Source organism: Dysidea avara, chromosome 11 (assembly GCF_963678975.1).
Source record: "Dysidea avara chromosome 11, odDysAvar1.4, whole genome shotgun sequence".
In the NCBI taxonomy this organism is placed as follows: domain Eukaryota; kingdom Metazoa; phylum Porifera; class Demospongiae; order Dictyoceratida; family Dysideidae; genus Dysidea; species Dysidea avara.
The window spans coordinates 16,571,065-16,694,132 of NC_089282.1; the positions used below are offsets into that span (position 1 = coordinate 16,571,065).

A 123,068-nucleotide genomic window follows, 5' to 3' on the forward strand; every position below is an offset into this window, starting at 1 on the left:
CTAGAAGCATATAGTTGGTTCTGTTATGGAATTTTTCCAAATCTGCCTGCATCTATACATACAATGAAGTGCATTGGTCTGTTTAAAGGGCTTCATTCATCTACTTGTGTAGTTAATATGTATGGCAATACTTAATTCAGGTACACAGCAATTTCCATTGAAAATGCTCTCAGATTCAATCTTGTATTGTTCAAATTTCAAAATTTTCCATTTTCAACATTATTACAGGGCCGGAGGAGGGAAAATTGAGTTGGTCAGGCCATTGACTATAATGTTGAAATCGCTACTGTATACATGCCAATGAGAGAGGAGCTGTTGCACAGTGTGCGAAGTGCGAAGCATGAGCATTCTAGGGGGTCTGGGGGCATGCCCCCACAGGAAATTTTTGAAAATTAGACACTCAGATATGCAATTTTAGGGATATTTCACTGCTAGCTAGCTATATAAATATGCTCAGGTCTATCTGTTGTTCTTCAGACTTTCTATACTATTGCAGACCTGACATACAGGGGACACAGCATGAAACTTGCTGTATGGTTCATTTAGTTATAGCTAGCAATTAGAAGTTCAAGGGGGGTCTGGGGGTGCAACCCCCAGGAGCTGCAGAATTTTTGCAATTTAAAGGTTTGAAAATGCCTTAAAATTTAAATAAATTTTAAAGTAAACTAGCTAGCAAATTGCAACTTTCCCCCCAAATTTCACAGGGAACCCATGCAGCATGGCCCCCTTTAGCTAGGAAATATAATTACTATACAGTGAATTCACACAGCTACAATAAAATGCTACACAGCTGTATACTATTATACTGGTTTGTATGAAGTGAACGGATCATCACAAAATATACTGGTGGACAGTCACGAGACCAATCAGCATTCGAAAATGGCGCGATGTGGGTGAGACTGAGAGTTTGCTCGGTATCTTGACAGGACGAGTGGGTAGTTGAAGAGGAGTGATTTCTACTCAACATCTCATCCAGATGACCACCATGTAATGTATGAGTGTGCAGCTTCTTGCCGAGGAATGAGTCATCTGGTTTGTCACTGCCAGCCCTTCGCCCAGTAAAGGAAGCCAAGAGAGACAAGCTAATGATTATTTTATGAAGATTGAATTGTGATATAAGTGTGCTGGTTTAGAATCAAAGAAGGCACCTGCCTTACACGTGATAAATGCCAACTATCAGCACACGTGATACTGTACGTAGAACCCACAATCATTTATGTACAAAACGATACGAATGCAATGCTGTACTGTAAGGTAATTGGAGGTACTATACGTGTAGTTCTGTGCTTTAGTTAGGCTGAGAAACTAGGTAACTACTCGTGTCATGCATTTTCAATAACATCTGTGAAATGTACGTAGCTACATGTAGATGTGATCGTCCAAAGATTGCATGAGAGTAATGTAGTTCGAGCTGGTCAGCTAGTTGGTTCAACTCCAGATTATTGGTCCGGCTCAGGCCTGACCAACCGGACCGTCTCCTCCGGCCTTGTATTATTTTAACATGCACCTATTCAGTGTTGTGCAATTGTGAGAGGGTGCATCATGTACTTGGTTGTCTGTACCTACCCAAACTTTTCCATTAACAAAATGCTTCAGAGAGCCATACCTATAATCTAAAGGCAGTATATAAAATATCTGCAGGCAGAAAATAGTATGAATTTTATGTGGAAATGTCTCCAGATTGCAGTATTTTAGTATCTATTTTTCAAAATTTCCTGGAGGGCATGCCCCCAGACCCCCATAGTTCCAGCATGCTTCGCATGCTGGGAAGTGTGCTTTACACCTCTACCCAAGAGATCAGTACCTTGAGTTAGCCCCCCCCCCCCTTTTATAAATCCTAGATCCGCCCCTGAATAATAGTTAGACTAAGAAGTATTGTGTTGTACTTGATATGGTATGGTATGTGGTGAGTCAAATAATGTGCAATACTACAAATCAAGCAAGGTCCATGTGGAAGTAATAATGATATCACAATGAACAGCTAATCTGTTGAGTTAGAGAGAAGACTAGTTGCCAGTAGGTAGGCTTCTTATCTTATGATGCATGTGACTTTGACATAATATTTGTATTGTCATCCACAGGATTGTAGTATAAAACCAAAAAATAGATGCTGATGAAGTAAAGTTAATGTATACTGCCATGTTTGTGTGTGTGTGTGCGTGCTGTGAGTGTGTGTGTGCGTTTGCGTGTGTGTCTGTGTGTGTGTCTGTGTCTCTGTGTGTGTGTGTCTGTGTCTGTGTGTGAGTGTGTGTCTGTGTCTGTGTGTGTCTGTGTGTATGTGTGCATGTGTGTGATTGTGTTAAAAGTTAGCTCTTGGTGTTTTAATGTAGCACTGTACATATGTACATCCTTTGTTTGGGAATGCATTGCTAATGTGTTAGTTTTCTTACTCTGTAGTGTTGATCCACCAATACAAATCAACTGTCCTGAGAGATAACACATGAAGTCAGTTAGTGTTATGGCTGCTACTAAGAACTACCAATCCATAAAGTAAGCATGTCTTATAACAGTACTATTGTCTAAGTGTTGTATGTTATCATATTCCTACATCTTGTTATGTTTACTAGGTTAATGCATTGTTATAGTTACTGTTGGAGATAACACACCATCTCCATCTCACCTGAAGAAAAACAGGTACCTACGTATTTCTCCAACTTTTCAAACACACCTTATGTAGCTAAAGTCTTTGAGCAGGCTGTAGGACCAGGTGTCCTACAGACCTTCAGCACTTGTACTGTAAAGCATTAATAAATAAATAAAATAAAAATCATAATGTATACACACCAGGTGGTTCCAGCATGTATGTACAAATATATGTGTATGGTGTATTGCATCATACCTGTATACATGTGTGTAGCATTTTCCAAGTAGCGTAAGAGGATATGTAGCTAAGTACACCAGAACTCTCCACATGTAGCATGGAGTCCTTGTGGATAACCCAAAAGGTCTGTGAAAATAAATTTTATTACTACACCATTTCCGAGAAGAAAAGCCTCTACACTCCAGGTATGGCGGTTAGCGATGTTGGATTGTCCATAATCTTGACTCCAAGATCTATTTTGAATACAATTACCTACCCTGCATGTGATGAGTTGATGATACAGTTTGGCCAATCTCAGCATGTTGTCTGCAAATCAATGTTTTGCTGAATAATAGAGATTTTATATACTGTTATTAAGTTATTTTTTACATCAGATTTTAATATATTAATGATGTGGCTATATACCTTATGGGTGGTGGAATTTAGTTATCAGTTACTCCAAAACGATTGAATTTAGCTACAGTCCCACAAAAATGATAATGAACAGAATAAGTTTACACCATTAAAGGTTTTAAACATGTACCAAATAATACCAAATAATCTTTTGATACAGTATGATTCCTGTTCACCGAGACACCTTTGTACCAAAGTACAGAACACATGTAACCTTCTATTCAAGCAGTGTCATTTAGCAGCTAATCTATTAAAGGTTTTGAGATGCTTCAGCTGTGCTACTATAAGACATTTTAATGTACATACATAAATTGATTGTGGTGGTGTTGACACCAATCCTGCTACATTTGTACACATCCCATGACATTGTGGTAGAGAATCTGCTGAGGTTTAGCATGTTTCAGCTACAAACAGAAGCACCGGTATATATGAGGTTTCACTATGCATCTGTATGTATTTGTCACTAGTGAATTGTGGCCATATCATCCTATTGTTTTGCATATACATGTAAACATGAAATTAAGTAATTGTGTATCACTAATATGAGATGGTGACTAAACACTTCAGGGATAATTTTTCAATTAATAATAGCACATCTGTGAGGCTACAGTGTGTATATCACTAGTGAATTTGTCACTGAGTGATCCCATTGCTTCAATTGGTCTGATTGTCAATTTTGCCAGATGTTTAACCTGTGGTATATTAAACTGTTCTATTTCATATTGAAGCTTGTATATACCTGTATCATATAGTCACCATAGAACTCAATGTACCAACTTGTACATCAATACCATTCCATTGATAATCTGTCCGAACAACGCATGTACATCTATGGTCATGTTGTCAATAGTGAACTAAGCTGGGATAGCACAAGAAGATAACTGTAAACAAGAGTACATGATGCAATTTCAGTTTATTCTAGATGCATTCATGTCTGAAAAACTTAGAATATTCCATTCTTCAGTGAAAAGATATTAACTGACTTTATGAGAATGAATTATATACATATAGGAAGGATATTCTCTGTACTCTGTTAGAAACAAGAACTATAATATTCATAATAATGTATGTAAGTTACGTACATGTGCCACCTGTACTTCACCTTAGTCAGTAGTTAGTTATTAAATGCACTCATGCACCTACAAAAAATTAAACAGGAAGTATCACTTTTATACTGAAAGTAATAGGTACACATTCTATGCAGATGTGCATATTTTGTGGTTATCAATATATGAGTGACTGTAAGATTTTGTTGCATGATAGCTATATAAGTCCTTTTCATATATAAGAATGCATAAAATAGATGTATCTATCTTATTAGATTTACATAATGAAAATTATCATACGCACACACAAACACCAGCATGCACATACACGCTACACAGACATATACACACACACACGCACGCACCCAAGTCAGCTAATGCACAGATGCAAAATTTGTTCATGTCGTAGCTATTGACATACAATGTAAAGTAACACACATGCATAATAATTAACTATAATATTGGGAAAGTTTTTGACAGTATGGAAACACATCCACATTTTGAACCCTTCTAAGATTGACATCCATGGTCAATAATTTTTAATTGGTGATAGTTCTACGCATTTTCAGTTTCACCACTAAGCTTCCACGCTACCCATCTGACCATATCATGCATATGTACATGATCAACATAATATTGTCCACTGCACCACATAAGCTTTAGGGCTTGTTAGACCATTTGCTCATGGCATACAACACTTTCTGTAAACCAGTGAAATATGATAACAGCTTCAGACACCTGATATACAGAGCTCCCATAGCAAAGTGTATATACACTTCATAAACATGGTCCTTCCCATAGTAGCAAAATTTACATGATTATAGATAGATAAGGTGTAGCTAACCAACCATGCATGATGCAATAGCTACACTGAGATACACCTGCAGTATGTACGTATATTTGCCATAGTTGCAAATTATTGGCAAAAATCAATATGCATACATACGTATGTATGTATGTATGTATGTATGTATGTATGTATGTATGTATGTATGTATGTATGTATGTATGTATGTATGTATGTATGTGTGTGTGTATAATGCCGAGCCCTAAAATGATTTTTTTATTGTGAACACTTGTAGATCTGTAAATGATATGGTTTATGGTGTTCATGTATTTATACTAGCCCATAACAGGGTAAATGAAGCTCATTGTTTTACACTTGGCAGGCATCAGCATTCAAATTGATCCAATATGATATACAAATATATTATCAAGTTACTAATTGTGCTTTGCTTAAGAATAGATGAAATTTGAAAGAATGCCTTTTAACCCAGATGTTGTTACACTATTAATGTAGTTAAACATGAGAATCGCATTTCACAGCATACAGCAGGTCCATCATCTGCTCTACTTGTATTGTTTTGTTATCAATGAAATGGCCGCCAAGCAGCAACATTATAAAATGAACCTGTTCTATACTAGAATCTATTAGCAATCACTATGCTAACATCTCAAACAGTTAGCTAATATAATGTACTTTTAAAATTGGTGTGTGCCACAAGAAAACAGAAAGAGTGACGTCTGTGTAAGCAACCATATTGACTATATATATATGCCCTAGGCAAGTGCGTACATTGATAATACATTAAGCACTTACATTATAAAGTACCCACCAAAATTCACAATGTATGCAAAGCATCAGATGCATATCTGATTTGGTTATTTCTTTTCTATTACGTAAAACTACAGTAAGAGAAGCCAGTCGTAAGAGTATATGGTTGCACCAAGAGTTACCTGAACTCTCATTACATTCCTATTCAATTTTACATGGCTAAAGCTAATGACATCTTCTCTAGCAGTTGGGTGGAGTGATTTCATATGCTAATACCCTATCTACTGTTATGCTAATACATGACACCTGTGAAGAGTGTAAATCACAAGACAGCTGGTGTACATAACTGATTAAATTTGACTGGCAATGGCTTTGCTTTCCTGTGACGAAACAAGTTACAACCATAAAATTTGTAACACTTTGTTTGTGGGAAACATGAAGAACACTGCTGAATGGGATTAATAGACCAGACAACTAAAATACTGATTTGTTTTAACTTTGTTTTTGTTTTTGTTTTTACAACATATAGTTGGCAGCTTTGCTTCTCATGATCAGATCAGCTATCAGAGAATATGTACCCTATTCACATATCAGTATCACGTTGTTTATGGGATCATTTGAAAAATGTAATAAACAGGCAACAGGTAAACATGTTTATGTGTATGTAGTTGTAAGCATATGCTATGTTAATACAAAGTCTTAAATAAAATTTCATGATAGAGCCAAGATGCGTTGGATACACAAATATGTATAAAAATGTCCTCTACAACATGACCCCGAAAATCTATTTTAGTTGCAATATGTCTCATGTGGTAGCTATTGTATGTAGCTATGGCTTATTTGCTGTGTCAGAATGACGTATTTTTAGCATTAGCATGTACATGCCTAACCCACTATGTTGTGTATACATTGGTGTCTTGAATGCACATGTACAGTTAAGAAAGTTACTTTATAACTAAAACTTTAAGGTTCTATATGAACAGTGATATGGAAAGCAGCAGTGAAGAAAACCTGAAAATGGTAGACCACATGTGTAAAGGTATGGCCATCACTTTAATGGCTGGTTTTGATCAAAGACTTTACATCTTTACATTCTCCCCTGATCATACACACCCTACACACAATGCATTCAACATATAGAGAAACTACAAAATGAGAGCACTTTGTATAGATGAAATTACCAAAAGCCATAGAGTTTCCACCATTTTGTACCACTTACTTACCAAAGTAGATGATATGCATTGATGCATAGGCAAATAATTCTGTATACTTAACAACCCATTGGGATGTTGCTAGGGGACAGAATTACAGGGAACAAACTACTAAACGGGCTGAATTTTTTGATGATTACTTGTTTGCAGCTCAAGTATCCTGATCCATTGACTTTGACCAATATATAGTAGTAAAAAAAAATGTTGTACATAGCAAAAGCACCATATGAGCTGTGTAGTAAACATATATATATTTAATCACAAAATTCATAAGGAACAGTTACTTGAAACTTGCAATAAAAATCTCAGACCTATAGTGTTATACATGTGTAGTTATGGTTACTAAACAGAGGCCATGAGCTGGCATAGACAAAGTGGCCAAGTGCAGCCTTAGCTAGTAGTGACCTAATCCCTTTGGTACACTGACTAATTACCTAAACCATTTCAGTGTCAACATCTTTGTAGTGCTTCCCATCAGCTCTACATTGAAACACTCATACTTTATATAGTTGAAGTTTACTGCATGCCATAATACAAAAACCATGTCAGCTGTAATGCTGATTCATCATACGTACTATGTGTGCATTGCTGATAACATTATAACTAAACATATAAGGGGTAACCTGTGACTTTATATCATGTGTATCAGTTGTTAGCAACCAGCTTACTTAGTGTCACCATACCGAGAGAAGTTGATGACGATTCTTTAACAGCATGGCTTTTGGTCTAGATTGACATGTGGATAACACCAACAGATAATTGTTGTTAAAGTATTTGACTTTTATATTGGACCATCTCAAGCCTATGAAAGGTGGCATTTTCTATAAGAAGTTGAAAGTAGAACTGGTTAATTTGGACAGAGAAATTTCAAGTACAGTTACCCAGACTGTACCTAAAAGCAAAACCACACACACTTGGTTACTTTATTTTAAAAATTATAGCACTGTAAATATTGTTACATAGTTCATAATTTTGGTAGTCCTTTTATATAATGTCATCACTCATCTCTTGACTGGTATGATGTACAAATTTTCTTGAATTTGTTACTAATAATTTCATGACATAAATACAAAATAAGAGACACATAAAGATGCAGGTGGTAGGGGAATTGGAGGCCATTTATATTTATTGCTGTATTCCAAATGAAAGTGTGTCCTTTTGTGCATACATGTGTAAAATATAATATTTGAAACTTTCTCAATGATGCATATGGTTATCACTGGCAGCAGCATAGCATAACTATTGTTTTGTCAACTATGATCCAGCTAGCTGACTAATGCAAAAAAATTAACAAGGAGTTGGCAAGTCACCATGACTACTCCTAAAAGCTATTGATACAGAAAGTAAACAGATCATATAATAGCACCATTGTCTGTTATGTGGCAACATTTTGGCAGTTTAATACCTTGTTACATAGTTTCTGCTTGAATGAGAGAATACATCATTTGCTGGAAAAACAGGTATGAACCTAGCAACATATACGTACCACACTATGTTTGCCATGTGACTTCAGAAAACTAACACCATCCACACATACATACCTTGTATGGCACAGATGTATATACATCATTAGAACAAAGCAGGCGTACCAGGCGATGCATATGACCAATGTATACGTATGGTGGAAATTTTCAAAGGATTATCTATATAACAAGACATATTAAGCAACACACAAAACAGAAGCCTTGTGTATCATAGATAAAGAAGTCCCAAGTACCTTCGTAATTTTGACATGAGGAATGCCTCAAGGCATGATATCACAGGATGGAACCTCACGGATAGAGTTCTCTTAATCAAGTTTAGGGAAAGAGTTTTCAGTTATCATCACAGTGACTGATAAATCATACAATACACCGGTCCCATAACAAACGAACAACATTACAACTGTAGCAGTGTGTGTGTGTGTGTATGTGTGTGTGTATGTGTGTGTGTATGTGTGTGTGTGCATGCGTGTATGTGTATGTATACATAATTTGGACCATATTTCATTTTTAACTCAAGTTTCAAGATGGTATATTGATTACACAAACTATCTTACTCCTTATAGTTGTAACATGTCAGCTGTTTCAAAACTATTGAATTTAGCTTTTCCCAGCAAAATACATTAAACAGTTTATTCACATTTTTTTGGTGTTACTATGTATAAGCAGAATACTCCTAATGTGTATGTATGTGATGTACAATTTCGATTTACTTAGATACAAGGATACCATACATATATAGAGTATTTATATACACACCAGCTGATCTATACTATAATTTAAATGTTTTAAATATGCACATTTTAACAGGAAAACAATGACTGGTAGTGTTCACACTACAAACCCTGCTTTGTATATCTACGACATACATCTCATGACATTGTGGTCATTTGATAGAGAATACACTTGGTTTCAACATATTTAGCCACAAATAGAAACCAGTATTTCATTATGGGGTTTCATAACACATGTGTAATTGTGTGTGTATCTGTTTGTCATTAGTCTAGTTTCTGGGGTATATACATGAATTGTTCAATACAGTAGCTATGTAAGACTGAACAATTAAGTGACCGTTACACTTATTGATCAAATGACTGGCTTTATTGTATTTAAATTTAATTACATTAATTTGTGCATTACAAATGAAAGCTGTAGCTAGTTGTATATGTGTACTCCAGTGTATACCCCTTCAACCTTATAACTACAGTATGTCAACAAATTGGACCAGTATTAAAACAGGCCAAATAACACATGTATATATATATATATACATGTACACAAACATGGTATGAATGATCTGCGGTGTAAGAAGATATCAGAGTACATGATATAAGATTGTCTGGAAGTCTGGTAAACTAGCCATCACATGATGAAATTTCCTATTCCTCATGCAGGCAATGTGGCCAACTTTGAGGAGTAACCACAAGCCTATATGCAAACCCACCTGCAAATGAACAGGAAGTATCACTGAAATACTGAGCTACATGTTCTGTACAGATGTACATTTTTTTTGTGGTTGCAGGTAAGATTTCAGTACATGACACAACTCATTATCACATACCTATAAAGATATGTACATTATCTAAGATTACATAAATACGACACTACTTGAACCCACACACATACGCGCAAGCATGCACACACACACACACGTGCACGCACACACACACTGACACACACACATACTACACAAACACACACACACACACACACACACACACACACACACACACACACACACACACACACACACACACACACACATACTACACAAAAATGCATGCACACACACACACAAGAATAATTATGTACTAGAACTAAAATTACTTGAAAACAAAAATAATACATGTCATCTCCATAGTCCCTTGTGGTGAAAGGATGCTGATGTATAGTGCATCTAATCATCCAAATGGCAAAATCACATACCTTTATATGGCCTATAGGTAAATTATTGTACTGTTGGTTTTAGGCTTTTTAAATTCAATTTGTACTTTAAATATTCAGACTTCTGTGTGCACTACAAGAGCTCAGGTATCACCATGCAGGTGTATACAGTATCCAAGCAAAACAACTCACCATCATAAAATTGAGTTATTCACCATTTCACTTTCCACCACAAACCGTCTGTATGCTAATCTACTCATTAACTTCACAGCCATCACATAAAAAATTACTCTACGGCATGGTAGTTTCTGGCTGTACATCTTAAAGAAACTTATTATTATTATAGTTCTATATACCTGATATATGTACAAGGCTCCTGTGTGCTAACTGTATACTGTACACACTACATACTTATTAAACATGGTCCTTTTCATATTAGCAAAATGTCACATAATCATAGATAAAGTGGAGCTAAACACCTGTTAAATGTGCTATAATAGCTATCACTTATGGTTACAGTATGATACAGTGTGTGACTACTTTTATTACATACAAACACTCATATATCTGTTAGTGATAGCCTTCATCAGGTGTACAGTGTACATGGTCTTTACCATGTCCATAACATGAAGCTCATTATTTTACACATGGCAGACATTGGCATTCACAGTAAATAGATTGCATTTTGTTTTGGTGGAATTTTTAGTGATCACATTTAACCCAGATGGTATTACACTGTTACAATTTATTTGACACTAACTTCACATTTTGAGGCGCACAGAAGGACTGTGTTGTCCTGCAACTGATCGGAACAACCAGTGCAGTTTTCTGTTGAAGTAAATTATTTATCTATCTATATACACATGCATACGTGTTGGGAAGTCACTCCCTGCCATTCCACAATGACTATCTGCAACAAAAAAACATACACTGTAGCACCATTTATGGCCTCCTGGTTCACAAAAGTCCTGCTTTGTGGTAACCTCATTTATAAGACCATGCACCCATTATTGACTATGTATTATGTCAAGTAGCTACATAGGTTCAATGAAACGTACATGTGCTTTCATGATAAGCATATGTTCAATTTATATTTTTGTGTCATAAATATATAGCTAGCTATATTAGTAGTAATACCTTTCAAAGAGATTGTGTATCATTATTATTATTATTAACACTTTACAGTGACTAGCATTGAAGGTCTGACAGCAACATGTGCTGCAGCCTTAGGATTACCTAACCTAAAATATAAATGCAGTTGTTAGGCAATAGCTTAATAGCAGCCATATGTATAGAGTTAGTTGGAATGGTTAATACAGTATGGGAAAGCCATGCAGTCTTAGTACACATTTCTTCTTAAACTCACATTACTAGTTATGTATAAAGTCCCTCTGAAATAGGTAATCAATACATATATGTGTATTGTAATTATATGGCACACTGAACACTTGCACATGGACACATTTTGAATAACAAATATTTAGTACTAGGATAGACACGGTACATGCTATTAAACCATTTTTATTAGTTCTACAAACAGGATTGTTGACAATGTAGAAATTGGAATTGGACACATTATTCTGTGAAGATCTAGTGATACTGTGAAGATGCTTCAGTATGTACAGCTGATTAATATGATTATTATTCACTATAAAACAAAGAAGTTTAAAGCCTGTGAAACAAGATATTATGAGTAAAACAGGTAATACTGGTAATACTGGTAATACTTGCATAATATGGGTAATACCAACATAGGCCACACAGGTAATACAGGAAATATACTTGTATATACTGGTAACATAGGTCACACAGGTAGTACTGGTAAATACCAGTAACATTGTTAACACAGGTAATATGGTCAATACTTGTAAAACATAAGTAATACTTTTACTGAATCCCAGACCAGGTGGTGACTCAGTCCACATACAGCTTGCAGGAAAGTGCCTGAGGAGCCACACAGCCTGGGATCCAGGATTCCTCTACAATCACCAGTGCATGCTTAACAGCATAACTTCTCATGATCTATAAAACAGCAATTAGGTTTGATACATAAAACAAGTTGGGACATAAGGCTATATACTGTAACTGTGGATGTGAATCATATGTGTGTGTATATGGTATAATCTGTAAAGAATGTGTGTATATAATTATCTATCACAGTGTGGCACAGCTGGTATAGAGTCTACTGGACTGATCCCAGCCTTGATGTTTTGTGATGCAACTGTAATCATAAAATTTGTAACACTTTGTTTGTATATCAGTGCAAAAATTCTATATATTTTACACAACCAGAATTTGTAGTAAATAAATTAATGACAGGTGCAATAGCTAATAAAAATGATTCATGACTTGTTAATTGAAGTTTCAACATACTATAAATTTAGTTTTAAAACAGCACAATAACACGTGCAGTTAATTTTTCAGTTGGATGGTGTTATTTCCAATAATCTGATTGGCTATTAAAATACCCAATATCCGCTGTGTCTTCTGTATCAGTGTCAGGATCTGTTTTTGGCACACGAGTATCAAATCATCTAAAATATGAAGTAAACAAGTAACATCTACACATGTATCTGTAAAACACATAATTATGGTGGTGATGAAATCTTTTTATTCTGGCTGCCTAATTTACAAGCCATATTAAGCAAGTGGCTGTACACTACCGGAGATTATTATGATAACCAGCTGAGATAGATAACAGTTTTCACTGTACCATGAAAGTGCAAAGTTTTGAAGGACACACTAACTTTACAACTGTCATAGATGACTTGCATAGAGTTCTAATATGAATGAAGCACCTTCAGTACATAAGATAGTTAATTAAGCTAAGTTATACTAAGACCATAAAGAATTCACCAGAACATGAGGAAACTCTTACACTATTCAAGAAATATAATACCCTTAAACTTTTGTGGGTGCATGGTGATGTCCTAGCAACATGTGTTTATGAACAAGATTGCAGTATTATAGCTATTGTGAAAGCTACAAATTTTCCTCATTGTAATCTTTAACCTATAGCAAATACAATGTGCTTTATTCAGGATGAATAAAGCTGTTTTATTGGATGACTTCAGCTAACACGTAAAAATGCCATGAAGTACAGTATAGTAGGAGAAAAAATAGCAGATCTCCTATATAAATTATTTGTGGTGCAAATGCCACCCGATATTTCTACAGCCTTGAAAATATATGTAGATGTAGCCAGTATTGTCATGCAGCAGCGACAAAAACTGACTAGAGGAGGATCACATGTGTAAGCAACAGTAATGGTATTATACTCTTGGTGTAAGGACATAGTCATCAATTAAAATTATTGGCTTTTATATATTGGTTCACATTGTGTGTGCAGTGCCAAGTATGTCATACATGCAGCTACACGCACACCCTATACCTTCAACTCAAAACACAAAACTACAAACTACAAGGAAAAGAAACAAGTTTAAAGCCATAAACTTCCATCATATGTAAAATTTGCTGTAGGCAAAAAGATACCATAGCAACATGTATGTACGTATGTAACTTAATATAAAGATATTGTAAGCCATTTGTGACAATAAGTTTACAGCATAATGAGCACACAGTGATTGTCAACATCTAAACTATTCCATTTTTGTGATTACCTCTTGTTACACTAGTTGGTCTTCCTGCTCATATGGTCATTCTCACAAACACTCCACTCAAAGAAAGTATAAAGCTCCAAGTAGCAGGGAATCTTTGAACACCAAAGTAAAAAAAATTTTCTATCATCTCGAAGCTCTTGCTTTGCTATGGAACATGAACACTTAACATGTTTGAAATTAATTAAAAAGTGTTAGCCAATCATAATAATTACAAATGTATCATTCTGAACTCCAATGTCTGTCAAGGGGCTACACAGTTAGGGAAAGAGTATGCCACATAGCTAGGCTGTGTTTGTCTGTTAAGTTTGTTCACATATATAGACTCTCAGTCAGCTAAATTTGTAAAGCTGTAGTGTTAATGTTAAAGAGTATTAATAATACACTGCCTTATACTTCCTAATAACTAGGGTGGACACTACATAACAGTGTAGACAATTATGAGTGTTTATGTTATAATTTCTTACTTTATAGCATCACATCACTTGAGGATAAAGCTACACATATATACAGTACATGCGTATGTGTGAAATTCTAAATACAAACCTTAAGTTAATAAAAGCAGTTTTATATATATAGGGTGAACAATTTTCACACAAATTCTCTCACATGTGGTACACACAAACACATAATACACACACATACGTACACTACATGTGCACACGCACACGCACACATACATGCACACGCGCACACACACACACGCACACACACACACACACACACACACACACACATACACACACTACACACACTACACACACACACACACACACACACACACTACACACACACATACACACACTACACACACACACACACACACACACACATACACACACACACACATACACACACTACACACACACATACACACACTACACACACACACACACACACACACACACACACACACATACACACACTACACACACACACACCACACACACACACACACACACACACACACTACACACACTACACACACACATACACACACTACACACACACACACACATACACACACTACACACACACATACACACACTACACACACACACACACACACACTACACACACACACTACACACACACATACACACACTACACACACACACACTACACACACACATACACACACTACACACACACACACTACACACACACACACACACACACACACACACACACACACACACACACACACTACACACATGGATGTGTTTAGTTATAATGCATGGAGTGCTATAATCCCAGACTAGTGACAAGCTGTAACAATGATGTCATGTCAAATCTCCCTGCAGGTGGAATTATGACCACATGAAAAATTGTAATTTATTTTTCATGGACAAACAATTACAGCACAATATCTTGACTACGTAACTTCACACACTTGTACATTACATAGTAGAATCCACTCACACACATATATCTTGGCATAATGCATATGAGTCATCTTCAATACCACAATGGCCTTCAGGTCACATGTCAATTGCAACCCATCACACTACCACTTGTTTAAAAAAAAACAACTGGTTAAGACTTCGTAATTTTATCCCTTGAAATTTTGGTAATTAAATACTTATGTACGTAACCCAATCATTCAGTATTTTACATTTCCAGTATCAAAAACCAGTTGAAAGTCTGGACTCTTCTGGGTCCTGCTGCACATTTATAGGTCTCAACCACAATTATGCGTATGAATGCTACGCAAAGATGAAACAAGCCACAAAATTCATATCATTTGCTCTCATATAAAACACCACAGACTACACAGTTTTTTTGTTTTGTTTTTACTGCATAGCAAAAAGTTCCATAGCAACACATGTATCTAGGAAACATGATTGGTGAACAAATTAATAAAAAGAAATTGCTAACCATTTGTGACCATTGTACAAGTTTGCAGCACACGTTGAGGATCATCATCTAAACCATTTCGTATTTCTGTAGGTGCATTGCTTTCAGCTGGTACAGTGCATAGGACATACATTTCCACAAAACTCTAAGCAACAAGGAATCCAAAAAATATGAAAGCCAGAGAATTTCTGCCATCTAGTACTATAGAGCTTGAACGAACTAAGCAGGAAAGAAATTATTAGCCAGTCATGACGATTGCAAAAGATTATTACCAACTCAAGCACCTACCAATACTTTGAGGGAGCACATGGAGCACACCGAACAACTAGACTGTTAACAAAGATTCGAAAATGTTAATCATTTTTATCATCACTATATTTAGAAGGAACACTAAAAGTGCGGACAATAGTTAGTGTCTGTGTGACAGTTCCTTGGACTTGATGTCACTTGAGAAATAAAATACATGTGTCGATGTAGTTCTAGAAATTCATTTTTTTAAAAGGCTTCTAAAGACAACAACATTTTGACCCTTTGATAATGGCCAACACAATGATGCACACTCACATGCATGACAATAAAACTAACCTTCACTTCAAAGGAGACCTTTTGCCATGCAGCGACCCATCAGTACTGCCAAGTATTCCACTGCAAACACTTGAACACACATATGGCAATCTACCTGGGAATAAGTTGAACCATAACAGGGGTCTTCACAAAATGGTGTTGTATACACTGCAACAGGCAGAAATAGTTAGGGAGATAGCAAAAGCATGTAGATTGTACGTAAGTCACCAAACAAATGTACTTCACTTAAATTCACTAAAAGGAGATTTGTGAATAGCTTTTTTTGTATTGAAACAGCAAACCCATAAAATTTATTCCTCTTAGACTTCCTAATTTTAGATGCTGTGTGGAGGTGAGCTAAAATCTGTATGTATGACATTGCTACAGATATATACAGAGATTTAGTTAAGTCACTAATCAGAATGTTAAGGGATTAATACGATTAAAAAGTTCAAACAGTTATTGCTTGTAAAGTCATACTTGTAGTACACCATTACCGGTCTATAGTTATTGAGAATTGAATTTTGACTGCTCTATTAGAGTATCGTATTCTTATGGTAATCGCCATGTATCCTACAATAATACTGAAGCAGTTTCAAAACTGTTGATATAACAATATAGTGAACAGTATCAATAATAATGATCCTACAAGGAGTCAAAACAATAAACCTTTATAGACTACAGCACTAAAAGAAGGATGGAACTATATGTGTGGGCTTAGTCATCCAAGATTCTCATACTTCTAAGTTGTTTTCACTCACTAAAGCAAGGCTCACTTTTGATTGTAACAATATAGGCAATCACTAAGTTTTTATTGGCTCTAGCACAACCACTAAACAAAATTACAGATTTCACCTTTGCATTTAGCCTTGTGAAAACTACATACCTTACAAATGTGCCTATGTACATAGCAGCATTCTTAGAACAGCGGTATTTTTCAAATAAACAACTCTGAAATGTGGATGTCGTCAGTAGTGGCATGCAGAAATGACAAAATACTGCATACATGTACGTACTTACAAGTTGAATATGGTCATCAATACAATGATTGGCTTCTACCAGATTTTTTGTGCTCATGCTGTCACATACATGTATTCAACTTGAAGAAAATAAATTCCAAAAACTTAAGAAATGTATTGTTAGGTTAAAAACCTATAAAATTTTCACCATCTTACATTCCTATGAAATGTGAACACATAATACGTGTTTGCTGTAGATGCAAAACATACCTAGCTTCAGGGGATTGTTACTAGGAAACACAATTCCAGTCATTCATGGTAATTGCAGAAGGCTTTGGCAAATGCTTACCTCCAACATTTAGCTGCAGTATAGTGTAGAACCTATTATATATGTAGCTAGACTGACTGTCATGCTAACATTTAAATATATTGGTTGTATGTAATTTGATAAAAAGTATTGATCATCATTTTTTCACTTGTTGTCAGTTATGCAGCACATCCCTGCATTCTTTTATATCCAATTGATAGGGAGAGCAGTAACAGTAAAGACAGAGTGTATTCTGAGTGTGCATGTTGTCAACATGTTGATGATGAGTATTTTAAATTTTATGGTCTAAGTAATAACATGCATACGTAGTTCTGCGTATGTGCAGTAGTGGTTGTGAAAACCTTATAAACAGAAGGCTCTAATGGCTTCAACTTATTAAACAATTTGTAGTCTAGAAGTTTCAAGTGGTTTTATGTGCACATTTTCTCACACATAGTCATGCACACACACACACACACACACACACACACACACACACACACACACACACACACACACACACACACACACATGTGCACACACACAGAGCAATTGCAAAGCCCTCGGTTGTCATATACAGGGTCATGCATATGCCTATACTCAGGTCACCTGTGTACTACTTGGGTGCTAGGACTCATCGCAGGCAAGTCCTCCTGGGGGCAGGACTAGTACTCCACAAGAGACTGCATCTGTGTCATGTCTCAATGGTGGTTATGTGAGACATGGACAGTTGGTGTTTACTTGCCAACAAACATACACACTGTTACTAAATTAGGAGTTTTACAAGATAGTAGAGATCATTACATTTAAACATGGGAGATCATCATCTGTAATGCAAATTTAATTCCTACATTAGCCATGCTAATTAACTGCTAGTTCTATAGAATTCGAATTTACACTTCCAGTGATAATTCCCTTGTTTAAGCACATTTTTATTTTAACTTGTAAAACTTCTAATTGTTCCTTACATTTGTGGTATGTAGGTTGAGACAATGCTGATAGATACATTTATATGTTCCTTACATTTGTGCTATGTAGGTTGAGACAATGCTGATAAATACATTTATACTGCATGTAACACATTGATCTAAGTGAAGGTTGCTCTGCGGTACATACCAATAACATGTAATTTGCTGATTAATGAATTATGTAACATATTGTAATGCATAATGGTCAACAGATATCAGTTTCCACAATTAATGTGACTATACATTGAAAATGTACATAGTAGCTACAAAAGAACTATGAAGTCAATACATAATCAAGATTCAATTCTACTGTAAGTTTTCTTCTCAAATAAAAGTTATTGTTATGACTACTACTACTACATACCAAAGTGCTTCACATGCAGCTTTTGCGCCTGAGGTTTTGCTGCTCGCATTGACAATACCAAAATTTTTGTGACTTAATCTTTACTGTTTCATTAAGATATGGCATAGCTTGTGCAGACGTAAATTTGTCATTAATAGTGATCAAGCATGTTGTGGTTTAGCTGGACCTGAGGGTCTACTATGACAGAAGCAGATTCTTTTTCTATAGAGTATATAATATTTCTTAGAGGAGTAATTTTGGCTGCTTAAAATTAACATATCTTTTGACTAGTGCTATAATATTGGTCTCTCACACATACAAGTTAGACATTGTGCTATATCAGCACATTAGTTCATGCACATGTGTACTTCATGTTTTGGAGCAGTTGAATCAGGTATGTACATATTTCAATAACGTTTAGTGCTAAGCAGAGCACTAAGAACATGTATAAGCAATTGATCAGATATTATACAAGGGATTTAGTGGCTGTATTTTCAAGTAGTCTTGTTGCTATTCTACAAGGTACGTAGCCTCATCAACCTCAACTGTCTCCCACAAAACAATTCACTTACGTGTGGAGAAAATATTGTAGTTGCACGAACCCCTTCAGTTCTGAATCCCTCCTCCTCCAGTTCTGATTGGTTCATGCAGTCACACTATATATACATTTCCTCTGGTTACATAGCACATATATATTGTTGGTTGTGGAGGAGGCTTTGTTTAAGCCATACATACATTTATATGAGCATTCCTGCAATCCAAAATGAATGCTTCAGGCAAATATATGTACGTATGTACACATGTAACAACTGAAACAGCAATCATCATTAACAAGAATTGATGTGGAGCAGGAACCCAGTAGAGCATTTATTAAGGGTGTGTGTAGTGTGTATGCATCTGAATCTGTGATATAAATGTTGAGATTCACGTGGGGACTTTAAGTTTGGATGCCCACACATTCATTCATGAGACATGGTACAACCTCCTGTGGGGTACTAGTCTTACCCTCAGGAGTATTTTGCAACACTGACTCATAGGTACCTATAAAGTCAGTGAAATCTATCAAACATTGTGTACTCAGTGTTTGTATGCATATAACCTTACAGATTATCACTCATGTGGGCATGCCACACACTACACACAAAACAAGGCCTTCAGCTATTATATTATATTATATGTGGTCATACTTATACCCAATTTACTGGGTCATCTACACACTACTCACAGTTTTGCATTCATACAAATCTGTACAAATACATGTACAAAACCACACAACAGGTTATAAGTTTTACTACACATTCTCACACTCCTGTCCCTATTCTCACACTCCTGTCCCTATTCTCAGAAGTACAGGCTCTATTTAGGATGGTTGGAAGAGCAGTGATAACGTTGGGTATTTTAATTATTACCAATTCATAGTGCTTGTCAATGGTCTATAGCTATTTCTATACCTTATATGTTGCTAACATGCTAGGGTACTGGGTAGGGGTTGGAAGCAGGTAATCAGGTATGCATTGAAAAACTATTTTATCAATCACAATTTCTTTTCTTGTTAATTAACTAGTAATTTTGCTCCCTAGCAACATGCCAGTATGGCTGCGGAATTTTTTTATGCCTACAGCAAAGTGTATTAGATGTACTTGTTCTATAGCAAACTAAGTGCTACAATTTCATGGCCTTTTGGCTTCTTTAAGGAGTACTCATAGCTTGTGGTATTTAAATGCCTCGGGTTATGTGTAGGGTGTGTACATATAATGTGATATATTACAGTGTTATGCAAACTGACCATATCATCTATACCATCCACTTTCCAGTGTTTCACACATGCCACTACTGGCCACGTCTATGCATCTACTTATTTGGAAAAAATATAAACTGACATTCCGCATGCTGAATGCCACTACAAGCAATTTATAAGGTAGATAATACTTGCCATGTTAGTTCCTGTGAGTTATTGCCCATACACTTTAGCGTATTTAATTGTACATGCTTCAGGTTCTTCTTCTATTCCATGACACATAGTATGGTCATCATCCCATCATTTTAGTGCATACATGTGATGTGAGTAGGTAAAAGCCTACACAATTGGTCCAATATACAATTTTCATTTACCAAAAAATCACAGATACATAACATCTTTCTTTTAAAACTAACTTCAATACAATATAACAGTACAGTAGTTATTTTCCAGGTATATCTTTATACCAGATAAACCTGGATAATATTTCATTTTTCTTTCAGTAAATGTGTTCCAAGGTTAGAAATATTGAAAGTACACAAGTCATAAGTTGTTATTATAATAACTGATATCACTCTATTCCCATATATTTGCCAGTAAACATGTTGCCGGGATATTGTCATACACTCACAAAAGTTTGATGGTTACATTTCATAAATATTGTTTCCTTGTGCTTCTGCGATTGCCTTAAGTGTCAATTTAAGTATCTTTTGTTCTGAAAGTTTCATGAATTGATATTCTGCAAAGTATTCTGCACAATTTTGTAAATTTCAAGTGCCCCTTAAAACTTTTTGTATCCATATTGAATGTATTTACCAATGTGCGTATACATGAGCATGTGTACCCTAGCTATGTACCTCCAAACATTTTTTTGAATAACCAGACACTTCCACACAAAAACATCCCCTTAAACTGATACAGAAGACAAAGCGGATGTAGGGGATTTCTGATAACTGATCAGATTATTGGAGTAACCTTAGAAATGATGTTGTCCAGTAACTGTCCTTTGAGTCAAACTTTCTGAAATTTTAATTACAAATCATTTACTTCATTTACCTGAGTTGTCATCAACAATAATTCTTTGTTTTATAACTTCTTCCCTGGGTAGCCACATTAAAGATTCTTTTACTCCTGGTACCTGTACCAAAAGTTCATGATATACATGGTATATATGTATGTAGCTATTCTATACTGAACATAATCATGTCTCCTGTAAGACTACTACAAACAAAGTGTTACAAATTTTATGGTTGGTTGTAATTTGTTGCATCATACAGAGTCAAAGCTTCTGCCAATCAGTAGAGACTACCAGCTGTCTAGTGGTGATAAGCATTTACACTCTTTACAAGTGTCATTGTGTTACAGTACTTTTTGCTGAAGCTAATCTTGCGTTCTCAACCATTTAGCTACTGAAGCATCAACACAAGATCTGTTGCTAAAAATAGCCTCCATACTATTCTGTTTCTCATGCAGTTTCTTTATTGTCAGTTGACAACAACTCTATACATCACACAGAACAACAGAAATTTACTAAAACTCACAAGCTCAAATTTCTTTACCATTTTAGTATGGTTTTTGTATAGATACACGTTTGGTATATATATATTGGCATAATATATCTATGCACTACTGACTATGAAAATTATCCAATAACATCATGTATTTTGACCATATGAAGTATACAGGGCTTCCTAAGTTTACTACATACTGTCCTATTATTAAAACCTAACCATCTCCTAACACACTATACACAAAAGAAAGACTTTATTTTTTAAATTAAATCACCTCAATGGATTTCTTCCAAGTATGTTTAAAATTGCATACACTGTAATCAATTAACACATAACATAAGGTAACAAGTACACACACTACCACTACATACACACACACACATGCACACACACACGCTGAGAGAAGTACATAAAGTGAAACCTGTTTAAAAGGAATCACCATGCAATATGTGGGCCTCAAGCAAATACATGCATAAGTACTGATATACTTGAAATTTAAAAATACATGTTATTATTATAATACTCAACACTGCCAGTTACATATATTATGTTAATGAAGTTGCCACTGATGTGAGGTCATACATCATCCTGTATTGAATCTCCTTATGATTTCCTGGTGATTTCTTGCTGTAGATTTTCATGTTGTAGATATATTGCACAATGTGTCCACTGTTGATTACTTCAGTATTACTGACTGCAAGTTGTACACAGACAATAACTCCCACTGTATGCTGTGCAATCAAAAAGTGAACCTAACCACAATAACAATGTAATATTATATGGTTCAAATACTCAAACAAACAGAATTAGTAACTTAATTATCTATTATACGTAGCATCATTGAATAACTTGAAGGCAGATAACTGAGAAGTGTAAAGCAATGAGCTTCATGTTTGAGGTGGCAGCCATAGGCACACACACAACATACACCATATCAAGGCTATCACTTACAGCTCTATGAGTGTTCTCAATAAAACATCACTTAGCACTTAATAAAAGTAGCAGTTACACACTGTATACTGTATTACACACAACTACATACATACATACATATATATATATATATAGATTTGCCTTTGGCTATACCATAAATGATGACTATATTGCAGCTAGTACATGATACACTAGTACCTCAGATGTCAGTTAGTTCAGTACACTTTATGTGAATTTGTTAATGACCATGTTTATTAGTGTGTAGTTTAAGTACATCAGGTAGAACTGACTAATAAATTTTCTAGAGACTGTATCACTGTATATAGTGTGTGGCAATCCACCGAGAATATACCAGATATAACCTTAGTTCAACACAGGTACATGTGGTGAAATCTTATCCTGACAACCACAAAACATGGGCTGCTTGAGACTATTGATTGTGGGATTGAGTTTTGATGATCAATGTGAAGGGTTTGTGTAAACCCTGTGGAGCTAGTACCTATTGCTTTCAGTATGTAAATGATATGTATTTCCTGTATTACTTTTAGTTGGCTATGTATGTGTAACTAAACTTCAAGGGGGTGAGGGGTGAGAGGTAAGTAGCTAGGGCATATAACAACATGTACTGTATTCTTCTTTACTTAAAGAAACATTACATGTCATGCTCTTCAATCTTCATGTCATACATATGCGTTTCTCCTGCATGGTAATTAATTTTGTAAGACAGCCTGTAAACCTATTTCGAGTTAGCTATTGTCTTTGCAGTGAAGAACAATTTCTTATTGATTTCCAAACTCTTATAATAACAGTTATGAAGTTTTACATTACAGCTAGCTATCCTGTTCCACAACACTAGCTGAGTTCACCAATGACTACATGACTATACATGTACATGTGTTGTTCGGACTGATTATCAGTGGAATGGTATTGATGTACTAGTATATTGAGTTCTATGGTGATCACATAATATAAATGTAGTAAAGTCGCAAGCCCAGAAGAAGTATGCAACTGAACCACAGGGTCTTACTAACTATAACCCAATATATTCAGACCAAATGAAGCAATGGGATCTCTCAGTCACAAATTCACTAGTGATATATACGGTCTGGCTTTAACAGATGTGGAATAATAGATTAGTGAATTGCTTCTAGTCACCATCTGATATTAGTGATAAACAATTACCTAATTACTGTTGTTTATAATTCCCAGAAACAATGGGATCATTTTGGAACAGATCTACTGGTGATAAACACATACATATGCACTGTGATACCTTAGGTTAAGTAATCATTTAAAGTATCCAGTTCCTGTTAGGTTAGGTAATCCAAAGGCTCCAGCACATGTTGCTGTCAGACCTTCAGTGCTGTTACTGTAAAGTGCTATATAATAACAATAATAATAATAATAATAATATCTATACTAGTGCTTCTGTTTGCATTTGAGAAGTGCTAAAGCCACAGTCAAGTAACTATATCATGAGCTGTGTATGAATGTAGCAGAGTTTGTGGTGTCAACACTGCAGTCACCACTGTACTAACACATTAAAGTCTCTCATAGTACAAAGCACAGTTGAAGCATCTCAAACCCTAGCCGGTATATGACATTACCTGAATAGAACACTGCCACTACATGTGTTGTGTACTTTGGTATGAATGTGTTTCGGCATGAAAGTGTGTTAGTAGACAGGAGTCTTTTATCCACATTGTGTTGGAGGAAGAACAGGATGGTTCAATCCCTTTAATAGACACTTTCTGTATTTCACTTTCTGTATTTCACTTTCTGTATTTCTTTATGAATATGCTGTTGGTGAATTTTGTGAAACACTAATTAAATTCAATAGTTTTGTAATAGCAGACAACTAAAGTCCACCAAGTGTAGGATATTGTTGACACCTTGGGCTCAGTGTCTCAAATTAAAAATTCAATTAAAATGTTTAAATCATTTATTGCAACTTGGCAAAGAAGATAATGTACAAGATACATGAAGTACAACTGTGTACCTGGTTGTATTTTGCTTGATTCGCACGTTGGAACTACGTACATAGTTATCCAAGCCATTATCATTCAGGGAGTTGTTTCTCTACTCTATGTGTTTGTGTGTGTGCGTGCGCGTGTGTGTGTATGTGTGAGATTTAGGGAGACTCCTTTGTGTCATGGCTACAGCTACCTGGTAACTAACTGCAGTACACAGGCATTTCCTTTTACAGAGAAATAAAATTTATTTTATGTCACAGAAATGTACGTGGGACTATTTTGTCTATACCATACAAGGTTAGCTACATACAGTATAATGTATTGTGCATGCGTTGCATAAAGTATATGTTGTGTGTGGTTACTGGAGACATTGTCTCTAGAGAAAAACTATTATCGAGAGCAAGAGATTGTCCTTCAGTGCATAATTATGTTCAGACACCAGCACTATAATTATAACACCTTAGCCAATGAGCAATAAACAGCTTGAACTATCTCACACAGGATAAAAAATTTTAATTTAAGGCCTGTTGCAGTTAATCCTACAAGAAATAAGTGAATAAAAACTTACTATTTGTGTTTAATGTTCTGGTAAAGATAAAAACCTGACTACCCCTTAAACAGCATTTGTACTGTCACAATTAATGGTTACGTGCAGGGAGATGATTTTACTGTTGACCATATTGATATATGATCACCCACAACACTTAGAAATGACACCGTTTCAGAATCTGTTTACATCCTGTATTAAAAGTAGTCATAACATTGACTTACTCCATGTTATGTAACTACTTCTCTTGTAAAGCTTCTACCACCCACTGCACACAGAACATATTTTGGTGGTGATGGGGGGCTAACTGAATCTTATCATGATAAGTTCCAGTTGAGACAATATCCTCCATACTACTCTGGCTTTCTTATAACCTGAGTCAGGTTCACCACGGTAGAATGTTTATGCATCATGTGAGTGAGGCCTGAGCAGACATCTCATTACTTTCTTCTTGGACAAAAATCAGGTGACCAATGGCAATCCTGTGTGTTATCTTTATACCAAGCTTGCTCTTCTCAACAGTCACTCAATGTATTGTATCTTCCATCTCATTTTCACTGTTTTATCAGATTCTGACTACGAATTCCAGCATCATGCATATGGCAACATGCACATGCACACACACACACACACGCACACACACACACACACACACACACACACACACACACACACACACACACACACACACACACACACACACACACATACACACACACAGACACACACACACACACACACATACGTATAGCTGTGTACTACATCATACACAGCACTGTTTACATGTACATGTATGTGCTATGTACTGTGTACAGTACATCTGTTATTCAGGGTAAACACACATACCATATATGGTTTCTATTTCAATTGGTGCACATGTAGCGTCTTTGGTTTCTCCCTCACTGCCCACTGCCAGAATCTCATTTTGCCACAAGTCAACCAAAGTGAAGCAACTTCATGGGTAGCTAAGCAACCATAGTATAGATTCTATGTAAAAACCCAAAGGGATCTGGAGAAGTTATATAGCTGCAGAAGCCCAAAAAACATTATGACATGAGCATTAATCAGTTCAGAAACATTAACAACACAAGCAATCATACAATGAACAATGGCTGCTAGTTGACAGTGAAGAGGTGACCTAGTGTATCCAATTTTATGACAATAAGACCATTCCTTGATATTCTAATTTAGAATCCAGATTGACTGCTCTATTAGAGTACTTTTTATCTTCAGAAGACTTGTAGAGTAAGTCCACGTACATCAAACATGAAATACAGACATCATGCTCAAGGAATACTGTAACAATCAAATTGCATAAGCTAAACTGATGATAGTATTGTTGCTCACATAAATACAAATTAATCTGTATACTGTTACATATTATATATGCAGTCAACCCAAAATCCAAATTGTAAGCATCCATAAAGAACACAGTATTCCAAAAAGCCATAAATTTCAGCATTTGAATATGTATTATATGTATACTTTGTCATTGGCAAAAAATTCCACATACTAAAATTCTGTGACTATACCGATATGTAGCTAGGAAACTACTATAATTGCAATGAGCAATTAAACAATAAGAAAATAAAAATTAATGTTATCTATTCTTTTATTACTTACAATGGGTTTCAAAGCATACCTACCTTTATCACTCACCCACATTGTACATGGTTCTGGTGGGCTGAAGAATGGATAATCTTCCTTAATAACGAAAGCGTACAAAATATGTTAGTGGTTTTCCCGGTATTACAGCCTTAAAGTCACAATATTTAAAAAATTATCATCACCTTTACTACTGCCCCCAGTCAGCATAAGTATACATTTCATTGTGAGCATAAAAATAAAGGCAGGAGTCTCACAGAACTTTAATCGTGTAAGATTTATATTTAAATTTTTTTCATTACTTCATGTCATTTTAGAATCACTGTATAGGATTGAGCTATGTATGTGTACATGCATGTACTGTGCAGTTCTGGTTGTGGCTTTTAATGGCTACAAATATTAATTTTTTGTACTGTGAAGTATGCAATGGTTGTATACACAGAGATTTTAGTCATGTATATATACACACACATAGCTGTCACACATTCATGCCCTCTTAATGTATGTACACTCTCCTGTAACTTTTTAGGACTGCTAGAGAGATTTTTTATTCAATGACCTTAAAATTGTGATACTTGCAACTCTGTACTAAATGTGATGAAAAATGAATAGTTACACATTTTGCCTTTTCCTTTGAAGTATGTAGGTGGTAGCAAGTGGTACAAATAAATTGTCTGTCTAGATGTAGCACCATCACATGCTGGTTGCGTCCACCTCCACAATTTGATCGCCACTTGCACAATAGCTCCGGTCTACCACAATGCACTAACTGAATAGGCTTTTACAAAAAAATGTACAAATCATTGCATGTTATCTATTAGAGAGTTGTCCCTATTCTGATGCACTTCCCTGCATGTTAACTGATAGGTAACAATGAATTTCTTATTTAATGGTGGAGTACTCAGACCAAGCTTATTATACAGTGGAACCTCGAACCCCTTGGGACCAGAGGTGGTCCATAAGTCTGAAATGTTATCTTTGAAACTGTGTATAAATAACCATAAAAACATTTTTTTTAATTTCAGCATCACTAACTACCCTAATAGAACAGTCACTACTATAACAGAGCAGTCATTTCTGCAGTTCAGTTAACTGAGAATCTGGATAACTGAGACTCAACTGTATACACCACTGCATACAGCTATTATAAAGTCAGCTACGTAGGAAAGTATAATATTATTCATTTTTTACCGAATTGATGAGTAATCAAAATGATGAGGCTAGCACTGCTAACTTTTCCTTCATAATTATTTTTGTGAAATACAAATGGAAATTTAAAAAGAAATTTTGTGAAGTGTATGGTACCCATCATGAAGCTCCAATGAAATACATATAGAGTCACATTGTGAAACACCAATTATTAGCATTACTTTGATTGATGGTTTTTCACAACATCACATTTCAATGACAAGGTCCACGAGGTATTATGGGTTAGTCAACTTGAAGATTTCACGGGTATATATTTCAAAAAATTCTGCATGGTCTTTCACATTACTTACAATAGTAAAGTCACTAAAATGCAAACTGCTAATAGTGCTCTGAATATCCCTTCATTGTATGATGATAACTGAGACACACATACTACTACTAGGTATATTTGTTCTGCAAGTGAAGACAGACTTAAGTTAGCAACAAAAAGAAATCCAAGAGACTGTATAGTAAGTAGACTGCAATTGGTGTTACGTATGCTGTACTTTTGAATGTGGTTATATATAGAAGACTTATGCCAGTGGTATAAGTCACTATCTTCATAGCAATACATACATGTGTGGTAGAAATTATTGCACACATATGTATAGCAGTGTATGGTTATAATAGATTAGCATCAATGAATCAGTGATCAACTGTAGATACTAGGCCTAAAACTTTTACAACTAATAGTAAAATTTCCTGAAATCTTTTCCCGTGGCATTGTACTTTCAGACAGCATCCCTATTACACTTACATAAGGTTCAAACATATATAGAAATTTTATGAATCCTCTATTAGAGTATATTTCACTACACACTGTTCTATTGGAGTATCAATCTATGGTGAGCTGAGTGCTCTATTACAGTTTCTAGGTGATTGCTCTCAAGAAACTTAGGGAGTACATATAACTCATATACTCAAGGAATTAGATTGGATATCCTGGCATTGCACTCCAGTCCTATTGTTCCATATGTTGATATATTTGACCAGAATGCATGTTAAATTTTAATCCTGTAATAACTTCAGTTGAGTATAGTGTACTTCAGTTCATCTCTTTAGAAAAGCTGATGATTAAAAGAAGTTCATTTTAAGATTTTAAACATTTGTATTCGACTACTTTATTTGATCTTGTGCTTGTAAATTTTAAAGTTCCATGTTACATTGGGTAAAAGTAGTTAGTAATACCTAAATACTCAAAGCTTCAATATGGAAGAACCTTTATATGGATCCTAGGTGAAGAATAGTTCAGAAGATGAAATGCTCTAATAGAGCAGTCAAGTAGTTGGTTAGAGAAAGATCAATGCAAGCACATTTATTTCACTACTCTATTGTTTGAAGGAATTAGGCAGTTAGTCAGTTAATGAGAAGAAAGTTTAAATACATATGTCTTTACTGAATTTTCCATTTATCTTTTAGTTAACACCATGTTGTAGCTATTGTCATCATCTTGTATATACCTTTGGGCTTCCTTTTAATTGCATTTACAGACTTTACACTATTAGTATGTGAATAAAACAAGCGTGCGCCCATAGCCAGCTGAAATATGTGTCTATTTGAACTAGTTTGTTGTTGATAAATTTGAAACATCACCTAGCTAATAGAGTGACTTGTTATGTAACTGTACAGGGTGCTATGTAGCTGAACTTTCTACAAAATAAATTGTTACATAGCTGAAATCTCTACAGGGTGACTTGTTTGTAGCTGAACACTCTACAGAGTGACTTGAACACTAGTACTCTACAGGGTGACTTGTTATAAGTAGCTGGACTCTCTATAAGGTAACTAGCTGAAATCTCTACAAGGTGGCTTGTAACATACTGTATCTCTATTCTATACAGGGTGAATGTATGCAATTGAACTCTCTATACAGGGTGTTGTGTAGCTGAACTCTAGGGTGACTTGTTATGTAAATGGCTGAATGCTGCACAGGGTAACTTGTTTGTAGCTGAACACTCTACAGGGTGAAGCTTAACTTTCTACAGGGTGACTTGGGCTGCACGACACGCAACCATTAAAAGGAACATATTGATTGGTCACTTCTCTTATAGCTACTCCATGTCAAAAGTATTAATAGATCCAAGAAAACTCGTCCGGTAAAACAAGTGTAGGAGATGATCAGATGAGCCCACAAGACATAAATAAAGAATTTTGAAGGATGATATATGCACACTGGAAAATTGTAGGGAATAAAATAATTATTGTGTCTGATAATGACATCCAAAAGTCTACATAATTAACTATGTTTTAGGCATGATAATATCACAAGGTTTTTTAGTCAAAAGGCCATAACAGATGTTAAAGTTCTTTATACAGACATACCCCTACACACTTTAGCTCCCTGAAATCAATTCTGAGTACATTTATTACCTACTGACTGTTCTATTAGAGCAACTAACTGCTTTATTACTTTTTGTAACAAACAATATCTCCCCCCCCTCCAGGTTGCTATATGACAGTAACAGATGCAGTCCCCAAACATACTTAAGTAGTGCTGCGTATTTTAGTAATTCACTTCAGTCAAGTTTTCTATCATTGTCACATATACTTAACATACTCTCACCCATGCAATATCATTGTACAGTATAACAGTGTACTTTTTGTGCAACACATCCAACCCTTTATACTCTTGACTGTTTTATTTGAGTACATGGCTACTCTATTAAAGAAACTCAGTGGATGGTCTATAAGATCCTCCATAGATCCCTTACCCTCCCTTGCATGTGCTGTGCATATGGTCACATTTATAAAGGGTTGGATGTGTTGCACAAAACATACACCTGATTATACATGTATGTGTGCTTAAATCTCTTTTATGGTCTTCTACAGAGATTTGACTAAAGATCAAGTCTTGAAATGGTCTTTTTTTAATTAAAGAAAAATTCTCTTTTGAGGTCCATCATTTGATTTAAAAATGCTGTACAATCCAACCTATAGTCATGGCTGGGAATATGGGATCCATTATGGGAAAATCACATGCATAATTATATTCCTGTCATTTATGTGTAATTCCTATAATGGGAGTACGGTATGCAGCATAGCCCCAAAATCGCACATTTTCCATAAAACTCCACATGTAATTGTGCCATTGCAGATTTGACCTTTGATGACATTTATGGCCATTTTTGCACAGAATATTGACAATTTCTGTCTTTATTTCCCTAAGGCATAATTAACTTATACGCACAGTGTGGAATAATACAGCTAGGCATATGTAGATTATTATATATTCCATATAGGTCCCAAAGCTGGCATCCCATTATGGGCTGGGAATCCAGGGGTGTAAGGAGGGGGTTTCCAAGGATTTCAGGAAACCTTCCTTTGACATTTAGATTCCTAAGGTTTCAGCAGGAACTACATAATAGCAAGTTTGGCAGCACAAGGGTGAATGAGTAACATGCAAAATGCAGTGCAGCACAACAATTTATAAAACTTGCATTCATCTCTCTCTGCAGGGAATTAAGGATTTACAGAGGGGATGTGAATTTTTTAGGACTATGATATACTCTCCTACTTCACCTAGCAGTTATAGTCAGGGATAGGGACCCGCCGATTATGCTCAATATTTTACCTATTATGCTATGCTGCACTGCTCAAAATTTTGCCTATTATGCTTAAATTAATGCTCAATATTTATACCTCAGTTCACATGTTTTTCTAGTAAATTTGCACTTTATGGGAAAACAATAGGTTGCTGAAGCATAGACTCTAAATCCTTGCTTGTCAAAAAGCATGTCACAGAAAAGATCGATATACTCTAATAGAACAGTCAGCTGTCTATTTTTCTGACTGTTCTATTAGAGTATATCGATCTGTTTTTTCTGTGATATGTATTTTGATAAGCAAGAATTTATGGTAATGCACAAGTGTTCTGCCTATTATACTAGCAATATGCTCAATGCTTTCAGGCACCTATTATGCTCATTATTATGCCAGCATAATCGGCGGGTCCCTAGGACTCAGGGAATGTTAGCAGACATTAATTTTGGCAAATCTGGGAATAAATTCCTTACCAAGAACTTCTTTTTAAAAGTGTGTTTGTGAAGGTGTCCATGCACTAACACTCCTCAATAATTAAAACACAACTCCCCTAGGAGAACCCATGACAACTTGGACTACCCATGAGCTTATTTGGCACTACAATCTCCTTTACAATTACATCTTAGAAGCTCCACAAGGAGCTAATGCAGGCCTGCCAACCTGGAAAGTAAAAAAATCTTGAGATTTCTGTACCTTTATTCTAGTATTGCAGTGTGTAGTAAAAAAAAAAAAGGTAGATGCTATCAAGAGTTAATAATAGTGGAGGGAGAGTGTCTAACACTGCATAGGCCTGTAAAAAATGATCCTGAGAAATTCAAAGGGATTCTTTCTGTAAAACTCTGTAATTTGTAGTATTCTCCATAGGTGAAGATTGTTTCAATCATCACATTTCTTTGTTCTCTCAGTGTGCAATCATCACATTACCTTGTTCTGCCTGTGTGAACATTTTACACATCTGAAGGAATCCCTTTGAATTTCTTAGGATCATTTTTTACAGGCCTATGCAGTGTTAGACACTCTCCCTTATTATTAACTCTTGATGCTATGCTAAGACCAAAAAAAAAAAAAGAGGTCTCGACTTTTTAAATTTAAAATCCGTGACATTCGCGCTACAAACCGTGAGATTCAGGTTAGTGAAACCGTGAGAGTTAGCAGGCCTCAAAAACCGTGAGATTCGATCTACTGCCCTTGAGCAGGGTAGTGAAACCGTGAGACTCACGGTAAACCCGTGAGAGTTGGCAGGCCTGCTAATGTTGCAACTGGCTCATTACCAATGCTCTCTACCGTCCATCCGTAGCCACTGGGGTCCAAAGACATGCTCTACAACAGCATCCAGTCCTAGGTTTGTAGATAGGAACAGAGAGAATGCTGTGCAGCTGCACCCTCTGTTGGAGGTAGAGTATCTGGTTTGATTATCTCAGCTGCTGCCATTTGTGAGAACATGCTGTATCAAATTGAAATTAAGACAGTACCTGGTGCATGGTAAATTGAAATACCACTCCTGATTGCTGCATCCTTATTAGCCTGTACATCAAGGAAGATGTCTATGTGTTCATCAATGTCTCTAGCACAAAACCTGTTGAATAGAGTGGTTTTCCCATGGCCAGCAATGGTAGGAACGGTATCACAGCCAGTGAAAGCATGACAAAAGGGCAGGTAGCACCTTTGTCCTTTGGACAGAGATTTTTGGATCCTCTTGACATTGTAAGAACCCTTCGAAAAGAAGAGTGGATGATTGGTGCATATGCTATAGTGTATCAGCATTATCAGCACATCAGCATCTTCTGCCCACACCTGAAAATAATGAGAACTAGTGACTAATGTTGGTGAATAACAACATAGCAGCCATCCATGGGGTTCACTGACCTCAACAGAGTTATCCTTAGCAGCAACCAGTATGGCCTTCACAATTGAAATGTCAGCATCATTGTCACACAGCTCTACTGTGATCTGGTGTTTCTGGAATGCTGAAGAGAGGAGATGGATGATTTCACTCTTGTTATAAGAGTTGTCCAGGAACTATGCCCTGGGTGCCAAATGTATCATATTTTCCATGGTCAAATCTGTACATCACAGCAGGAGTTCTTTGTATACCAGATCTTTTGATGAGCTGCTGTAGTCATCAAACACCACAGTGATCTTCTGAGAGTACCTGCCATGTAGCTCAGGTAACTGTTAGCAATCTCCTGCAAAGTGTGGCCTTGTTTCCACTTCATCATGTAGAGAAAGCCATCCACCATCCACCACCAGACTGTAGCAAGGTTGGTCAATGAGGTCGAGTGGGTCAGTGAGGGAAGTCTCTGTGTGTGATGAACAGGGGCTCAATGTATATGAAAATTGTGTTCAATTATGAATCCCACCTGGGAAGAGATCAATGGGCTGATTGCTATATGTTTTTGTATGAAGGCTGAACAGAACAAGTACTCTTAGAACTGCATACACTCCATCATCTCTTAATTTACCTGTACTGACTCTTTCTCTGCCATTCAGTGCTCACCTACATTTAATAAAAATTTAAGGTGATCAAACAAAAATAAGTCACTTACGAGTTGAGTAACTTGAGTTTGTGGTGGCCTTGACTGACTCATCGTATCACATTTGCACTCTCTATGGTACCTCCTTGTTGCTTCCTTCGTGCACTCCAGAACTACTACATTTCCAATAGATTCTGCATATGCTAACAGAGTAGGATAGCATCTAGGAGTTGCCTGTCCAGCTTCTGAGCTGGTGTTTCAGGACCATTACAGATGCAACAATTTAGCAGAGGTGTAGGAATAACATCTGCATCCATAATTCTGCTACAGATACTAAGGTGCTACAAATACTAGCTACACACAAGTTGAACACTAAAAAATGGGAAAGTTCCTGCAGATTCAGGCATGAAAACAAACACATTGAAATTGGATAGTTAAGTGTGGCTTTATTTTTACCAAGGAATGGAGCAATATATTCTGACAGTGAGTCATGTAGTTTGACTTTTCACACTATGCATGCTTACAGCAATCAGACATTCCTGAATTAGGTCATTGGTAGTCCAACTTCCAGCAGCTGTAACGGGTTCTCCTAGGGAAGTTGTGATTAAGGAGTGTTAGTGGACACCTTTATGAACACACTGGTAAAAAAAAATTCTTAGTAAGGAATTTATTCTCAGATTATGTCAAAATTCCTGACTATTAATATACTCTAATAAAGCTTTTTTTAACTATGCTTTTCATTAACAATTAACATAATTATGCATGAATACATCATGACCAGAAAAATAGAGCATTCATATCAATATCCAGATTTTGAATTTGATTACAGTTTTCAGCCGGAGTAGTGTGACAACAATGCTAGACAATCTTAATTGGACCACACTGGAACAGAGGCGTAAATTAAGCATCTATGTTAACCTTATTTCATAGAATTACTCACCAGCAAGAGCCAGCATTACAAATACCCAATTACTTTCTGCCACAATCCACCAGCACAAGACAATACCACCCACTCAGACTCATACTGCCAGCAGCCAACACCACCAAATACCAAATGAATTATTTTTACAGAACTATTAAAGAATAGAACAATCTACCCTCCTTATGCTATGACAAAGACTTTGTAATAAATGCACTCACTCTAGCTAGTTATCTGTAAATATCCCCAACCATTTTTATATCTATCTTTTTTTTTTCATTGGATGTAATCAGCATTTTCTTGCTGCCTTCCAATTATCACAATCATAATCATAATCATGATAAAGGAATTTTACTGTTGGGAATGATGAAAGAGTTGCATGGATTCTTATTGAGGAAGGAATATTACATGATGTATGATAGGTGCATGCATGATGCAGCAAATCTGAGTATAAGCTACATTTTTGCATACTGGATAGTGTGTAGGCACAAACTATACATAGCTGTAGGGTTATGTAAGTGACTAACTTATCACATTTATTCATCCATAGCTATCTGTTGAGGTTTTGACCATTAAAACTCTCAATGGCTGGAGTCCCAACTTCGCCGGTGTTCCCGGTGTTGGAAACCCATGGAAACCCTTTTACAATCCTGGCTATGCCCCTAGAATCAAGCTAAATGATGGAAGTTTATAATTTTCCCATTTACCTTTTGAGATCAAAATTTAGCTCACTGACTGTTCTATTAGAGTATCTCGATCATTTGCAACAATTACAGAACCATTGACTGTACAGAATAAATTCCTGGATATAGTTGCCCTAGAACAAAATTGTCCCTTGTGGAAGAGATTAATGTATGGTTTACCTGAAAAGCAACTTTCTTTATTATTGCATGCCAGTTGTGACACCCTATGAATCTGGCTCGCTGGAATATAATCACTAGTCCAGTTTGTACCCTTTGTCACCGTACTCAACCAACAACTAACCATATTTTAACTGGTTGTTCCATTGCACTTGATCAAGGCAGATACACTTGGCATCATGACTCTGTTCTGCAGGTTCTTGTTCGCAACTTTAAGAAAGATTTACCACCATGTTATAAGATTTATGCAGATCTTCCTGGCCACCAGGCAAGTGTTAGTCCCCCAAGTACCATTCCACCTCACATCACATCTACCTTAGATCGTGTGGTAGTTTCCACAGATTCCATCACATTATTAGAACTCTCTGTAGTTACTAATACTGAACATCACCTTTTAGCTGCAAGGAACCATAAAGGAGATCGCTATGGTTCATTACTGACTGACCTTCAACAGGCTGGATTTTCAGTTAATCTTGTGACAACTGAGGTTGGCTGTTTGGGCCATTTCATGCCACATACTGTCTCTAAACTAAGCGATGTATGCCATCTACCGAAGAATACTATTTGTTGTATTCTTCAGCAAGCAGCTCGTGTTGCAATCTCCTGTTCATATAGGATCTTTAATTCCCGTGCTTCCACTACTTGGGATGTAGTTGATCTGTTTACCTGTTGAGAAGCCATGTATAATTGTTTAGTTTTTATGTAGTTTTTTTTTTTTTTGTCTTGCCAGGGCTCCATACTTTTTTAGTAATAACTTGGTAACCCTGAGACTAGACTCCTGACCCCTTGTAATTATTTGTTCACAGTGTTGGGCAAGTTACTTTGTAAAAGTAACTAGTTACATATTACTTGCAACTGAACTATTTAGTTACAGTTACATATTACCCATAAAATAAAGTAACTGTAATAATATTACATATTATATTACTTTGTGTCCACAGCCTTAAGCTGTCACGTGTGAAACTACCACCTTATCACGTGACATGATTGCGCTGTTGGACAATATGCAAATTTTGGTTATAAGTAAGAAGCTGGTGAATAAGCTTCATTCAGTAGGCCTCGTTACTTCGCTGTGGCTAGGCATTACTCAGAGGATAACTAACGAGATTAGTAACTTCGTTACTTGTAGTAATAATATTACGTAATATTTGACTCGTTACAGTAACTATATTACTTAGGTAACGCGTTACATTTGTAAGTAAAGTAGCTTGCGTTATATTACCTGTTTTTATAGCGTATTTCGTTATATTACTTTGTTACCACAAAAGTAATAATATTACGTAACGCGTTACATAAGTAGCGCGTTACTCCCAACACTGTTTGTTCATGTAATTGTCAATTATTATGACGTTTATCCCCCATAGTTTAGGTGTCACGTGATTTTCTTTCTTTTCTTGGTCGGTTAGGTCCGAGCAACATAATAGGGAGGGAGCATGAGACTAACGTTGCCATAGACGAAAAGCGGCACTTGAATAAGCGCATTGCGCGGTAAAAGGGGCTTTCTAACCGAGACTATTCACTTGTGGGTTTACATTAAAATTAACGGATCACAGGATCTTGTTGCGACGCGACTACATGGCTTGGCTGGAGTATTTAAACACGTTCCATTGGAGAAGTTCATTCCGTGGAGTTACGAAAGAGCGAAGATGATCGGCTTTCTGGTGACGTTAGCTTTTACAGTAACCACCGCTTTCAGCATCACCCCGAAGTGCGAGCCGTTAGATAAGGATATTGCCTGTCATTGTCCAGGATATAATCAGACTTACTATCCGAACGATAGATTTACCAGCCAGGGAGGAGCCAAACGACAATTTGCCGAGTTTAAAAATCTCATTGGGTCCAACTGCTCTCCTCATCTGGTGTCATTCCTGTGTTCCCGCTATTTCCCACCCTGTAATACCCAGTGGAGCTTTAAATACATACACCCTTGCCGGGAACTTTGTTTTGAGGTCAAAAGAGATTGTGGACCAACACTACAAGGATATGGAACAAGTTGGCCTGATGAGCTGGAGTGTGCACAGTTTAAAAGCTACCATCCAAGCCATCCCTGTGTCAGTAATGAAACTAGCTTGACAACTAACACAGGTGCCAAGTGTAGTGCCAAAGAAAGTTGCGTGAACATCACTCATTCAAAAGCTAAATCCTTACATGCTAACTACAAGACATACTATCCAAATGGTGTATTTAAATCTTCTGACGATGCAGATAAGAAATTTGAAGATGCTCTAAAAGGTGGACAGTGGTCAGCAGAAGTAGAACGCTTCTTCTTTTTAAGCCATTATCTTCCTTGTAATGAAACTGACAATAAGGTGCAATTGTTATCTCCTTGTAGACATCTTTGCAGGCGTGTGAAAAGAAACTTTGAATCACAACAAAATGGTAAAGATGTAGCTTGGCCTGATCATTTGGACTGTGCCACATTTCCTCGGTCTAATTGTATAGATGATGATTCTTCGTATTTCTCTGAGCCGCCACCAACAGTGAAAACTTGTAAGGAGGTTGTTGAAAGTAGCTGTGGTATACTAAACACACTACCTGGCCTTCCATCAGTCAAGTTTCCTGAAGACAACACCACATTTGTCAAGTATGCTAAATTCCTGGACAGTGGGTGTTCTCAATGGCTGAAGCCATTTCTATGTTATGAAGCATTTTCAGCTCATCATATTGGTAACCCTGGTCAGCGTGTCAGGCCGTGTAGGAATATCTGTAGAAAAGCTCAGACTGAGTGCTCATCTTGTTTCAAGCAACATGGCCTAACCTGGGATGACCTTTGGAATTGCAAAGACTTCCAAGTGAAGGGAGACTGCATTGGACTAAAGGACCTAGACACATATCAACCATTCATGAGTGAATCACCTGACAGCCCCGTATGCCCTTCAACTGTAGACGACAGTACTTGCTATTAATGTAAATAACTATTACACAAACTTGCACAAACACTTGTAATCTTTTTATGCGTATAAGTTTACAATCAAATTACAGCAGTATGTATATTTTTTACATATTTGTACATGAGCATTAGTCTGAGTGAAGCACTATGTGAGTTACTTATAAGGTATAGTATATTGGTATGCATTGATCCAATCAGTGTAAGATTCATGTGGAGGCTGTGATGAATGGTGCGCCTATTGAGTTACAGAAATTTTGACGTTATTTAGTGGGCTTCCTTTTTCTGCTTTTCTTGTGATGTGCTTGACTTTTTGATCTAGTCTTTGCATCACTTGAAGCAGTAGGTCTAGCAAAGCTTGGTTTCCTTGCCTTCTTTTTCTTCAAAAATAAGGCACACATGAAAACCATAGCTCAGTATTGTAAAAATAACATCTATACCTTAGGTTTTTCCGATTTCTTTTCATCAGCTCCAGTTTGAAGGCCACTAAGTAGACCATTAGCTACTGCTCGAGCTATAACATCTTTTGGCGGAGTAGATGGAGGTAAGGGCTAGAGTAAAAACCTCATCACAAAAATTGGGTAAACACTTTCTTTTACCTCCTTCTCCAGTACAGAAACTTGATACCTGGATGACATTTGATCTACAAGAGGTGATAATTAAGTGATACACACCATTGCACTACTATAACTGAATTACCATCATCACTGCAGTAACCGTCATTACTGCTGAAAAATGATCGCATTATGTGAGGCATTGACTGAAATTTTCTCAGTGTACTATCATGCTTCAGTTCACGAACTGTTTTACTGTGGGTAGTGATGGTGTGTTTAACAATGCCACCATTTTCTTCTTCTAATGCTGACTCTGTGAAATATACTATCCAACTGGCCTGGGAAACTAACAAAAGAAAAAGAAAAATATTGTTATTGTTGAGTATACTGAGAAGTGTTTTAATGCAAGATGTAAATACATTTCAAAAACAGCATTCACTGTCTGAGTGAGTGCCATATGCTATCGTCATCTTGTTATACTTTACTTTTAATATTTTCTCTTAACTTCCAATTGAAAACAAGTTAGCTTTACTGTAAGATGGTAGTGCATAACTATGGCACTGTTCTAAGACCTGTTTACATCCTGCTTTGAATATTTTAGCAGTTTAATACCTTGATAAGATATATGATAATGTGTGATGCATACAAGAGACTGCGGGAAATGGGAAATTGTGCACAGGTATTCTGGTATGTTTTTGATAGCTATGTATTGGTTGCCATGCATTGGTGTGTATAGCTAATAAACCTTACAGATGTATACATATCTAATAGCTGAGAAAAAAGTAACTGCATTACCCCTAATTTAATAAGTAGAGAACAAATAAAAGCCAGGTATGTGGCTTCAGGCATTATCAGAGCTGGGTTAGGTGTTCAGAAACATACCAGAGAATAGGAAATGCCTACACATGTATACATTACACTCGTAAGTAGAGAAGATGTGTTCTGTTTCAGTTAGCAGCTAATCTACTTAAGATAATGGGATGGTGCTGAACTTGTACTAAGATATTTACTGTATAGTTGTAACATCTGTATAGAGGAATACACGGATTTAACCGATGGATTTGTGTCCAAAACCTTTGGGCTGCAGCCTAAAGGCTTTCAAGGACCATAACATGCCAAGTGAACAGTTTATCAGTGCTAAAAGTGCAAGAGGTACTTTACAAGGTATATAAAAATTATGAGTTTTGATTATGGGATGAAATTCATTAAATTTAGGGTGTGTAGGAAAGGTTCTGCCAAAAGGTAATCAATTATGTGACAGTGTCAAGGTACAATTGTACATGTAAAGTGTTACAATTGTGTGTATGCTGGAGTGCATGTGCAGTGTTATAATTATATCAGTATATGTTCTTACAGGGTCATGAGTCATGCACCAGATAAAACAGATATATCTGCTCATGTGATCAAATAAAAATGCTTTAGTACTATACATTTTTGGCGTGTCTACTTATCATGTGGGTGTGTTCACAGCTGTACAGCTGCGTAGTGTTCATGATATTTTGTATGGTACAATAAGTGTTCATAAGGCTGCTGCATGCAATCTCAAAATCATATCATCTATAGTATTTCTATAGTTTGATCCTAAAACACACAAGTATCACATTGGCTGCATATTCAAATGCTCATGTTGTAAAGCCTGTTATTCAACCCCATCAGTCAGACAATAAAAGTTGCATACATATATAAGACAGAAGAATCTTTCAAGATATAAAGGTAATAAGTTCTCACTTGAGAGCAAAAAGTTAGCATATGTCACCGGCACTGAATTTTGACACTAATGCTTTAGATGGAAGGGGCAAACTGCCGCAAACACTACGTTTGTTTGGTAATAACAGGAGTGCATCAAATCCTATGGACAATGTGCTCTCCATGGTAATATCTCTAGTGACTAGTCACCATAGAACTCAATATACTAGTACATCAATACCATTCCATTGATAATCTGTCCAAACAACACATGTACATATATGGTCATGTAGTCATTGAACTCAGCTGGCATGAGGCAATTGTACAACTGTGTACGTAATACAATCTAGTGGTCTAGCTGGAAATTTAATTCTGTATAAAAGCCACATACCGTATATGCGTATATGATGGTTGACTTAAAATTTTCCAACAAAAGAGACCCAATCTATCACAAACTAAAACTATAGCACAAAAATTCTCATTAAAAGATTATTGTAAGAAAGAATTATAGTGAGTTTCCATGCGACTTATCCTCCACAAGTCAGCTACAAAGCCACATGTTAACAAAACAGGAAGTACAAGGTGTGTGACTTTGGAAAAGTGATGGTTAGATGTACTGCACTTGTCATTGATACAACTATAGAATTTCAGTACGTGACATGGGCTGTTGTCATAAATGGGTGCACCCATTTCAAACAAAATATACTTTATCACATAAAAGCAAAGCCCACCCAGCTTTAGCTGCTGTATAATTCTGGGTCACCATATATATATAGCTACTCAGGCGCTCAAGGTTACCACTAGGTCCCACTTTACAAAAACTACACCACACTACACGCAAACACACAACATATATGTACTGTTTTGTAAATTAGATATAACACAAATTTTTGGCATTGAACACTATAGACAATAAGTGTTAATTTTGTCCTTTACAAAGAGGTGTCCTAACACCCACACGAGAATTCTACAGTTAAGTACTGTTCATAGAAACAAAAAGCAATGAAACAAGTGAGGTCGTCTACACTTGCAGCTATACTATAGTCAACCATGATTGAAGTACACCTGTAGGGATAAAATGTCCACTAGTATAGCTACAGCTGTGAATGACCTCTCTTGTATCATTGTCTTTTATTTCTATGAAATACACTGTATTTCTATGAAATACACTGTATACATTATACTTGTTTGTTATAATAATACTAGAGTATAGAATGGTGTCAGACACATTATAAAATTAACTATACAATTGAATGTATGTCTTGAGAATGTTACTGAAAAGTGGTTATGGCCATTCTGCTTCATTTTCAGCTATATGTACGTATGTTGCAGTTACAAATGAAGAACAGTACAAGAAGTACATCAATCCCACTGACTACAAAAATTACAGATGATTCTCATGATACAGCAGAAGCCATAATGTGCTACCTGCAAATCAACACCTGGAGAAAGAAATGGGATGCAATGGAGAGACAAAGGTAAGTCCATGGTGCACGCATTGTAGCTTCTGAATTTACGACGAATAGTGAAGATATCAAGCCCATAACCTTAACATAACTTTGGCTGAAAGTGTCAGTCAGTCAGTCAGTCAGTCAGTCAGTCAGTCAGTCAGTCAGTCAGTCAGTCAGTCAGTCAGTCAGTCAGTCAGTCAGTCAGTCAGTCAGTCAGTCAGTCAGTCAGTCAGTCAGTCAGTCAGACAGACATACAGACAGTCGGTTGGTATAAAATTCAATTAGAGTCACTCTGAAGGTACATTTTGATTTTAGAACTTTCATGCAGTAAGGCTGGGAAAACCTTCATGATTCCTACTATGCAGTACTTAATACTGATACAGTTGACTTAGAACCTAGATATGCTGGCACGTATCAGGCCAGGTGTCTTACATATTCCAAGGAAGCACTCATTTGTAGCTAATTAGATATATCATAAGTAGGTATTCCTATAGGCACCTTCAGGACATCACGTTTATATGTGCTGAATATATACTTGAGGGAGAGAATATAAAGTTGCTTTATGACTGTGTCTCAATAACATTTATACAAGGTTCCCATGGTACAATTGGTTACTAAACACGGTAGCTTTTAACAAATCATAGACTCCCTAACTGACAAACCACACAGAGACACTGGTAAAATAATAGTTTATACATTTATCGCCATGAGGCAAATTCAAAGCTGTCACATATACAGTATGCAATTACCACTACACATGTATCATATTATTGTAAGTGTTATTATATGGAGAAACACTTACTGTATAATCTATTGGTGGTGTACAAGTCTATATATAAACCATCCCATAACAAGTGATGTACCTCAGTGGCTTGTAATTAGCAGCCATCGGTGTACCATGTCTTAAAAATAGATTGCTAAGTTACTAATTGTGTTTTGCTTAAAAATGGATGAAAATTTAAAACCGGCATACCTTTGTTGAACCCATATGATATACAGTACAGTGTTAATGTAGTTAGCGTGAGGCTCACATTTCAAGGCATGCAGTAGAGTGGCTGTCTGCTCCACTTGCATTGTTTTGTAACTGATCTTGCAGCCACCCACTGGGGCAAGCAATAATGCTGTAATATCATCACCTGTAATTTGAACACAACACACATTATGTAATTGTGTACAACAATAGCAAAAATGTCACATAGAAGCTGCCCACCTATTAAAAAACACTTGGCTTCACCAACTGAATTATTATCTAGTTTTAAAAGCCATTTGAGGACCCCTACACGTTCATAAAAAATCTTTGGCATTATTCCACAAGGGACAAGAAGATGTCTGTAAATGCAGCTGGAACCAGAATGCCACAGCTCTAATTACTAAGACTTTTATGTTCTAAGGTTAATCAGGCCTACCGGCCAAAAATACTATAAGAGCCATGCAGGTTGACAAATTAAAGAGTTCGTCTTGTCCTCATACACAAATTGAGCTATTACCATGCACTGTGGCTTAATAGACTATGTACAATGCAAGTTGTGAGAAAACAGCTTTATTTTTAGTTGTCAAAAAATTTATCATTTCAGCCAACCAGATGATGAATGATGACAGTAAAGGTGTCAAGAGTAGTCATGTGCAGTTGGCTCCATTACAAGCTTGGGAAAAGCTTCCCCATATGAAATCTTTGATTGACCATCAGTACATTTGAACAAAAAGATTTTGAAAAATTTTAGCAGGTCAAACAGTATTACAAATGAGCCAAATTCAAGAACTTGTGTTATTCCATCCTTGAGTTATTAAATGTTTTTGAGGGTTTGGCTCAACAAGTACATTCTATAGTAGTGTAGCTAACCTCCTTCTTGTAATAGGTAATCTACTGGATTGTTGACAGCTGATAGAGTAGATATTGGACAACACAATACTACGGAGGCTTTCTCCAGTAATGGATCTTGTGCTGATGCCTCAGTAAATGGTTGATCAACAAGAAAAATGTCTGGATAAATTAAGGATACCTAACAACTTAAAGAAAAAGTTTGTGGATTCATCATTTATTGAAAGGATACTGTTCAAATTTAGTTGTGAAATCTTCTCTTCTAGTCGGGCACTCTGTAGAGGAGTCACTCCGTACACAATCACGTTATGCTCTGTCAAGCTGGCTATGTGCAACACAGTGACACCTGCAAAATTGTACAAACAAGTAATATCCACACAAATTTAAAACAGCTGTGCTGTGAAATAAATGATGCAGTAATCAAAATCCTAATGTGGCGGCCAAGAAATGGCTGCAATGATGTTAATGCTAATAATTTCAATAACGCAGCTGTTTTTTAAATTTATTATCATCTCACAGCTTTTTTTACCCAAGCTTTTGAAGGCCACACCATTGTTGGCTGTTTTTATTGACTTCTTTTTGTACTTTATAAGGCCTCAAAAGCTGACTCTGGGGTTTGTTTTACACACATCTATACAGAGACAATGATGATTGTTGAAGATAGAATTATAATTGTATTGGATGGTTTATTTCAATATTTGGTATTATTATTGTAACACTCTAATAGAGCGCACACTATTAAAGGACTTTTAATAGAACACACATAGAATGTTCTAGAACAATATAGAACTTCCATTGGTAGATATGTTTACTAATAGCCAGATTTAAAGAATTTTCATTTATAAAAGTAGAAATTAAGTAAGTTAATAGCAGCTTTCAGTGGTTAAGGATGCAGATGTTTGGTAAGGAGATCCCTGGTTTGAACCCTACAGGTAAGTTTCTTTTTCGACATTTTTGCACACCATTTTTACCCTGTGGTGACTGCTCTACTAGAGTATCTCAACCCCACTAATGAAGTAATTCTGCAAGAACTACTATGTAATACACATTACAGATCATAATATGTAATACACATTACATATTACGTATCACGTATTATATACATAATAATATAATACATAACAGGGGTGGATCTAGGATTTATAAAAGGGGGGGGGGGGCTAACTCAAGGTACTAATCTCTTGGGTATAGGTGTGTGAAGCATGCTGGAACTAGGGGGGTCTGGGGGCATGCCCCCCCCAGGAAAATTTTGAAAAATAGATGCTAAAATACTGCAATTTGGAGACATTTCCACATAAAATTCATACCTGTAGATATTTTATATACTGCCTTTAGATTATAGGTGTGGCTCTCTGAAGCATTTTGCTAATGGAAAAGTTTGGGTAGGTACAGACAACCAAGTACATGATGTACCCCTCTCACAATTGCACAACACTGAATAGGTGCATGTTAGAATAAGAATGTTGAAGGTGGAAAATTTTGAAATTTGAACAATACAAGATTGAATCTGAGAGCAAATTAAGTATTGCCATACATATTAACTACACAAGTAGATGAATGAAGCCCTTTAAACAGACCAATGCACTTCATTGTATGTATAGGTGCAGGCAGATTTGGAAAAATTCCATAACAGAACCAACTACATGTTTCTAGTGAATGTTCTATTAGAGTAGTTAGCTGACTGCTCTATTAGAGTATCTCGATCTTGTACACCTCCAATGCTGATCCGGGTCCTTGTTGCATAAAGCATAAATCCACTGATAATACCTTGGAAAGATGTTTATAAGGTGGTTTTATGAGTATTATTAGTGATCATATAATTATGCTAAGACAAAATTTCATTATAATACTCAGTATATTGATCAAGTAAAGCCTAAATATGAAGGGGGGGGGGGGCTTCAGCCCCCAAAGCCCCCCCCCTGGATCCGCCCCTGCGTAATACCAGGAGTTCATAATATAGCAGTGAGGGAGAGTGTCCTACTGTCAATATAGCCTGTACAAACACACTGGGTTAAGTTTCTCTTTGATTAAATCAATACCTCCACTGGTGATATAGAACTGTTGATTAGCGTTAATTGGTGCTGATATGGTCAAGTCTTTATTCTTTGAACGGACTCAGGTGTAACTTAACACAGTGTGTTCCATGGAAGTATTTCAGTTAGACACTCTCTCCCACTACTATATTATGAACTCTTGGTAATACCAAGAGTTCATAATATACATATACTGAGGAAAGTATCCTACTCTCATGTACCCCTGTAGAAGGGCACATCGTGGAGTTATGACGTAACGACAAGGTGTTGTGATTTGTGACATATGAGCAGCCATAAAAGTGCCAGAATTGTTAGTACCATTCCACACTCGCGACGTGAATGGCCTGGCAAGAAATGCTTATGCAATTGTCTAAACCCAATAAAGACACGCTTGTAGTTTGGTGAGAAACGCTGAAAGCTAGAGTTAGTTCGGTTGCTAGCAACATTGTTAGGCATGCGTTCAATCGATATCATGTTCAGTTAATGATATCATTAATTATACAAAGAGAAACGGAAGAGCCTAGAAGCGTTACGTAATAACTTCACAATACGCCTTTCTACAGGGGTATATGAGAGTAGGATACTCTCCTCAGTATTATCTACTATGAACTCTTGGTATTACGTGTACGTGTCATGTATTATGTAATACCATTAATGGTATAAAATTGTCAAGGATTTTAAGTAGGTGGATTCCCAAATCACCATCTTGTCGATATCATTGTAACTTAAAATTCCATGGTTTATACCAGACAAAATCTACTAACATGAATACAGTAGTGAAGTCATCAAATGTAATTTCCGTTGATTAAACCACATCACAGGTATAAAGAATTTATAATTAATGTGTTGAGTCTGAACAAAGATACAATTTTTGGGAGTTTTGTAAGCTCTAAGGGTTCATGCATGTGTCAGGCATGTATGGGATAGTTTTGTTCAAATTGCCATGTGGAAGGGAAAACAGATCTATAATTAAGTGAAAATACCATTTTTTTTGCCAGTTCTTCCTCACAATGCACTACCATATGTCATAAATTAAATAAAAAGAGCGTAGGAATAGTGTTAGAAACAAGATGGAAAGGTGTGGTGAGACTTACGTAGAGTAGACTTGCATAGCGATAAGAAACACAGTTTATAAACTGGGAGGAAAGGAATTCGTAGAGTATTTAGGAAGCACTTAAGATTGCTCTATTAGAGTAGAGGTGACTGTTCTATTAGAGTATAAAAGCCATTGTCCATAATTTACCAGTCCATTCAAGCTGTCCTTCAAGTTAATATCTAGTGGCTGGCTGGTGTAATTCTCTGTGCTCAATTCATTAAATAGACAGTGAATATAAACACTCTAATGAAACATTCACAAAGTTATACAATGAATCGGACATTCACAAGTATGACATATAGCAGGCTTCACACCCACCCACCCACCACAGATTTAGCAGTTAACACTAGCAACCTCTCAATGAATCATTCCTTAATGTCTGCTTAAACAGTATGATGTGCTAATAAATGAAAATCTGTTAAAGCACTCAAGAATTTGCAGTAAAGGCGTATAAAGAATTAATGCTCATTGATAAAGTAGCTCTGATGCAGAAGACAAAGGGGAAAGTACAGCCATATATTACTCACCTGACCACAGATTCGTTATGATGATATCTCCTCTACTAGTACTGACCATCTTCCCAATACATTCAGCAAACCTAACACTCTCCAAGTCCTAATAATAAAAAAATAGAGTAAGGATGATAAGAAATGATAAACAGGATGCTATAACCTGAATAACAAGTTGGTTGCTAGTGACAGCTTGGTTACTGTTGCTATGTAACATTTCCCTACAATCTGGTGAGAATGCTAATACATCTTTGTTTGTTCCTAGCACACAAAATGCTTTAGACTGTTCATTGGTAAGCTCATCTACTTGTGTCAGTTTAGATGTCACCAAATCTGCTATAACTTTATCTTTAATGTCAGGTGTAGTAATTCGTGCATAACAAGGATCGGTCTTCCATGCTTCCCATCTTTTCCTTTCTCTCTCAGGTAGAAGATGTTGGATGCTCTGAGCATTTTGCTCTATCCTCATTCTAGCTAAAGAAGCACTCAGTTTGGTACGATGTGCCCACAATATGCTAGACACTGCTCTAACTTCAGATGGTACATTCTCATTACTGGAATGAGGCGGTGGCATGTTAAACTTTAGTCTCTGCAAATCATAAGCCATCAGCTCCACTAGATACTCATGGCTGTGTAGCTACAAAGAAGAAAATTGAGCATGTATACTATGTGATTTCCACCAGCATACAAAGTTATATGTTTAATCTGCAACTAACCTCAAAGTATTTATCATATATGCCACTCTCTTCCAACCAGTGACGGACAACCTGCACATCTGTAAGATGAACAAAATGCAGAGTGAGCATACAGCATCAGCTATACAACAGCCCCTCTAAGTAAGTAGTTAGCAAATATTTTGGAGTGGCAGCATAGTCAGGCCAGGTAATGAGTACAAACACATTAGTCAGGTATGCATAATATAACCACCAGGCATTGAATAAACTACTGACAAATATCACATGAAGACCATGTAGAATTTGAACTATTAATGAAATGCTAAAATATCCAATTTATCAAAGGTTAATAGTATAGCTGATTTGTATCCCACCCAACTGTGACCCGAACCCAGATATAGCCGGCTATAAACGAAACCTAGTGAAATTTATGACGTACGTTGGACAGCTTCAAACACAAGGGAGCAGATCTGCAGCTTTGTTTCACCATCTTTGATGTCGCTGACGAATCCACGTGGGGGGTTGTACCCCCTAATTACCGCGGAGTAGATTTTACAGGCATCCAAGTAGAGCAGGAACACTGGATTAAGAATGTGCTTCTTGTGACGTAATTCTTGTACCGATGCTAGCAGGGACTTGATCTCAGAGTTATCTAGCAATGAATTGTTCTCCATGTTCGGTGACACCGGGCTCTTCTCGCGCTCGTAGGGGCTGACTGGACGATGGAGCGATCTACGCGACTGCTTGGAGCTAAGCTTGACCTCGAGCTTAATGCCACACGCAGAATTAGCTGCGGATGAAGCCATGGATACGAGTAGTTGTGGCTGATTAACAGTACTCAGGAGTTGATAGGGTTGTTTACTTCTATCACTTGTTACTATAGTAACACCAAACTCTAATAAATACTCACCCCAAATTTAAATTCTATTTAAAACGCCTCAAACTATATTCTATTTGAAACGCACCATACCAAAATATGACATCGGTTCAGTGAACACCAAACGGTCAATGATCTGCATACAATGCACTAACCCTTATCAATATTAAACCCCGCCTATCCACATATTGGCGACAACAAATAGCTCATAGAATGCACACTCAAAACATTTTAATCTATAACCAAGACACAATGTGTAAATTGTTATTCGTGAACATGCAATGTAACTATGCCTTGGTTGTTAGCACTAAGGCAACGATCAGTCCATAGAGACCCAACACTTCTGCAAAAATAAGGATTAGAATCATTCCGACAAACAGACGAGGTTGCTGTGCTGTCCCTCTTACACCTGCGTCACCAACTATGCCAATAGCAAAACCTGCTGCCAATCCACTGAATCCAACAGACAATCCTGCCCCAAGATATAAGAATGACCTAAACATTAAAAGGTTACTTTAAATGGTGCACTCAAAATGTCATCAGCAAACCTACCCAGCCAAATCCAAACTTGTATCAACTAAAACACGACAAAGACAATAATAATTTATACTCAAAAGGTTAATTGTTACATACTTTTGTTGCCAATCAAAACGGAGACGACCAACCCATAAATGGCGATGATACCCGCCATAACCACCGGGATCACGGACCTCATAATCAACTCCGGTCTCATAATACTCATTGCAGCTATACCGGTACCACTTTTGGCTGTACCATAAGCCGCCCCCAACGCTGTAGAACACAAACAGATGGATAAACCTATTCTTTATCAAAAATCAGCCAAACTTACAGCTGAAAATGATTGAAGCCGAAGCTCCCATCACTGCAAAGAAAGGAGTGTATATTGGCCTGGTATCGTCCGACATGGTGACACTACTTAACGTTAACTTCAACACGCTTCACAAAATAAAATGTCAACTTTAACCGATCATGTGATTAAGAAAGGTACGCGCATGCGTGAGGTTCTGATAGTCTTGAATATTGGCGCTTTATGCGCTCCAAGTTAGCAAACTACCAAGCTGTAGATAGCAATTATGGTGAGTACGCTTCATTAACTGAGTGATTGAATGTGTCTGCGGTAAAAAGTTCCATTTTGTAATACTTAAGTTGAATTCTTGGAATTAGGGTGATCCTTGCTTACAGAAATGTAAATATAATGCAAATGCTTGTATTGTGTGTTTCTGTAGGCGTACAGAAAGCCACCTGCTTTAGGATCAAGAAAGAAGCCAGGTCAGTGCTGGGTGTGCATTATTTAGAAAACAGACTTTGTTTACTTTAGGCCCCAAGCCCGACCTCACCGAGGAACAAAAACAAGAGATAAGAGAAGCCTTTGATCTCTTTGATGCTGATGGGTCAGGAAAAATTGATGCAAAAGAGTTAAAGGTCTGATTTAGCCTAGAAATCTTGCTGTCATTTTTTTCCATCATAGGTTGCTATGAGAGCCTTAGGGTTTGAACCAAAGAAGGAAGAGATTAAGAAAATGATTGCAGACATTGATAAGGATGGAACTGGTAAGATGTAAGTCTAAATTTCCTGAGTATCTTCAACTATCACTCCAGGAACGATTGATTTCAACCAATTTTTACAGATGATGACTGTCAAAATGAGTGAAAAAGACTCCAAAGAAGAAATTATAAAAGCGTTTAAACTGTTTGATGATGATGATACAGTAAGCAAGCAACTGTATCTGTGTGTATATCATTGTATTGGTGTATTTGTGTGTACAGGGGAAAATCTCCTTTAATAATTTGAAAAGAGTCGCAAAAGAACTTGGAGAGAACTTAACTGATGAAGAATTACAGGTGAGTGACTGTTGCCTCCAATTTTGATACAACCAGATAAATAAATTGTAACTGTACTTCTGATTGCACCTTCCTGACTTGTGTGTGGTTTGTGTAGGGTGTAGGTGCTGAGTGACTAATGACAGTTAATATTAACATATCCCATGTGCTGATTATATGGAGTGGTGTAGGAATTACAAAAATTTCTGTCAAATTTGTGAAGTGCCAGAACAGCCTATTGCTGGTAGATAACTTTGGACTCAAAATGCAAAAGGTGCCTTTGAACATTGTGCCATAGTTTGGAAGTTATACACTGCTAGCTGACATGCAATTCAGAATGGAACTGCTATAGTCGGTACACGTTCACCTGAGCCCCGCCAAATATAGTAATATCAAAGAGGTGAACCCCAATGGTTTTGTACAGGAACAAGTATTTTTTCATGTCATAGATATACAGACTAGTACCTGGGATTGGGATCATCTCACGTGGGCCCATTGACTGCAATAGAAATGCATTTCGCTGGATCATTGTTACCCCCTTCAAAAAAAGGCGGGATAGTGAAATATGCCATTCACAATACGTTTCTGTAAAATATCAATATGTGAGGGTGTTTAGTTGTTGGTAAGCCTTCTCGCGAAAGGGGGTGGTTAATTAGTGGTAGGGCCTGGTTATAGGTGTTTCTCTCAGTGCGGCTGGCTGATACGTAGCCACCATTATCGAAGGAACCAGACTTATAGCGCATGGCAACTAATTATTGTTTTAGGAAGCACTCACAAGAGCAGAACTAGTTTTCTGTGCAATAAATTTGAAGATATTACTGCTTCCAGTAACAATGATCTGGCATGAAAAACTGTATGATTCCAATCCCGGGTGGGTACTTGTCTGTATATCTATGAGGTTGTAAACATGTTTGCATGCCTGAATTGTCCATACTAAATGTATGGGATGTTTGTAAAACCTCATAACTCACTTGTTCTTGCCTGTACCTAAACGCTTTTTTGATTAACAGTTTCATTCTGGGCTTCACAGCGCTACTAATGCTGGCCCATGTACTGTAACAAGAGTTATTAACAAAAAAGGAGGGCTCAGGTGAATGCGAACAGACTATAGTCTTCTCATTGATAAACCATCGTAGCTTGGAATATACATGTAGTAGCTGCATTGACACTACCTTTAAATAGGTTGTCGGCGATTTAACTCATCCAAGTGATGCTTTTGTGAGGTCGGACATGCTTTAGGAAATTATTGGTTTGTCTTTTTACTTAGCAACTTGAGCCCCTATACAAAACCCGCCAAATGACTAGGTATTTAAATATAAAGTATACTTTGTTTTGTAAAGAACCTTTGATTTCTCTTTAGTTTTACACACATAACTCAAGGTCTTAAACATGACTCTATGCTATATTACAACATTTTATCCCTGAATACCACAGTTTGAATGCTATATGAAATGAGATTGTTAAGTGTTTCATTACCTAATATAGTACAATAATGAATTTCTCTTACCATCTACTAGGTTTCTAGCTGCCACCCTTGAATAATAGTTACCTTGTGTTGGTGTGTTCCACAGGAGATGATCGATGAGGCTGATAAAGATGGCGATGGTGAAGTGAATGAAGCAGAATTCTTGAGAATTATGAAGAAGACAAACTTATACTAACACCAAAATATCATTTTCCTAGCATCTCACTTAATGTACTTGTACCATGTAACCCTTTTGTATTTGTCACTCTGCAGAATACAAGTATGCATATTTATTGTGTATTTCAAAATATGTATTAAATATTTCTATTTCACTGAAATAAGAATTTATGGCGCTTGTGAAAGAATTTGAAAAGCAACTGAAGAGAAAGACAAGGGGTTTTAAACTAGGTGAGTAAATGAAGTTTTACTATTCACGTTATAAAGTGTTAAGCAGACGAAATAGCTCATGATAGCCTTACAGAAGACGAGTCATCTACTCTGAGCGACACTAGTTACAGTAGCGGCAGCAGCATCAATGATAGCAACACGGAGAACACAGTAGTAGACGAACCATCTATAAGAGAAAATGCAACCCACGTTTACTCTGAATTAACTGCAATACGGGACAAGCTACATGTAAGCTTTATTGGATAAAAGAACGTGCACTTGAGTGTAACTCGAGGTGTAACTTCTTCAACATAGGAAGAATCTCAGAGGTTACAGGAGCGAGAGACCAGACTTGTTGAACGAGAACAAGCAATTCTGGAACTGGAGCAGTTAGCACGGTCAGCTCATGAAAGATTAACAGAATTTGCTGAAGAAGAAGTAACCAGGAGGTGGGAACAACTTGAAGAGGTGCATAGTTAACACGTTGTGGTGGAGGGTATTGGTGAGCTTCACAATTTGTTAGCGAGTACAGGGAGAATCACAAAGACTCAGTGAAGCACTGAAAGAGAAAAGCAAGGAGAATAGAAGACTACGAAGCTCATTTGATTCCATCAAACAAGCCAGTGATAGCCTTCGCCAGCAAGTAAGGTGGAGACAAAGGGGAAGATAGCTTTATTTATTGTACTACACAGCTTGAGGAAGTCCAACAGAAGAACCAAAAGTTGGAAGTGGACATCACAAGTGTTCAAGCTCGACTAGTAAATTTGCAGGTATATTTATCTATTGCATCCATGTAGACCATTTAGTGTGGTGTGTGTGTGTGTGGTGTGTGTGTGTGTGGTGTGTGTGTGTGCGCGCTCGCATGCGTGCGTACGTGCTTATATTGATAGCATATGTATATCATTTTCATTATAGAGAAAACAACAGTTGCAATCTACCAAGCACGTGACAGCTTCTATTGAAGCTGCAGTGTCTCAACATAGTACAAAAATAGCTGCTACTAGTCCAGGTAATTGTCCACATATTATGATGATTATATTGAATAGTTCTTTGTCTTGTTTCAGTTAAACTAAAGGAACATAGAAAACCAAACAAGGTGCATGTGTGGTAGCTTATTTCGTAGAAGTGATTGTTTACAGGTTACATAGTATCCTTTAGGTGATGATCAATATTTAGAGTTGCTTGCAATTTTGTTGAGTTGGTTGTGTGACGACCAGCTCAGTAAGACAAGTAGCCCCACCCAACTATTGGTTAGCAACAGCATAAAGGTGATTTGTGCATGTAGCAAGAACAACAAGGGGTACATTTTTGTTGTTTGTTCGTAGGTGCTTCCAATTGCTGCTTCTCTCATACCGAATCTTCACTCAGCAAGCACTCAGATACAACTGCCATTCATAAAATTTTTCTATTGGACCATTGTACAATTAAACTCAATAGGAAAACAAGTAAGCTTGTACAGGCAGTAACACACACACACACACACACGCACACACAACACACACACTAGAGTGAAACAAGTGTATTAAGGACACCTTGGGACTGACGGCAAAAATGTCCTGATTATTAAGGTATCCTGGTTTATCAGGTCAGTTTAAACACATGCTAAGGTTTGGGACTTATTCTAGGGCTGGACGGAATCTTGCTATTATTATAGTAATACAGTATTCCAGTGAAACGATACCTGTATTGTCTAGATTTCAGTGAAATAATAATAGCATGATATCAATAATACTGTGGCTTCATCAATAATAAGTGTTTGTGACAGCTCTCTTGAGACCAGAAGATTATATTGTACCACTAACAAACTTGTAATGCTATTACAGTCAACCACTCTAATATAGCAGTCATCTACAGTGTATAAATCTAACAATATCGTAACACATCTCTACTGAGCACTAAAATTTCCAATACCCTTGGCCCTACCATTACTAAGTCTCCTGATTACACATGGTGACCTCATTTTCAAGTTCCCTGAACACCTTTCACTGTACATACAGACATACATACACACCTATTCTACTTGCATGACATATATGGTACCATCATAATAGTGTACTGGCTGTGATATTATAGAAATCATCACTAACTACAACTCTTCGGAGAATTGGTGAAGAGCTTCAGAAGCCATCACATATTAGGTCAACTGAGCCAGCAGGAGTGAAGCCATTTTATCAAAGTCCTGACCTTCATATACGACTGCTATCATCTCTTGTTATTCTGCAGACAATCTCACAAGGTGAGTCAGTGTAGTATGTAGCCCTCATCTGGGATACTAATTCTGCCCCCAGGAAATTATCTAGTACACTTGTAGAACTTGTTTAGTGTATGGGTGGCCCGGCTGTGTGTTTGTGTTATGTAGTGTGTATATTGTAAGTATGTGTATGAATTCATGTACCAACACTCGATCATACTCAACTCATGTTCCACTCCAGTCGACTGTTTGGCACTCGCATTTGATATGATCAAACAAGACCTCAGGGATGATGTAGTAAGTGTAACCATGTGGTAGGCCACCATTATATATGGCCTGTTTATAATCTTGTTTCCAGCAACCCACTTGCTTGATCATGTGAAGACCTTCACATGATCAAGTGCATGGGCGGCTGGGGACCAGGTTGTATGAGCTGGCCTTAGCAATGAGATCATGAAGTGCATCTTGTTTGGGATCTGTGTCACTATAATGAAGTGATGAGGGTATGTTTGGGGGTGCCTGCCTAGCTAATTGGCTTGTTATATAGAAACTCTGAACTTAGTGTGTTTATCCATCAGTAATGTCCTGCTGTGTTATGTGTAGGGTAAGGAAGTGTTCCTTCTTTACCATGGTGTGTCCGCCATTTTGTGCTACCTCAAGCCAGCACACAAGGTAACTGTATACCAGTGAGATATGTTAGCCATTAAAAACTCGTGTCCTCTCATAAGGTTTTATGTGAACATACAGCAGATATATTTCTACTACTATCCATGGACTCTAGTAAGTATTAACTATATTGTACATAATAGGGGAAGTTTTGGGAAATAGTGTTTTGCAAAGTTAAAATACCTCTCAAGCTTCTCCAGATATATACTTTTTAAATTGTTACCTAGCTGTCAAAACTGATGTACTGCGTACTGTAATTTTGCTTTTTGATGGTTATTTTTGTAGTCAAACGAAAGTTTCTTACACGAAAATGTTTGCAAAAGATTAGTAGAGCAGTCATTCATGTACAAAAATAGAACTTTTTTGCATGAAAATTATATGGTACATATTTTGTATTTAACTTTCCTGTCCACACTAGTTATTCTTGTCACTATAGTAACACTGCAGTTGTTTCTGAATGAGTGCAGCACTGATGAATGGTTTATATGTTGTGCTGGACTGTTCAGGGATGTACAACATGTCGGTATTAAAGTGTTGGAGAAAATGAGTATTGTATTACAAAGGCTGTCCAAAGTCAAGTAAGAAGTGTTTATGTAGTGTTTGTACGTATGTTTATTAGTGTAGTGATTGCACATGTACAAGTATGCTTGTTTCTGTTACACAGGTCTAACAAGAGAAGATTTGAGCAGTCACAACTAATTCCAGTCATTCAGAAACTAAGTAGAACCCTCAACGAACCAGACACAGCATTCTTAACACTAAACCTCAGATCTGTACTGATGAATTTAAACAGTTGACAATAAATAATGAAACCAGCGGCACTGCATGTCATAGTGAACCAGTGTGTGGGAAACCCTGGCTGTAATTATGAGGAGCCTACCATCAATTGCCCAACTTTAAGTTGTACAGCACTTTTCGGGTTCCTAGTCCTACCCCAGGAAGATTTGTCTGCTCTAGACTCCTATAGGACCTGAATGGTGTACCTGCAAAGCATGTGAATGTACAAAATTTTCTGAGAATGACATTAGATATAAATAAGATTGTCATTTCTAAATACAAATACTCAAACATTTCATTTATAAAAAATACTATTGGTAAAGTTCATATACATATATACAGAGTTATATACGTATGATACACCTGTTTAGTATACTGTAGTTCAGTCATCACCCTGCAAATAGAGAGATATGAGAGTAGGCCACACATTTGTTGTGGTAGACTAACCCATTCATCGTCACCCACACCCTCTTGTGCATCTTGTGGGAGGGGCTCCTTATCTCGCTCAGTCATGCGGTCAATCATGGCTGTGACCAGTTCCTCTCTCTTCTCCAAGTCTGACTTCAGCTTAGGATCATAGGTGTACTTCTTAGGGGGTGGGGCTGGCTTTGGAGCTGCACTTACTGCAGAAGATAGTACAAACATATCTGACAGGGAAACCTCATTAATAGGTATCATAGAGTAATAAGTTTAAAAATGAAGTAAGGATCCAGCGATAAATTAATAATAAATAATCACAGCTGTGTGGAAAATTTCCTACTTCATTAAAATGTAGGGATTTTCCCACTTAGCTATGTTGTAACACCATTACTCATCGTGCTATAGCAAAAAAGAAAAAAGTTAACAAACTAGTACTATTAAAAGGAAGCAGGCAATAAAAAAAAACTAGTGAAACATCATGGCTATAATATAATGTACACGTGTGGCCGTGACTGCTGTATTAGAGTATCTTGATCTTGCTGCTTATCTCAAGTGAGCGATATACACTATAGCTTAAGGGGCATAGTTTCCATGTCTTGTTTTCCATAGCAAAACTACAGTCAGATCATTAATGGGTGTTGTCACTGTGTTCTGATTGCTTAAGGGCGTGGTCATGATCGTTCATTTTATAACTACAGCTACAGGTATCTACTCCCTCATATGGTATAATGTAAACTCTTCAAAAATAGTTTTGTGGCATTTTAAATATGTTTCTCTAAGTAAAGTGTTGATAAAGAAAAGTAATGCCTCAGTATGGTTAAATTTCTTGCATGAAGAAGGAAAAGGCAAGGCAGACACTTGTTGGAACAGAAAAGGAACACGTCACTCATAAATTGTTTTTCGTCATATGTGATATTTCTATGATGGTTTTTAATGGCAGCATTTTGTTTCATTTTTAGGGGAGAACCCTTCTACTGCTTGATATGATGAGATTGCCTTTAAGTTGTAGTGCTTACATGCAATTGTTTACATATTTGTGAATGTAGCAGTTCTACAGGGTGTTTATCGCCCAGAGCACCTTTAGCACTTACAAGGTTTCATTCCTTCGGGTTGTAAACTGATGAAACATTGGTTACCATCTTTGCCACTGAACCACTCCTCTGCTGTGACAGCTGGTTCCCACTTCACCCTGGTCTCTGGGAAGATGTCATCTTGGAAGTAGTCTGTCTGTGAGAGAAAAGATAGGCTAGCACTCCTAGCTATTGTGCTTTACTACAATCTACAATTCCTCACAGAAGGACATTGAGTTATAGTTACCTTAACACGAGGAACCTTAATGATGAATGGTTCCACACTAGTCTTGCAGAGTCTCAGACCACAAGCAATTTGAACTTTCTTCACTTCACACTCTGTTTTGTCCAAGAAACAAGCACCCTGAGTGAGTACAAACCAACACGGGTTGCTAACTAATACAGATAATTCACTCACTTGTTGTTGAGTAGTTTGTTTAAATGTTGGTAGTTGGAACAATGAGTTGCTGTCTTTGAGAAACTCAAACGCAAACACTGAACTGTCTCCCTACAGTAGACATATGATTGTTAGCCTAGTTTGAGTAACTAGGAGTGTGTGTACCGTATGCAAGTTTTGTGTGTGTCGAAGTTAATGTGTGGTGTGCGTATGTGTGAAGATATAGTTGTGTATTGTGTGCATGTAGCATATCAGCTGATTGTACACACCTTAGCTGCAAGGAACACAACATTGATATCCTCATCAAAGTACGGCACTAATATCCCTGGGGCAATATTGATCTCGGACACAGACAATGGCTGACTGAGGTTGTCTACACTGTGAACACTTAACTGTCGACAACTACCCCTAGGAGCACACAAACACACAGACAGAGTTAAACACAAGTTGGCATACTAAAATTTCCCATACTTAGTAAAACTAGATATTAGAATAACATCATTAGTTAGCCAGACCATACGAGCTCCATGACTCCCAGCAGTCCATGGTCCTTCCTATAGAAACAGCAGAAGGTTTTGAAGAGAGATGAAATAGTTTCTAACCTTTATGGGACTGGTGGAGCTACGAGGCTCATAGACTTTGATGGTTCCATCTCGTCCTAGTGTGGCTAGCTTAGTACCATCACAACTCCATGCCATTGCAAAAAGCTGGAGTAAATGAATATGATAATAATATTAACACTCCTTGTCTCATTACTGGCTCTTCTATCGGGTCCAGTGTAATTTCCACTTGCTGTTTGGCCACATTCCAAATAAGGATTTTTCCATCATAAGCGGCTGTTGCTAAGACGTCGCTAGCAAGAGGATGGAAACAGAGCACATTGGCCTTCTCACGATGTCCTGTACATAGCAAATTGTGTGTTACATATGTTCCATAAAATCGACAGTTTACTACTGACCATGGAGTGGAAATTCTGGTTCCTTCAAAGTTTCTTTTAAGCCCCCCTCAGGAATAAGCCACACTAACAAACGAACTGTGTCCAAAGCTGTGAAACAGAAAACATTGCAAAATTCCAAACACCCAACTATCAACATGTTTACTGGTCACATGTCCCAACAATAAAGTGAAATTTCAATTTATCTTTTATCTCACTATTTTTAACATTCCTGGAAAATATGCATGATAGCATAACAGTAAAATGGGACTAGTACGATATATAATATTATTTTACTAGATGAAATCACTGAATTCCCTAAATCAAGGCATTCAAGACTTGAATGAAAGGTACACATATCAGTTAAATACATTGAGTCCTTTGTTCACTAAATGTATTCACATATTGTAATACATATTGTAAAACTTTAACAACACTTTCCATTGTCTACACGACTTACATACTACTAGTCGGTGCTTATTAAAAGGATCAAGTGCAAAGTCCATGATGTCACCACTATTTTCTAAACATGGCACATCTCTGCTCAGTCTACAAGGATTGTTACGCTACAACACAAACAACACATGATAAAAAGAGGGGAGAGGATATGTAATCTACTCACCTCTAACACAGCAAGTCTTCCTCCTGCTCCAGCCAGAGGGACAATAATATGCTCCCTATTAGCCTGTAAATAAATAGAATATTTTGTGTAGAGAAAATTGTAAGTTTTTGTTGCCAAAATATTTTTGTATTTTTGCAATACCAGCTAGGGGTACTGTTTTAAGTTAAAAGCATAACCAACAATGTTTTAAAGTGTCCACAACAATGTGCAACTGTCGAGATTTCTTGGCCTCAGAAACATGCGACATGAATTTAAAATGCTAACTCCACAAACTTGCACATTTCTGATGTCACCAGACAAGCTTTACATGGTGAATGTACCTGATCATCAACTAGTCTAGCCAAGTATTAAACTTGAAAAAAAAAAGTTCATTTGGTCTTACTTGTCAGACCCTACCAGGCCTTAAATTAACGTGCGGTCAACGGACAAAATCCGCACAAATAGCACAATGTCTGCACATAATTAGTTTTGGGCGGACACCCATGTCCTTGCAAAACCAATAGTGGTACCATAAAAGCTGATGTGTACATTTTTGTTTGTAGTGCTAACAATAATTGTCACTTGGTTGCTAGGAGATACTACATTTTCCCAACCCAAGGATTTACCAATGCCACCTCCCCTTTGTGTACTGCTATCACCAGCAGCTGTTATGACCACAGTATGGTGATATGTTGCAGTTATGTGGTTTAGCAGCTATGTGGTTGTGTTTAACCTCAAAACTTTCAATGGAAACTCCCTATTCCAATTCCAGCAGTCTATACAAAGTGCTCCTCTAGCTCATGTCTGTACAATTTGACGCTATGTCTGTACATTTGTGAATATGTAAGGACATTTATCCTCAGCACCTTAAAAATTAAATTAAGGCCTGCCCTACAGAAAGGGTCTAGTGAGCAAGACCAATGCCTTGTATGCAGTACAACAACTATACGTAGTTTAAAGTATTTCATTTCTATAAATATGTATTCTAAACTGGTGCCCATGAAATTTTTGATATCTTTTGTGCAATAGATACATTATGACAGCCAGCACATTAATAGTGACCACATCAAGTTAGCCATTACCTATTGATGAGGCTTATCACTTTGCTAAATCTAGCTTTGAGGTAGGTTTTGTTAATCTGAACACAGCAAAAAAAAAAACAAAAAAAAAAAACAAGTCGTTTTCATCCATAAACCCAACTACTTTGCATTTACTGACAGTCAAACACTGACACTTATGGTTTGAAGTACCTGGAATGAATTGCTGTCAGCTGGGATTGTGGTACAGAGATTTGGAATGGACTCAAAGTAGGTACTTCGGTGCATGGGTGCTCCCTCAATGTGTCGGAATTTTGAAGAGTGGACATTAGCAAATATCTTTTGTGCAGCAGCATTGTAAGGTGTAGCTGTGTCTTCAGTAGTCTTTGTAGGTGTGGCTGTGTCCGAGGCAGGGGTTTTTGGTGTGGCTGCAACTGTAGGTGTGGCTGTGGCTGTGCTCTCTGATACTGGTGGCTTTTTCTCCTCTGTTTTGATGGATGCTGTGTCCTACAAATTGAAACACGCATGCACACACATGCTGCACACATACTACACACCACACACACGTGTACACATGCATGCACACACACACACAAACATACAACGCACAGATACCTGCTGTTGAGGTAACTTGTCACTGGTAGTAGAACTTGAAATTGTGTCTTCCTCTTTTGGAGTGATAGCTACCTTCTTGACTGGTGACTTCCTCTTACTAGGATCTAGGGTCACCATGGCAACCTATAAATGAAAGGAACTAGTTTGGCTGTTGTCATAGCAACACCTTACTGGTTCATTGGCACCTTCAAACCACTGAGCAGCTGTCATTGAAGGTACTTCCCCTTTGGTGTCTGGAAACAGGTCACCATGGAAATCCCGGTAACTCTAGTAGTTGAATCATACACACTTTGATTATACACCATGACTTAACTAGTTTGTAAACTTTTCATGGGAAAATACTAAACTCGAGTCCTAATAATAGACATGATATGGTTAAATGGAATCTATGTTCTTACATGCATGCATGGTGACTGTTCTATTAGACTGTTTTCCTGTGAGCAACTACTGTATACATGTGTAACAACGGTTTTTACATGACTTGTATGTAGACGTATTATTGTCAGATACACACACACAATACAGTATAAAAATGACTCATCTAAACATACGACAGAATTAAACTTTTAGTAAGAAAGGAAATTCACAAACTGTACAAAATAATAAAACACAACATACAGTTTATGGATTAACAATTTGCTAAATTCACACAAAAAATTCACCATATACTATTGTACTGGGACATACGTAAGGGATACACTACAGTCATAAGATGTAAATGTACCTTCCGTTGGACTACATAGCTGATTGGTACAATGGAGTTTTGTGTCAATTGTAATAGTCGAGCAATCTCACAACCCATCACTACCAAAGCTTGTTTGGGTACCATTGCCATCCCCTTGTTTTGGGTACTGCCTCGATATAAGTGAGGACCTATGAGTGTTGGATAAGTGTGTAACATGTGTGTACATAGTTATGTAGTCCTTATACATACTGTATGATATTCAATAAGTTCTAGACAACACTACCAATGTGTCTCACCTTGTGAGAGATATGGTGACTTTTCAGTGTGTTCGAAGAAGCTGATAGTAGTTTCTGACTATTGTGGAGAAAGAATATGTCTATTTGTCCTTATCAGTGAACACACACACATGCACGCACATGCACGCACACACACACTACACACACCTTAGCTGCCACATATAACATCTTACAATCTTCATCATAAAATAACATGGGAACTCTAAAGGGATCACAAGACATCACATGAGCTCTGATAACATCACTGTACACACCCACCCAACATTTCCTCCAATTGACTGCAAATTAACTGGACCAGATAAATTCCTCACATCCCAGGTAGCCATTTCTGCTGACCTCATCTGCCCAGACATAAGACACATTAGCTTGAAAACACTACTAGCTAATAACTCACCTGATTGAAACCTGATGTGACTATGATGTCGCCATCTCCTAGCCAACACACCCTTGACTCTTTCAGCCCACTATGAGCAGTTGCTTCCTAAGAAAAGAGGAAAATTTATTCACAGAATTAACAGTAATGAGAGTTGTACAGACATGTTGAAATCATGTACCACAATTACTAAGGAAAAATATTATTATTAAAAGTATAACTAAACTCAGGATCAGGACACACAATGGTGTGTCGTGTGGCCAAATGTGGACATGCGACTGACAAGTGTGTATTTTAAAGGAACCAAGAAAACACTGTTTTCATGCATTCATAGCTCAGTAGTGCCTGAACAGATATTATACAGTTTTGCTGTGGAAACTCACTCGCACCTTTTATTCCAAATTTGAGTTAAATTTGCTCAGCCATCACTGAGATACGTGCCATCAAAGTTCATCCAATTTTCTTTGTATTTGTCTCCCATCTTCTGCTTCTTCGCTATAACTCGTGCATGCTTTAGTCGATTGACTTCAAATTTGGAGGGCAGTAAGAGTACAATGTAGCACATTTACAGTCCAATTTTCATACAGATTGAACTAAGAACAATGGAATTATGTGCTATTTTGAAAATTACAAAGGTGATTTGTTGTCACACCTACAGGGTAATATGCTTGACGGAATAACTTGAAAATCAGTCTGTACATGAAGTTACTATCGTAGTGCAAACCTTTTGTGGTTTGAAAGCACTGAGAGTATTAGCTAAGGAGATATAAAGCAAAACCAAACATGTGAAAAAAGCACGATTGAGATACTCATAGAACAGTCACTAAATTTTGTGCAAAAAATGTCGGAAAAAACTCTCCAGGTTCCAAACCAGTGAACTCCACACCTATATACCCAAGACCTTTACCACTCTACAACTGCTGTCAGTTGCTTAATTACCTCACTTAATTTCTACTTTATAAATGAAAGTTCTGGTTTAGTACACTAGAATGATAACTTGTAGATCTATCAGTGGAAATTCTAGATGCGTTATATTGAAGTGCTCATAAAAAAAGTGTGCTCTATTAGAGTACTACAAAAACACTAAAATAGCCTATATCAAGTGTGTTGTGCAGCCAAGCACAGCTGGTGCAGGCGGAAGACATACTCGTTTTACGGAACCAAGAAAATGCCGTTTTCATGTATCCGTAGCTCCATAGGTAATTAACTATTTCTGTTGTGGAAACTTCCTCAGGGTAGGGCACCTCCCATTCCTAATTTGAGTCAAATTTGTCCAGCTATCATTGGGATATATGCACCTTCAAAATTCGCCTTATTTTCTTCGTAAATACATATAGCCACGACAATTCCTGTAATAAAGGGAAAAAGTTAAAAGGAAATATCAAGGCCAACCATAGGCTCATGCAAATATAAAAAGAAGTGATATCTATACCAAAACAGCCAAACTGTGAAAAAAGGGCATGGTCCTCCAAAAAGGCCAAGGTGAAAAAAAGAAAGGCGGCAGCCAAGAAATGGTTGCAATGATGCTATTCTACTGAAGAGTATATTGAACCATGCAGTCAGTCTGCCATTTTCCATGGACAAATTTTTTTGAGTTTGGTAAAAAACGTAGCATTCCCGTTGATTGTTGGAATTATATACAGCTAGTGGCACCTCTCTAGTGGTACTTCTAACAGATATTTTAGGACCAAGCCAATTTTTGCTGTTGTCCTCTTTCAGAGGTATGTAAAAAAGTTTGGAATCAGTCGGAATCTGTACAAGTATTATGATAAACATGTATATTTCCTAATTGAAGTTAACACTTTAATTTTGTTAGACATAGGCTATAATATTTTTGGGTGTTACTATTCAGTGGACTGGACTACTGGACTGACACATTTTGGTTTTTGCACAATCTATGGTTGAGATATCCTTGAGGAGCAAGCTAGTCTCACTGACAGACTTCTGTTTCAGTGCAGAGGCTTATCAATTAAAGATTATAAGCGCCCATGCTGAAAAATCTCTAATTGGTAAGCTCCTACATAGATCTAGAGGTCTGGCCTAGCTTGCTCTAAGGATATCTCGAAAGGACATTGTCTACTGGCAAGTTGATCGCTGGTTAACTATTGCTGTCACATTCCCTGCACTACCTGCAGCATTACTACACACCGGGGTAAGGAATAAGTGTCGTATAGTGGCATAATGAACAGCAGTGAAATTATTAAGAGACAGTTTTCGCATATTCCACTGTTCATCTTCAGCTTTTAGAAGTGGGCTGCAGGTGCCCTAAGAGTGCTTACTAACAAGACTGCATAAATCCAACCATAGAATGTGCAAAAACCAGTAATCCAGTCCAGAAAACTTTTCATAACAAGTGGACAAGTGTATTGAAGAAAAATATTGGGTGTTACTATTCAGTGGACTGGACTACTGGACTGGAACACTGCAATTTTTAAACAGGTCATGCTACAGGTGGTCTGCAAATAGGATGGTGGAGAATGTACCAAGTAGATATTTCTGAGGGAAAGTTTCAAAAGCCAACATACAGTATAGACAAACCTGCGCCGTGACAAGAAAACAATGTAAAAAAATGAAATTAAAAAACAAACAATCAAACAAAAAAAAAAACAAACAGTCCAATAGTCCAGTGCCTTTTCCTAAACATTCCTACATTCTCAAAATTATTATTATAAAACATGCCCAAGTGTGGTTTATCTCTTCAAGTTTTGTCTACAAATTTCTAGCTGTGTCGTACGTACATAAAAATTGTATACTACAGAACAGTTTCACTAAAGTGGCTTCTACATACCCAACAAAATTAAAAACATGCATTTATGTGTGAGCGTGTCTTATCTCACGTTTGAATCAACACATCTAAGGTACTTCACAAAGTCCAAATCTCTTTATAACATAACCAAATGGTGAGATATGGTCTATAGAAGTCCTACAGGCTGACTTGTACTTGTGATTTAAAAAAACTTTCTCAGCATTTAGATGTTCTGATCAGGAAATGCAGTACAAGTACTATGTTATATATTTTTAGAAGGAACTTGATTAGTGTAATGCCACGTTAACACATGGCTATAGCTAACAAAGACTAGGCCAGTCTGACAACATAAGAATTTATTATGGTATACAGATAAGCACCTACATAGCTGGAATCGACAGTTTTCAAATACTATCTTGATACATTATTTCTACTAATGTTTAATATATATATCTAAGTCACACAGTTCAGCACCACATTAATTGCAGAATAAAATTAATGACATAGTCCCTTACAATAAATGTTACAAGCTTAAAGTTTGTGTGATTTATAAGCTTGTGAATGTGTTCGAATATGCTGCAGATCTGAACTAACCTGTACAGGCCTCTCATCAAATATTTCACTAGCCTGTTAACTGCAAAAGGTTAACTGTAACAGGCCTGTGACATTTTTGTAAGCAGGTGTGCGTGCTTTTAGGATTCTGCAGCAGGCCTGTACATTGTTTTAAGGTTGCAGCTTCTATAGCTCTGTGACAACTGAATACAGGCTGTAGTTTTTAAATCTCACCATGATAATATATACAACAGCTCTTTGTTATACAAGTCAAACTCTTATATAATGATTAGAAGATAGCTTCGTAAGTCAACACCAGTACTTATATACAACTGATCTAAAGCAAAATTCCTGCAACCGGCCTGTAGAGTATTATTGCAAGCCTGTGACAGTGTGAGGGCTGCCACTGATATTGTGGATTGTATCCATTGGTCATCAAAGTCTATGGTGTCACTGAGAACAAGATTTGAATTGGATTCCTCATGTTTGATTGGCAAATCCAAAAAAATTTTCTGATTACAGATGTGCAATCCACGATAATACACAATCTTGTCAGACAAGACTGTCAAACACAAATTTCATGTTTGTAAATTCACGATACAGTACCATAACAGGCTTAGGTCTGTAACAGGCCATCCATAGTCAGATTTTTCATAATGGGTTACTACATGAAAAATTTTGAGGTGGTACATACATGTGGTTATGTATATGAAGCATCTCAAATTGTATGTGCCATGTTTGCAATTATGGGCACACATTATAATCATGATCATGGACATGCTAATCTAATACTATAGTAAACATCTGTGTCATCACTATCACTATGTGTGTACACTTTAAACCAAACATTCATAGTACATTGAAATTCATAGAGAATACACCTATAAACAAAATTTCTTGCTCACCATAGAACAGGTGCCACTCCTGGGGTCAAATATTCTCAGTTTCTTCTGCTTGTTATCCTAGATAGAAATGTACATATATCACTCACACACACACACACACACACACACACACACAACACACACACACAACACACACACACAACACACACACACACACACATCAAATTTAAAACAAGCACACTAATATTTAAATTGCATTTACTTTACAAACTGATGCCAGCTGACTCCCAATTCCATTCCAATTTACACTCTGCACAGTATCCTCATGACCAGTCAAGGCTACAACAGCAGACAAGTTTGGTACCCATCATGGGATAGGTAGCATGCACTTACCAGATAGTGACTTGTTAGAGTTAACATCCCATATGTTCACCATGTTACCAGATGAGATTGCTAATACCTAAACACAATACAAGAGCTTTATTATAATAGCCAATGTTTATGTATATGATGATATAACAACATGAAACTTTAACAGCGGCGAAATCAGTAACTACCAATCATTTTCCCAGCGCTCTTTTTTTCATAGTTCAATTCATTACAACTTTCCCTCAGGCAAGACATTACACTTGTCAAATTCTAACTTTCTCATAGTTCAATTTCCTATATGCACACATGATGTATACACAACTATACCACATGTTTATAAATGGACACAATGTATTGTCAACAATTCCATGCATACTTTATATGGGTATTGAAAATTAAAATGTTTTCACACTTGGTTGATTCATAAAGTATTCATTTTTGTGTGTGTGTGTGTGTGTGTGCGTGTGTGCGTGCGTGCGTGCGTGTGGTGTCTTGTGTACATACTAACATACAATATACAAACATTTTATTTAAATAATGTGTATACTCACAACTCATGCACGCTACACATACACAAACACCCAGAACACATACACATGTACACACTAACATTATCTGCAGCTGGGTGAAACAGAATATTCTCAATCCTTTTCTACATGAGACACACAATATCAAACAACCATTTATGAACACTCAACACAACTCACTTCAAACTTGTTATCAACAACCAAACTAGGATTGGATAATATCCCAGCTATCCCATCCTCTGGTATGGTCCACAGCTTCACCTTCAAGTAGAATGATACACACAATCGTGTACAGATAATAAGTAGATACAGAGGACACTTTTGAAGAGCCCTACTAAAAATTTGGTCTCCTTTGCTATATAAATCATAGCTATTTCAGAAATAAAATGAAGGTATCTATTCCTAAATTTCCACGGTTATTAAAATGTTTCACTTAAACTCACAGTACAGTCTTCTGATCCAGTACACAACAGGTCATCATAAAATGGTGAGAAGTCAAAGTCAGTCACAAATCCTACAGAAGAGTATGTACAACATTAAAAGATGACAAGATGAGAAATATTATTGCACCTTGATGTCCTGAGATGCGAGGAAAGCTTGAGAAGCGACCAGAGCTGCCCATAGGAAGCACACCAATGCTTCCAGTACCTGTGTAAAAATTAACAAAATTAAATCAGGAAAGGTTACCATTACATTGAATATGATGGGTGCAAATATAAAACTGGGACAGCAGATATTAATGGTGGAAATGGCTGCTTGCATAGAAAGGCACTTTACAACTTCTCAAGTCAAGAAATTTGTGCACCTGTAATTTATTTATTTATGATTACTGGGCAGTCAGCACAACTGGTGTAATATACTGTATGATGTGGAAAAAAGGTAACGGCTTGGACTACCATTGTATGTGTTTATTGGATGAGAAAAGATTGCACTTTCAAGCCCACTTACTAGTTGAATCACTGTGAAAGGCAATAAATGTGCGGTTTGCTTTGATGTGATCGCCATTCGAGTTTAGATTAGAAGTGACATTTAAGTCATTAATCCAATTCTATAAAAAATACAACATTTATATGAAAAGCTTTGCAGCAGCTCCACAAACACTTCACCTCTTTTTTGAACGGCTGGCTGATGGCATTTCTGTACTTGGATACCTTAAACCTGCTCATCGCTATATCTACTTCAAATAAAGCGCACCAAAATATAAGAAACCATTTACACGTATAAAAAGGTACACTATAAAAGGTATGCGGTATGTCACTGCAGTTTAGAAAATGGACTTGAACGTGGAATTTGCAGACGCTACGATCAAGAAGATCGCGGTATGTGCTATTTGTAACTGGCGTTTGGTGCGTGTATGGGTAGGGCATCGCGTAGTTTCAGTATCGAGTTGCGTGGCTTTATTAGTAAGGTAAATCGAGTTACATTAGAACGCGTATGTAATTTCTAATTTCTCAAATATCTGAGCAACTATTGACAGCCTATTGTTAGGTGATATAGAACGTACTTGGTGCATAGTAACGCACACATTAAATTTGATCTTTTGTTTGTAGGTATCGCGTGATTGTATGTTAAATAATGCTATCAAGATCATAGCACAGAAATGCGGTGAGCAGAAGTGACAAAAAGAACTGTTAACTTTAACACATCGTATTCCAGGGTTGTCTTCTGTTGCTGATAAGCTAGGTGAATTCTCGCTAGCTTGGAAAGATGAAAACTCAGATGATTGGATAGATGGTATATATATACAGTTATGTATGGATGCACATGTATGCAAACAAATACTCGACATATGCATACCAAATCTATACAACACATTAATTTTAATATGTACTCTATATTTACATATCTTCCCATTGTTTTTGCCCCAGTCTCATGGCTATTATTAGACATACCACTCAAAGACCAAGGTGTAGGAGGCGCTAATTTAATTCTCTTCAGGTTAGCTGAGGACTAGTGGTGCATGAGGTAACAATGGTTGTTGATTGGTACACAGAAAAAAGTACTTTGTAAAGAATGAAGATATGGATGCCATTGATTCCAGCCCAACCCTTTTAGCCTTTATCTACCATCAGGTAAACTGATAGCTTATGAATACATTTATGGGTTCTGTTTAATAACTTTATCACTTTATTTCTTTAGTTACACCATACGTTTGTTGCTGGCCTTTACAAGTGTACAGCATTTCAGGCTGTGAATATTGCGGCTGTTGCATGCTCTGCTGAGTTCTCTGGATTGGAAATGAGAGCAGGATCCCTGACGTAAGATATGTCAGTGTAATGAGAACCTGGACACCTTGTCCAGTACCAAATAAAAGTGTGAGATATCCTACCGTATCTTTTTGTTGTACAAAGGGATTCTTTAGACTTTAACCTGGATTATGTGCACATGTGTCCTTATTTTTAAGTGTCTATATTCACTGTCCTATAGGAAGACTGGAAGATTGAAGCAGATTCTTCCAGAGGAGTTTAGAGACACTAGTGGTATAGAGCAGAACATATTAAAGGTGGTAGAAGTAGTTAGGTTGTTCAGGAATGTTATTGTGTGTTAATGTGTTTGGTGTAGGCCATGCAAAACCTTCAAAATGTATCAGAGGATGAGGCAAAGAAGACCTTTGTTCAGAGGATTAGAAAGCTAGAAACTTTTGGGCAAAGTTTTTTCAGTGTTACTGTGAGTGTGTGTGTGTGTGTGTGTGTGTGTGTGTGTGTGTGTGTGTGTGTGTGTGTGTGTGTGTGTGTGTGTGTGTGTGTGTGTGTGTGTGTGTGTGTGTGTGTGTGTGTGTGTGTGTGTGTGTGTGTGTGTGTGTGTGTGTGTGTGTGTGTGTGTGTGTGTGTGTGTGTGTGTGTGTGTGTGTGTGTGTGTGTCATGAGTACGCAACTTTTGTGTTACAGTTTCCGGATGAGGAGGATATGGGATGTGATGTGTCACTGTTAGGAATAGGAACAGACTTCATTCACTGGATTGATAGCAGTAACATGGAGGTGTGTATATACCTTCTTGTGTGCTCATATGACATCATGTGATACTGGTTAGTCATTTACACAATGGGATGTTGAACAAGTTATCGCCTATGGAGACAAAGGAAATATATTCTCATTAGTAAGTGTTGCACTATATATGTAATTGTGCAGGTACGTATTTCCTTATCTGTGTAGATTTTTCCATTACAGAATGCCATAAGTCTTTGTTAGGTATTCGTTGAAGTAGCCTGCACTAGTGCCAATGTAACATGTACCTAAATAGAAATAGAAACCATTTTAAGGCATAATGTGTTTGTTGACATTTTTCTATAGCTACTGTTTATTTCTTTTTGTAGCAATTTTCCAACAACACAGGCATTAGCGTAGTCAGTGATTATGCTCGTCAGATCACTCAGTTTCTACAAGGGATCAAGGAGTACAATGGACCAACGCCACAGCAATATGCATCGCCTTTGATGTACCGAAGGAGTCTCCTCAATCTGAACACCTTGGAAGTAGACTCGGAAGAGGTTGAAAAATCCTCAGAAGAAACAGTTACAACTGCTGAAAAATACAAAGAGAATAATCACAATAGGACAGAGTCATCTCCTGAACTTACAAAAGTCAAGGATAGTAATGAGGTTTCTGAACCAACGTATCTTGATTTACGAAGTGATAGTGTGTCTCCTCAGCCAGAGGTAGCAAGTAGCAACAAATCTTCCCCGAACATAGTTATAAAGCCTCCTGTTCCTAGTAAAAAGCCCCCTATTTCCAGTAAAAAATCTCCTTTAACTAGTAAAAAGTCCCCCTTGCTTGACAGTACAGCAATGCCATCCGATGACAGGTCCCCTTCACCAAATTATAAGAGTCCATCGCCTAGTGAAGAAGTTGAAGATGACAACAGCTTATATGCAACTGCTGACACTGTAAAAGCTCCGCTGATTGTACAAAGAATACCTTTAAATGATGTGGAAGAGGATAAAACTTCCTCACCTGTGTTGAGGAGGAAACGGCAAGGTGCAGAAGGCAAGGAAAGTCCCAATTTAGAGCGAGGAGGTTTGAGGAGACGAGCAGGCAAAAAACGCCCTGAATCAATCCTTCGTGAAATGGAGGAAGAAAAAAAGTCACGACTAGCCACCAGAAGAAAGCCAGCATCTGCAAAACCTGGTACTAAGGAAACACACAGTGAAGATGGTAAGTATTAAACCTATATTATGTCAGTACTGTATTTATTCACATTTGATAGAAATATTGGCACCACCAACTAATAGAAGGTTAAGCAAGCTGGCAGCAAGAAAGAATCGAGCACTCAGTATGAGAGTAACTCCGACTTACAAGAGGTTAGAAGATTTGGAAGACATATTGGAGGACAATCTTCGAGCGAGCAGTTGGGCCAATGAGGTTAACCCAATATATGACAGGGTGGCTGCCTCAGAAGTAGAAAATTTCATTGAAAATTCAGAGGTGACGTATGAGTCTTTAAACGATATTAGTGGTGACGCAACCAAAGATGAAGAATCGTCTACTGCAACTAGTGGTACAGCATCAAGCAATAACAAGCGTATTGACATATATGGTGACATGGATGAAGATGTGTTTAGAAAACAAAGTGTTACAAAGTCGGCCAGTAATGCAGCAGAATCAAGTAGAAAAGTGAGTTTTCAAGAAGTCAAAGATCCGTCTGAAGGTCTCAAAGATGATATGGGTGGTGATATTTATCAGGACCCTGATGAGGCTATGCAGCAAGCTCCTGTAACTTCGTCAAATAGTCCTGCAGTCAAACCTCCTGTAGACGACATGGGGGGAGATGACATTTATCAAGATCCTACAACTGCTGTGAATACAAGTAAACCAGATCAAGATCCCTTTAGTGATGACATTTATCAAGATCCAACTGCCATTGAATCAAATAAAAAATCAATACCTGATGAATTTAGTGAGGATTCCATATACCAAGACCCGAGTGCTGTTGAGTTAAACAAAAAACCTGTCGATAATGGATTTGGTGATGATTCTATTTACCAAGATCCTACGTTGATCGAGTCCGATAAAACACCGGCTGCAGATAAGACAGCTGAAGAAGATCCCTATCAAGATCTTAGCTCAATTCAGACCGAGGTAAAACAGTCGACTAGCAAGAAGACCGATGAGACACCACCTAAAGGGAGTTATCGTTCGGACACTCTTCGTTCTACCACCTCAACTACTAGTATTACTAGTAAGCAAAGTGGGACACTGTCACGACAGACAAATCCTAGTATGGGAAAGAGACCTTACAAGCCTGGTCAGAGTCGTTTGAGGATGCAAACTTCAGTTAGTGGTGAGGATACTCCCCCTCCTGAGAAACCAGCAAGACAAGCTCCTAAGGTTGCCAACACAATGAAGGTATGCAGTATGTGAATAACTGTGTATATGCGTGTGTTGTATGTATGTATGTTTCACAGGACTATTCAACACTATTGAGGGACTACAGGGTTTTCTATGTAAAGTTGCCCACACTTGAGGTGCACCCTGAACTGGTACGTAGCTGTGTTGCTTGCAAGCGTATAGCCCCACCCACACTATGGTTATACAGGTTAATATTAACCAGGATGCATCCAAGTTGATACAAAGATTGTGTGTCATAGTTGGAGCAAGTAAGTGTGATGTCAATTATAATGAAATATCTATTAACAAACTCTTCCATTTATGTCTTTCCACAATTCTACCTGGTCTGGGAGATAAACAAAAAAAAGCTAAGGCTAACTTCAGTGACTTCATGATAGGCCAAATGTCAAATGGGGTTGGATGTAGTATAAAGTTCAGTAAAATCATACATGTTTTTATCAATGTACCAAACCTGAGATTACCTATCAAAACATACCTGTGCCAGGAACTGTAGAAATATCATTTGCTGTCCTGTACTTACCACTCACAGTATAAAATACATAACACTTTTCTAGATGATCTGCTAAAGTTTGTATTGTCTATGCAGTGACTTTTTAATACTAGTAGTCTGATTGTTCTATTAGAGTATTTTGTGACAACTAGGGAATTACAACCCTTTAGCAAATGTCAACTCTGCTTTCCTCCTTGCAGTTACCCCCTCATTCAAAGTGCACCCTTTAGTGGGGGAAATCTGAGACACCACCCCATGAGGTGTCTACATCCAGTTATCTTTCAGTGTCTTATCTTGTTTGTATGTACACGTGTGCTGCTGTCTTGTTTGCTAGGGAACCCTGACCAGTACAACCTGTTTGTGGAGGGGGCATGTTTATCAGGAGTAAAGGAAGGATCACAGGACCTCATGGTAGGGTAGTGTTAACTTGTAATGGTAGTATTAAAACAGTGATTTAAAAAATACAAAATTTGCTCTACATATTTTAAAAATCATATGACCATGTTGTATGTCCTATTAGAGTATTTTTGCTATGTTCCTCGTAGTGCATATAGTCTTCGTTCTACAGTATATATACACATATACCACATACACATATACCACTTTAGCGTGGGCATTCAAAGGCGCCGCTCGGTGTTTAACTCGCATATTTCCCGGGCAATATCATGGGAAAGCGGTTTGCCAATGACTTTGATATCCAGCCAGTTCAAAGAATCGATGTGCTTTGACTCGTTATATTGAGCGACACAGAGCTTTGTATTGTGGGACTCATTTTTGTAGTGGTTGCTAAGCTGAGTACATTTGCTAAGATAGACTAGTTGGTTGTTACTAAAGGATAATGAAGGCACAAAATAATTGTTTGGGCAATCATGGATGCGTATTTTTACCCACCGCGTATCAGCCTTTGAACAGACCATGGAACAGCAAAGCTACTACTGCTATGTTGAAATAGGTTAGTAACTTACAGTCCTAAGTACTTAACTTAATATAATAATGTACTTACTGTCCCAATAGCAAAGTTAGTTGGCTTAATTTAGTACAAAATGATAACAATATAAACTCCATCCCACAATCGCAAGTTTTCTAACATTGCGTGTTGAAGCATGGTAATGTATTAATGACGTTTTAACGTATGGTTAACGTTCTGATGGCTATTAGCCCACACTATTAAAACCATGATCGATCTTCAGATGCTACTGTATAAAACGAACGGGATGAGTTCTCAGTAGTTCTTTCACCTATTAGGTGAGTGCTCCCCAAGTGATATATATCACTTATACCACAGCTGCTTGGTATTTGCTGATATTATACACCCGCAGCCCTCGGGCTTTGGGTGTATATATCAGCAAATCCCTCGCAGCTGTGGTATAACTATTAAATAAGCACATCATGTGGAAAGCTTTAAAAAGTTGTTGCCATTTTACCATTGAGAGGGGTATTGTCTCATTTTTGCCTGTAAGGGTTTTTTAAAGGTAACACATTAGATAGTTTTTTTTTTTGTGATTAATATTATATAGCAACTGTAGATTCTATACGTCTACCCTGTACTCAATGTATGTCAGTCATGCGTGTTAAGTAGAACCTCCTACACATGCATATTGTTAGTGTATTGTACATGCATGTAACATATGGAACGTTTTCCAGTGTGCTGCAATAAGGTGGCATTAACTCCAACACAGTAGCATGAGCAGGAAATAGCCAAAAGCTAACATGTACTGTGTGTTTAGGTTACATGCACAGATGTTGCTATGGTGATGTTACTTCCCTGGTGGAGTGCTGTGGCATTTGTACTACATACAATTCGTATAACTTTTGGGAATTTCACAGATGAGCTTTGATTTACCACAACCACCTTCTGAAAGAGACTACTGGCCTTTAGGGAATTACTTTGAAAAAAATTAAGATTAATGTGTCTGAGTTTACAAAAAGATTATTACAGTAACCCTGTTTGTAAGATCGTACCATACAATCTCCAGTAGTATGTGTTTGGCTGGGTGGATAGTGTTACAGATCATAGTTATGCTCTAGTTATTTTAATAACCACATGTTAAGAGGTTGCTATTGTACTTTGTACTGTCTCACATTCTTATGGGCTCCTGATTGCATCATACTTAGACTTACACCATTGTGTGTTTGTGTGGTATGCACTCTGCTATCTGCACGACTGGCAAAGTTGATACTTATAGCCACAGGCTGCGTTCTTCATAATACATTATATTATCTTTGTAACCAAAGTGCATCAGAAATGTGTTTCTATGTACATCCATACTGTGCATCATTTAGAGAAGTGCAGATGGGACCACTGTGGTTACCAGTTCAGCAGGATTGGTTGGATTAACTAACAAGGCTGGCACCAAAACTGGTACACTGAACTACTTTGACACCTTCCTGCTACGAGCATTCGCCATGTTACCTGGTATGGCAATAGTGTACTCCAGTTGTTGTCATGGTAACCATTGTAGATCAGGGATCTGAACCAATTCTAATGAACCCCATGAAGTCTCTTAAAGAACAAAATATAACTACAAGCAGAATATTAGCATTAAGGTGACGTTTGTAATGTGTTTCATGAAGTATTAATGAGTTATAATGACATCGTAGACTAAAATTAGCATATGAGGAAACCTTGCCAGACAAGCCATTGAGAGTGCCACCTCATATCAGATTTCACCAGGTAGAAGAGTGAATGTGGTACATGTGTTTAGATTATGTTCTTTATGCACTATCAAGGAATGACTTGCTGCCTGTAGCATGTAGCATGACTTATAAAAAAAGGTTGTATTCATTCCTGACAATTATTCCCGACTGCTGAATATACTCAGCTGCATACCACTTGTTTCCTGATTTAAATAATTTTAGCACTACAGACATGTGATTTTGAAGCTTTTTAAATGAATGCTATTATGAATTATCAATGTAGTAAACACATTGGAGGCAGTAAAAATATAAAATAGTTCAAGGGGTGTTAAATGGATGCATATTGTTTGTGGCTAAAAGTGATAATGGTTTTGTAAGAAAATGTGGTGCCAGTTAACAGTGTCCAATGTACATATAATTAACACACAATATTTTCTATTTGTTAGTGTTGGATTAGTATAGTTCAAGGCAATCAGCCAGTAGCAATGGATGATGCTATAAGAGTGAGTAGTGTATTAGCCCCACCCACCTTTTAGCTTTGCAACTGCAGCTAGCAGCTTTGCAATACCAAGCATACTTCTTGGACAGAACTGAAGCTGACTCGGTAGTTGGATTTTGCAAGTAAGTGTAACAGTATTTCATAGTAATTGTAGAATTAGTGTTTGTTTTATAGACCAACAGAATTTCTACCAATGGAATATTCCACAGTACGTACCATGTCAGAGAAAGTTTACAAAGAGCAGTTAACATTATCAGGGTACACACGACAATTAGCTCAAGAAGTTTACATCCACACTTGCTCCACACTACCAACTAGTACTGCCATATTTTTCCCTGTAAAGGTCCGTGTGTTATCCACCATTGGAGTCTGCTATATGTTGTTACTATATAGGAACCCAGTAAAAAAAGAATGAAGTTGACACCAGTTTATCTTGGTGTGAGCAAGGAAGGCTTGTTACGTGTTGATATCAAAACAAAAGAGGTGAGATTTGTGACACTAATGCTAATCATTGTAGTGGCTATTAGGTGCTTGACTTGTGGGAGTACCGTGTACTCAAGAACTGGGCTCATACTGAGAACACATTCATGTTGGTGAGTACAATGCTGGCAAGTCTTAAGGGTATACACTTGAAACATGTAGGCCTTTGAAAAGAAGACCTATCCTGTCCAAACCAACCAAGGAAAGTGGATTAAAGATCTTATAGATTTTCATGTCAAAGGAATTTTAAAAGCTAGGGTATGTACTGTATCACACAACTGGACTATTTCTATGAGTTTCCCCAATTAGGCAGCAATTGCACAGGCACCACAGCAAGGCAGGGTACAACATAGGCCTCAACAACCACAACCATCGAAAGACAAAAATAAGATAAAAGTGACCGCCCCTCCAATAAAACCCACACAGGATGCAGACTACGATGAAATCAGTTGAGTATTCCTACAACACATGACCTAACCACTTAGTCACATGACTTCACTCCTGTGTATAAAAATTACATCATAATTTGGTGGTTTACCCCTTGCTTTTTGTCTTTAGTATATGATGCTCCTGAGGATGAAGATATTTATGATATTCCTGACGACCTTCAAAATCTTATACCAAAATGATGCCATATTAATAATGAACACAATTGACTGATTTATCATAGACACACAATAGATGATTTAGTTACACTGATCATGTACATATAACATTGCTAATACAATATAAGCAGGGAGAGAAGATCACATGAGGTCCATTGTTTTAGGTTATTTTAATGTGATTGGGGGGAATGTACTATTACTGATACTAGGACTGAGGCTGAGTCCACAGGTTTGATTTCTGGAATGATAGTTGGAGATTCTGTACACAGTTGACAATTGCAATCATTGTCTAAATCAGTATTTGATCTGGATGATGGTATTAATGCTACATCTTCATTATCAGTAATGGTTGTATTATCATCATTAGTGCTATATGATCTTACGGCCACTTCTTGTGATGCTGGCTGTGGTTGGGCTAGTTCTGAGGTGTCCTGTATAACAGCTCTTGGGCCGTCAATTCTGACAGATGCTGCTTGAATCTTTTTGTAATAAGACCACCAGTTATAGCCTGCAATCCTGAAAGAAAAAATGCAGAGTAATTCAATCCTGCTAACTTCTAGACAGTAAATAAAGAAGTATAACAACAAAAAGGCTTCACTATGATTCGGTTTAGTTTGAGGGGGAGCTAGAGATGCCATTGTAGTGTACAGATGAGGGTTTTTACTCACTGTAATATCACTAAGTCAATCACTATTGTTATACAGATGACAAAGAACTTTGCTGCAACTGGTGGAATACAGACAGCAGAAAAGTAGATGATGACAACAGAGATGCCCAAGATGACAAACAATATCAAAGCCTGTATAATCAACCTATGACAACAAACAATAACATTGCAATTAAAAGATAAATTTTTACCTCCTGTAAACGGATGGTACTGACAAAATCAACCAGAACCCTGGAGTCTCAATTTTATACTAACAAACAAACAGACAGACTTTAAAATGATATAGACACAATTTAATGGTTCGTACCTTGTGTTTACATATTCTACATCTTAGAGGCTCAGAAGGGTTCTTTGAAGATATCAGTGTAATATACTGTATTGGTCGTTTGATAGGCAAGTAAAAAATTTAATATCACTTACAAATTTTTGTAAACAGCTAGGATGTACGACCCCTAATTCTCCACGACATTTACATGGGAATATTAGATCTTCATCAGGATCTTTGTCTAAACAGATGAAGCAACGATCCTCGGCCCTTGCTATAGAGGAAATCATAAAACTGCTTTTGCATTAAAAACAACATACCAGAAATAGTTCCATAATTGGGTTGCTTTTCTTTTACAGGTGACATATGCAATACCAATTCAGGGTTCAATACCCACAATGCGTCGGGTCTACACCAACATGACTTTTACATGCAGCAGACGATAAAATAAATTTACAGACTTTTTAATGTTCCATAGAGCACAAGAGAACCACAGTGCCACACCAAACTCTAACACATGAATCATAATTCTGATGGTAACATTGTCAGTAACTTCGTTGTGATACAGGTGGCTAAAGACATCGTATAATAGCAGGATAACAACCAGGCCCTGTAAATTACAACATATACCACCACAATAATCTCAAGTTATGTCATACTTGTAGTAATGTTTGTGTTACTAATCCAACAACAGAATGTTTCTGCTGTTTGGAATTTACAATCATCTTGTCATTACTACGTTTTTGTAGAAACAGTTTCACTCCAATACATGCGAATCCTAACAATGTTAGCAGCATCAAAAAGGCGAATACGACATTGAAAATGTTAGCCTGCCTTTCCTACAAATTGAAACCAAATATTAATTAAATATACACACATCATTAAACAAAGCAGGAAAAGTGGCAGACTTACTTGTAGACTGGATTTCATCAACAACGTTGAAATCACTTCAGCCACCCACAAGCTGTACACGAACATATTAAATAAAACAAAAGCCACTGAGTATTTATTAAGGTACTGGTGACGGGTAACACACATCAACTCAGAATTCTGGAAAGACTAGAGAAGGACACAAACAAGACTTAAATAGAAGTGTATTGCATATTTTAAATATTACTCTTACCTCTGCCCAATGGCACATTAGCAATGAAAAGCCAGTGATAAGGGCTGGATAGTAGAGGCTTAATAAGAGGTCACCCCATTGTGATGGAATGTACTCCTAACAATAAATCAATTATACACTTAATTGTGCAAATCATCCCCAGTTACAGGTACACGTATCCCAGTTACAAGTACATGTATGCGAGCACACACATGCATGCGTATTTCCACATGCGTAATACACATGCAAGCATAATACAGGTACATACATGCACACAACACATGGACACAACACATGGACACACACATACACACACCTGTACGGTGAAATATATTCCTCTAGTGCCAGCAGCTCCTATTACTATTCCATAAAGTATTTTCTGTGTGGTCACTCTGAATGCATTTCTTAAGCCTGGTCTACCACTCTTGCGAGAATCAAACAACATACATAAGACCTGCAGAACAATACAATACCACTAGTGTTGATGAAGCAGCATCCTGTTTATTTTAAGGTGATGTAACAATGCACAAGGGGGCGTGTCACTCCAATAGCCATTGTACTATGAACCAAGACAAAAAATTTGAACCATTTTTGGGATACCCTCATTTTTGACAAAAACTTGACTGCAGAGATTGTACATTGGAGTGACAACCCATGTAGGAATATTCATAAATCAATTATCACCCTGTTTATTCTTAAACTTGCATAGCAACACAGATACTGGAGGGCGCGTAAGAGTTCACTATTTATGACAGTAAACTCAACACACAGCCCGCACTAGTCACAATTTTACAGCCTTACCAGTTGAATGGTCGCTATCACGAACAATAGGAAGAATACACAAGCGAACGACACCAGGTAACTCAGGTTGGGGTTCTCGCACGCCTGACCAGAAAACTCAAACTGAAAACAAAGCACAATGATATGAAAGACTTTCAAAGAAGTCTAACACTTTCACACGTTTATTAGCAAACCTTTTTGTTTGTTACAGCAAAACAGTCGACAAATTAACACAATAATACAGCGCGCACTTTCACTCTGACTCACCTGGCACGCACATGTGCCATTATTACACAAGCCCCTATGGTTACAGCACTGTAAACACGCCGAACAGTTTCGTGCCGCCATAGGGACAACCTTCGTGTAGAGTTACACTAGAGGCTACGCTGCAAGTCACAACTGCTAAATTGTACCGCTTTATCCGTCCGTCTCAGCTGCAATTATAAAAGCAAAATTACGTAAACCGAACACAAACCAAACATCCGGTCTATTTTTATTTTTATTTTCTGTCTGCATAAATTAAACGTGAAACAGTACATGTAATACACTATCTAAGCTTCAGAAGGCGTTTCCACTAGTTTCTGTAGTCGCTGTAGAATTTCATCACTTGTTAGATTGTCCAGCGAAGCACTTTTCTCTATTGGAATCTCCGCTGTACAAAAGATAACACAGCAGTAAACAATACACATTTAGTGTCACTATCAGTTCTTTATATAATAAAGAAAATAAAACAGTTGAATTAATAATATTCATTTGCAGCTACAAACGTGTACTTTCAGAACAATGAGAACACTAAGTACAGCATTTTTTATGTCACAATATATGTAAACATTATTCTTCCATTTAAACCTAAAATTTATGAGGGCATAATACACTCTGTAGAACATATACGAATTGCTTATGTTGTGAGCAAATGCAACTTTCATATACGAAGGGGATAAAACTTTGCTGGTATTTGCAAAGCAACAAACTTTTCATCCTCAAACTGGTATAGTCTATTATATAATTATCCTTTTTGAACCCGGAATTAATTTTGAACATGAAATAATGCGTAAGTGCGAACTATAGGCAGAGCATCAGGTTTCTATTACTGTACAACAGGACATGAAATGAAACCTAATTTCATGTACTACAATAACATGTAAAGTTAATTATATGCTTCTAGTCTTACCAAGAGTTCATAATAAAATTATAAAGAGAGAACTCTTACCAAGAGTTCTCTCTTTATATTATGAACTCTTGGTCTTACCATTACCCCAAAATCGACCAGGTGATCAGGCTTGCTTATTATAAAGTTTTTGCTACATTTGATATACATGGAACATGGAATTACAGAGACAAATATGGTTGACTTGCATCTTTACACGACAATAGCAGTGGCGTAGCCAGACTTTTCGCCATGCCCGGGCAATGGGTGGGCAAGCCAATTTCCATGCAACACACGTACACATGCCCATCTTCATATGGACATCAATATAACATTTTTAAAATGCATTATGTATCATCCTACACTACTGTATGCAAGATAACTAATAGAAGCGAACGCCTAGCTAGCTATTGGCCTTTTAACATATTACATACATCTAGCTACATGTGTCTTAATACCAGACTACAAAGATTCTTGAATTAAAGCACGAGGCGCTCTATCACGTGATGACTATGCTCTGCCACTACAGTTGTTAGCCTAGAAAAGTAGAAAAGAATTGCTGACTGAACAAAGTACTCCATACCGTTTGAACTGAGCAGTATCCACACTAATAGATGGGTGCTAATTTCACAAATACCTCTAGACTGCTTTGCCTCCCGAGTTTTGACCACACCGATAGTTACCGTGATCACTTAATCCAAATGTAAACCGTCCAGCCCACTATAGTGAAACCAATTCTTTGTCCTTCACTCCTTGCCACAATACTGCGCGGTTTTTTGTAATCACGTAATCTTGCTTCTATTTATTGCCTCCTCTATTTGTGCACAATGAAGTTACGCGTAGGGAAAATCCCTTGGATAACCCCATCTCTGTTTAGCCAAAAAGAAGGAAACCATCGGCGAAAATGGCACGGTGAGTGTTGTATAAGTTGTGCTATACTTATTCTTGTACAGTGACTAGTTAAGTAACTTTAGCAAAATCTCGAGCTATCCAGCCCATGTCTTTATAATTACTCTAGGAGCTGATGGTGGGGCAAAGAAGTCTGATGCCCGGGCAATGCCCTGGCTTGCCCGGGAGTGTTTATACTGTAAGACATAACAACCTTATAAAGCTTTTCACTATCATTGTATGGTGATTGTGCAATCCATTCAGCAAAAAATGACCAGGCAGGGAACCAGAGACATATAATACCATATAGATACTGTGACACCACACAAAGAACCAAACAAGCCATAAAACTGCTTAATGGAAACATTTAGAATTTTTTTTATTAAAACAGCTTATTTTACCACATTTTGAGAGATATTTTGATTGCAATTGTAATATTGACATAAATTCATATTTGTAAACCAAAAACACAATTTTGGATACACTTGCATGGTTTCCTGGTTAGCTAGAATTTCTCTTATGACTGCTTCAAAAATGCCCTCGCACCTCTCAAATCCTTTAGCACACCTTAATCAACTTTCACTGCAATTTTGGTGCTTTTATCACAAAGTAAATGATTTTAGCAAAATTAGTCGCTTAGCTGCTCTACTAATACAGAGGAGAGCGTCTGTAAAGTGATGATGTAACACCCTGTTTCTCTTTGTATAACTAATGATGTCATTAATTGACAATTGAACATGTACCTAACAATGTCACATGCAACTTGAGCTCTCAGCCTATCTCACTGAACTACAAGAGTGGCCTCACGGATTTAGACAAATGGCAAAGGCATTTCTCACTAGGCCATTCACAAATAAGGTTGTTGTGAGTTTTGCTGATTCTTGCACTTTTATGGCCTCGCACACATCACGAACCATAATACCTTGTTATTACATCAGCACCTTTATGATACACCCTTCCAGAAGGGTATATAGGAGTAGGACACTCTCCTCAGTATATATACGTATATATATATATATATATATACCACACCTGTGGTGGAGATCAAAAAGCATCGCGGTATGCTATATAACTGATATACCATGGAAACTGTGGTTATACAAGTGATAAACCACACTTTGTGGCTACACTTCATGTATCGTATCGTTTTAAGACAATATCACTGTATCGATACAAAGTCAAACCGTATTGATATATCGCATATCGTGATATATCGACATATCATGGCTTGTTAACATGGCTGACAATCGAATTATTGTACATTGTGGTTAAACTGAATAGTATGCAATACTTCTCAAAGAAAAAATAGCTCACTTCTTTCCCTTAAAACTTAAAAAACGACACAGGCTATTGTTTAGACTCCACTTTGTATCGTGCAATATATCGCTGACACCAGAGGCAATATATCGATACGTCTACACACTGTATCATTGCAACTCTAACGCTTACCATATATGGTGTAACTTCACACATTACACGAAATCCTTACTTAAACAGTAAACAAGTCTCTAATAACAAGCACCTACAAATATTTACCTTAGCTGCAGAGTGTATTGTTGATGAACTCTTTTCATCTCCTTTGTGAATAACTCAGTAATCACAAGTAGATGGGCGTGGCACTGCTAAAGACTTGGAAACGTCTGATACCTCAATTGTTTCTACTGATTTTGATCTCTAAAAGGTACTGTTTTATCTACCTTCGTTTCATCTACTGGGGTGTAGAATATACGAGTTATAACACAATTACTCAGAATATATGCACTCTCCCTTGAGCGCTGCACGCTCACGTATATTCCAGTCATATCCCTCGTAAGCGTGTTATAACTATATAATACATATATACAGTATGTAATAGTTAGACATTGAAACACAGGGTTCTACAGAATTTAGTAACCTGAAAGGTCCTGTGTTGTGGTGGCAGTAGCGCGCCCGAGTGAAACAAATGGCCTGAGAGTTTCTAAATCCTGTGTTTCAATATCTAACTTACTTAAACCACAGCTTGTTGTTGTACCTTCACAGCTGCTTGTGACGTGAGAAATGTAGTACTGAGTAGCCTTAACAAGCCTCCCTGTTAGTACAGCACAGTAATCATGGATTGCCAATGCTACAGGCGCTAACATTAGAGGTGCACCAATATGGAAATTTACTGATAACCGATATATTGGCTACAAAACTAACAATTCTGATACCGATATTTAGTGGTAGTGGGCTGTATGTGATCATAAAGGTATTTAGTATGAAAAATATGACAAAACCCCTAAAAAGCTGTTTGCTAAAACCTTTTTGTAGACAGAAAGAAAAAGTGGTGTGTGAAAGTGAAAAAGAGGTGTGTGAAAGTGAAAAAGAAATCACCATACTCACATGCAGGATTCAAACCTCTGCACTTTAAAAGTCTGCTTGTAACTTCAGACTGATGCTACAAGGTCAATATGCTTCAGACTACGCAATTATAGTGAAATATCTGCAACTTTTTTTATCGATATCGATGTCGGTGCACCTCTAGCTAACATGGTGCAGGTGTTTTGTAGCCCATTACACCTCCCTGTAACTAGTACAGCACTTGCTGTCCAGTTAAATGCTCATATGTTGTCGATGTTACAGGTGCTAACATGCTGCGTGCTACCTCACAGTGGGATCTATTGAGACATAAACAAGGGATCTACAGGATTTAGATAACCAATAAAATTCAAGTATATATTTCATCTTGCTGTGATCTAAATTATATCCCCCCAAAACACCTTCACTGTAAAAAAAAGTCGCGCCCAAGAAACTACAAGTAACTGAAAAAGAACAGCTCAGCTATAGAAAAAGACTAACTGGCAGCTGAAAGAGCTGATATCTGGAGCAGCCAAGAATCAATGTTACTACAACTACCAAAGTTTTACCAAATTTATGCAAGAATACCTTGGCTGAAAAACAGGTAAATGAAAGTAACTGGCAACCAAAACAGCTGATATCTGAAGCGGCCAAGAATAAAGTGTATGTTGATACAACCAACTACAGTTATTAATGAAGTTGTAACATTGAATCTTAATCATTCTAACTGTGTTCTATACATCCATCCCTGCTACTCTTGTTGCAAGTAATCAACAGTCTCAACTTACAGGTGATGGGGCACTCAACAAAATGACTGCTATACTATTTTTTAATGTGCAACAGAATCAGTTACGTTGTTGTTAGTCAAATAATTATATTAATCTATAAACATTATATTTCAAGGTTAACTGTACATGCGCAACAAGCTATAAGCATGCTTCCAGGTTGTAAATTGGAATTAGCTCTCTTCCTTTATTGCTATTGAAGAGGGCACTATAGAGGCTCTACTTAGATAGCACCCATTTATAAATATGCCCTGTTTTTTCTATCCCTTGGTAGCCATTGTTCTAATCTTTTCATCATTCTACTTATCTACTAACTCTAATTGAGTAATCACATGTGGGTTGATTGCTCAATAAGAGTGTTATGTACAGCAACTTGACATGTTGCACAAAAACTTGGAAAGTAAGGAGGGGTGTAAGTGATAATAAGGCAGTCTCAAATAACTACCAGTCAGGTGCTGGGTGCGGTAAATTACAGCAGTCTCTGGGTGGGAATATTTCACTTATAACTTTGGAACAATGATTCACTGACAGTGTGTGTTACACAATTATCAGGCTAACATAAAATCTAAAATCCTAATAGCCTACCACGTAGTGGGTTAAATTATTAGAGCATCTAAAATTTCATGCTAGATAAAATAATAGCAATGCAAAATTTAGCAATCGAAGATCATCACATTAAACTTCAATACATGTGTATAAATACAACATGGTAAGTTGCAACAAGCATTAACCAGTTACATGCTTTGACTGACTGAGTTAAAACAAAGCAAATTGTGTGTGCATGCAACTGTTGCATCATTCCATTAGCTGCCTTTCGCATTCATCATTAAACCAGTTTTCATGCACTGGGATAAAGCTTTCTGGATTCTTTGCTTCAAGCTCACAATACCATAGACTATGTGTACTGAATAATGGGGTAGAATAAGTGCATAATGTAAAACTAATAAACCATTCTTTGTTAAGGCACCCAATAAAAACTGTATTATAATTGTAGCGATGACACAAACGCCAAGTTGTAAGATGTTGTAGCCACTGTATTATAGCTAGTGAGTGCCTCTTTTGCCAATATCAGTAAAACAAAATGTATGGGAGTCCACCAGTAGCATGGCAGATCTTGTGGTACAGTGGAACTTCAGTTATCTGGACCCCACTTATCTGGATTTAACTACATAAATGACTGCTCTATTAGAGTAGTGACTGTTCTATTAGGGTAGTTGATTTAATTTAAAAAAAAAGAAAGACGTTTTTAAGAGTGCTAGCAGGTTTTTGAAGCTATTCAAGGGACAACCCACATAACCACATGCGGCTGTTACATCATAATTGGAAATATTACACATACTCAAAGTATCCGTGTTAGGCGGCCGTGTTTTGCACCAAAGAAATTGGCCAAGAAACAGCCTGTTTTGTTTGAAAACCATCACGAAAATGATCGTCTGGGTGCCCAAGAGTGACAATGGAGTGAATTAGCCTGAAAGTAAGTGCTAGTTTTGAAGACACATGCGAACACAAGCTCTGTTTTCTCGAGTGATAGTATGCTGGTAAGTTATATTTGTAATTGTACACCTGTTCTTAGGTAGAGACGATGTTCCAGCTGGATTTATCACCCATTACAAGACACTAACTGTGCATTACGAGGCGAGGCAGTGTTACCTATCGAAGAGCAGGATTGGCGGCTCCACAAGCAACAGGAAAGTGTCCCACTGTGTAAAGAAAAGGAACAAGAGCTTTTCTTTTGTTCAGAACTTCATTTATTTGTTATTTGATAAAGTTTGCATTTGTGGTTTATTGGAATTTGTTGTAATAACTGATCGGCGTGCACATGTTCTACACTGCATTGTAAAAGGCGATATTCTGGAATACACAATAGTTGGATCTCTACCAAGCTTTTGGTGGACCATCAGTGATAAATTTGCAAACTTTTAGCGCATGGAATTATAATTGTTGCAATCCAGCACGAAGTTACAAGGCCCGGAAGTTGAAGTTTGCTCGCAGGCACTCACTCACTCTTTGTTTTATAACTCAAGAAAGAAGAAGTGCAAAGACAAATCCATGCGCTAAGTTTCCACAAGTTTATTGAAGAATCTTCACAGCAAATTTGATGCCTGTGCAAGCAGCCAGTATCTCTGAATAAGAAAAATGTATGGGTTAACTTTGAGGGACTATAGTGCGTGAATGAAACAAGGTACAATCTTATACTTTGGTCTCTGTATAGTAGAAAGTTAGGTCAATCTTCGAAGCAGTAGTTTAGATTCCTGTAGCTTCCTTATTGCCTGTATTAAAGGTAAAAACAACAGCATTTGTGTGGCTTCAAAAAGGCGCTAGCACTCTTATGGTTATTTATACGCAGTTTCAGAGATATGGACTTTTCAGATTTATGGACCACCCCTACTTCCAAGGGGTTCGGATAACTAAGGTTCCACTGTATGTTGTAGCCATGTTTTAGAAGTAGAAAATACTTGCTGTGTGATCAACAGGGCAAATTACTATAGTTGGCTGGCCTGGAATGCATGTTGCGCCGTGCTGGGCCTACATGCTCAATTGATTTAGACTGCAATTTATTTCGAACCATGCCAAGTTAGACAATAGTGTGAACAGGTGTCTCAACCACCCTACTCAGCATCACAAATGCTGAAAAACTGTTCAGCTCAATACTCTTAGCCAGCACTTTACGTGGTTTTAAAATGTGATTGGCCGTGATGACATGACATATTTCAATCCCTAGGCTAAGTCTTTGGATGCACTATCCACCTATCATTCATAACCCATAGTATGGGCTAAGCAGGGCATTATAGCATGATTCACCAGCAAACTATTCCCAGGAGTAGGGCATTTGCCACTGCAAAAATTATCTTTTCAATTTGTACCTAATAGTGATGGTCAGTTTACAGCAATATTCCAACAGGTAGGGGGAATTTGCTTCATGGAACACCTTGGGAGTACGGGCTTAACACTGATAGCTAGGTGCATTAAAGTGGACACTGAACAAAGAAATGTAACTATAAAATACACTGTATCCACTCACCATATCTCACATACAGCTTGGGTGTTACTCCACTGCACTCGCGTATTAAGAAGGGGAAAGTGGGGTTTTGCTGCTTTAAACCAACGTAGTGCTTTTCAACAAATTCCCTAACGTGTCAATTAATGCATACCATTCAACAAGCGTACGGTATTGGACCATTCCGCCAACCTGGCTCCCTTGCTAGCAGGCGATGACTGGCACAAGTGGAGGCGAACTTCACGTAACGTCGTTGAAATTGCTTGTCTCCAACCAGCAGCCATTTTGGACTTCAAAAATTACACAGTAATTTTAAATTTCTAGAAATCAACACAATATTTACAAATACCAGATGTATTGAATAATTAAAATGCTAGAAAAATTTGAATGTTAATTAAAACGTGTTCTCTGCCACTGTAAAATAAGAAAACTATTGTATAAAATGTATTGGATAATATGGAGATTAGAATACACTGGATATCCACAAAGTAATGAATTTCACTTTCTCGGAGATCGGATTGTAGCAGCAGCGTTTGACTTAGCTAGCTCAGCTTGAGCCCTGTGAGCTTGTAATTGAGCTTTCCTTTTGTTGAAATCATTTATTTCATCCTCCTAAACATACAGATAATTGTAAATACACACACATAACCAGAAATAACGCACAAGTGAAACTCGTTTATCATCAAGTTGTTTCTTCTCATCAGTATGCTGTTTCCTCATTCGCTCAAATTCATCATGGAGTTTTTGCTCTGAAGACTTCAGCTGAGATTCCTTTTCTTTCACCTAGCAAACAAGACGAAACGTAGCCACAAAACTATAATGCTCAGCTGTTAACACAGTGTAATCACAAGCAGGAAGTCAGTGATTGATTACAGAACAACTTACCTTTTGTACAAACATCTGTCTCATCCGTTCCTCTCTTGTCTGCATCTCTCTCAAATGTTCACTACGTTTCTGTTCATAAGTCTCTTGCAAGCTGTTGAAAATATGTCTGTGTAATTGTCTACACACAGTGAAACCTCACTTGGCCACTTACAACCTAATTATAGTAGAGGTGCACTAATAATCGAATTGGCTATCGGTTATCAGCCTTGTTTTTTTTTTTGCATATCAGTATTGGATTGGTAACAGTGTAAATAAGTAGCAGATATAAATATCTACTAATGGGCACTCGTGCTCTAGTAGTATCCTAGCAACGCCTACTATAACTAAATTTATAGAGTGCAAAATTGTTAGAGAAAATGTCTGCTACTACATCGGATCAGCTTTGTTTATCAGCTTGATACTATTATTTTATATCGGTTATTGAAATATCGGTTAAAAGTCATATCAGTTCACCTCTAAACTATAGTACATATATTGCATGGGCACCAAAGGTGACCTTATTTATGAGGTTTCAACGTACCAACTGATGAATGGAATTACCTGACAGGTTTATTATCAGCTGAGGTATCACTGAAGCCCATAGCAGTCAACTTATTCCTCCGGTATAACTCGTAATGTATTGAATGAGTTTTCTCCCTAAGATCCTCCATATTGGTCCTATAATAAGAGGGAGTGATCACACTGGTCTGAGCATCCAGGGGATCATATCATACTATGATTTTTATGCTTGATTAAATAACTGTGACATTTTAATTGCTGCATCTGGTGTATTTAGTGGAACCAATTAAGAAAGACATACAATGCTAATTAGGACACCTGTCTATGGTCCCACTTGCACAAGAGCATTTTAGACCCTTCATTAGGACACCAGGACATGCTTGGAATATAGACGAGGCTCTAGATGGAAGGCTTTGTGTTTGAAGTGTTAATTAATCAACATGAAAACAAAGAGCTTTCATCTTACACTTTGTTTGTGGCTTCTCTCATTGAGAACATAAACTTAAAACATTAAAACACCAAAGCAGTGTAACCCATGGCAATACAACCAGTAATCCATGTTGTTTACCATAATAGTTCAGGACCAGCTAAATACATGCATATTTGTGGTTTTAAGAACTTGACAAACTGACCATAAAATTCAATCATCACCCTTTGACTAAATGTGACTGGGTCTGCAAAAAAATCCACATGTTAGTGCATTTTTTAAATTCCACTTTATTACATTTTCTTTATCTAGCTAACCAAAGGAATGGTCAATCAAAGTTTCAGCTCTAGAAGCCAAGGACTTTCAAATTTACAGTGCTACCTGTACAAAGTGGCAACAAAAGAAAAATCGATTTGTACAGTGACAATACGGAAAATAAACTACAGGCGCTTAATTAAATGGTCACAACTTACGAAAGCAGTCCTCTACCAAGATGAAACTTACACCACCAGTGTCTCCATGAACAGGTGAATCCATTGCTGGGTAAGTTTCATCTTCCAGACCCTTCCTACAACCAGGGCGAAGGCGAAAACATCAGAAAAAAAAAATCATAATGAACTGCTCGTCCAATGCGAGGCAGACTAATGCTCATGTCTTCTGTCTCCTTGGGAGTACTGGAAGATTTTTTTGGGGATCACGATGCTATCAAAGTTTTTGCCATTATCACCTTCCTTCATTGTGAAGTAAGCGATAAAAAATTTATAGAATTTTTTTTTCTTTCATAAATATTTCACCCTTTGTGTTATTGGCAATACATTGTGCAAGTGTATCAACACACATCAGGAACCACAATGGTAGCAATATTTCTTATAATCAGATAATAAAGTATACTTAAAGCTAACCTGATCATCATCTCTCGCAGTTTGACAAAGTCACAGTGAGTCTCATTTTCAACTATAAGGACACAACACCGTCTCAACAGTATTCCACCACGTCACCCACACCACCCCACCTTCAACGACACCCCATGGGTACTTCCTAGCTCGTACACGCTGCCCACCAGCAACTATTTCTTCCCTGGAGCCAACCACAGCAAATGGAATTTGTTCCTAGTACAGATTAATAACATCTTATACATATACACTGGTTTGACACTCACATTCATTTTGTTATTAGTATCAGCAACAGTAGCATCATCTGTAGGAAATGTGTAAATCCTTAGTCCATTCTCTCCTAGCTCTTCCATTATCTACAGAAATATCACTGATAATAATGCATGCTACTCTGTAGTGAGATGTTTACTTTTTTCTTGAACTGAAGCAGCTCTGGCCTAGACACAGTGTCAGCCTTTGCTATGATAGGAATAATATTGACTTTCTTGTCCAATTCTTTCATGCTGATAAGATCCAATGACTTCAACCTTTAAAGCATGATATACCAACAGATAAATATGGTGTGTATGGTGCTTACGAGTGTCCCGTGGGGCTTACGAAGTAGAGGCAAACATGGATACGAGTGTCATGTGTTTCCATCAAGTTTCGTTTGATTTTTAGCTCTTCCTGAAGATAAGTTTCAAACTGGTTATCAATGTACTCCACTATTGGTTTAGAGCTAAATAGATACACAAGTAATGATTGTAATAACTAGACTAGCAGGTTGAAAAGTACCTGTTCTCCTTGTTGATCTGGTCTCCAAAACCTGTTGTGCTAACAACTGTCAGTCTTAAGTTGACATTGCTTTCCTTCAAATCTAAAAACAACACAGTATTAATGTATGGGGCTTCAATACAATACGATGATCATCACTATAACATGTCAGTTTAGGATTTATATGCAGATGGCTAGGAAATGCATAGGGAAGCAACATGACCTAACTAGAAAAGAATGGAAAAAAAAATCTAAATGTGATTTGATCCACTAGTCATCCAGCAATGGCTGCGTAGTCTTGGGAGGCCACATATACACACGTATGCATGTACACACTACACTAGATACTTACTATATGTATGCCTGGTCAAGCTGACTTGTGGTTGCTTATGACTGACTGGAGCATCTACACACACACATACACAGAGGGTGAGGTAAGCAACACACACCACAATGTACAACATTTCAACTGTGATTGACAACAAATGGCTTCTTCATGTTTGTCAAAAGATAATGAGTTAGGGAGGTTGTTATAGATACCAGTGACTTGGTACAACCACCCCCCACACAAATGATATTCAGTACATCTCCAAGTGTGCATTCATCACAAGAAAATTTACCATCAAAATTAGATTTGAACAACGAATCAATCAGTGTAGATTTGCCAACAGCAGTTTCCCCTATCAATAGTTATAAATATACAGCTAGATTGATGCAGGGTGCTCATACCAACGCAAAGAATGTTGAAATCGAATCCCTTTGTGACTGATTTGTTTACCAATTGGTCGGGAAGGCTGGAGAACCCAACCGTACCCTTCAATTCCATGCTGCGCCCATCTGTGCCCTGCAAACACGGGAGCCCAGAAAAGTGACGTGCGCGAATGTCCCTTAAAGGTATTAACTAACCAGCGTCCTTGCAACTTGCGATGAGGAGGTCATATCGGTCATCTACACGAACTAGACACTACACGATAAGAGAACCTTCAGACAGGTTTCTACGTTACCATATATGGCAGGAAGTATTTATATTTCCGAACGGAATTCATAAAAATGCAACGAGAGCAGCAAGACGAGCAGCGTGCTGCTGTAGAAGACTTATTCGTAAGTACTGCAGCAATGCGGTATATTGTATTGATGTATTAACCAGGATAATTTGACCCAAGAAGAGCAAGAGGTATTAGTGCAGTGTAAACAAAACGCTTTTCGTAGAGGTAGCATAAAATAGAATGCTTGTATTCTAACATTTTAACGCTCATTGTCCACCAGCTTTACCCATTGCCGTGACCACAGGATTTATAATTAACAGGCTGATAGCTTGGAGTAAGTGGAATTCTTTTAATTTCTGTGTGTAATGAATGTCTGATTCATACAGGAGGCAGTGCTTTTTTCAAAAGAGGTTCTTTCTGGTGGACTGTTGGAGCTGCTGTAGCAGGACACTTGTATGGAGTACAGAGTTACAGAAATGTTTGCTTGGATAGAGTTATGCAGCTGGAGAACTCAAGGATAGCAGATCGAATAAGAAAGAACATTGCTGAAAAGTATGTAAGAATATTTCAGGACAAGAAAACTTAATTTCTTATACACACAAACATTATGTTGTGGGATCCTTAGTCCTAGACCATTTCTATCATGTTCTCAAATGTTATGTTCCTGTTCTAGTAGAAAATTGTGGTAATGGCAAACAGCTGACTGCTGATACAGCAGTGTTTACAGTACTTTTGGTTAATTGGTTACAGTATTTGCATAAGGAAGTAACACATTGGGTTGTTGCTGGTGTGGTTAAGACCTTTATTGTAGGTATGTGTTGCCAGAGGGTGGCTATCATTGAATCTTGCATAGGAGGGATTTTTTTTTTGTTTAATGTGCTTTTGCAAAAGAGGCTGTGTTGTCTCAATTGGTCAATTCATTGAGCTTATGTATAGCAATTCAGAATTTCTGTATTGTAGTATTTATAGCAAAAGTAGGATTGTGTGCTAAAATTAAATATTTTAACTTGCTGTTGAAACTGTCTTTTCTTGAAAACATATTTGTAAGTTTTCCTAACCCAAGCTGTTTATGATAACAGGAATGGAGGCAAAGAGCATAGACTTTGTTAAGAATCTAAGCTCATGTAAAATTCCACTGCTGCAGGCTTGCCTAGCAGTATTCTCCTTCACACTTCATCTCTGTATAACATAGAGCTGGCACAAACAAATGCAATGATAGCAAGTACGAAGCTATGCAGTGTATATGCTCACACAATTCTGTTATATATGTATTTTTACTGGTGATTTGACGTGTGACTTAAAAAGAATTTAGACAGTTTGCATTTATGCACTTTTTTGAAAGTTAAACTGATACCTTAAAGCTTTATGTAATGTCCATTAGTCACCTAAAATGTGTGGTCATTATTTATGCTTGTGTGTGTGTGTGTGTGTGTGTGTGTGTGTGTGTAGTGTGTGTGTGTAGTGTAGTGCTGTATTGTGTGCATACACTTTAATTGAGCATACATGCTTAAGTGCGTGTGTGTATGTGAGAGTGTAATTAAATCCATTTTAAACATTATAGACGTCAGAAAAACATTCCTTTAACTTCTTGGGAACAGAAATGGATGTCACAAGAAGGTGTATAGTATAGGTGTACGTCTGTCCAATCTGCTAATACTCATTTCAGTTCATACTACAAGCCAGGATGATACCCCTCAGTATACAATGGACTCAGATTCTGTCAAGAGACAAGAACCTCGTCCTACCCCACAACCCGAAGTGTCCATGTTTGGTGGTGGCGATGTCGTTGAGGTGAAAGGAAGTAGCAAACCAAAACGACGTACCTTTGAAGATATACGAGAGGAGAACCGGCGACGACAGCAGCAACAACAAACCACAGAACAACAGCAACAGCAACCACGTACTGATAGAACAGGTACAGTTCATTTCTCATTCACAGACAGAAGTGCTGCATGCTTACTGTATGTACATAGAGAGAAATAAATACTTAGTATGACATTTTAAAACGAAGTAGGGTTCCAACAATAAAAAGTAGTGAAACAAGAGATAAATGGTGGTAGCTTACAACGTATGTAGCTATGTGGGAAAATCCCTACATTGGCATGTTACCACCAACTGTTCAATGCAAAGTATTGATTTTTCATATAGCTACTTGTATAGTGATAGTTACCATCATCATTCATATCTCTTGTTTCACTACTTTTTATTGCTGGAACCCTACTTCATTTTTGTATGTGTTGACCTTTGTCATTGGCAATTCAAAGCTGTATTATGCAATAGTTGTGACGTGAACTCCTGCAAGGTGTCCAGAAACTGTTCAGTCACGATCGAGATACTCTAAATAGTGCAGTCACCCTAATACACCAATTGTTGTTATTGGCAATTGATCTTGTACAAAATGAATAGTACTTGATTAACTGCTAAAATACCCATTTCCTGACGACTACCAACATAAATTTTGAGCAACCCAAAACTCTAGCAATTGTAGGTTATACAGATGTGGTTTATTTTAGAGTATCTTGATATCCCTGCTTGTCTCCAAGAGAGCTACCAATGGAGTAAGGAGGTGGTTTGCCATGTCTGGTTGTCTACAGAAAAACTGCAGCTGATTGCAGCTATATCTTTAAGGGCTGTGGTTGTGGTTATGGAGTGCACTGACTGTTAAGTGCAAGGCATGTGTTCTGATCGTTTAGGGGTGTGGTCGGATCAGCAATCATTTTATACTTGATTTATAAGTGCAGCTACATGTATCTATAGTGGCTTAAGCATTTCAGATAGTTTTGTCGCTCCTCTAAGGAAAGTATCAATGTGGAAATTTTCCTTGAAAGGCAAAGCACAGAAGGCAGATAGTTGTTGGAACCAGAAAAGGTACACACTACCAGTAAGTTTGTTATTGTGGCATGAAATGGTGGCCATACGCTGCTTCATTTCGCCTCTAGCCTTGCGACTGTGGTCATTGAGGCAGTGAGTGAAGCAGGCAGACAAAACATATGGGTTCTGACGATTTTAGTATCTGGGTGTTTTGTGTTGTTTTTAACACTGGATTTGAAGTTAAGGCTATTTCATAAAAGTGATTTTCATTTCGTATCTTATTTCTATGATGGTTTTCACTTGTAGCATTTTGGGATATACACATCACTTTGTGGGGGGCTACTAAACAGTACTACTGTACTGTTTGATAGGAAAAGACAATTTGTTTTAAACCTCACTCATCTATGTCATGACTTTGCTACAGTACTATACCATATAGTAAAAAACTTTGGTGGTAAAAAATTTTGGTGAATTTGGCGAATAGCATTCAATTCACCAAAGTTTTTTTCGCCAATTATTTTAGATGATCACACGAGCACATTTGAGTAACTAGAACTTGAGATGAAGGTCAGCTCGTACCACCACGCAATAAAGATCGAGCTGACTTTGGGGATCTTCGAAATGTGTCCCACAGTTGTAAGCACTCCAGCCATTCCTTGGGATAGCATTTCCAACTGGCTTCCCGTTCGCACGTCAGCTAGTTCAGTGCGCACGTCGTTGGATCAGTATAGCTACAAAAGTACTGCTACAAAAACAATGCTAGCTACCTATACACTTACTACACTACTTAACTGATGAGTTGATACCTTGTCGTTATCCTTACACGGTACCGTCGAGTAAAAACTTTGGTGGTAAAAAAAACTTTGGCGAATATTATTTCAACCACCAAAGTTTTTCTGCCAATTTTTTCAACAGAAATGTTTCGTCACGCTTTTTACTGCCAAAGTTTTTTTACTATATGGTATTTCTTATTGTATTTCATTGCACACGTGTACTTTAAGTTATATTTATGTTCTCATATCTAGCAAGAGAACCACATAGTGGAGATGAAGCTTCGCACAAGAGACCAGGAAGAAGAAACAAATATGGCGATATTGTATATGATGATGAACGACAATGACTCTATTGTTATATGAAATTATGAATCTGTCCATTAAACAATTTGATGAATGTAGTGTGTGGGTGTGGATTGATCTCTAGCTAGTACCCACTGTTTTTCACTAGATAAGTAACCTTTAAAACCTGTACCAGCAGTCAGAATTAATGTATTAGTGAGGTGATACTCTAATAGAACATTCGGTTTTTCTTCAGTTATGTCTTCACCATAATGTCTGCATTATAGTTGCAAAAGAAATAGGAAGTGAGTCCTTCAGTTCCTAAAGTGGTAAGGAATAGCTGAACATTTGAGTTCTCGTGGGATATAAATGAAGAATGTTATAAAGCAATACAGTTGTAGAGGTACCTGCATGGCTGAAACAGTACAGCACTACAAGATTGTAGTTTGTATCACCATTTTAATGCTCTCAGGTGCTGGCTGGCAGCACAGGATATTGATGCTGCCAGAACATATACACACTTACACTTATATAACTATGGACTGCGTATTAAAATATGGTACTAACTCCTGATAATTCAAGATACAAAATGATCAATTTACAATGGATGAGAGTTGAGATAGTTCATATCAAAACATTTCTGCACTTATTGTCAAATTACTTAGGGCTCCTGACCCCACTGGGTCTTCTAAATTTATTCTGCATAGTTAAACTAGCCATCAGAGTGGAAAGAATAAGAATCAATCCTATTGTTCAAGAAAGAAAGTAGAGAAGATACATCAAACTATACATTGGCCATTGTCTCTGGAACACATAATTGATTTTTTGCAACGTTATGCTGCACATATATGGAATGATGGAATCAAGTAATACCTTGTCAGACACGAATTTCAGAAACACCATTCTGCTGAAATACGATTGTTAACAATCCACAGTCTAGCTTAGATGGAAGGAGACAATTGTACAACTGTACCTGAGGCTTTTGACAAAGTGTCTATCAGTCATACTAAGTTGAATTGGAATCAGAGGTGACATACTAAACTGGGTCACATTTTTCCTCGCTGGATGTACACACAGAATGTTGTATATGGAGGATGCACCTGCCTCCTCCCCTCTAATGTTTTAAGTGGTGTCCTACAGGGTTCTATGTTAGGGCATCTGATATACATTTTACAGGAATTAATGTTCTATTTGTTGCCTATATGCTGATGACGTGATCTCATACCATAATAAGGGTTGATAGCTTAGTAGAAGCCTAATGACCTGCAACCATACAGTTGAACTAAAGTTAAAGATGTCTTTTATGATTGGTTCAGTAACCCTTAAAAGAACCTCTGATAGCTAAAGCTACATGATAAACAACTTTAGCTATATAGCTACTATTGTTGCCTGGGGGTATCAAACTGTCTTTAATCAACACGTGGATAATGTATGCAAAACTGGCTAAAACTGTGTTAGGTTTTGTAAGGAGAAATTATTTATGTAAAATCATGAAAATGTGTATCTTGCTTATGTTAAGCGCAGCAACAGCAGCTAGCACCAAAGCTAACTGTATTCCAAGACTACAACCGTAAAACCTTGAAGAGAATTTCTAATTAGGTTGCAGAACGGAAATTTACGGCTACTAGTGCCAAGCAAAATTTTCCGTGCACTGAAATTGATACACTGCAGATCATATGACGAGGCGAGGATGAACGTTTATACGTACTTGCTTCTTTGCATTCCTCTGGCTCTCTCCTACGATTCTGAGACTAAGTAAGTGCAAATCTTGTTATAATTGCAGCCTAGGCCTGCCGCAAGTATACAGTAAAACATAACACACGTTATTAATATTTTTCTAACTCCACGTACCATGTGGGCGTGGCTGGAGAGATAAGAGTGAACCTTTTCTTATAGTGTTCAGGTGTGGACATGTGATGGAGGTCCTCGTCAACAGTGGATGATGGATAGTCAGTCACAGGAAATAAAACTAAAAAGTGATGGGAATTGTCTTGACATAACCAACTGGTCTAAAGACAATGGAGCTAACATTTACATATATGGATGCCATCCTACTGATAAGCCTGAGAACCAACAGGTCATTACTCTCATAATTAAGTTGAATTGTCCTCTTACTATGTATTTAGCCATTCATGCATGCCACACAGTTGACCTTGCAGTTGACACACTGAATTATGTAACTAGCTATGTAGCTGCAGACCAAGCTGGTACATGTACGGTGTATATCTTAGCTAGCTAACACACACACACGCACCTGCACCTGCACCCGCACGCACAAACGCATATGCACACATACACATGCACACACATACATGAACGCACGCACGCACGCACACACACACACACACACACACACACAAACGCATATGCACACATACGCATGCACATGCACACATACGCATGCACATGCACACACACACATGAACGCACACACACATGAACGTACACACATGAACGCACACACACACACACACACACACACACACACACACACACACACACACACACACACACACACACACACACACACACACACACACACACACACACACACACACACACACACACACACCCATAATCAACCTTGCATTGCCAAACTACTTTTTTTACTGTGTGTAGGTAGGGAACACCTTACACATACATATTCACTGACTATACCTTCTATGTATATTACAGTGGTCATACAATCCCACAACACATACCATTACTAGTAAAATGGATGGTAAATGTGTAGATGGATCAGATTCTGGAGCTTATGATGGCACTAATGTTCAGGTAAGGAATGATATAGTCAAAGCCCCTACACCATGTATGTGTTATCCAGCAATGGGACTGCAGTGCCGGAGCACAGAACCAACAAGTATGTTTCTACGGTCAAGTGAAGCTAGGCGTGTGATGTGTAATTGTGCTAACAGTGGATATATAATTCAACTGATGGCACCTTTCATTATGGGATGGATAAAACAAAATGTTTGGATGCTGGTTCTAGTGTTGCTACATGTCAAGGAGCTTCAGTTGAAAATCTTCCATTTTGGTAGGTAAACAATCCTCTTATAAGTGTATACTGATAATGTGACCCTTTTATATCAGTGATACGAAATTGGATGTAACTGCTAGAGTGAAAGGTAACTTCAGTGTTGCAATATTTTAACATTATATTTTGTAAATTATAGATCTCGTTTCACGTATGAATACCAGTGAGAAAATAGCTCAACTAGGCACTGCAGCAAAAGGAGTAGCAAGACTAACAGTTCCACCATATCAATGGTAATGGCTATTCTCTTTGTAAAGTTGTTTTACAACAATATTACACTTATAGGTGGTCTGAGGCACTTCATGGGGTATCTCACTCCCCTGGTGTGAGCTTTGGTGGTCAGGTGTGTCACTATGCTGTGCCTGTTTGTATTCAGTACAATGATTCACTGTACAACAGATTCCTAATGCTACATCATTTCCACAAGTGATCAATTTGGGAGCAACATTTGATTCGTATGTGTAATACATTAGGGCCATTGTAGTTAATACTTTGATCTTGTGTTCATTTAGGCCACTGATTTATCAAATGGGTAAAGTGATTTCCACTGAAGCAAGAGCTATGTACAATCAAGGGAGAGCTGGACTGACATTCTTTGCACCAAATATTAATTTGTACAGGTGTGTGGACCTGTGCATGTTGTACATGTGTGCATGATATACATGCGTGAGTGTATATGTGTGTACATGTGTGTGTGTGTGTGTACATGTGTGTGTGTGTGTGCGTGCATGCGTTCATGCATGTGTGTGCATGTGCATGCGTATGTGTGCGTATGTGTTTGTGCGTGTGTGTGTGTGTGCGTGCGTGCGTGTGTGTGTGAAGTATGCAGCGATGGTGAAAGTTAATTGCAATGGCATGTCAGGCAAAGTGATTGTCATGTGATGTCTTATCAGAGCTTCAAACAGAGATTGAAGCATTTTGCATTTTTACTCTATTCAACAACAAAGCAACAGCACATGTTTCTATTTTACAATGGACATCCTTGGAAACTCATTGAACTCATCTCTCTGTATGATATTTGTCTCCTTGTAATGTTCCCAGTCCATTTACAATTTTAATTTTTCCTGTGCAGTGTGGCATTCCCTTAGTATAGTTCCACTACAGGCCACAATCAATGCATATTGGTACTGGATTTTTTGTGAATACTCCATTTATTTGGAATAATATACCACACTGCATATTGGCTCTCACAAAAGTGGAAACCTTTTGGAAAGCTTTGAGAACTTACTTTTAGTTTTTATTTGTTTTTTTATTTGTTTTGTTTTATTAAATGTTATCCCACTAGTGACCTGTTTTGTTTACAACTTGTAAATCTTGCCTCTGTACTTGCAGTTAGCATGTTTTTCTGTGTATTCTCTTTATTTTATGTATGTATATTATGTATATTGGGGAAGCACCCTTGAACAGGAGCCTTTTGATGCAATCCTGTCTTTGAGACAAATTATAGATGATAAATAATAACAACACAATGATTATTCAATTAGAGTATGACTTATTTATGATATTATGGTTGTTCTATTAGAGTATATCAACCTATTCATAAATTTCAACCAACAAAACCCTTACACTGGCCTTACTTGGAGTGTGTGTTGTGTGTGTATGTGTACGTGTGTGCATGTGTTCATGTGCGTGTGTCAAGTGCATGTGTGTGTGTGTGTGCACGCACATGCGCATAGCCAAGTTTTTGAGAGTAGGTTTGAGCCAACCCAAATTTTTCACACATTATAATTATTCCATTATGTTTCTAGGTTAGCAACATTTCTTACAACTATCTTGGAACATTTTAATCAATGAATGCTCAATTAGAGTATTTCAGTACAAATTAAAGTGACTGTTCTATTAGATCTAAGGAGCTATGTATAATGGTATCGTACTTTGCAACTTCCATTGACTGCTCTATTAGGGAGTGTTGATCTATTTTCATGGAATCAAGCTTCATAATTAATCCACCTATTATACATTATGCTGACATAGGACCCAGCCTACTATGCTTTTTATTATGCTGGCATATTTGATGCAGGTCTATTTGAGAGTGCCTGTGTGGTGCACAGGCATCCCAGTGCTAGTTTGTTCGACAGCAATAGCTGTTTCACATGGCTGCCAGAGGCTTTGCTTTTGTGTGTGTATGTACATCAGTTCTGTGTCTGTACATGTTGTGTGTTGTGCTTGCATGTGTGCCAGTGTGAGTGTCCTTCACAAGTTTACATTTACTGTAGGGACCCACGGTGGGGTAGAGGTCAGGAAACACCTGGAGAAGGTACAAAAATACTTTACAGCTATATAGTCAGTATATATTTCAAACACTACAGATCCCTATGTCATTTCTCAGTATGTTATCAACTTTGCACATGGAATGCAGGAGGAAAATGCTAATGAGTTAGTGACTTGAACAACATACTAGTTACATATTCACTGCATGATATTTACACTACAGTTTTTTGAAGACAGTTGTGACCTGTAAACACTATGCAGCATATGGTAAGAGTTACCACTTGACAGCTTATAAAGTGTTAGTTCTACTTGACACGTGTTTTACATATCCAATAGAGAGTTCATTTTGTTATTTATAGTCTGAATTCTATTGGTAACTGCACAATTAGAGTACTTTGTTGCAACCTGTGTAATCTATTAGAGTAACGTAAGAAAGAGTTAACAGTGCAGAACTTTTCAGATGAATTCTAAATAGTAGACTTACTGCATTTATTTGGGTGCAGCAGCTTAAAGCTTTGGCTTATGCTACGTTCTATAATATACGTTTGTTAATATTTATCTTGCTACTTGCAATTCTCTTGCATGCGATGCAACTTTGAAACTGTTGGTGGACAAACATTACCCTTAAGCTGTATGTGTGATTCTTTCAATAGACTTGGAAAATTGGAATGGAACTGATAGACATCACTTCAATGCAATTGTTTCAGATCAAGATTTAGTGGAGGTTTGTTGACTTTTGTATACCTTTTATACAGTGGAAATACATAATGTTTTATAGACATACTTACCAGGGTTTGAGGCATGTGTGAGAGAAGGCAATGCTGGTAGTATCATGTGCAGCTACAATGCTGTTAATGGAGTACCCAGTTGTGCTAACAATTTTCTACAGAACACCATAGTCAGGGAGCAGTGGGGATTTGAGGGTTACATTGTAAGTATATAGTAGTATAGGATGTTGAATACAACATAATGACTTACATAATAATTGTATAGGTCAGTGATTGTGGAGCTATCAGTAACATTTTAAGCACACATCAGTAAGTGATGGGTATTAATTTTAGTTAGAGATATAATACTATTCAAATTCCAGTTACACATCAAATAATGCAGACACAGTTGCAGCTGGATTACGTGGAGGGTGTGATCTTGACTGTGGTTCATTTTACCCATCACATGCTCAAGTACAGAAATGCTGCTATACAATGATGATTAAATTTGTGAACCTTGCTAGGAAGCTATTGATGATAAGACCATTACTGAAGCTGATCTTGATCTTGCTGTAACAAGACTGTTTACATACAGGTTAACATTGTTAAATTATGAAGCGTAGAGTAAAAATTAAATTTGCATGCTGAGCACACCTCTATATCATTCTGTTTTGTTTTTTTAAAAATTTATTTGGTACTTTGTGCGTGTGGTTGATTTATAGGATGAGGCTTGGTATGTTTGATCCACCAAATGATACATCATATCACATTCTTTCTCCTGATGATGTCAACACTGCTGATAGTCAGGTATAGCATGTGTTTGTGCGTTTGTGTGTGTGTACATGCGTGTGTGTGTGTGTGTGTGTGTGTGCGTGCGTGCGTGCGTGCGTGCGTGCGTGCGTGCGTGCGTGCGTGCGTATGTGTGTATACATGCTTGTGTGTGAGTGTGTGTTTACATACTGTTTTCATATATTTCTGTATCTACCGAACATACAGGAATTAGCTTTGAAATTAGCTCAGGAAAGTATTGTGCTCCTGCAGAATAACAAGAGTGCGTCTATAATTTTATATACTATGTAAATATTGTACCTGACATATATAGGTGTCCTCCCCCTTGATCCCAAATTGTCTGTTGCTGTGATGGGGCCCAACTCTGATGCAACTACAACCATGCAAGGAAACTATCATGTAACGGACAGATATATTTGCTGATTCAAAATATCCAGTTGTTGTACAGGGTACAGCTCCCTTCTTGATTTCTCCAATTGATGGAATAAAGTCAATGGCTAGTAATGTCACAACAGCAAAAGGATGTGATGTGAAATGTACTGATGATAGTGGGTTTAAAGAGGCTGTGACAGCAGCTCAGAATGCTCAGGCTGTTATAGTAGTTGTTGGTCTGGATGGGTCTCAGGAAAGGTACACTGTCTCCATAGTGATAATGTTATGATATAATAGGTGATGGTATAGTGAAGGTCATGATCGTAATGACATATCTCTGCCTGGCAAACAAGAAGACTTCCTTATGGCTATTAGGAGTGCTACCAAGAACCCTATGATTGTGGTGGTGATGGCTGGAGGACCAGTGGATATTAGCTGGGCTAAGGTCAGGGATGTGACATAAAGTTCTTTACTGGGCAGACAGTAGTTATTGATGTGCCCAAATTAACATGCACCTCCATATAATTAAGATCCCAGCACAGCAATTAATTGAATTATAGTTATCAGTAAATTAAAGTTTTAGCTAGTATGCTAAATTAGGAAATTATAATAGTATAGCTCTGAACTATTCATTGTCATAATGGCAAATGGTATTCCAAGTATGCTATGACTCAAATTCTATAAACCTCAGAGGTGGATTAAGGGTATGCACTTTGACTGCAAATGTGACTATATAGAGCATCTGACTTATTGCATAGAATGATGGTTGTATTCACTGTTGTTATGATATACAGTAATCATCCCACCTCTACTCCTACATTTCTGTTTAATACTCTAATCCAACAATCACTTCTGAATGAACTTAATGTCCTAATAAAGCAATCAGTTTATTAGTCTAGACTATTCATCTAATAATGCAGACTATTTAGTGTTTGTGTGCAGCTTAGCGTATGTGTTACAGGCCAATGCTGATGCAGTTCTTTGGTGTGGTTATCCTGGACAATCAGGTGGTAAGGCAATAGCACAAGTAATTTATGGAGAATTTAATCCTTCTGGAAGACTGCCCTACACTATTGTAAGTATTGTATGATTTATGCTATACTATCTTACCTTTGCGTCTTACTGGGCAGTACCCAAAAGATTATGTCAACCAAATATCATTCTTTGACATGGGTATGCGTAGCAAGCCTGGTCGTACATACAAGTTCTACACTGGTGATGCTGTCTATCCATTTGGATATGGACTGAGTTACACAACCTTTAATTTCACATGGTGAGACATTTGCTTAAACATGTGAACTCTATATGCTTTACACATGTATAAACAATTAGGTCAGAATTAGAGAAGTTGCCAAAGTTTCAAGTGTTAGATGAACTATCAACTGTACAATATCAAGTTACTGTCACCAACACTGGTAGCAAATCAGGGGCAGTTGCAGTTTTAGCTTACATGACTTACAGTGTATGTCTTGTCTTCAACTTTTACATCATCATGTTAATGTCATTGATCAGGATGTTAATGCTCCAATGAAACAATTGTTTGGATTTCAACGGGTTGAACTGAACCCTAAAGAAAATGCAACTCTTTTCTTTGATGCTGGAGTGGAAACATTCAAGACAGTTGATACAGGGGTACAGATATGTATATCAATCATTCAGTATTGTGATAAGTGGTGTATGTGTATTTTATAGGGTAACAAGGTATTGAAGCCAGGAAGTTACACAGTGAAGATTGAAGATCTCACTCACACCATCACATTGGTGTAACTGTTTTATCTGGATATAAGAAATTCTTTTAAGACCATGCACAATGTAGGCTGTATGTTGCCATTGTAGTTTGAATGGTTGTTTTTGTATAAATGCTAAAGGGTGTATCACTGTCACAACATGCAGGCAAGGACATTGTAGTATAGCTGCAAGCAAATTAATGTAGTGTGCTTGTCAGCCACACTTTTCAGCTATTGTACCTGTGTCAAGTATGTAGGTACCAAACCAGCTATTGCTACCTTATTTATAAGGTTGCCTCATTAAACGTTTGAGGCACGTTGGAGTAGTTACTGTGACAGCTCAAAATGTTTGACTGTATGTTCACCATATATCTGCATTAGACTTCTTTTATTGGTAAATAGTTAGTTATCCTCAATATAAAAATAGCTTGGCTGTAGCTACAAAAAGGACATGTTCATGAAAGTAAAAGTAATTGGTAATAGAAAGAGCATATATCTGAAGTGGCCTGGAAGAATGCATGAATGTTAATATGGTAAACTAATAAACATTACTAGATTTTCAAGTTATTCTTATAAGTGGTTTAGCTATACCCTCCAGCCATAATCTTTTTAAAACAATCATCCATAACATTGTGAACATCCATCAGATTTACACCAAACTGAGACTAGTACGTTTACATCCTTGAAGAAAGCCAAAGTAATTGAGTTATTATACATTTATTGTTTACCTATACCGTACACTTCAACAAAAGAAGATAAATGTACAGACAAATCAAAAAGAACAATTATAATAAGATTAATTATATAATGGTTTTTGGAATACAAAATCTAAGCCCAAGAAGTAAACCAACCAATATTTTCAATTGTCATGGCTGGGGGGGGGGGGGGGGGTACAATGTAGGAAATTCTTTTGACATCCACATGCACTGTAGACTGTATAACTAATTGTTGCTATTGTAGTGCTAATGAATGATTGCTTTTCTTGTAAGCATATTTTTATTATTGATTAGGTGATGGAGGGTGTACTATTTCCACAACTGGAAAGAGTATCTAATTAGCTAGCTACCAAAGTTTATTAAATTCAGCAATATTAAATAAAGACGTTTTGTGTTTACGTGTATCAAAAGAGAGAAACCACATGTCATTAATGATAAAAAGGCATGAACAATTAATTACAGAACTTACAATTAAACAGTAGTGTACTTGGGCTCATGTGATCACATATGGAAATTTCAAAATGGTTGCAAAAATTACAGTAAAATAAATAGAATCAATTGTTAAACAGTCTCCAAAAAATATCCTTCTTGAAGTTGAGATTGAAATCCCTGCAGCGTAAGCCTCCTACATACATTGTGACTTTGAGATGGTGTTATACAGTGCTGCCAATGATGACGGCAAATAGCAGCCCAGAATTAAATTATACAAAGAATAATGGTGAGTGATTCCTAACGGTAATCTAACTAGATTTGGAGATATTCTTCCTTAGATTGTTTGCAGTCTTTTGTAGATTCAAGATGTATCTAGTGGATAAGGTAACTCAAGTAATGCCACTGAAATTACATGCTTCATTGTGGATTACAATGTCAAGACAGTAAAGACGAATCATTAAACATGGAGGAATGGGGGCTTGCTAGCTCTCATACCCAGTAACTCTGCACAAACACAAATGGCACTTAGCTGTGCTAAATACTCAGAAATCCCCAAAGCCAGACAATGAAAAACCTGCTTGTGTCAATGTGTGAAGCATTCTTGAGACAATTAGACAGCCACCTACGATATGAGTTGTAGTTGGTCAAGCACATCCACTAAGAAAGCATTTTGTAGCACACTGAATATGCTACCATTGCAGTAGGGAAGGTATCAGAGGTAGCATTATAAGGATAAATCAGAATTTCCCTGGGTGGCAACCCAGCATAAGTTGATTCCAAGACCAGTAAAACATTAATTTCCAAGCATGCTGAGTCCTTGAGTTTATGCTAAACAGATAAAGTATTTATTCATCAGAAAATGATCAGATGTTAAAATTTTCTTGGATAGTACATAAAGAGGACGGCCCATAGGAATGATGATAACAGAGAATGAGCTTTTGACGAAAATATTAATGTGATAGTCTACAGTCTGAGTCTGTAAAATATGCATCTCCCAGTCCTCAGTTGCACTGATACAAGACAAGATCAAGGCTCAACTTTGCCTCTCTAGACACCTGCAAGATACTGGGGCAACAAACACCAGAGTATTATAGCTAGCACTGGTTGCATTTACCACAACTAGATAAAAGTATGTAAAGTGTTCACAGTGGACAAAATATGAGACAATTTATTAGTCACTTTCTTCTTTGTAGTAGCCACATCACATCTGATGATTCTCCACAAAACCTGGTGCTATCTTTAGTAATTTATCTACATAGCAGAGCCTTTAGACAGTTGGATGCCTTTCTTTCTGTGACTGTGACCATCGAACAAGTAGAAAATGCATTTGGTGGTTTCACCTACTTTCTGATCGACTTGCTGCAATATGTCAGGAGATGTGTGCTGATTAATGTCACATCAATCTGCATAGTGGCAGTGGCGTAGCTACCATTGAGGCAACCGAGGCAGCTGCCTCGGTAAAAAATACTCAACAATTCAGGCTGAGCAGGCCTGAGTTTTGGCACCCCGAATATTCTACTCAAACGTTACTATGCAACATTACTGTACCACACATAATAGAATCTATGGCTGTAGTACTAAGCAGCATGGTGACACAGTCCTGGACCACTTTTCTGCTACTTGAATTTGTATGCGGGAAAAGATCGAGATGCTCTAATAGAGCAGTCATCGTAATATACTCTAATAGAGCATTCAGTGTAAATTATAGCCAGTGCTCTCTTACACCGCTTGGTCTAAATCATCTACATTGTTAATTGTCTTTAACTTACTTTCAAAAGTGTTCTAATGAATCAACTGCATGGCATTGCATTGAGCACATGCCATTTCAAAGCATATATTTTCAAAAATTTCCTTGAGAGAGCATGCCCCCAGACTCTCTAGCTTGACATACTTAGCACATGCAGTTGAGTATTTCATGAAAGAGATATCTCTGACTTAAATATCACATCACATCAGATCAGTAAAAAGTATAGTGTGCATGACTATATGACCTCCGTTGCAGTCCATGGATGACCTGACCACTCAAAATATCTCTGGAGTAAGTCAGTTTTTTGTGTTGAGTACAATTAAACTAGCCTAATAATTGAAGCATGGTATACTGTTGCATTAACTATGCTGGAGCATGACATGTAGAAAAATGCTCAGAGTCTTCTGAAACAGTTTCTTCCATCCAAACGAGAGAATCAACCTGCAAATACTGTACCACCCATGCTTGAAAGTGTTTGTGAATCAGTTGAGTCACAAGCAGACCCTCTCAATTATGTCAATGTATAAACTTTGCCTCGTTAAAAAAATTTTTCTGGCTACGCCACTGTAGTGGGCCTCCACAGAATGCTTAATAGATGAGTAAAACTGTTGGTTAAATGAGCTGCTGCCAGTATTTCTTTCTCTCAGAGAATAATTTTGGCAAGAAACTGTGCTGAAACTAGATAATTAACTAATATTGTGCTGATAGATATATATTTGTATTTTTTGCCTGTTGTTTTGTTTTTGATTTTATCTGCTTTACCAGTTCAGGTGCAGTTAGGCACTGGAGGGTGAACACTGGAGGCAAAGCCTCAGTGTACGAGGTGCTTACCACCACAAGATATCGGAGCACCGAGTGGAGCACGAAGAAGGATATTAGATAACTGTCTGTAAAGAACTTCCCATGGACTGGAAAAGTGCTAATATTGTACCTGTAGTCAAAAAAGGAGACAAAACACTTGCATCCAATTACAGACCAATATTGCTAACCAGTATCAGCTGCAAGATTATGGAGCGCCTAATTCACACTCATCTCTTCTCCCACCTAGAATCAATAAATATTCTCTGTGACCAACAACATGGTTTCCGATCTAGAAGATCATGCGAATCACAACTTATTACTACCATAAACAACATTTCTAAATCTCTTGACTCTGGCTTTCAAATTGATATCATTTTTCTAGATCTATCTAAGGCATTTGATAAAGTCCCCCATCACCGTTTATGTAACAAATTATCCTACTATGGTATTAGAGGGGAGCTACTAACATGGCTACAAAACTTCCTCATCGGTAGGCATCAACAAGTAATTCTTGACAGTTCAACCAGTGAGTCACATGCAGTTAACTCGGGTGTCCCCCAAGGAGCAATCTTAGCCCCTCTATTATTTTTATGTTATATTAATGACCTACCATTATCAATCAATGCCAACATTGGTCTGTATGCTGACGATACCACACTTTATACTGTTATTCACTCTACATCCGACTGTTTATCACTTCAAAATGATCTCAACTCCTTATCGCAATGGGGCACTAGATCTGGTATGTTTTTTTAATCCTGATAAAAGTGTATTCATGAGAATTACTCGTAAACACAATCCAATCACCTACAACTGCACCATTAATGACATCTCTATCAAAGAAGTTTCATCTATATACCAAATATTTAGGAGTTACAATCACCAATGACTTGTCTTGATCCACACATCAAAGAAGCGGGCGCGCCACACCCGTGAGTATATTGACAGGAAGAACGAAAACGTCATTTTCACACCTTTGTATCTCAGTGATCACTTATCTGATTGGAACCAAATTTGCTACACAGTTGTCCGCCAGCCAGGGGAGTCTACATTCCAAATTTGAAGGAAATCGCTCCAGCCATTTCCGAGATACGAGCTGCCAAAGTTTCTTTTTTTTTCTTCGTTTTTTTTCTTCTTCTTCGTCTTTTCGCACACTTGCAAAAATTGCTATAACAAGCAAACGCGTACTCCGATCGCCATGAAATTTGGCACACAGAAAGGGAGTCCAACGGTGAATCCTAGAATCAAATTTGGTACTAATCCGATGAATGGTTCAGGAGTTATGATCGATTATTCGCGTAAAACAAGATCGATTTGTTGTCACGCCTACAGGATAAACCGCTTCATGGAATGAGTTGAAAATTGCTATGTAGATGGAGTAACCATCGTAGGAGTGCCTTTTGGTGGTTTGAAAGGAATCGAGATAAAGACCATGGAGATATGACACAAAACCCAACCTGTGTCACAATTACGCGATCGATTTTACGAATAAAAAAGTATTAGTTTTCACGCCTACTAGGCAAACCGCTTAGAGCAATGAGCTGAAAATCGGTGTATAGCTGGAATAATCTTCATAGAAAGTCCTTGCAGTAGTACAGAAGAATCAGATTACAAACTACTGAGTTATGATTCCAAAGCCAACTCGGTGTAGCAAATGCGAGATCGAGATACTCTAATAGAACAGTCACCCTAATAGAGCATTCGGCTAATTTATTTACTCCATTATAGAATTTTATTACATCACAAGTTATTTTGTAGGGAGTTCAGCTGCAAACAGTTAATCTTATAGACAGTTCAGCAAGAAGCAAGTCACCATGTGGAGAGTTAAGCAAATATATCACTATAGAGATTCAGAACATTACAAGTCACACTGAAGAAAGTTCAGCTATAAACAAGTCATGCACCCTGTAGAGAATTCAGCTACAATTAAGTCACTCTCTAGAGAATTCAGCTACACAGAATTCAGCTACACACAAGTCACTGTGGAGAGAGTTCAGCTACAAACAAATTACCCTGTAGAGAGATCAGCTACAAATAAAACACTTTGCAGAGTGTTTAGCTACAACAAATCAACCTTTAGAGCGATCAGCAATGAACAAATCAACACAAATCTACCTGTAGAGAGATAAGCTAGAAACAAATCACCCTGTAGAGAGTTCAGCTACAAAAAAATCACCCTGTAGAGACATCAACTAGAAACTAGACACAATGTAAGGAGTTCAGCTACAAGCAATCACCCTGTAGAGAGTTCAGCTAAAACAAATCAACCTGCAGAGAGATCAGCTACAAACAAATCACCTTATAGAGAGTTCAGCTACAAACAAATTACCTTGTAGAGAGATCGGCTACAAACAAATCAACCTGCAGAGAGATCAGCTACACACAAATCAACTTGTAGAGAGATCAGCTATAAAAAAATCACCCTGTAGAGACATCAGCTAGAAACTAGACACAATGTAAGAAGTTCAGCTACAAGCAATTACCCTGTAGAGAGTTCAGCTAAAACAAATCAACCTGCAGAGAGATCAGCTACAAACAAATCACCTTATAGAGAGTTCAGCTACAAACAAATTATCAGCTAGAAACTAGACACAATGTAAGGAGTTCAGCTACAAGCAAATCACCCTGTAGAGAGTTCAGCTAAAACAAATCAACCTGCAGAGAGATCAACTACACACAAATCAACTTGTAGAGAGATCAGCTACAAACAAATCATCCTGTAGAGAGATCAGCTAGAAACTAGACACAATGTAAGGAGTTCAGCTACAAGCAAATTCTTTATTCTTTATTATTAATTACTAGGCAGGCAGCACAGCTGGTTTGCCTAGGATGTAAATCACAAAACGCGTTACAATCAATAAGTTAAAGTATGTATGCTACAATGTGTATGTTACAATTACTAATAATAAACAGTGCATGTGTTGATTACAATCTAATCCAAAACAGCCAAGCTGTAAAAAAGTGTGCGGCCCTCAGAAAGGCTATGGTGAAAAAAGATGTGAAATCCAAGGTGGCGGCCAAGAAATGGCTGTGATGGTAGGTTAATTATTATTAAAATTTTTACCAATAACCTACCATCACAGCCATTTCTTGGCCGCCACCTTGGATTTCACATCTTTTTTCACCATAGCCTTTCTGAGGGCCGCACACTTTTTTTTACAGCTTGGCTGTTTTGGATTAGATTTCATTTCTTTTTGTATTTGTATACCCCAAAGCCGGCCTATGGCCGGCTTTAGGACTTTTTTAACCTATGTTTTTTTCTTTACTACAGGAAGAAGAAAAGATGAAGTAGATGTACTTTTAAATATTTTATCAGTAAATGTACAAATTATATATATAATACATATGTGACCGGATTTGCGAAAAGGGGTCTTCCACACAAATCCAATTTGCCAACTTTGACAATTGATAACTTCAGATTAGAAAGAGCTATTGCCTTGAAATTTGGACAGTGGTGAGCACCACTATAGCTGAATACATGGTGAAATTTTCAGGTTAATATGTTACTTGAACACTGAGTTATAGTCTCCAATGTTTACGGAATTGGATGTGTGTGGAAGACCCCTTTTCGCAAATCCGGTCACATATATTGATTACAGAAATCTCCATGGTGGTTTCTTTGTAACTGAACACTCTACAAGGTGGCTTCTTCTAATTGCTCTCTCTACAGGGTGAATTGTTTGTAGCTGAACGATCTACAAGGTAACTTCTTCTAGCTGATCTCTCTACAGGGTGATGTGTTTGTAGCTGAATTCTGTATAGGTGATTTGTTTGCAGCTGAGCTCTTTACAGAATGGTTTCTTTGTAGCTGAACTCTCTAAAAGGTAACTTCTTCTAACTGATCTTTCTACAGGGCAATTTGTTTCTGGCAGAATTTTCTACAGGGTGATTTCTTTGCAGCTCTACATGGTTGTTTCTTTTATAGCTGAACTCTCTACAAGGTAATTTCTTCTAGCTGATCTCTCTACAGGGAGATTTGTTTGTAGCTGAACTATCTACAAGGTAACTTCTTATAGCTGATCTCTCTACAGGGTGATTTGTTCGTAGTTGAATTCTGTACTGGTGATTTGTTTGCAGCTGAGCTCTTTACAAAATGGTTTCTTTGTAGCTGAACTTTCTCCAAGGTAACTTCTTCTAACTGATCTTTCTAAAGGGTGATTTGTTTGTATTGTATTGTATTGTATTAATGCTTTACAGTGACCAGCACTGAAGGTCTGTTTGTAGCTGAACTATCTACAAGGTAATTTCTTCTAGCTGATCTCTCTACAGGGTGATTTGTTTGTAGCTGAATTCTGTACAGGTGATTTGTTTGCAGCTGAGCTCTTTACAGAATGGTTTCTTTGTAGCTGAACTCTCTACAGGGTGATTTGTTTGTAGCTGAAATCCCTACAAGGTAACTTCTTCTAGCTGATCTTTCTACAGGGCGATTTGTTTGTAGCTGAGTTCTCTACAGGGTGTTTGTTTGCAGCTGAATTCTCTACATGGTGGTTTCTTTATAGCTGAACTCTCTACAAGGTGACTTCTTCTAGCTGATCTCTCTACAGGGTGATTTGTTTGTAGCTGAACTCTCTACAGGTGATTTGTTTGTAGCTGAACTCTCTACAAGGCGATACTTCTAGGTGATCTCATTATTATTTATTTACTGTACAGAAACCTCCATATGGAGTATATAGTACAACAGATTAAATTAAGAATAAATTGTAGTGATTGTACTTAGCTATAATTAATACATTGTTTAAATGTGCTTAAGGTAGGTGATTCCACAGTACTGCTAGATAGGTTATTCCATAATTTAATTGTAGAGGGGTAATAAGAGTAAAGGTAAGAATCAATTCTGGAGTGTGGCTGCAAAAATCGTTGATCGTGACCTCGTGTTTGGCTTGCTGTTGGGATTAAATAGGTTCCATTATCTCTCTACAGGATTCCTTGTTTCTAACTGAACTCTCAACAGGGTGATCTGTTCATAGCTGAACTTTCTACTGGGTGATTTGTTTGCAGCTGAACTCTCTAAATGGTGGTTTCTTTGTAGCTGAACTCTCTACAAGGTAATTTCTTCTAGCTGAACTCTCTACAGGGTGACTTGTTTCCAGCTGATCTCTCTACAGGGTGATCTGTTCATAGCTGAACTTTCTACACGGTGATTTGTTTGCAGCTGAACTCTCTACATGGTAGTTTCTTTGTAGCTGAACATTCTACAATGTGACTTCTTCTAGCTGAATTCTCTACAAGGTGACTTGTTTCTAACTGATCTCTCTACAGGGTGACTTGTTTCTAGCTGAACTCTCTACAGGTGAGTTGTTTGCAGCTGAACTCTCTACATGGTGGTTTCGTTGTAGCTGAACTCTCTACAAGGTAACTTCTTCTAGCTGATCTTTTACACTGCATATTTGTTTGTAGCTGAGTTCTCTACAGGGTGATTTGTTTGCAGCTGAACTCTCTACATGGGAGTTTCATTGTAGCTGAACTCTCTACAATGTGACTTCTTCTAGCTGAACTCTCTACAGGGTGACTTGTTTCTAGCTGAACTCTCTACAGGTGATTTGTTTGCAGCTGAACTCTCTACATGGGAGTTTCATTGTAGCTGAACTCTCTACAATGTGACTTCTTCTAGCTGAACTCTCTACAGGGTGACTTGTTTCTAGCTGAACTCTCTACAGGTGATTTGTTTGCAGCTGAACTCTCTACATGGTGGTTTCTTTGTAGCTGAACTCTCTACAAGGTAACTTCTTCTAGCCGATCTTTCTACAGGGTGATTGAGTTTTTTTGCAGCTGAACTTTTTACATGGTGGTTGCTTTGTAGCTGAACTCTCTAAAAGGTGACTTCTTCTAGCTGAACTCTCTACAGGATGATTTGTTTGCAGCTGAACTCTCTACATGATGATTTCTTTGTAGCTGAACTCTCTACAGGGTGATTTATTTGTAGCTGAAATCCCTACAAGGTAACTTCTTCTAGCTGATCTTTCTACAGGGCGATTTGTTTGTAGCTGAGTTCTCTACAGGGTGACTTGTTTCTAGCTAAACTCTCTACAGGTGATTTGTTTGCAGCTGAACTCTCTACAGGGTGACTTGTTTCTAGCTAAACTCTCTACAGGTGATTTGTTTGCAGCTGAACTCTCTACATGGTGGTTTCTTTGTAGCTGAACTCTCTACAAGGTAACTTCTTCTAGCTGATCTTTCTACAGGGTGATTTGTTTGTAGCTGAATTTTCTACAGGGTGATTTATTTACAGCTTAACTCTCTACAAGGTGACTTCTTCTAGCTGAACTCTCTACAGAGTGATTGATTTTTTTGCAGCTGAACTCTCTACATGGTGGTTTCTTTGTAACTGAACTCTCTACAGGGTGATTTGTTTGTAGCTGAACTCTCTACAGGGTGATCTGTTCATAGCTGAACTCCCTATAAGGTAACTTCTTCTAGCTAATCTTTCTAAAGGGCGATTTGTTTGTAGCTGAGTTCTCTACTGGGTGATTTGTTTGCAGCTGAACTCTCTACATGGTAGTTTCTTTGTAGCTGAACTCTCTACAATGTGACTTCTTCTAGCTGAACTCTCTACAAGGTGACTTGTTTCTAGCTGATCTCTCTACAGGGTGACTTGTTTCTAGCTGAACTCTCTACAGGTGATTTGTTTGCAGCTGAACTCTCTACATGGTTTATTTCTTTGTGACTGAACTCCCTGCAAGGTGACTTCTTCTAGTTGATCTCTCTACAGGGAGATTTGTTTGTAGCTTAACTCTCTACAGGTGATTTGTTTGCAGCTGAACTCTCTACATGATGGTTTCTTTGTAGCTGAACTCTCTACAAGGTAATTTCTTCTAGCTGATCTCTCTACAGGCCGATTTGTTTGTAGCTGAACTCTCTACATGATGGTTTCTTTGTAGCTGAACTCTCTACAAGGTGATTTCTTCTATAGCTGATCTTTCTACAGGGTGATTTGTTTGTACCTGAACTATCTACATGATGGTTTCTTTGTAGCTGAACTCTCTACAAGGTAACTTCTTCTAGCTGATCTCTCTACAGGATAATTTGTTTGTACCTGAACTCTCACATGATTGTTTCTTTGAAGCTGAACTCTCTGCAAGGTGATTTCTTCTAGCTGATCTTTCTACAGGGTGATTTGTTTGTAGCAGAACTCTCTACAAGGAAACTTCTTCTAGCTGATCTCTCTACAGGGAGATTTGTTTGTAGCTGAACTCTCTACACGTGATTTGTTTGCGGCTGAATTCTCTACATGATGGTTTCTTTGTAGCCGAACTCTCTACAAGGTAACTTCTTCTAGCTGATCTCTTTACTGGGTGATTTGTTTGTAGCAGAACTCTCTACAAGGAAACTTCTTCTAGCTGATCTCTCTACAGGGAGATTTGTTTGTAGCTGAACTCTCTACACGTGATTTGTTTGCGGCTGAATTCTCTACACTCTTTGTAGCTGAACTCTCTACAAGGTAACTTCTTCTAGCTGAGCTCTGTACAGGGTGAATTGTTTGTAGCTGAACTATCTACAAGGTAACTTCTTCTAGCTGATCTCTCTACAGGATGATTTGTTTGTAGCTGAACTATCTACAAGGTAACTTCTTCTAGCTGATCTCTCTACAGGGTGATTTGTTTGTAGCTGAATTCTGTATAGGTGATTTGTTTGCAGCTGAGCTCTTTACAGAATGGTTTCTTTGTAGCTGAACTCTCTACAAGGTAACTTCTTCTAGCTGATGTATCTACAGGGTCACTAGTTTGTAGCTGAATTCTCTACATGGTGGTTTCTTTGTAACTGAACTATCTACAAGGTGACATCTTCTAGCTGATCTTTCAACAGGGTGATTTGTTTGTAACTGAACTCTCTACAAGAAAACTTCTTCTAACTGATGTCTGAACTGGGTGAATTGTTTGTAGCTGAACTCTCTACAGGGTGATTTGTTTGTAGCTGATCTCTATACAGGTTACATATTTCTAACTGATCTCTTGAATTCTGTTCAGGGTGACTGCTCTATTAGGATGACTGCTCTATTAGAGTATCTCGATCTCGCACTTGCTACACCAAGTTGGATTTCGTGTTATAACTCCGTGGCTTTAAGTCTGATTCTTCTACACCATTGAAGATCCTTTCTAAGATGATAACTCCATCTGTACAGCGTTTTTCAAAGCATTACCCCAAGCGGTTTATCTGGTAGGCGTGGCAAGCAGTCGTTTTTTATTAGCTAATCTCGATTGCATAATTGTTACACACTGTTGATTTTTCGCTGTATCTTCCTGGTTTTTAGCTCGATTTCTTTCAAACCACAAAAGGGTTGAGGTTCAATAGTTAACCTATTCACCCACCGATTTTCGGCTTCTTCCCATAAGCGGTTTACCCTGTAGGCGTGACAACATATTGGTGTTATTTTTCGTGCATAATCGCTCATAACTCTTTGCCTGTTTATGGTATTCCAGCCAAAGTTGGTACCGAGATGCGCCTCTATACCCCCCTTCTGTGTGCCAAATTTCAAGGCAATCGGATAACGAGTTCGCGTTTTATAGCAGTTTTTGTAAGTGTGCGAAAAGAGGAAGAAAAATAAGAAGAAAAAAACGAAGAAACTAAGCCAATTGTTGAAGTCGCATATCTCAGGAATTCCTGAAGCGATTTTGCTCAAATTTGGAATGTGAAGTACTGAAGGTGGAGGGGATGTACACAGCAAAATTTGTCTTGTTTCATCAAGGCAGCACAGAGCTACGGAGGTGCGAAAATTGCGTTTTCTTTCTTCCTGTCAATATACTCACGGGGTTGCGCGCCGGCTTCTTGGGCCGCACGACACACTACCGTGTGTCTTGATTACTATTCATAAATAATAAGTTACAGCATACAGTACATACATATAATATAATTGCTAGTTATAATCAATCAGTGAGTTATAGTGCATATATTACAATAAAAAGAAAAAAAAAGAAAAGTTACGATAATATAGTTATACAATTAATAACTTACGTAGTTGATTAGTAAAATTATCTAGAGTAGCAGCTTCGATAGCAGAAATGGGTAGTAAGTTCCAATCACGAAAGGATTTTAGAAAGTAGCTATTATGATAATGATTAGTTCTAGCAGTAGGTATATTGAAGTGAAAATAATGTTGAAATCTAGTGAAGGGTGTGGTGGTAGTGGTTGTAATATAGGTAGGTATTTCTAGTGAAACTGAATTGTGTAGTCCTTGGTATAAGATAGAGAGCCTTGAAATTTGTCTTCTAATGTTCAATGCGGGCCATTGCAACTCTGAAAGCATGCTGGTCACACTGTTTTCCTAGTTGTAGTTAGATTTTACCCATCTGGCAGCAATTCTCTGCACCCTCTCAATGGCTTGGATATCTTTAGATAAGTGAGGATCCCAGACTGAGGATGCATACTCTAGTTTTGGTCGAATTAGTCCCAGGTAGGCAGCGGATTCATCACAATTGTTTAAGTTACGTCTCACAAAGTTTAGTGACTTTATTGCATTACTAGTGATGTTGCTAATGTGAGGAGAGAATGACATTGATGAGTGGAATAGGACTCCGAGATATAGATGCTGATTTGTACGAGTAAGTGCTTCATTGTCTATGTAATACTGGAACTTCGGTGGTGAGGTAGATCTAGAACAGGTGAGTATAGCACATTTGTTGGTATTTAGGCTCATCTGCCATCGCTTAGTCCATTGGATGATGTAGTTTAAGTCCTGTTGTAAAAGATGATGATCTTGTTCTGAGTGAATGACACGGTATAGTACACAGTCATCTGCAAATAGTCTGACACTGGATGTGATGTTAGTAGTAATGTCATTGATGTATAGTAAAAACATTAGTGGGCCTAAGACTGTACCCTGAGGAACTCCTGAATCAACACGAATAGATGTTGAACTGTGACCCTTGATGACTACCCTTTGCGTTCTCTTTGTTAGCCAGCTGGATATCCAATTATAGATGTTACCAAATCACCCTGTAGAGAATTCAGCTACAAACAAACCAACCTGTAGAGCGATCAGCTAGAAACAAATCACCCTGAAGAGAGGTCAGCTACAAAAAATCACCCTGTAGAGATATCAGCTAGAAACAAATCACCCTGAAGAGAGGTCAGCTACAAAAAATCATCTTGTAGAGAGATCAACTACAAACAAAACACTTTGCAGAGAGTTCAGCTACAAACAAATCACCTTATAGATAGTTCAGCTACAAACAAATTACCTTGTAGAGAGATCGGCTACAAACAAATCACCCTGCAGAGAGATCAGCTACACACAAATCAACTTGTATAGAGATCAGCTACAAACAAATCACCCTGTAGAGAGATCAGCTACAAACTAGACACAATGTAAGGAGTTCAGCTACAAGCAAATTACCCTGTAGAGAGTTCATCTACAAACAAATCAACCTGTAGAGCAATCAGCTAGAAACAAATCACCCTGAAGAGAGGTCAGCTACAAACAAAACACTTTGCAGAGCAGGGGCGGACCCAGGGGGGGGCTTTGGGGGCTGAAGCCCCCCCTTCATATTTAGGCTTTACTTGATCAATATGCTGAGTATTATAATGAAATTTTGTCTTAGCATAATTATATGATCACTAATAATACAAATACTCATAAAACCACCTTATAAACGTCTTTCCAACGTATTATCAGTGGATTTATGCTAAAATTTATGCAACAAGGACCCGGATCAGCATTGGAGGTTTACAAGATCGAGATACTCTAATAGAGCAGTCAGCTAACTACTCTAATAGAACATTCACTGGAAACATGTAGTTGGTTCTGTTATGGAATTTTTCCAAATCTGCCTGCACCTATACATGCAATGAAGTGAATTGGTCTGTTTAAAGGGCTTCATTCATCTACTTGTGTAGTTAATGTGTATGACAATACTTAATTCAGGTTCACAATTTCCATTGAAAATGCTCTCAGATTCAATCTTGTATTGTTCAAATTTCAAAATTTTCCACTTTCAACATTATTATTCTAACATGCACCTATTCAGTGTTGTGCAGTTGTGAGAGGGGTGCATCATGTACTTGGTTGTCTGCACCTACCCAAACTTTTCCATTAGCAAAATGCTTCAGAGAGCCATACCTATAATCTAAAGGCAGTATATAAAATATCTACAGGCAGAAAACATTATGAATTTTATGTGGAAATGTCTCCAAATTGCAGTGTTTTAGCATCTATTTTTCAAAATTTTCCTGGGGGGGGGCATGCCCCCAGACCCCCCTAGTTCCAGCATGCTTCGCATGCTGGGAAGTGTGCTTCGCTACCTCTACCCAAGAGATTAGTATCTTGAGTTAGCCCCCCCCTTTTATAAATCCTAGATCCGCCCCTGCAGAGAGTTCAGCTACAAACAAATCAACTTTTAGAGTGATCAGCAACAAACAAATCAACTTGTAGAGAGATCAGCTACAAACAAATCAACCTGTAGAGAGATCAGCTATAAACAAATCAGCTTGTAGAGAGACCAGTTACACACAAATCAACCTGTAGAGAGATAAGCTAGAAACAAATCACCCTGCAGAGAGTTCAGTTACAAGCAAAACACCCTGTAGAGAGTTCAGCAACAAAGAAACCACCATGTAGAGAGTTCAGCTGCAAACAAATCACCCCGTAGAAAGATCAGCTAGAAGAAGTCACCTTGTAAAGAGTTCAGCTACAAAGAAACCATCATGTACAGAGTTCAGCTACAAAGAAACCACCACATAAAGAGTTAAAGAGTTCAGCTGCAAATAAATCACTTGTAGAGAGTTCAGCTACAAATAAATCCCCCTGTAGAGGGATCAGCTAGAAGAAGTCACCTTGTAGAGAGTTCAGCTACAAAGAAACCATCATGTAGAGAGTTCAGTTACAAACAAATCACCCTGTAGAGAGTTCAGCTAGAAGAAGTCACCTTGTAGAGAGTTCAGCTACAAAGAAACCATCATGTAGAGAGTTCAGTTACAAACAAATCACCCTGTAGAAAGATCAGCTAGAAGAAGTCACCTTGTAGAGTGTTCAGTTACAAACAATTCACCCTGTAGAAAGATCAGCTAGAAGAAGTCACCTTGTAGAGTGTTCAGTTACAAAGAAACCATCATGTAGAGAGTTCAGCTGCAAACACATCACTCTGTAGAGAGTTCAGCTACAAAGAAACCGCCATGTAGAGAGTTCAGCCTCAAACAAACCACCTTGTAGAGAATTCAACTACAACAAATCACCCTGTAGAGAAGAAGTTACCTTGTAGAGAGTTCAGCTACAAAGAAACCATCATGTAGGGAGTTCAGCTACAAAGAAACCACCATGTAGAGAGTTTAGCTACAAACAAATCACCTGTAGAGAGTTCAGCTAGAAACAAATCACCCAGTAGAGAGATCAGCTGGACAAAGTCACCTTGTAGAGAGTTCAGCTACAAAGAAACCATCATGTAGAGAGTTCAGCTGCAAACAAATCACCCTGTAGAGAGTTCAGCTACAAAAAAATCACCCTGTAGAGAGTTCAGCTAGACGAAGTCACCTTATAGAGAGTTCAGCTACAAAGAAACCATCATGTAGAGAGTTCAGCTACAAAGAAACCACCATGTAGAGAGTTTAGCTGCAAAC

The 123,068-nt window shown here is 37.5% G+C and overlaps 11 protein-coding genes across 12 annotated transcripts; 5 read left to right on the forward strand and 6 right to left on the reverse strand.

Moving 5' to 3' along the window:
* Nucleotides 1–39,222: 39,222 nt before the first annotated feature.
* On the reverse strand, nucleotides 39,223–49,928 carry LOC136238743 (putative methyltransferase NSUN7). Its single transcript, XM_066029316.1, has 11 exons — nucleotides 49,443–49,928; nucleotides 49,046–49,104; nucleotides 48,493–48,966; nucleotides 48,348–48,435; nucleotides 44,924–45,037; nucleotides 44,713–44,853; nucleotides 43,904–44,008; nucleotides 39,881–40,081; nucleotides 39,781–39,824; nucleotides 39,622–39,732; nucleotides 39,223–39,561 (listed from the first exon to the last, which is right to left on the reverse strand). The coding sequence occupies exons 1-11, from the start codon at nucleotides 49,807–49,809 to the stop codon at nucleotides 39,445–39,447; spliced, it is 1,821 nt and encodes a 606-aa protein (XP_065885388.1). The 5' UTR covers nucleotides 49,810–49,928; the 3' UTR covers nucleotides 39,223–39,444.
* A 140-nt stretch (nucleotides 49,929–50,068) lies between these two features.
* LOC136238749 (V-type proton ATPase 16 kDa proteolipid subunit c-like) lies at nucleotides 50,069–50,892 on the reverse strand. The gene is made up of 4 exons (XM_066029323.1): nucleotides 50,731–50,892; nucleotides 50,514–50,672; nucleotides 50,433–50,457; nucleotides 50,069–50,375 (listed from the first exon to the last, which is right to left on the reverse strand). Exons 1-4 carry the CDS (start codon nucleotides 50,804–50,806, stop codon nucleotides 50,168–50,170), a joined length of 468 nt encoding a protein of 155 aa, XP_065885395.1. The 5' UTR covers nucleotides 50,807–50,892; the 3' UTR covers nucleotides 50,069–50,167.
* On the forward strand, nucleotides 50,851–53,513 carry LOC136238748 (uncharacterized). Its single transcript, XM_066029322.1, has 7 exons — nucleotides 50,851–50,977; nucleotides 51,128–51,170; nucleotides 51,220–51,323; nucleotides 51,370–51,451; nucleotides 51,500–51,609; nucleotides 51,668–51,742; nucleotides 53,293–53,513. The coding sequence occupies exons 1-7, from the start codon at nucleotides 50,975–50,977 to the stop codon at nucleotides 53,380–53,382; spliced, it is 507 nt and encodes a 168-aa protein (XP_065885394.1). The 5' UTR covers nucleotides 50,851–50,974; the 3' UTR covers nucleotides 53,383–53,513.
* LOC136238745 (coiled-coil domain-containing protein 138-like) lies at nucleotides 53,508–57,245 on the forward strand. The gene is made up of 15 exons (XM_066029319.1): nucleotides 53,508–53,594; nucleotides 53,641–53,822; nucleotides 53,889–54,041; nucleotides 54,097–54,216; nucleotides 54,266–54,343; nucleotides 54,489–54,582; nucleotides 54,638–54,669; nucleotides 54,722–54,841; nucleotides 54,899–55,018; nucleotides 55,647–55,809; nucleotides 56,006–56,061; nucleotides 56,368–56,436; nucleotides 56,493–56,544; nucleotides 56,867–57,008; nucleotides 57,095–57,245. The coding sequence occupies exons 1-15, from the start codon at nucleotides 53,534–53,536 to the stop codon at nucleotides 57,225–57,227; spliced, it is 1,575 nt and encodes a 524-aa protein (XP_065885391.1). The 5' UTR covers nucleotides 53,508–53,533; the 3' UTR covers nucleotides 57,228–57,245.
* A 180-nt stretch (nucleotides 57,246–57,425) lies between these two features.
* LOC136238742 (coronin-7-like) lies at nucleotides 57,426–69,910 on the reverse strand. The gene is made up of 29 exons (XM_066029315.1): nucleotides 69,781–69,910; nucleotides 69,623–69,722; nucleotides 69,245–69,322; nucleotides 69,118–69,188; nucleotides 68,855–68,935; nucleotides 68,758–68,799; nucleotides 68,172–68,238; nucleotides 68,041–68,117; nucleotides 67,839–67,895; nucleotides 63,657–63,743; nucleotides 63,521–63,603; nucleotides 63,410–63,464; nucleotides 63,263–63,320; nucleotides 63,006–63,154; nucleotides 62,453–62,548; nucleotides 62,282–62,404; nucleotides 61,880–62,173; nucleotides 60,651–60,713; nucleotides 60,489–60,594; nucleotides 60,053–60,139; nucleotides 59,851–59,993; nucleotides 59,697–59,801; nucleotides 59,566–59,648; nucleotides 59,364–59,502; nucleotides 59,116–59,205; nucleotides 58,945–59,061; nucleotides 58,719–58,854; nucleotides 57,655–57,830; nucleotides 57,426–57,601 (listed from the first exon to the last, which is right to left on the reverse strand). The coding sequence occupies exons 1-29, from the start codon at nucleotides 69,838–69,840 to the stop codon at nucleotides 57,590–57,592; spliced, it is 2,835 nt and encodes a 944-aa protein (XP_065885387.1). The 5' UTR covers nucleotides 69,841–69,910; the 3' UTR covers nucleotides 57,426–57,589.
* LOC136238741 (uncharacterized) lies at nucleotides 69,885–78,879 on the forward strand. Its single transcript, XM_066029314.1, has 26 exons — nucleotides 69,885–69,993; nucleotides 70,225–70,279; nucleotides 70,331–70,408; nucleotides 70,543–70,612; nucleotides 70,668–70,746; nucleotides 70,814–70,932; nucleotides 71,102–71,177; nucleotides 71,237–71,341; nucleotides 71,563–71,652; nucleotides 71,705–71,770; nucleotides 71,988–72,825; nucleotides 72,878–74,016; nucleotides 74,076–74,150; nucleotides 74,207–74,267; nucleotides 74,844–74,920; nucleotides 76,793–76,925; nucleotides 76,972–77,056; nucleotides 77,111–77,183; nucleotides 77,593–77,649; nucleotides 77,697–77,767; nucleotides 77,820–77,988; nucleotides 78,039–78,128; nucleotides 78,173–78,238; nucleotides 78,288–78,383; nucleotides 78,435–78,573; nucleotides 78,684–78,879. The coding sequence occupies exons 1-26, from the start codon at nucleotides 69,946–69,948 to the stop codon at nucleotides 78,752–78,754; spliced, it is 4,026 nt and encodes a 1,341-aa protein (XP_065885386.1). The 5' UTR covers nucleotides 69,885–69,945; the 3' UTR covers nucleotides 78,755–78,879.
* LOC136238744 (uncharacterized) lies at nucleotides 78,762–82,009 on the reverse strand. Its single transcript, XM_066029318.1, has 13 exons — nucleotides 81,812–82,009; nucleotides 81,566–81,667; nucleotides 81,081–81,218; nucleotides 80,786–80,881; nucleotides 80,575–80,721; nucleotides 80,322–80,501; nucleotides 80,124–80,272; nucleotides 79,983–80,071; nucleotides 79,818–79,936; nucleotides 79,705–79,770; nucleotides 79,589–79,647; nucleotides 79,399–79,542; nucleotides 78,762–79,246 (listed from the first exon to the last, which is right to left on the reverse strand). Exons 1-13 carry the CDS (start codon nucleotides 81,890–81,892, stop codon nucleotides 78,901–78,903), a joined length of 1,716 nt encoding a protein of 571 aa, XP_065885390.1. The 5' UTR covers nucleotides 81,893–82,009; the 3' UTR covers nucleotides 78,762–78,900.
* On the reverse strand, nucleotides 81,999–90,000 carry LOC136238750 (uncharacterized). Its single transcript, XM_066029324.1, has 3 exons — nucleotides 89,871–90,000; nucleotides 89,703–89,809; nucleotides 81,999–82,196 (listed from the first exon to the last, which is right to left on the reverse strand). The coding sequence occupies exons 1-3, from the start codon at nucleotides 89,960–89,962 to the stop codon at nucleotides 82,096–82,098; spliced, it is 300 nt and encodes a 99-aa protein (XP_065885396.1). The 5' UTR covers nucleotides 89,963–90,000; the 3' UTR covers nucleotides 81,999–82,095.
* LOC136238746 (septin-6-like) lies at nucleotides 89,962–94,179 on the reverse strand. Its single transcript, XM_066029320.1, has 14 exons — nucleotides 94,041–94,179; nucleotides 93,864–93,978; nucleotides 93,755–93,814; nucleotides 93,487–93,540; nucleotides 93,156–93,237; nucleotides 92,959–93,099; nucleotides 92,791–92,908; nucleotides 92,648–92,737; nucleotides 92,501–92,597; nucleotides 92,391–92,442; nucleotides 91,104–91,220; nucleotides 90,564–90,654; nucleotides 90,342–90,461; nucleotides 89,962–90,290 (listed from the first exon to the last, which is right to left on the reverse strand). The coding sequence occupies exons 1-14, from the start codon at nucleotides 94,080–94,082 to the stop codon at nucleotides 90,177–90,179; spliced, it is 1,293 nt and encodes a 430-aa protein (XP_065885392.1). The 5' UTR covers nucleotides 94,083–94,179; the 3' UTR covers nucleotides 89,962–90,176.
* On the forward strand, nucleotides 93,955–98,101 carry LOC136238747 (OCIA domain-containing protein 1-like). The gene is made up of 7 exons (XM_066029321.1): nucleotides 93,955–94,235; nucleotides 94,282–94,345; nucleotides 94,401–94,454; nucleotides 94,507–94,672; nucleotides 95,682–95,737; nucleotides 95,787–96,035; nucleotides 97,957–98,101. Exons 1-7 carry the CDS (start codon nucleotides 94,185–94,187, stop codon nucleotides 98,049–98,051), a joined length of 735 nt encoding a protein of 244 aa, XP_065885393.1. The 5' UTR covers nucleotides 93,955–94,184; the 3' UTR covers nucleotides 98,052–98,101.
* A 1,439-nt stretch (nucleotides 98,102–99,540) lies between these two features.
* LOC136238758 (uncharacterized) lies at nucleotides 99,541–106,987 on the forward strand. Of its 2 annotated transcripts, XM_066029344.1 has the most exons (28): nucleotides 99,562–99,741; nucleotides 99,883–100,063; nucleotides 100,663–100,761; nucleotides 100,811–100,846; nucleotides 100,902–101,020; nucleotides 101,077–101,111; nucleotides 101,160–101,253; nucleotides 101,306–101,363; nucleotides 101,420–101,475; nucleotides 101,533–101,640; nucleotides 103,237–103,277; nucleotides 103,330–103,396; nucleotides 103,455–103,498; nucleotides 103,885–103,955; nucleotides 104,010–104,162; nucleotides 104,225–104,268; nucleotides 104,322–104,412; nucleotides 104,463–104,533; nucleotides 104,661–104,745; nucleotides 104,935–104,989; nucleotides 105,041–105,126; nucleotides 105,176–105,357; nucleotides 105,409–105,544; nucleotides 106,061–106,174; nucleotides 106,230–106,372; nucleotides 106,432–106,561; nucleotides 106,612–106,731; nucleotides 106,792–106,987. In XM_066029344.1, the coding sequence occupies exons 1-28, from the start codon at nucleotides 99,677–99,679 to the stop codon at nucleotides 106,864–106,866; spliced, it is 2,559 nt and encodes an 852-aa protein (XP_065885416.1). In that variant the 5' UTR covers nucleotides 99,562–99,676; the 3' UTR covers nucleotides 106,867–106,987. The 2 variants fall into 2 exon arrangements, 1 of the variants encoding a protein (XP_065885416.1); XR_010693193.1 differs by lacking the exon at nucleotides 106,432–106,561 and having other exon boundaries at nucleotides 99,541–99,741.
* Nucleotides 106,988–123,068: the final 16,081 nt, after the last annotated feature.

What these genes read in the sequence shown, in the direction of transcription:
- LOC136238743 (XM_066029316.1), bottom strand. Translation starts at nt 49,809, where the DNA reads ATGGCTTCATCCGCAGCTAATTCTGCGTGTGGCATTAAGCTCGAGGTC. An exon ending in TATATGATAAATACTTTGAG is followed by an intron (nt 48,967 to 49,045) that starts GTTAGTTGCAGA and finishes TCTTCTTTGTAG; the next exon opens with CTACACAGCCATGAGTATCT. An exon ending in CATAACGAATCTGTGGTCAG is followed by an intron (nt 45,038 to 48,347) that starts GTGAGTAATATA and finishes ACAATTTTGCAG; the next exon opens with GTGTCACTGTGTTGCACATA.
- LOC136238749 (XM_066029323.1), bottom strand. Translation starts at nt 50,806, where the DNA reads ATGTCGGACGATACCAGGCCAATATACACTCCTTTCTTTGCAGTGATG. An exon ending in CGTTTTGATTGGCAACAAAA is followed by an intron (nt 50,458 to 50,513) that starts GTATGTAACAAT and finishes GTCGTGTTTTAG; the next exon opens with TTGATACAAGTTTGGATTTG. An exon ending in ACAAGTTTGGATTTGGCTGG is followed by an intron (nt 50,376 to 50,432) that starts GTAGGTTTGCTG and finishes TTTAATGTTTAG; the next exon opens with GTCATTCTTATATCTTGGGG.
- LOC136238748 (XM_066029322.1), top strand. An exon ending in TTGATGCAAAAGAGTTAAAG is followed by an intron (nt 51,324 to 51,369) that starts GTCTGATTTAGC and finishes TTTCCATCATAG; the next exon opens with GTTGCTATGAGAGCCTTAGG. An exon ending in TAACTGATGAAGAATTACAG is followed by an intron (nt 51,743 to 53,292) that starts GTGAGTGACTGT and finishes TGTGTTCCACAG; the next exon opens with GAGATGATCGATGAGGCTGA.
- LOC136238745 (XM_066029319.1), top strand. Translation starts at nt 53,534, where the DNA reads ATGGCGCTTGTGAAAGAATTTGAAAAGCAACTGAAGAGAAAGACAAGG. An exon ending in GGTGGGAACAACTTGAAGAG is followed by an intron (nt 54,042 to 54,096) that starts GTGCATAGTTAA and finishes ACAATTTGTTAG; the next exon opens with CGAGTACAGGGAGAATCACA. An exon ending in CAAAGGCTGTCCAAAGTCAA is followed by an intron (nt 57,009 to 57,094) that starts GTAAGAAGTGTT and finishes TCTGTTACACAG; the next exon opens with GTCTAACAAGAGAAGATTTG.
- LOC136238742 (XM_066029315.1), bottom strand. Translation starts at nt 69,840, where the DNA reads ATGAGCAGGTTTAAGGTATCCAAGTACAGAAATGCCATCAGCCAGCCG. An exon ending in TCGCATCTCAGGACATCAAG is followed by an intron (nt 69,189 to 69,244) that starts GTGCAATAATAT and finishes ACTCTTCTGTAG; the next exon opens with GATTTGTGACTGACTTTGAC. An exon ending in CTCTAACAAGTCACTATCTG is followed by an intron (nt 68,118 to 68,171) that starts GTAAGTGCATGC and finishes CTGCTGTTGTAG; the next exon opens with CCTTGACTGGTCATGAGGAT.
- LOC136238741 (XM_066029314.1), top strand. Translation starts at nt 69,946, where the DNA reads ATGGACTTGAACGTGGAATTTGCAGACGCTACGATCAAGAAGATCGCG. An exon ending in GATCATAGCACAGAAATGCG is followed by an intron (nt 70,280 to 70,330) that starts GTGAGCAGAAGT and finishes ATCGTATTCCAG; the next exon opens with GGTTGTCTTCTGTTGCTGAT. An exon ending in AAGGATCACAGGACCTCATG is followed by an intron (nt 74,921 to 76,792) that starts GTAGGGTAGTGT and finishes TGCATCATTTAG; the next exon opens with AGAAGTGCAGATGGGACCAC.
- LOC136238744 (XM_066029318.1), bottom strand. Translation starts at nt 81,892, where the DNA reads ATGGCGGCACGAAACTGTTCGGCGTGTTTACAGTGCTGTAACCATAGG. An exon ending in GAATATATTTCACCGTACAG is followed by an intron (nt 80,882 to 81,080) that starts GTGTGTGTATGT and finishes ATTTATTGTTAG; the next exon opens with GAGTACATTCCATCACAATG. An exon ending in TGATGAAATCCAGTCTACAA is followed by an intron (nt 80,502 to 80,574) that starts GTAAGTCTGCCA and finishes TTCAATTTGTAG; the next exon opens with GAAAGGCAGGCTAACATTTT.
- LOC136238750 (XM_066029324.1), bottom strand. Translation starts at nt 89,962, where the DNA reads ATGGCTGCTGGTTGGAGACAAGCAATTTCAACGACGTTACGTGAAGTT. An exon ending in CCTGCTAGCAAGGGAGCCAG is followed by an intron (nt 89,810 to 89,870) that starts GTTGGCGGAATG and finishes TTGACACGTTAG; the next exon opens with GGAATTTGTTGAAAAGCACT. An exon ending in CAAGCTGTATGTGAGATATG is followed by an intron (nt 82,197 to 89,702) that starts GTGAGTGGATAC and finishes TCTTTTGTACAG; the next exon opens with CGGAGATTCCAATAGAGAAA.
- LOC136238746 (XM_066029320.1), bottom strand. Translation starts at nt 94,082, where the DNA reads ATGACCGATATGACCTCCTCATCGCAAGTTGCAAGGACGCTG. An exon ending in CTTGACCAGGCATACATATA is followed by an intron (nt 93,238 to 93,486) that starts GTAAGTATCTAG and finishes TGTTGTTTTTAG; the next exon opens with ATTTGAAGGAAAGCAATGTC. An exon ending in ATGATAAACGAGTTTCACTT is followed by an intron (nt 90,291 to 90,341) that starts GTGCGTTATTTC and finishes CTGTATGTTTAG; the next exon opens with GAGGATGAAATAAATGATTT.
- LOC136238747 (XM_066029321.1), top strand. Translation starts at nt 94,185, where the DNA reads ATGCAACGAGAGCAGCAAGACGAGCAGCGTGCTGCTGTAGAAGACTTA. An exon ending in AGAAAGAACATTGCTGAAAA is followed by an intron (nt 94,673 to 95,681) that starts GTATGTAAGAAT and finishes TAAACATTATAG; the next exon opens with ACGTCAGAAAAACATTCCTT. An exon ending in ACCACGTACTGATAGAACAG is followed by an intron (nt 96,036 to 97,956) that starts GTACAGTTCATT and finishes TCTCATATCTAG; the next exon opens with CAAGAGAACCACATAGTGGA.
- LOC136238758 (XM_066029344.1), top strand. Translation starts at nt 99,677, where the DNA reads ATGAACGTTTATACGTACTTGCTTCTTTGCATTCCTCTGGCTCTCTCC. An exon ending in TCAGGAAACACCTGGAGAAG is followed by an intron (nt 103,278 to 103,329) that starts GTACAAAAATAC and finishes CAAACACTACAG; the next exon opens with ATCCCTATGTCATTTCTCAG. An exon ending in TCAAGACAGTTGATACAGGG is followed by an intron (nt 106,732 to 106,791) that starts GTACAGATATGT and finishes TGTATTTTATAG; the next exon opens with GGTAACAAGGTATTGAAGCC.